Source organism: Trachinotus anak, unplaced genomic scaffold (assembly GCF_046630095.1).
Source record: "Trachinotus anak isolate AG129_WGS33_773 ecotype Australia unplaced genomic scaffold, CSIRO_AGI_Tana_v1 ptg000028l, whole genome shotgun sequence".
NCBI lineage: Eukaryota > Metazoa > Chordata > Actinopteri > Carangiformes > Carangidae > Trachinotus > Trachinotus anak.
In genome coordinates, this window is record NW_027273879.1 from 13057852 (window position 1) to 13202030 (window position 144179).

Consider the following 144179-nt stretch of genomic DNA (forward strand, 5'->3'; position numbering starts at 1 on the left):
GCAGCCTTTTTCTTTCTCTGGTCCTGACACAGGGCAACTGTCTGGTCTGGGGCCAGGTCCAAGGTTTGTCTGTGTGGCATTTGCTTTGTGGTTCTATGATAAAATACTAATTAGACATCTGTCAGGTAATTTGCACCAATTAAACACAATAAAACTGAAATGGTAGAGGCCAACAGTTCATTTTGGCCCCAAGTCCACCTAGTAGCATAATCTGCCCCAATTTTCTCCTGATGGAGCATTTTTTTTCTGTAATGGTGGGAGTTTTCGTTTAAACACGCTGCAGACTCCGCCCACCCAGCCCTCCTCCGGCAGACGCCGGAGTAGCGGTGCAGCGGAGCCGACTATTGGCTGACGGATAGCAGGAGACCTCGGGAGTGTATGAAGCCGAATATTAACTTCAGGCTCAGTTCGCCACACAAAGTCAGTCTACGTTAAATAACAATGAGTACATCGGAGTCCTTGGACCGAATGGAACTCTGTGAAAGCCTCTTGACATGGGTAGGTGATCAAATACGAAGTTTTTTGGGTTTTTTTTTTTTTAATTTTCTTTACTGACCGACAGCTCTCCGGCGCCGGCGATGCGAGCTAGCACACAGGGCTATTGCTAGCTCGATGAGCTAACGGGACAGACCAGGGGAAAATGACACGGGCTCACGCTGGTTACGTATGCAGGCCAGCTGTTTGGTGCTTTAGCTGCTGATGTGTTGCTTGCTAGCCGCCAGCAAACCACCTATCTAGGAAAAACTACAATTTTGGCTCCAGCTAGCTCAGTGCAACCGGGCGTTTAGCAAGCTCAACTTTGCCTAAAGCCCCGTCGAGTGTTGTAACGGGGACCTAACGGCAGAGACGTTGGCCTTGTTGTGGTTCGACTGAGCGAACAGTGTAACGTTACAGAGCGGTGTCTGCTTTGAGTCTGAATTCCTGTCATTGTTGTCTATCGTTACATCCGCTTTTCTTTCCCCATTCCTTCTTCTGACTAAAATTTCCAAATGCACTCTAGTTCACCAGGCGTTTTTTTTTTTTTTTTTTTTTTTTTTTTTTTCCTTTGGCTCAAATCTTTAAAACAGAGATCTTAGTGGGGAAAAAAAGCATCAGACTGTGGGATCATGTGCTACCTTTTGGTGCGTGTTTACATTGAAATGCAGCTGGGGCCATATTCATCAAATATGTGGTTGGCATAGTACCAAGGTATCGATAATGTGTTAATGATTTGGGTTTGACTCTCGGGGCTTTGATGCAACATTTAATCTAAAGCTGACACGTCTGATAAAAGAATGATCATTGCTGATGTCCATATGGTGGCTGAGCAGATAGACATCCACTGTTCGTGTCACACATGTTCAGCAGAATTGTGACTGGACTGGTTGAGATAATGGGTGATGGCAACTGTGCATACATGTTTTTACTATACACTACTGGCGTAAACGTAAGCAGTGTATAGTGCAAACATGCATGTGGTGTTGCTTACAATGGAGCCAGTACAGGCAAACTACCCTGCATCTGCATAGTCATGTGCCTCTTCATATGTCAGTCAGCTGTGCTTGAAATCAATTAGTGGATTCCTTTTTGTGAAACCAAGAAGGCCCTTCAGAGTGTTTCATTTACAGTATGAATGCTGTAAAAATGCTGGAAGTGAAAGCTTCGAAGGAGAAGAGGAGGATACATTCAAAATGATGGTAACTTTGAAAATGTAGTTGACAGCTAATCTCCGTCTTGTATCTGCCAGCGCATCACTGTCACCTGTTCCTCTTGTTGTCATAGCTTTGTTTATGCATGACAACCCAGAAAGGCTTTTATAATAGTTCCTAGTAATGTTGTGGCAGGCAAACATTCCTCACATACCTGTTAACTGTGAAGTCACAGTGTGACTGATTATTACTACAAGGCATTGGGCTGTACCTTTTACAAAATAGCAGTGGAGATATCCAGACAACTGTTTTTGCTTAAGGTCAGTGTAAGAGGATGGCCGCATAGTTTTGATTTAAAGGATGCGTAGAAACAAAAAACAATTTGTTTATTATTATAGTTTGGGTTTCAGAGTGCCAAAATAATGGCTGCTTAAATGCTCTTGCCACATCCACATAAAAAATATAATGTCTCACATCCTGAAATAATGTGTCAGCAAGCTGTTACTTTTATAGCCTGTGTTCATTGTCTTACTGCAGATGAATAAATAAATAAAAAGGAGTTAGGAAATGTTGTGGGTTACAGTCAAGACAACTTATCTTTTTGGATTTAACCATTAAATCTGTCAGCTGAAAATCACTGTGTTACACTCATTTATATCAATAAGGGCAGGATAGATAACAGAAACACCTCTCTGTGTAATTAACATCACCACAAACTGCAGCCTCAAAAATGATCATACAGTTGGATCTACACCTCTCTAATACAATAAATAAACCGAACATTATGACTGCCGTGAAGGTAGAACTGCATGTATTAGATTGCATTAGTTTTAGCTAGGTGTACCTAGTAAACTGACAACTGAGTGTATAGTTGCTCTATGAGCGCTTTTCACGTTGTACAAACCAGTTAGTCTCGTTAGATCATACGATGTAAGTGATAAAATTTTATCTCATGACACTACAGTCACTGGAAAATAATGATCAATTAAATTTTTTGGTGTATGAGAAAATTCTTCATTTTAGTTGCGCAGAGCTATAGCCCAACTCCAATGAGCTGGCTGATATAGCATGCTCTCTGAAGTGGACATCTGGGCACCCGTGACAGTCATAATTTAGACAAGTATTTTCACAAGCATTCTCTTCACACTGATCACTTCCCTTCTGAATCAAAGCTGGTTCTGCAGCCTAGTTTGTTGTACTAGTCATGTGAGGTATGTTTTTTCCAGTTCTACTCTCTCCGTCCCAAACTGTTTCCACAAACCAGTAGGTGTGGATTTCCTTTTTTGACCTCAGTCTGCCTTGTCTTTGTGACTAGTGTATTTCCACACTTCTGTTGTGGTTTAATTGAAGTATTGTTTTCAAGAACATAATTTTTGGTTATGTTTTTTTAATTGCATGAATTCTGTGGCTTTTCAAAACGGAGCGCATTCATTTCTAATAGGTAAAGAAATTCAGTTTATGATGGGAAAGGCAAAGTTTGGTGAAGCATTCTTATATAAGCCCTTTTAGCAGATTGCTATAGATGATGTGATCAAAGCATACTGATTGTAATCTAGAAAGACTGTGGAACACAATGAGCAAATCTTAAACTAAACTTGAACAGCCCAATTCCTCAGGTCTCGTGATGCTTTGTTGCTACATTCATTGGTTTTCAATCATCACTTTGCAGCTCACACACATATTGATGCGATGAAAACAATTAACCAAAAGCAGAAGAACCCACATTACCAAGGCTTATGTATAAGAAAAGTCTCACGTTCTGAAGTAGTGATTGTTAAAATACTGTTTGAGGAAAGTAAACAGAAAATTTACATTATTATAGCATTACAAAGGTCAAAAGTCTCAACTATTGCAGGGCTCCAGACTAAGATTTTTCACCACTGTCCCAAAAAACAATTTTAACTTTCCCGAAGTGACTGTAAACCATCCCAAAATCAAAATGCCATGCACACACACAGACAGACAGAGATTCTTGGTTTCTAAATTAGAAAGCTAGATGTGTGCTGCCTGCTGCAGTCCTGTTTCTGCTCCTGATAAAACATATTGGTGTCTGTTGTTCTTAGTATTTCCTAATATTCAGGGATGGAGTGGAAATAAAAATTGGCCCAGGAGGACTTGTCAACCAGAACCCGTCTGGAGACACCATCACATGTAGCCTGTGTCACACTTTACAAGAATCACATAGTAAATAGACGATGAATTAGGATGATTTCTAGAACAATACTTGAAATAGAACAACTGGCACATTAAACTGTGGCTCTTATTTTTACTTTCCTCTGTATACGTTTGTAGCTATAGAGAGTGAGAGATTAGAGTCCAGACTGAACAGTACAGCAGTAAATTCAACACCAGACAAATTTTCTTCCTTCACCGGATCTTTCTGGAATACAATTCTGTAGATCTGAGCTGATCACACAGACTCCGAGGACTTTATTTAGCTTAGTAGCAGAAACCAAACCCACTCAACACCATCCTGATAAATAAACTCAGACTAGATTCCTGTTGTGGGAGCTGTACTGGGAGCTGTGGTCCTGAACCCACTCTGCTGCTCTGCTCCTCCTGTCTGTTGTCTGCACAGTAACTGCTGCTGGGTCAACAACTAGCCTACTTGAAACATCCAGACTATTCTGGAACTCAACTTCTTTTCTCTCAGATTGCCAGCCTTTTTTTTTGTTTGTTTGTTTGTTTGTTTGTTTTTAAATTGTTACTAATGTAAAACAAGTCAGCAACAGCCCACAGTGTTTAAACAATGATAAAGCCCTAAACGCATAAATGGTGAGTGGGTGGACAGAGCCGCAGGGCTGAACCGAACGTAGTTATCTGGGGAGATGGTGAGGGAGATGACGCGACACAGAGCCACAGTGTCGGTATGCTCCACCGGGCTAATTGTCCAAGCTCTCTCCCTCTCGCCCTCCCTCGTTCCTGCAATCAGCTCGGCCCACCAGGAATCTTCCCGTGCCTCCTGATCAGCCGCTCCCTGCCTGGTATTCACTGTTGTTAGTCAGAACATGAATCATTTCGCCACTGACAAATCCGCTACTAATCAGTGATATTTTCATCGCCTGACTCGTGGGTTAACTGGGATCTCTGCTGTTCACGTACAAGCTGTTTACTGTGATAACAAAAATACCACAATGATATTTGAATTTGTCTAAATGTTTGCTTAGCTAATAAACACACACACACACAGCCTAGACACCACCAGTAAAGTATGCTAAGAAGTAATGTTACAGAGCAGCTGGTGACTATTTTAATTCAATGGATAATAAAAATATGTCAGTTACCTCAGACTCAGGTTTGAAGACCTCTCAGTGCTCACTCCATGTTCTGTTTATCCAGCACGACATATCAGTGAGGTCCTGTTAATGAGCTGTGACTGAGGGGGTAGATGGTCCAGTGTTAGGAGTTCAGCACCGGAACATCTCAGCTCTCCCGCTGAGTGATAGTTTTTTCACGTGCTTCAGCTCGGCGCTTGGTTCAGTTTGTTATTTGCTAACTAAGTAAGTGATAAATTATAGGCTATATATCCTTTTATCCTGGAGGTGTCCCGGCTCAGATCTCTGTTCATCCCAAATACATTTTCTATTGTCCCTCGGATGACAGGACGTCCTTTGTCTTGAGCCCTGTCTACTGGTTCAGATGGACATTGCTGTGAAAAACTTAAAGTCTAGTTAATAGCTATGAGCACCACAACAGGGTAGCTATTAAAACAGTCCTGTGTAATAATGAAGGGAACAATATTATTTAAGTATATATACAGTAGTGGCTGTTGACCTCCTTTTACTTGGTGGTCAGTGCTTCAAGGTTCAGTGATTAATGTGATCATAATAAGCTGATTGAGAGGTGATCCCGATGACGCAGTGGACATGGCTTAGACCAGAGCTGTCTGCATAGAATCCTGATGGTACAAGTGAAATCAACAAATCCTGGCTGGCTCCTATTAATTCTTGTACTCATTCACTGACAGCTGGTACCCCACAGTGACCTTAACACCATAAAGCCACTCACCTGCAGCGCTCCACTGTGGCTTTTCAAGAGACATCACATGGGCACATTTAAAGGCTTTGTAATGCAGTGGTATGTATGCTGCAGTTTTGTTGATGTAACTGAGCACGTGGGGCTCGCGTGGCTGTGGGAAGGAATTGCTGCTCGGGAACAATAGTTTACGATGTAAATAAACCTACAGAGCCCTGCAAAAGCTAAATACACAGTCCACAAAATGCAACCGATTCAGTAGTTTTGGATGTGTTGGACCTTAAGTAGCCGATAGATTGAAGGTGACCTGATCTATCACCTTCACTCACCAGCATGGGCCAAGTGTTGATAGAGCTTCCAACCTGACCTTAAGCATATTATTTTTCAAAGGCCATTGATTCATTTCATTCTCACAAATGCATTATAACAATGTGCATCTGACAGCTGTTGATGCTCTTTCATGTTTCTGTCAAGGCCTTTGTTGGTTGTCTGTGTGTTTGTGATGGCCTGGTTCTTGTTATTTATGTATTATGTTATCTTTCATTTCACATCTTGTTGTCTGAAACAACAATTTAATACTACATTTTTAACACCCATGGTTTAATTCCTACTCTCTCCACATGATACATATTAAACAACAGAGCTATCTCGCTCACCACTATTGTGTCTTTACAGTATCTAAACAGAGGAAGTCAGAATGTATCAAACTCTGGAAGATAACAGCATCACAGCAAAGGGTGTAATCTTGCTTGTGCTGTCGTATGAATGTGGCAGTGCTTTTGTAGCTGAACTGGTTAGATTATGGAGTGAACACTGTGTGGGTAATTGAAGTGGGTAAGTTTTTCTCAGTCTCTCACTGGTAATTGGTGTTATATAAGTGGGGGGTATTGTTTTGGTTCTGTTGTGCGTTGGCTCTGGGCTAGTGGCTGGCTTTAGCTACTAGCTGCCTGGTTGATACAGGGAGAAGCTACAGTATCTTACTGCTACTTGGCTGCCTGGAAATCCTGAAAATTAGTTAAAAGAAATAAGAATAAAAATATGGATGTTTTGAGAGTGATCAGACACAGGTAGGTGTCATCGGGGTTGAAAGTTAGAAACTAGATGTTGATTTAAACAATGTTTCGAGTTAAACTTGTTGTTGGCGCAGCAGTTTCATGCCATGCAAAGTGTGTCCTTTCCTGTTGAGTCTCAATAGTCTTCTTGTTTACTGGTGTCCCCTTCTGTTTTTGCTCATCAATGATAATGCAATGCTTTGAGTTGCTTTTCTGTGGCTTAAAAAAATTTTGCTCAATATCTCAGACCTAGATAGTTGATTCTAAAGAATTAAAAAGGAAGCAAATCAAGTGCAGTGAACTCACTTCATCTTTTATACTTATTTAAAGTTGTTTAAAATAGATACTCACATTAGTTCAAGTCAGTAATTGGAGATGGTGTTATTCATCATGTTTATTTTAAGAAAATTGTGTTAACAGTTCTACAGCCAGTATTTCCAAAGCCATTGGTTTAGATAGCAACAAGTGAAATGGCATATTCTTGCTAAGACTTGGAGCTATTTCTCAGAGTCAAATCTTTCCAGTCATAAGAACTTTGAATGAGTTTTATATTGGAAATAATAACAAGTTGAACATATGTGACTATATACTTATATCAAGCTTTAAGCTGATTTAAAGTGATCTGGTCAGTTCACTTCAAACCAGCTGCCACATATAGATCAGTGACACAGGGCTTCAGAGCTACATGCTGTATTTGAGCCACGTAATGAAAATCGAGGCAGACATAACGATGAACAACACGCAGGCAGAATTTCAACCCCGTCATATTCTTCCTGTCAGAAATCCAACATTCCTTCTCTCAGTTTCCCCCTCCTCTTTTGGCATGTTGACTGTTGTTATGTAGACTGAAGAATAGTCACTTCTTTCTGGGCAGTAGACTTTAAGTCCAGAGGGAAAGATACAGAAGGATATGAAGGGTAGAGAGGGAACAAAGACACGTCAAGGGAGATATTTGAACAGGAAGAAAAAATATTTGAAATTAATGACAGAGGTGACATAACAGAAACTGAGCAACGATTATAAACAAAGTTGAGAAGAAATTTGCAGGAACAGTAAGTGAGCTCTGCTTCGGTGCACACAGTAATATATTTTATGCAGCACTTGCTCCTCTCAGTACCATCACTGAGGTACCCTTCAGACATGTAACTCCCAACTCCTCTAATGGAGCAGCTCAGTGGCTGGCAGGTAAGAATGCGGTTATATTGGGCAGCTTCCAGGTGTGAATGTGAATAATTGTGAGTGTGAATGGGGTGTCCCTGAAAGGAGGGTGTTGTAGCTTTCCTTGCAAAATGAAATGAAAATTGTATTGCTGGTCAACTTGATAAACTACATAGTTTTATTATGTTTTATCATCACCCAGCACTCAAAGGTGTGTGTGTGTGTCTGTTTGTTGTATAGATCCAGACATTTGGAGTGGAGGCTCCATGCAAGACAGTAGAAGACTTGACGAGCGGTGTCGTCATGGCCCAGGCTCTACAGAAAATGTGAGTTTTCATCCATAATGTTGGTGAATTAGAAAATGCAGTATTTGTTATCAGTTTCATGTTTATTAAAAAAAAATCTTTCTATGTTATTTTACATTGTCGTTGACGTGTTCTGAAATGCATGACAGCACATGTAGCGCAACATTCAGTAAGACTGGCACTCCATCACCACAGGTCCAACCTTTTCCTCATTCAACTTCCTAAACCTGCAGCTTTGGAAGATGCCCTTTCACCCTGTTTGTGCTCTTCTGATTCACAAAATCACTTCATACTTTCTATGTCTGTCTTTATTTTTTTTTTTTTTTAGAGATGTAGTGTATTTCAATGACGCTTGGATTAGTAGAATCAAGCCAGAGGTTGGAGACAACTGGAGGTTAAAGGTAAGAACCAGACATTATTTGGTCTAACAGAAAAGATTGATGGTTTAGGTATTTTTCTTTTCGATAAGCTGAATGACAGTGTGAATGAACAATATATTTATCTAGAAAATAGCAATCATACAGGTATGTTGGTTTTGCATGTTCCTAATGACTGAGTTGATCCCACTGCTATTTTGTCACCAAGTTTGGGTGAATATCTTCATAAGTACTCTCTTATTTCAGGTCAGCAATCTAAAGAAAATTCTGAAAGGCATCCTAGACTATAACCAGGAGGTAAGAGCAATCTACTGTATTTGTTTTGAAATTAAAAAGGCGTGAACAGTACCAACCATTCAGACCTAAGCCATTGTGTTGCTGGTATGTTCGTAAGTTGTGACTGCCTACTCCCCCCTTCATCCCTTTAAGAATAATAAAGTAAAATCTCATTTTCGTATGATGAAGTATTTAGATAATTTTTTCAAAAAGATCTGTTGCTCCTGTCTAGATCTTAGGCCAGCACATCAATGACTTCACACTACCAGACGTTAACCTCATTGGAGAACACTCCGATGCAGCAGAACTTGGGAGGATGCTCCAACTTATACTGGGCTGCGCTGTCAACTGTGAACAGAAACAAGGTGCATTTTCCATATTCTGTGTGTGTTTGTCTGTCCGAAGTTTATATTGGAAAATAATGTTCTTTGATATCACATTGCGTTAACAGCTCACTCAGAGGCTTGAATTCACCTCATACTTATGTCTCTTTTTCTAGAATACATCCAGACCATAATGATGATGGAGGAGTCAGTGCAGCATGTTGTCATGACAGCCATCCAAGAGGTAGACGGTCATGATGCTTTTTAGACCTGGAGAAAATGGTATTTGCAGATAATAGTTGATTATGGAGAATGAAGTGGGATTGGTCAGACAGATTTTTAACATAAAACAGGTTTTGCAGGTGGGATTGGGATGACACAGCTGCAGGGTCAGATTGTAATTCTGTGGGAGTACAGGATTGACAAGGCAATCAACTTCTTCTAACCATTAACCTATTTTTGTGTGTTTCTGTAGCTAATGAGTAAAGAGACTCCAGTGATGGGAGGAAATGACTCATATGTGGATCTAGACAGACAGGTATGGAGAAATTATTGAACCTCACAGGCGTGGCTCTTAATCCAGGTCTGTTTTCACAGTAGCATCAATACGATCTCATATTAAGAAAGAAAACACCTTAATTTGTAGTTTCATGTAGTGAAAACAAACCATCTTTACATTTTCTTCATACTGCCTAGAATTCAAAAATATTACAATTTTAATGTAACTGTCCTGGACTAAATAGACTTGACGTTTAAGGTAAAGTATTAAAATCTTTGAAATGGGACATCCTCCAGCATCTGGACTTTCAACGGAAACCTCAACACCAGTTTCTTTATACAGAGCCGTCACTACAAAACAGGACCACCAAACCATGTTTCACCCTCTTCCCTTGTGGTCACAGAGCTGTAAAACAGCTGGATCTGTGGAAAAGCTTGCTTCAGCAGAACCGCTGTACCACTAAGTCATCATTACCGTATACAAACTGCTTTGAAAACACCTCAGACTATTTTTTTCTGTAATTATATTTGTATATCCCCAGTTCCAGCGTGTGTGTGGTTTTGACTTGGATTCTCTTTATGTTTTCAGCTGAAAAAGACAGTTGAGGAGCTGAATGACGCTTTGGCTACCAAGGAAGAGATCGCCCAGAGGTGTCGTGAACTTGACATGCAGGTTGGTTTTATACAGTGCCAAACCCCATGTTTTGAGCTTTTTGAACGCTAGTCTTGTTGCATCATAGCAGAGTGTCCAGTTAATCGATCACATGTCTGAATAACCTAACCTGAAACATATAACACCACTAGTGGGTCTGACAGGTTGGTTATTACATATTCACACTATTAAAAAGTGAGTGTGTGTGAATAACGAGACATTAGGATAGATGGTTGAAATTGTTGTCCTGGTAGTTCTCTCATAGTTGTTAATTAGTATTATTAAATTAATCAAACATCAGTATTGTTAGATTGAATACTATTATGCAAATAGTCTGCTGCTGTAGTCAAATGTATAATTTAAACTCTTGAATATCAGGCATTAGTCATTAATCTTGAACATGAATATTTTCTCAAGACAGTGAAATTTTTTGACAGTTAATCTTTATCTAAAAAGATTAAATTGGTGAAACACAGTGTGGATAAATTAGCACTTTTCTTTTAGTTATACTTTGCAGTAATGTAGTTAATAGTCAGTTCCGTTGAATATATCATAGCATACAGTGGAACACTGTTATAAATGCACAGTATTTTCACATCCACCCAATTAAGTTTTATTTTGACTTTCTTTCTGCAGTGTTTTCACATCTCTTACTCTCTGACTGATGGTTCCATAGTTTGTGCTTTTACAGCTATTTTTGGTTACACTTTAAAAACAACTCCCTTTTCTGCATAATTGCATCTTTTTTTTAATTAAATGGTATCAAAACAGCTGTTTAGCTGATTTATGTATATCATTGTCACATTATTTCATCATTATTTCAAAAGAATGACACAGATACTGCAGGAAAATGGAGCTGTACTTTAAAGGGTTGCCTACTTTCCTGTTGTGTTCAATCAGTTTCCTCTTATTTCCTGACTATTTCAATACTGTGTGCCTTGCTTTAAAGGCCCTCCATGTCCAAGAGGAGCGTGATAGACTGAGGTTAGAGTTTAATGAGCTAGAAGAGAGGGTAAATCCAAACTTTCTTTTCTTTCTGTCTCTTCCTTCCATCCATGGTGTGTGGTGTGTCTAATAGTCCTGGATTTTTTTCAGTCTGCTTGCACCAGCATCCCTTTTGGAATCCAGATTCCCCTTCTCCTAAATTTGTGTGCATGTGGGTGTAAACGTTTGTGCACAAGTGTTTGTGCACACGTATACACGTGGTCCTCTTGGGGCACACCAGCCACAACTGCAGTTTTGTGTGGGTGTGTCACCCCTTTGACAGTAACCTCCTGCCTTTTTACCTTGTTGTGTTTCATGCTTTCCCACAGCTATAGTAGGCAGCACGAGGAAAAGCTTGATTTTTGGACCAAGAGGAAGGAGTCATTAAATGGCAGAACTGTTGAATATATGTCAAATATTTACACACTGTATGTTACTCACATTTTATGTTATATTTTGGCTTTTTTCTCTTTTGGAAGTACACATCAAGAGCCCTTTTTAATTAGAAAAAAATATGGCCAGTAAGCAATCAGTAGCACCATTTCACATACTTTAACTCAATACTTATAGGAATTCAGAATTTCCGGTTTTGAGAGTGAATATTTGAGCCCCGCCTTATTTCCTGCTTTTTCAGCTGTTCTGATCACATCTTTGATGTGATATAAGCTTGTTGCAGTGAGAGAATTTTCACATCCGTGCAAGTTCTCCCAGAGTGCTTCCACATAACAATGCTACTGCCATTTAAATGGCATGCATTTTACACATGAGAGTGTTAAACAGAATAAAAAAGCAGACATAGTTAGTCATGTTCTGATGGCCTGTGAATAAATTTAAAAATCCTACAAAATAGATTCTACAGGTGTAAGAAGCAAAGTTCAGTCTCTGAGTCTAGAGTCTACCTGTAGGTCTACCAAAAATCACACAATCATTAAATTTTCCTGGAACCTTGAATTAAACACAAGTCTAGACAGTGATGCAGGTCTCAAGTTAAACTTAAAGTACTGCCACACTGCTGTTCTGTGAGGCAGAAGACATTAAATAAGATCCCTCTCACCTACTCTCTTACAGTTGCTATGTGATTTGTGGCTATCACTTATACCAGTCTAGGCTCAGAGAAAGGTCACTGCATTTATTTATAAGTCCCAATATTTTGGAAAAGGGTTATTGGCAAATCCAACAACAATCAGGGATTAGAAATGTGGTATGTGGTAGTGAAAACAACCAGCTTCTGCTTTGCTTTGTGTGGAGAATTTGATTCCCTGTCTATCACATTGAAAAGACAGCATCAAACCATATGTAGCCCTCTTTAATGTTGGAGCTTCTTGGTTTGTATGTTTGTTGTGTCCTTGCTTTATAACTGACGTTGATGCTGCAGTGATTGTGAATAACCTGGTGGACTGAATGCTGTAAAGAACTGTTACATGTAGCTTGAGAGATATGAATTGAAAGTTTTAGTGCCTTTCCCTCCTAACTTGTTTCCCTTTTCTCCCTCTCTTTTCTCTCTCTCTTTAATATCCCTCACCTCTCGTGCTCCCTTTTATCATTCTGTCCTCCACGTCACCCCTTTTTTGCCTTTTCCTTTAATTTTCACCTTTCTTGTAACCCAAATCCCTGTCTTCTCTATATTCATCTGATTCCGTTTGTCTCACTACTGAACCATATCCTCCTGCCCTTTCTATTCCTTTTGTGTATTTTTTCTATGTATTTCCACTCTTTGCCCTCCTCTTCACCACCCTTCCTCTCCCAGGTGGCAGCCTTGCAAGAGGAGAAGAGCAGTTTGCTTGCAGAAAACCAGGTCCTCATGGAGCGACTCAACCAGTCAGACTCCATAGAGGATATAAACAGCCCTGCTGGACGCAGACACCTCCAGCTGCAAACACAACTGGAGCAACTACAGGAAGAAACTTTCAGGTGTGGAGTTGCTATATGGAAAGAGATTTTGTGACATAAAAAGTGAGAGCTGATTTTACTGATGCTGATGTCACAAATCTTCAGATTCGAAAGATAGTTATTGTTGCTATTCATTTTAGGCTGGAGGCAGCAAAAGACGACTACCGGATCCGTTGTGAGGAGCTTGAAAAAGAACTTCTAGATGTAAAGTCACAGAATGAAGAGCTCGTGTCGCTGGCTGATGAAGCCCAGTCTCTCAAGGATGAGATGGATGTCCTTAGGTAAGTTGGAATACAAAATCTAAGCCCTCAACAGAGTGTGATTACCTGAGTAAAGCACACTGAACAAGAGAGATTCTAATTGTTGTTCACAGCAATCTAGTTAAATCCCTTAGAATCACAAGTTTTAACATTGGCATTCATTGTGTTACAAATAATCTCTGTTGTGTGCATAGTTAGAGTGCATTGAAACAGCACTGATGTTATCCTAAAGGTGTATGAGGTAATATAACCATGGGTTTGTTCTGAATTTTTATTACCCATGAAAGCATTTAACAAATTGACAAGCATTTCTGGCAGCTTGATGAAAACATGAAGATGGAACTATAATTAAAAAGTTGTAAGTCTTGCATCAAATGTCTGATTGATGTGAAGATGAGTAAAAAACAGGAGACAACAAAAGACAAATAATGCATTGTTGAACCACTATCCTGTTATTTCAGATATCTGTTGATACAGGTGTGTCACTATATAAACAGAGTGTTAGTGAAGCTTTCTGCTTCCGCCCCATTGTAAACATAACATCACAAAATGAAACTGTCTGCTGTTTCCCTCGTAGGCATTCATCAGACAAAGTGTCAAAGCTGGAGGGCACAGTGGAGCACTACAAGAAGAAACTGGAGGACATGGGACTTCTCAGGAGACAGGTACACAGTCACACACAGACAACAGACTGAACTGAATATATTTTTATATATTTTTTTATTGTGTAGAGTTTTACCAAAGTCTTCTCACATTACAACTCATTACTCAGAGCAGCACAAATGAAGCTCATATTTCTGCTATTTTTCAGATAAAGCTGATGGAGGAGAAGAACACAGCGTTAATGCAGACCAACGTCGGTTTGGAAGAAGATCTACGAAAGGCAAATGCTGCCAAGGGCCAGCTGGAGACGTACAAGAGACAGGTACCCAAACGAAAGCCATGTTGACTTTCACATGCAACAATCATAATGTACATGGCTGGACTGTGTAACGCAGCCTTTGATGCTTTGACACATGTATATATAATCTGACAGATAACGTCTTTTCCTGAACTGTCGTCTCTGTGCAGGTGGTTGAGCTTCAGAACAGACTCTCAGAGGAGTCTAAAAAGGCTGACAAGATGGAGTTTGAGTACAAACGCGTCAAAGAAAAAGTGGACTCCCTACAAAAAGAAAAAGATGTATGTTCAACTCACTTTATTAATAAACAAGTTCATTAAGCTGATAAAATGATAAATGTACATTTTTCATTTCATCCCACCCTACATGTTCTCAGATGGAATCAGATGGAAAAGATGGAACCAGAGGAATGTGCCTAATTTTGTAATTTAGCATTTTGTGAGTAAAGTAAGACCAGAGTCTGTAAATAACCTGCAAATGCTGCAGTTGCACAAAGTTCCAAGAATGGTTGCTAAGTGGCTGATAAATGACAAATTCTGTTGGCGTTCAGTACATTGAGAACTTTCATTCCAGATCCTCCACTTTCACTTTCACTCTCTCTCATTCACACTCTTTTCTCTCTGTGACCTTCTGTAGCGAATGCGGACAGAGAGAGACTCGCTGAAGGAGACTATTGAGGAGCTGCACTGTGTCCAGGCTCAAGAGGGACAGCTTACATCAAGTAAAGAAAGAGTTTAGGCCACTAGTATAGCCTGTTTGATCAAGCCTAAGTAAGTTGGGTTTACCCTGTAATAACAACACTATCTGTTTGCCCAGGTCTGTTCCCATTGGTCAGCAACGACGGCTCTGATTCGCTGGCTGCTGAGATCACCACCCCAGAGATTCGGTATGACATTTGAACCCCACTTGAGTGATTTTAAAGAAGAGAACAAAGTGATATAGAGTTGTTGATTGAGTACAGTTATCATTCAGTCCATTTATATTCAGTAGCTTAGTTAGGTAAAGGAATGTAAATATCATGATTGAGAGAGGAAGAAATATCACAGTGAAGTAGGTAAAAGTATATGAAAGAAGATTTCAGTTTCTGTATGGGAGAACATTCACCTGTATTGTGAGTTTTAGAAATGCTGAATATTCTGATGCAAAAGACATTTATTTAAAAAGTTCTGTTTAAGATTTTGGACCCGGTGTTGCAAGATGCAAGTTAAAGCACATGAGTCCAGATGAGGGAAAAGATTTAAGAAGTGCTTTACAATGACAGGGACCGAGAGTTAGATCCTCTCTCAATGTTGCTTTTGTGTGTGTGTGTGTGTGTGTGTGTGTGTGTGTGTGTGTGTGTGTGTGTGTGTCTATATGTCTGTGGTGTTGCAACCAGATGGTCTCTAGCTTCGTCCTGCTTTTTCTGCCATTTTAAGGTAGAGAGAGTTTGTCCTAAAAAGAGCTGTCTCTGTACTGAGTTATGTAATAGTTGCGTGTGAGTTACATCAGCCCAACTGCTGCTCTCCCAGAGGGTTGGGTTTTCTGCCGGTAGCATAAAGTCCCTGGATTTTATCTCAGCACTTGTGAACCTAGAAAAATGTGGATTTGCATTGAAATCCTAATCTGCCAAAAGCTGCTTTTGAGAAAAAAATGAAACCAGTCCAAGCTATTCATTAGACTTGAGAGGTAATGAAAAGCTGTTGTGTCCTGAGGTGATGTCATATCCTGCAAGTGTTCGAAGATTAAAGTAAGATGTTGCAATAGCAATGTTTCATGTGAGATGTCTAAAGAGAAGAACAGTGTGTGAAATACAAATTTGCTAACTGGGTACTTTCGTGATTCATGTTTATTTATGCCTGTTGGTTGTCAGTTCAGTGTCCAATAGTGAGCATGAAAATCTGAAGTAATTCAACGTTTTGCTTTTATGAGCAGCATCTGGAGTTGATTTTTGTCAGTCAGGTTTTCTTTAAACTGAGCACAGCCAGAAAAACAGCTGGACACACAGTTATTCTCTCAGTCTACTGCAGAGTAGGACTCAGAACTGCACCAGAAGAAATCCAGTAATGTTGATGTAATATTATTGTTCAGTAAGCTGCACTGCAACCTCTTCTCAACTCACATTTGCCCTCTTTGGCCTAACCTTTACAAGCCAGCAGCTGTGAGTGTGTCTTGAAACATTTAGCCAGTTCTCCAGTTGGACAGAAGTCAGCAGCCACACCCTCAAAAAAAACACAAGACTCGATAAACAGCCTGTGCTCAGTGCTGTCAAAAAGAAAATCCAATCTGATGTGTTGAGTAGATAGACTGAAGCAATCTGGGTTATCTCAGAAAGCCAAGCTATTCATAAAAGTGAATAAAAACCTCTAAAACATAGAGAGCCCTGAGGTAAACCTCTTATCCAAAATTGATTTCACTTCCACGCTGCCTGAGTATCAGATGCCTCCTGCTCTGTCCCACTCAAAAACAACTGTTTTTCCACCTGTCATTTTAACGTTTACCTGAGTACAAAGACTTAGTCCCCCTTACATACCCTCCTTTGTACTGTGTGCACTGTTCGGTTTTGTTTGTCTTTTTTTGTTCTTATTTTATGGGAAGAAAATAAATAGGCGAGTGAAAGCAGGTGCACGAACTGTTCCCACAGCAATTCAACTAAATTAATGTATAAATAAATAAAAGAACAAGACTGCTCAGGGAAAGCTGATCGATTTCACACAGCTGCACAGCAGCACATTCAACCAGCTGCAACTTTGAATATTAACTTCTTGATTTGGCAGACTTTAACTGCGTTTCACTGACACTAAAGACTGCAGAGAGGAAACACACGAGCAGTGATGCAACCTGGAATACAGTTGGGCATAGTTTAATCATCAGGACACAGTGAGTCAGGGAGACAGTGCAACTTACAGTGGCTACTCGGTGGCAGTATCAGTCAGTTTGACGTAGTGTTACAGCAGTATTGCAGTAGTGTTACTGGAGCTGTTGCATAATTCTGTTTGCATAATAAATGTTTGTAGAATTAATTAAGTTTGCAAACTGCTAACATAAATTACCATCTCTCGCTGTGGGCACTATCTTACACCTGGCACCAAGTGCAACGCAAGTGTCTTTGCTAGTTTCAGACCAACGCAATTGCCATTTTCCCATTTCCTGTTTAGTTTAAATAGCAAATACACTTACACCCATCAGAGCACCCATGGGCATGTTGGCCTTAAAGTGAGATGTGGTTAGGGGTATTGTTGGTGCACTCTTATTTTATGGGCGCAAAAAGCACATATACAACATTGTTACAGTACAGCCCACAGAAGCTCCATTATCCATTATAATATGAAGGAAGAAAGAGATAAACAGTTAGATATTCTGTAGGGTTGCTGAGTGCAGGTGTATAACAATCAATATTGTTTCAATTAAATGTGGTCAGTTATCAGTGTTTTTTGACAGGAATTAACTCTCAAGTGTGTTTTCACAGAGAACATCTGATACGTCTTCAGCATGAGAACAAGATGCTAAAGCTGGCCCAGGAGGGATCAGACAATGAGAAGATTGCACTGTTGCAGAGTCTACTGGAGGATTCCAACAGAAGAAAAAATGAACTGGAGACAGAGAACAGGTCAGGAAAGAGCACAGCAACATGTAGATTAGCAGCATTAACAGCAAAAGAAAAGAGTCTGAATTATTCAAAGCATTTGGAAGGAAGCAAGGAAAAACACTACCACATTTGTTCTTAGTATCTTATTGAAATTGAGTGAAAATTGAGCAAAGAGAATATTTTCCTCCTAGAATCTCTTGATTTGTTCATGTAGTTTTTTGGAGCCGTGCTGTGACTGTGTTGAGATTGTGTTTTCCTGTGTAGGAATGTGGATCGATTTCCCATTTGTTCCCCCACAAAGATTTTCTTTGTCTATACTGCAACTTCAGTCAGTGACCTTTAAACCAGAAGTCTACCTCTGATTTTTTTTTTTTTTAATCTGCTACTGTATAGCTTGCACTTTGTTCATTGCTTTGTTAAAACTGTGTTGTCAAACTCGTCTTTTCTGACTTTATCAAGGTTGATCAATCAGCGCCTGATGGAGGAACAGAGTCAGGTAGAGGAGCTACAGAAGACTCTTCAGGAACAGGGCTCCAAAGCAGATGACGTAAGTAATGAAGTGTCTGTGTCTGTGTGCATAACTGCGATACCAGCTGAAATGTTGGCAACAACCACAGAAGGTCAAATTCCCATCATACCACACCTGTTGAATAAAGATCATCCACAAGTCTGCAGTACACCACTCCTCCTGAGGGCTCAAGGTGTTTGTACTTTTTATCTAAAAGAAGTAACTCGCAAAATGAGGCAACAGTTTTACAGACTGTCACAGTAGTTCCCCCTAGTGTGTAGAAAACAGTTAAAATCACTTTGGATTTCCTTTTGTTATTACTAACTCTTCTTAACATTAACCATTTCCAAACCCCATTGTATCCATGCTCTTTTATTTCTGTTTATGTGTTTGCGTTTACATTATTTCTCTCCTGTAGCATTAGAACATGATTAGTTTTCTTGGGATGGCTACAAGCCTTGTGTCTTAGTCACATATGACTGGGTTAAGAGTCCTGATGGTGTCAGTGAATGAATTAAATGTGAGATCCTGAGACCATCATAAAAATACAACTTGAACAGATTTTGATTAAGAAATAAAATCCACAAATATCAGCTGAAAAATCTGCTACATAAATCTATTCCTGTTTATATTAAGATATTTAACTTCCTGAAACACAAAAGAAAAAATTTTCCATGCTTCTCTGTTCTTTGTCCCCTCAAACCAGTTTCTAGTAGGGGACGACTGGTATGTAGGAAGAGGAGGTTTGGAGCATCTCCCAACAAGGTTTATGTGTGAGAGAGAGCGAGCATGCTTGTTTATCACAATCATTATGTGTCTTTACTAAATAATTAGCCTTGATCAAAACCCTTTTTTCTTTCAATCGCCAGCGTTACTGGTCTTAATTAAACCGTCTGTCTTTTCACTCAAGATGAACAGAACATTTACAGTATTTTCAGTATTTTATAGATGCAGTCCAGTTTATAAAAATGAGAACACAATAAACAGAGAATGCAAAACTGTTTTCCTCAATGAACAACACAATAATGGAGAGTCCTTCCGAAGACCTTTTTATCAGTATAGTTTCAGTCATTTAGGTAAGGAGGTGGTATTTGGTGCAAAGATGGGAGAGACAGATCACTGTATGGACATAAACCCATCCACATTTGGCAGGTCTGTGATTCTTGCCATCCAGTTAAACACTTGCCTATTTGCTTTTTTTCAAATAATGCTCCCACTGTCAGACAATAGTAAGTATATCTTTGTGATTCCCGACAAGTTCCCTCTGTTACACTCTGCTCTTTCATGACCTAGTCTTTCAACTTCTTGAAACAAAGTGTCACAACTCAGAATGTAATAAATTTGCAAGTTATGGAAACTGTGCATAATGCAAAGCCAATATTGTCTTAAACATATGTGATACTTGTAGACATCAAAATAACAACTCCAGGATACTGTTGTTTGCAGATAAAATCTCTACTTTGATGGCCAGAAATACATCAAGAATCATTTGATTTTAACCTTGTATAGAGCACTTTACTGCTTTTAATGCATTTCTTACACTGAGTTGCTACACAGACATAAGGGTCACTTCTCCCCTAGCTGAGTGTTGACATTATCAAGTACAATATCTTTCCTGTTAGAAATAGAGAGGCATCTTTAATAGGTTCTTAGTCAGATGCTACATGTACATTTTTCCTCCTTGTAGAAACCCACCTCTCCTCGTACTTTGATGCTGTTGCCTTCTAGTTTAGAGCCAGTCTGAGCATGCAGTCTTCTCTCCAGAGCTCTACAGATTTCATCTTTCATATGATCTTGCTGCACAACACCTTACATACCACATGGATTGTGGTACCGCCTATGGACACAGGATCAAAAAACAACAAAATATAAATCAATTAGAGCACTCATTTAATTGTGACTATTCTTTGTGATTATCCACCCTGGAAAATCATGTTATCACCCACACAGTGCTGTTTTGGTGGCTGCATCACTTCTCTATTATGATAATATTTTCTAAATATTATTGACCCTACACTTCCCTCTGTTGGATGCCATGGGAAATGTTCAGGAATGTTGTCAAATCTTTTTCACCTAGCCCAGACAGGCGCTGTGCTGAACTTGTACAAACCATGTAAAAGAATTTGCTATGTTGCTGCACACATTGTCCCAGGTGCCCAATCCTATTGTTGGTGGGACCTGTATTCAATCTGCTACTTAAATACAGAATTTTTCATGATCATTTGCACTTTATGAAAATGGCATAATGTATTGTCATTATTTTAAATATATCACATTTTTAGAGAATAAGATATTGGGACTTGTAGTCAAGTGCGATCTAACTACAGAATTTATCATGGAGTGGAACTGAACAATTTCAGGGACTAATATTACAGGCGAAAGTGGCCGCAGGTATAAAAATTAAAGATTGACGTTTGCTGCAGTTCCTGCATTTATCCAACAGAGTGGCTGTTAAACTGTTGAAGATGGAAGATATATGTAACGTTATTTTCATCTTGTCTTTTTTAGTCTTCCATTCTGAAGAAGAAATATGAGGAGCACATGTAAGTGATCATACAGACCCTGAGCTGTTTTACTTAGTAATTTCAAATGTCCTTGTTATTTAATTTTGGGCTGATAAACATGAAATATTTGACAAAATTAGACCAAAATTTTTTTTTAAATTAGTGCTTTGTTCTTTCCATCAGGGAGAAAGTACGAGAGCTGAACAATGAGCTATTGAAGAAAAACACCTTCATCGACGAAATGGAGCCTAAATACAACGCCAGCTGTGAGTTTGGAGCTCTGTTAATCACGGAGTGTGTGAAGTGCACTTGTACTCTGTTGACCTTCATCTTCTCTTGCTATCCATTCTTGTCATTTTTAAATTTGAAATCATTTAATGTGTGATGTCGCCTCAATGGTATGAATTATTCAGTTCAAAAAGAGCACAGGGAAGGACGATCACACCAAATCTTTTATGTTGTTCCCTCTCAGCCCAACGAGTGGAGGAGCTGGAAGAGGCCTTGAAAAAGAAAGACGAGGACATGAAACAGATGGAAGAGAGATATAAGAAATACCTCGAAAAAGCCAAGAGTGTGAGTATATTTTTATTGCTATAGGATCCACTGAAATATCTTTTGCACACTGCACTGTAACCAGGAATTCTTGCTGTAGATGTAGATAAACAGGAAAACTGTGTGATTGTGATGTGACTCAATGTGTCCTCTCCAGGTAATCCGGACCCTGGACCCCAAGCAGAACCAGGGTTCAGGTCCAGAGGTACAGGCCTTGAAGAACCAGCTGCAGGAGAAGGAGAGGATGCTGCACTCACTGGAGGTAATCATTTAGATGGTCTGGTACAGAAATGAGTGGATTCATCAGGTCGACTCATAAATGATCTGAGAGATTGTATTGTATTGGAGCAGTTGTGTACTTTCTCTTGTGTTGTGTGATGAATCAGACACAATCATCACAGTTTATGGTGCCAACCGGACGTTTATTGTGATAGCAACAGATTCATATTAGGTTTCTCACAGCCAGCTTCGTAGTAATAAACTCCAGAAATTGAATGAGGGCAGTGTACAGCAGGCTGGTAGAATTGCAGGAGCCCAGCAGAGGGCGCTCATGTTACACACAGCAAACCAGTTGCTGTGGGACATCAATAATGATATACTGGATGTTCATTTTTAACAAAAATAAAATATTAAAGTAATAGCAAGTGGAATGATTAACTCTTAACTTAAAAAAATTCTTGTGTTTATTTTCCCTCCAAACAGAAAGAGATGGACAAGACAAAGAGCCAGAGAGATTACGAGGAGAAGCTGATTGTGTCAGCCTGGTACAATATGGTAAGAAGGACTTTACACAGCCTGAAACTGTAACACCAGTCACCTGTGTCACCAGTTTTGACTCCTGTGCTTTTTAATTGTAGCACACACTCATGTACAGCCGGTATTTAAGGCCATGAAAAGTAATAATACACAAAAATCATTATGCACTGAAGAACAGACATTATTTTAAAATAAATGTCCAGAAGATGATTGCGATTGCAGCTCTATTTATATTATTTTTTATGTAACCCGTGGAATTACACGGTTTTTTACGTGTTTAATTTTAATACTGTAAATGTTTCTCTTACTTATTAAAAAAACCCTTTTTGATGTTGGCTCCAAACATGAAGTCGTCAAGCATTTCAACCACTAGAGGGCAGCAGAGACTGTTCCAAGATTTGACGGGCACTGTTTGCTCTGTCACATATTTGATCAATAGCTGGTGTTAGATTTGCACTAATATTGTGTTCGAGCCAATTCTCTCTCTCATGCATCAAGGTTAGTGGACTGATTATAGCTAATTATGTGGTGACTCTCTTACTCTGTGTTGGAACAGTTTAGTGCTCATGCATAAGTTCTGACCTATACTGGGCTTTTTAATCTCCATCTACTTACTGTTTCTATACTGATAGTGACTGTTTGTTGTGACCATTCATAAGACTTCCTGTGTATCTTTTCCCAGGGTATATCTCTGCAGAAGAAGGCAGCTGAAGATCGACTCGCCAACACCGGGTCTGGTCAGTCCTTCCTGGCCCGGCAGAGACAAGCCACCAGCACACGCCGCTCCTATCCAGGCCACGTCCAGCCCGCTACCGCAAGGTAGATGGCAACAGGGCAGAAAAATACTGCGACAAACTACCTTACAAATCCCCTGAACTTGCATACAGTAGAGGTGCCTTTTTTAAGGCACTCTAATTCCATTCATTTCTAATGGAAGTTCTTGTTTTCCTGCATTCTGCCTATTGATTATCTTTTTTTTCTTCTTGATCAGATCCATGAGGTAGAGATGCCAGGCAAGGCTGCCCAAATCTTGCACCACTTTTTCCCTGACTAAGCACATTTTCCCTCTGACTCCTGCGATGCCAGGCTTCTACCTTTTTCACCCCCAGTATATTCAGTAGGGTCTGACTAATCACTCCAAAAAACACCCTCTCATCCCTTTCAACCACTGACCTTCCTCAACCTGTACTCTCTGGCAAACTTTTGCCAGGCGGGTAATCTGGACCCCAAGGCTGAGAGGGCGCTTGACAAGTTACTGTCATTTTTGTGTAGAGGATCCACTCTACCAGTTCATGCAGTATTTATGCACATCTCTACCTGTGATAACATTTGAGGTTCATCCTTTTTTCTTTTTTTTTTAGCTTGAGTTGAGATTTTCTGTCCCACGTTATTTGTTCTAACTCTTCTGATGTAGCTTTAAGAAACAAAAACAGCAGTTTCCAGTTACATGTGTCAATGTTACACTTGCTTGATTCAAATTAAGATATTTTCAGACAGTTGCTCCTTTGCCTTGTCATTGTGTTATAGAGCAAGGAATATGTTGAGGAGGATGTATAGTCATCACATGTAAATGTTCCATTTTCTTGTGAAATGGTCTGAGTGATTTTTAATGGAACTACGTGGTTTGAAAAAAAAAAAACAAAAAAAAAAAAGCATGACTGTTGGGTGGTAACAGTGCAGCAATAACTGTGAAAGGTAATTTTTCTCCCATGGGAAAAAGGAAAAGTAAAGTTGTTTCAGAAGGTGCAATCCACAGCTGGCAGATTGTGGCAAAGATCAGTGTGCTACTGGTTTCTTTATGTTTCTTAAGGAGCCACGGTCAAGCAAAGCAAGAAATGCATCAGTTCACGTGGTTTTACCTTTACCAGCATTTACCAGGTTGTCTCTGACAACACCTTCTGTGCCATAATGTTAAATTTAAATGTATGTATCGCAGTATTTGGTCAATATTATCCTTAGAACACTGCAGACTTTTGGGCCCAGTCGTGAGGTGCAGTATTTCCTAAATTTTAGATCGTGTGGCTGTTTGGTTGAAACAGCATTTAGTTTGTAGGTTGCCCTTAATGCCAACAAGTCAGCAAAGGGGAGGCCTTTATTCAGTGCAGTACATTGAAGCAGACTTTCTTTCCATATCATTTTAGAATCACTTGATTGCAATCCTAATAAAAAAGGTGTTTCAAGGTGTTACGGTGCTTTAAAAAGCACCACACAGTATTGCCCATGCGACTTTGAATAGGTCCGCTTGTTGCAGCCGTTCCCATCATTTCTTTACTTGTCTTTTGTTGCATTCTTTTAACATTGTTGTTGTTTTTTAAGGCACATCGTGAATGATGCACCTGCATTAACCCTGTTAATTTGCTGTGTTTCTGTTAAGATCGGGGCCCTGAAGAGAACAGGCCCTGTCATCTGACCATTATCTCTCTCTCTCTCTCCTCCTTCAACAGCAATGTCACTGCATGACTGGCACACCAATGAACTGCCAAGCCTGGTGTGGCTGGGCTAGGCTGAGGCGCTCGATGCATGAACTACCTGCCTGTCTACTGTTTGCATGACTTTGCATTGACTCAAGCGTGTGAATAACCAGCGCACCCAGCTGCAGCATGAGCACTAACAACCCTCTGCAGTGTCATGCATTGTAACCTCCAGACAAGCCTGAGGAGTGATGTGGTCGGAAAAAGAGAACCCTCACCCTCCTTCCCCCAATTAAACTCCTTTCCACCCTTCCAGCTCCTTACTCCTCTTGTTCTCTTGCTCTTTGTTATCCTCTCCATCTCCTCTCCTCTACCCCCCTCTACTTACTCTTCATGGACATGCCTGCTTGCGCTTCCACACTGCATCAAGTCTGCTACTATTCAACATTTAGTATGTCGCAAAGACCTAGGACGGGGGCAGTATATCGCAGTATAGGGTCTTCTCTGTAGTGCTTGTGTGCAACTTGATGTTGGCTAGCTGCTTCTGGATACCTCAGTGACATATTTCCACATCTGTTTCTGTTTCCATGCTTTGAGGACTGATGACATCAGTAAGGGAGAAGTATTTGAGAGGTGTCGCCTGCAAATTAGTCTGAAAAACAAAAAAGAAGACAGCACCCCTTTTAACCTCAGACTGTTTATCTCCTGCAATGGTTCAGCCCAGCCTCTCCTCAGTGTGTTGCTAGATGGCATCTTAGGAGTGCTTTACCTCAAGTGTTAGAGCGTACAACAAGTTATTGATTAAAGGAGAGCGTATGGGGCATTATTGTGTTGCCCTGTAGGCTTTTGGACGGTTTGAAGTAGGAGCATAGGACGGCAAAATAAGTGTTTTAAATGAATAACAATGTTACAGATATACTGTTATATGGGATAAAAGCCCCCATTAAGCTTACATGCAATTTTTCTTTAGCTGTAGTTTAATGTCAGTGTAGCATCTATTTCTTGATAAAGTGCACATTTATACACATCATGTAGTGTTATTGTAGCTGACTGTTGTCGATTTGTCTAGTAACAAGCAAGTGCATGTTGTCACATGTTTATTACACTATACCTTAAAAAATGAATGAATGCTAATTTGATAGAAACATCAGACTATTCAAAAAAAGTGGTGTGAAACTCTACATTAGCTCATGTAGGCTAATGTAAAGCACATTGACGTAGTTGGATTGAAAGGGTTAATCAGTTAAAAGATGTGGAAAGGGAAAATGATTGCAACAATTTCAAAAAGGTTTTGGCATTACTTTTTAATAGAAGTTGACTGCTCAAACATGCAGGGTTAACCGCAAAGCAAGACATGAGTTACATCAGACACAAAATTATAGTATCAGTAATAGTGAAACTTAATTTGATGTTGTGTGTATATTTTGTGTAGCTTTTTTAAATAACTGTCTTATTTAAATTTCACTTCCAGAGCTTATGTTGATAAGAAGGATGAGAGAGACTCAAAATAAACAACTGGACCTGAGGATATATGCATATTATAGGCATAAATGCATAAATTTGTTAAATGGGAGAGAAGGTTGAATGCTCCAGTTTAGTGCCTTTGTTTTAAAATATGATTTAAAAAATACTTTCTGGTCTCCTTATGACTAAAGGCACATTGCCTTTAAAGACCAGATTTATTGTTTTATTTGAAAAGAAAAGAAAATGTCTGAGATAATCTTAAACCTCATCCATGATAAATATCTTGACTTGTATTGTTTAGGTGAAGTAGGCTTAATGAGGGCTTTTTCTTCTCTGTTTTTAACCTATTTTACTTATAATTGTTATGTTGTGTAACCTTGATTTAATTCATGCCGTGCATTTTTATCTCGATGGCTTATTTATTCTTTTGCTGCTTGAACAATGGATTTGTTACATTTTTTTTTTTTTTTTTATATATTAGTATTATTATATCACCACTTATACTGTTACAGTGGAGGTGAAGTTTCCATACGGCATCAAAATACTGTTAAATACTTGTCTTATGCAACAAAAGGAGGAGAAGGCTTGTAATAGTGTAGTGTTTGTGTCCATCTAATGAAAATGATACAGCGGTTATTATATGAGCAGTGTCGGCTCAGATCAGTGTAAACTGGAGAAAACAGTGCAAGGTTATATTTACCTCCAGTCTTTTCAGGAAGAGAAGTTTCTTAAGAAATTACTGTGCTAAGAAACTTGTCATATTTGAAAATGAATGTTTTCTCATCAGCAAAAAAGCACATTTATCACTTCTATTCACTGAATTGTTAGTGAATTTACTGTTACCCTATAATGATCATATTTTTTGTGTTTTAAGTGACGGAAACAAAGACCGGGGCCTTGTTTGTGGGGAGAAGGGTTCATTAGCTGTTGTGGATGCACGTTTAACTTGCATTAAAATGACATTAGCACAGATGTTTGGTTAAGTATCTTGGTTAAACAAGGGCAAATCAGATTCTATATCCTGGCATCAACTAAATTTGTGTCCCAGAAGTGAGTATTGAAGTTGAACATTTTCAGTCTAAATTCATTTGTAATGGGAAGAGTTGACATCTTTTTTTTTTTTCTCTCTCTCTGTTGTTTTGTAAATCTGTTGCCATTAACATCTACAGTTTGAGCTGTAAGTTATATTACACAGAACTCTTCTAACCGTCCATCCCCACAAGTCATTGGTTTGGTAAGAAATCTGTATATAATGGAACACATCCACTGTATGGTTGACATGTTCAAATTCATATCGGGGGGGGGGCATTTTTTGTTATTTAATATCTCCCTGAAGAGAAATCAGATTATGTTATTCCCTGTTATCCACCCTCAAGTCAGCCACTGTATTTTGTTGCTTTTGTGTGTCTGTGTATATTCGTAATATTACCTTGATGCAAATGATGAGATAGTGGGGGGAAAGATTATCGTAAGGGAGTTGCAGTAATATAACAAGAGAAACTAATGTTTCACAGTCAGTTAGTTGGGGCCACTTTCAGACCTTATTAACGCCGGTGTCCTCTCAGTAGAGAAGGAAAGATGGACACCTTGATGTACTATTCAAGCTGTAACTCAAAATCCTTCATTATTCATATTTGAGAACAAAATTCTAAATGAGGATTGCAGTTTCCAAAAATAATGGGGTGTATTACTTACATGCCCAAGCTAAAATGAGTACCCAGTATTTCCTAGTGTTACCTGAGTGCTAACTGCACTGTGAGCCAGTCAAAAGTGTATTAGAGAGATGACACAAACAACATGAGGCTGTTAACAGGTCAGACTCTTATTATGAGTGCAGTGTTTGCTGTATTTTTTTACTCATTGGAAAACTTTTCTTTACATATTGAAGTAGCAAATAACCTTCCATTTGCCAAGTTTTATATTGATCTTGTACAAACACACTATGTACATACTTTATGTGACAGTGGTAGAGGAAGTGTCTGGCCATTTGAGAATGAGAAAATAAAACTCACGTCTAGGTAGATGGACTTCATATAGCATCTGTCCGATGAGGACCTATTGATGTGCTTCCTACACTGCAAAACTTGGAGATGACATTGTAAATAAAGCTTGTATAAAACAGGCTGCTCGACTGTTTTCCAGTTTTTACATGAACATTATAACATTACATTAACACAATGACCAGTATAAAACGGGTAAATCTTCTTCTAATGCTGTCAGTCACTACACACATCTGGGTTGGTTTTTGTGTCTTGTTTCATAGGTTAACTCGAAGATACACACACACACACAATCTAGAAAACGACTGCGGGCATAAATGAACCCATGACCTCAAATTATACTGTCTGAGGAGGTGAATACATTATTAGCACACAAAATTAATTGATTTAGTTGAGGCAGCTGTAATTGATATTTTGATAATGATATCAAATGACAATGTGAAAGAGGTCAGATATTTCCCCCAGGAGTTGGAAGCCAAAAATACAGCTAAAAACAGAGTGACTATTGCACAAGATACAGCACTCACACAGATGAATGACAATGAGGCTCTGTAATGGCTGGTTGTGTAAATAAGAAACTTTACAAACAAGATTGCCGTATCAGTTGAAAAGGTCATGTCAAAAGCTGACTTTTACCCAACTGTAGTGTTTAAACTTAAATTTAGATTTTAACTGAATTATAAAATGAGCAAATGCATCGTAGCAGGACGGGACAACCATGGGACGCAGATAAAACTGTCCTATCGTAACACAGATGAGACAGTGTCCAGACCAGACAAGACAGATGGTGATGATGCAGGTTGTATTTACGTGTCCTGAAAACACTGTAAACCAAGATGTATATCATTTTATTAACCCTATGGGAGTTGAGTTTAAGTTCTAAGAAGGGAACATGTTTTCCCTAATAACAGCTTGCCTAACTCACCATCCTGTCCCTGGTCATAGTGTTATAACCACTCTCAGGAAGACAGCACTATCACGGTGAAGTCTGATTTTCAGTATCTGCTGCTCTTGTGAACCGAGTCTGTGCGCACACAAACACAGGCAGCCCAGCCTGGGAAATGAAGCCTGCGTTGCCCCTCGAGGCTGCGGACACAGGAACTTCCCTGTATCAGTGTCCCATTCTTCATTCCTCAGAGCTTCTCTTTTCTCTCTCTAACCTCAGCCTCTGGGTGCTTCCTCCTGACATGTCACGGCAGAGGTCCAGAGTCAATAAAAATACACTTCTCTGGTTACTTACTCACTTCCATCATGATGGGCCTGAGTGAAAGGAAAGGAGGGGTGGTGATGGTTACAGTCCACTGTCTTCATATCACACCTGGATCAGATCATCTCTATATACATGCTGATGGTTTATTTTACTTCAGTAAGGTCCCAAACACAAGTTACTCAGTCACTCAGTTATTATATAATTCTAAATAATGTAATAATAATAATAAATTCATGTAAATGATGCATGGATCACCAGATTCTGTTATGATGGGTCTGAAGGATGCTTGTGTAGAAGATGGACACTCTACTGTAAAGATGTCGGCTTAAATCTGTGTCCTGGAAAAAAAAAATCATTCAATATGTTTTGATTTTGATTTTTTTTTTAAAGAAAGTCAAACTTGTAACAATAAGTTAAAGTAAAAAGTAGTTACGTTGTTGTAAATTCCAACCGTGGTATTATTGGTGCCAAAGATTTTGCCTTGACAATACAATACAATAGATTTGTTTTATGACATAAAACTAAAGTGACACTGTTAGTTGATTATACTGACTTCTCTTTTTCACAGTGACTTAACCAAACAAACACCTTTTGTATACACAAGAGGTGTTTGTCCGGTTTCAGCCTTGTGACCAATTTCTGTTGTAATTTCAGGCAACATCCACTGAACATTGTGTCCTTATAACCTTGAAATTACAAATCTCCACTAATCCTGTTCCAGCTCCATTTTGTTCCCTTCTGTAGATCAACCTCCAACTACAAAGAACCAGAAGAGAGAGAGAGAAAAAAAACATAAAGATCGGTCAGGAAAAGTCAATGAGAAAATAAAATAACACCACAGGCAGACAGTGAGTCATGAACATTATGAACGGAGTGGACAACCAGCAGCACTGACACGACTCCACTCCTGTGGTCCAGACAAAAGCCCCTGATTCTTGCACTGATGCTTGAAACATGACCAAATGGTGTGTGATTCACTATTATTCCATTATGGTCAGACATTCTCTCAAATATACGAAAAACAGAAATGAATTAATTATGTGGATGTATGGTCCATACTGTAGATGCATTGTAAGAATTTCACAGCATCGGAGTTTATGAGAATTTCACTTTGTATGGCTTGGATGTCGAGTGAATGGTCTCTCTGTTCCACGAGTCCACCTTTATAAAAATAAGAAGAGTTTGACACCTGTAATGCTATGTCAGCTACATGGGGAAAATTGGAGGTGGAAAAATTGTACACCAGTTTTACAGAACATTATTTTTCTTACCAGTAAACGCTGTCAGAGGAAGAACATTGTTTTTAATATCCAACAAAAATGTTGTCATTGATCCCAGATGTTTTTCTTTTTTCGACTCCCTGTTTCTCAATATTGAAGTAATTACAGAGACATTCCACCGGGAGGAAAATCAGAGCAAATGAGAGCTGTCATTTCCCTAATGAAAGAGCCTGTTATTATTTCTTCATAACTGTGCGTTTGGCTGACAATATGGGCTTTATGACACTTTCAATTTACATTTCAATCACACTGGTGGGGGGGGGGCTGATAACACAAGGCTCTCATTGATGCACACACGCCAGCGTATGAACACAGACACACACACACAATCAGACATGCATAGATCAGGTGGTGTTTCGGAGCTTTTGGATTGAATCCTGGCGGATACCTGACCTGTAATTTTAACATTCACATGCACACAAAAGCCCACAGACACACACACACAGAGCACTTTCCTCTCCGCTTTTATATTATCATTTTTGGCATGACTTCAATGAGACACAGGTGAGAAGTGCAGCGGGGGAAAGTGAAACCGTACACGCAGCCTGTTGACACAGTCAGAGAGTAAAGGGAAGGCAGAGTGTCTCTTTAGATTGTACTGACCCCGGTGAGCAGGGATCGAGGGGAGCAGCTGGACTGACAGCCGCTGTGTACAAGAGGCTGCGGTTTATAAAAAGGCTTCCATGCAGGCCAACAAGGCTTATTTACCGCTGTCATATTTTTGGCCTCCTCTAAGCTTGCTATGCTGTTAAAATTCCTTTCGTTGACTGACAGTTTACAGAATTCTCTAGAAGAACAGATCCTGATTTTCTTTCCAACATGAAACCTGACATCTGGCAGCTTACACAGGCTTGCTGCCATGTTAAATCCGCTCTATGTTCTCCGTCAGATTCAGTAACCCAAAAATGATAGCATTAATCAGGAGAGTATTTTTCTTTTTCCACAATTTCTGGGTTCGTGATTTAGTTCAATTGTTTAGCATCACATTCGACCTTTTCATATTTTGACCCTGCCGTCCTCCAGACAGAGACCATGTCACATGGATACATACTTGGACTTTGATATTGATTTGGATGCAACATATGTGCTTTGACATAATTGACATAATAACCTTTGGCCAACAGGTGGACAAGTTTTTGTCTCAAATATGCGCATTGTGCTCGGCCCAGTGGCACTGGGGCTATCAGCTGACATGCCTAAACATCTATAAAACAATAGAAACATATTCCTTTTCAGTCATAGTCATGAAAATATGGATTTATTATGGCATCAAATGTTCTGGCAATGGAGCCTGGAGGAAACTATCTTTGGTTAACTTTAAATGACTCAAATACACAACTTTGTAGCTACAGTGCAAAACAGCAACATGACTATCATATTGGTAAAATAGCAACAAAAGTCATCACAGCATAGAACAACAGGTACTTGATGCCATCGAACTGAAACCCAAACAATAACTGATAGTGACAGAATTTCAAACATATTTGACTCTAAAATACATCAAGATTACTTTTCCTCACGGCAACGATTTATCGATTAAAGCTACCGCGTGGAGTTTTTGACCTCCAGCAGCGCAGTGTTTTCTCGAGCGGGCCCCTTATTTGTTCGCTTTGCACATGTGCACATTCTGCTGGTAGTTTCACACTGTTCCACTGATCTACAGGTCTTGGTAGCAAGCAAGAAACTGTGAAATACAACGGGCTTTTTAAAGAGGAGCATCATGTGTTTTGGTGGGTAACGCTGAATGTAAACAGAAATGTTGTTTACGAGATAACTCAGGGCACCTTTAATTCACAGGTGCTGTGTGTTACTTTAAAATGGAAAAGCACAGTATTTGCTGATTATATTACTGGTGGGGGGTTGTTCTGAAAGTATGAGGCTTTGATTGCAAATATTTTATCAATGCCTGGAAAAACATTCTGGCTAGCACTGGATGGCCAGTGATTTTATTTTTTTTTTTACATTTAGGAAGACATTCCACTTGGTTTGACTCATTCCCAAGGGGTATTTCTGAATGTGTGGGACATTGTCAGCTGAAGGTTATAGTAAAAACAGAGAAATGTAAAAACTGCCATATCCTTCTGCGGCCATTTATTCATCTCTCTGTCTCTCTGGGAGTTCAGGTCTTCTATCATGAACAGATGCCCCGGAAAAAATTGGAGTTTCAGAGTCACAGATGAGCACAAGCCGTAGATGTTTTTGAGGTTGATTAGTACATTATCTTTGTTGTTGACTTGTTGGAAATTATAGGCATGCCTATAATTTCTGGTGGTTCATGGGTACGAAGAAAAAAATAGAGTGCATGTGGGTTTAACTAACCACAAGTCATCAAATTCAGGTGCAGCAGATACTGGGCACATTTAAACTGTCTTACACACACACACACACACACACACACACAGGCCAAAAGAGAGCAGAAAACCAGCGGACCAGAGGGATGAACGTCTGAGTGGACTCCACGGTATTTGAGCCAGAGTGAGTCACACTGTGCGATGTGACCACTAAATCAAAGAGCTGTTTGAACAGCTGCATTCCTTCACACCCCTTCATCCTCTCTCTCTCTCTCTCTCTCTGTCCCTCTCTCTCTCGCTGTGCAGTTATACCAATTCTGGTCCTGCCACTGACCCAAGCCCCCACCCCTCCCCAGCTCACGTTCTGGTGTGATGGAGATCAAGCTTAATGGAAAAAGAGTGCATAAGTGAGTTAAGTCATCCTTTGACTGCGGGCAGGTGTCTGTTAAAAGTCGAGCGCGAGGATGAGCATGAGAAACCCTGTGAGGCTTCGCCCCAGCAACTGCAGCTGATTTTTGTGAACAGTCCGAGTGAGCAGACGGTAGAAGGTGTGAGGACAGAGTTCGTTCCACATGTTTAACGTTCAGAATACTGTGCGTTTCTTAGTGATGATGCGGTCAGCAGCTTCAAGGAATACAGCATGTCTGTTCGCTTTCTTACCAGGAGCCAGATTAGATGATATCAGTTTGATGTCTATGCATGCAGCTCAGCGCCCTCTTCACGAAGCGCGTCATCTAAGTTAGAGAGTCGAAGTGAGAGGTGAATAAACCTCATTCAATATTCCACTGACATTTGTGACAATGCTTTTAATTAAAACTCCAGCCTTTCTCCACAGTATGACGTGTGACTTGCTTCATGTGATAGATAAGGTTAATAGTCTTTTGTAAAATGAATATTGTTTATTCAATATTGATGCTTTTAGCAGCCCTTAAAGAGCTTTATCGCCCGTAAATTCTAGACGTTCGTGGGCTAAACATTGATGAACAAATGTGGGCTGCGGTTACAGCTCAGACATGGCTGACATGACAGCAGGGTACAGAGGAGTGAGGCTGTAAAAGTTTTGAACAGCAGAGATTACAACTTGAAATTAAAAACACGACATTAGAAGAGAGTCTTGGTGAATTTTATAGACCAGACTAAGTTGTGATGATGCATTGCTCTGCTAATTTGATTTCGTTGGGGTTTCTTTCTTCGTTTTTTCCTGTGCTCACACAGTAAAACTTTGTAAAAAAGAAATGCTGAGTGAGAAATTGCCAGCTAGCAAGCTTGCAGAACAGAGGCGAGCCAGAACGTGACCCAAGGTTTCTTCATTTCTCCAAACATACTGATTTTTTAATGTTTTTTTATTTGCAAGCTTTAGGCGAGTCGCCTTATCACCACATTTAAGTGTAATTTTATTGTCTTTTTGTGAGAAGCGCTAAACCCCTGATATTTGTCTTGATGAAGATTTAGCAATCTGCAGATTTATAAAAACAGGTGGCAACTTGAGACTCCTTCATATTTCTGCCTAAAAGTTAATGACGACTAAACAGCCAAAGCTTCAGGCTTAACATCAAATCAACAACCACCTCGTGTTTCCTTTGGCACACTTCTGTGGTTAAATCCTTGAAAGAAATGAAGCATGACAATATCTCCATTAAACAGTCATCTTTAACTCATGTTTTATTGTGAGACCAATTACTCCTGTGACTGTGACCTTAAACTGACTGAAAAAGAAAGTGATGAGAGTCATTTTCTTTCCGAAGAAGGATGAGCTTTCAATGAATGAATGTGAAAGATGTGTCCTTTCAAACATCTGGAATTACAACACAGGTAAAAATGAGCCAACAAAGCGTCTTAATATCTCACTATTCTGACTGGGTCATCACTGAATATCTGCTGCTATAATCCCGGGACAAATTGTTGGAAAATTCAAAAGTTGTTCTGGATCTGGCCATTTAACCTGAGAAAAAAAAACACTCTGTAGTGTCTGCTGCAGCGCTAATGCGGAACAGATGAGGTCCTTCAACCACCACCTTCATCAGGTTAACTTCTGTAACAATGGACTTTTGAAATAGTCTAAAAAAAATGTGATTGGTGTTTTAGTTTTAAGATATTATCATTAAGATAAAAGCAAGACAATCTTGAAAGGACGCATGCAGCAGTAAAGGTCAGCGTCAAGATCAACATCAGGAGCAGTCAACTTTTACTTTATAGCCTCTGGCAGTGACAGATAACTGAGACATCAACTGAAGCGTGTCATCATGAAAAGTAATGATCTGCATACACTTGCACATCAGAGGGAAAGAGACACAGAGAGAGAGACACAGAGAGACAGAGAGAGAGAGAGAGAGAGAGGGAGATAGTCTCCTAACAGTGGTCTGGAAGTTGAGGGTGGAGTTGGAATGATAATAGTAGGAAAGATAATTATTATTTTCTTCCTAACTCTGACTTGGAGCAATAAACAACTCATAATCAACTTTTCAGTCCTCAGCGGTGGGATAGTTTTTACATTTTAACCAGATTTTGTTTTCAGCCTTTTACAAGTCAAATGATCAAAACTGAAAATGCAATTTTTTACCAATAAACCAATAAATCGAACCCACAGTGGAAAAACTGTTAAAGTTGACAGATAACTTTACATATGTCCAAAAGACATCAAATTATCTCGCTGCCTATAGAAAGAGTGATGCAAAAAAGCAGCCATGGTGACTTCATTGTTATTTAACGATGCAATTTAATGTATTAGATTAAAAAACAGACATATACACTACTGTTAGTTTAAAGGTCCCTTAGATTGGATCTTACATCTTGTTTCTTTGACATTCTTTACTGCTTTTCATACTTGGTTGTTGAAGGAAGTGAAAATAAAAATAGCTTTTATTGTAATCTGTTATTATTTGTTATGGGAAAGTACTGATATATAATAATATTTTCCAAGAGTCTTACATAGGTTTTGTGTAAAATTACACTGGGTATTTTATTGAAAATGTGCAGGGAGATTAGCACTATCCCCTCGGTACAGCAATGCAAAATTTACTCCACCACAAGAGAAAGTCTGGCATTCAAAATCCTACATGTGATTAATGGCAGAGGAAAGAAGAAAAAACAACATTATGATACAAAAATCAATTTTAATTTTTTTTTTTTTGTAATTTCTAAACTTTTTTTGTGTGAAATATTTGATAATTTTATGTATTTGGGCTGATTATTATTCTTTAAATTAAACCATGTGAGACGTTTACAGGGGAAATTCCTCTTTGGTGGAGCTGGTAATAACATTCAAAACACGACAAGGAGCCTCAATCGGACACTGACTTTTTTGTAAGAGGTCACATGCCCAAAATGATGGATAACAACGGTTTAATCTTTGAAAGTGTTTTGTTTTTATACGTTTATTACATGTTTTTATATATAACCTTAATGGGTGACTATACAGTGCAAATGACTGTGGTGGAGTAAAAAGTACAATATTGCCCTCGGAAATGTTGCGGATGAGGTATAAAGGGTTGGTAATTGAGAACATGAGCTGAGATCAGACCTTTGGATCCAGTACATTTGGTATGTGAGTCTGCCCACAGAGCCGTTGGGACACCCGGGGTTCCAGTAAGTGCTCGAAACCATGAACACCATTTCTGCTTTGATGCTGTGACTAACAGCTCAGTCACACAACCACTTCCATCACAACTAACCGTGCAGTCATGCCGTTTCTGCCCTGTGTGTCATTTGCCATTAATGTCATGTTTGTTTTTGAAATGTGAGACTACAGAGGTTTACAAGAACCAGAAAATTGAATGTGTTGTGAGTATCAAAAACACCAATCATGTGGTTTGTATCCCTGCTAAAACCAGAAGGTCAGTACATAAAGCACACTGAAGTTGAGCTGTGTGGAAGGCTTGTTTGCTTGCGATGGGAAGTCATGGATTAGAATAGATGGGATTACTGTAAGCAGCACAAAAGCATCATTTAGACAAACTATCATTTCACACGGAGGAAATCTAAGCGGTTTACATTTCAGTAAAACTGGAAGAGATCTCATTTCAGAAGTCAAATCTGTATTCAACAAAGGCATGCTATTTTTCTTCTGGGCCAACAATTTGTTTTTTTAGTAAATGTCTCTAATGAATACTGTTAAAACAATGTTCCTGTCCCTCCTCACTCCACCTAGGGACAGGATATTTAAGGAAGTCACTGTTTACCGGGATCATATAGATCAACATTTGTCAGTGTAGCACTCTCGATACACGGGGGCTCAGTGTGGTTTACATAAGCAATAACATGTCTGAGTTTTGGTTGTAAAAGTTTACCTGAACTTCCTTTAGCAGGAAGATAATCCTGATACAGGAGTTTCATGATGAGACCTCAGACACAGTTTTATTCTTCTGTCCAACAGGTAAATGAATCCTTTTAATCTGTATCAGTGAAGAAGTCAGTGATGATGATGAAGCAAACAGTCACTGTCATGTAGCAGCTCATTCAGCCAGTGTAGTAACAGCTTTCACTCCTCGTTTTATGAGCTACCTGGTTGCTCACAAAGCGTCAGTCGTCCTCTGTGTCTCCTGTCGTGTTCAGCCTGCAGGTTTGACACAACAGATCATAACGAACACACTGAATAAAACGCACAATATGTAATTGATTTGAGCTGGCATGGATATAAACACACGCTGTGACTTCATGTGAGTTTATTCAAGACAGAAATATACAGTAAAGGCTGCTCCTCATGTTCACACAGACAAAATAATAAAAAGATGAAACAATGTCATTGTCATTAAATGACTTAAACAAAATCAATGAAATTTACCCAAAGTGGTTTAAAGAACTCCTTCAGTGACTGTTGTCTCCTTCCTCCCTCAATCTTCTCCTCTCCTCTTTCTAAAAGACAAATAACAGATAAGGGAGAGTAATAGTTACTATGTCTTTAACAATGGGATAAAAAAGAACTATAATATCATAGAATAAATGAATACTTTTATTTTTGAATGAGAGGGTTCACAGTGAATATTATCTCCTTTCTCCTTTTCTCTGATGGTCTTTTTCTTGTTTCCTCCTCCAGCTGTTTCCTCTCATCTCTCTAAAAGACAAATGAGAAATGTGTCATTACTTTGCCTTTTGTCAACAGTAACAGTTTATAACTTCAACAGTGAAGTAAAAAGAGCAGTGAATTAAAAAGAAGAATATACTAATCTTCTGTCTCCTCTCCTCTAAAAGACAAATAAAAACACGAGAGGAAATAACAAGTTAATAAGTTCACCGATGAGTTTCACAGAAAAACTATTGATCCAAGGCATTCAGATAATATCAGAGAACAAATATATACTTATCTTTTAAGAGGGTTTAGAGTGCTCGCCGTCCCCTTGTTGTCTGGTCTTGGTCTGGACTCATTTCTTCCTCTCTTTAAAAGACAAATAACAGACAAGTACAGACAATAGTTACAACAAACAACTTCTGCAACTGCAAGAAATATTTAACTGTTAAAGAATTCTAATAACTTAGATAATAACTTGGAGTAAATGTATTTATCTTTTGATATAAGATGGTTCACAGTGCATGCTGTCTCCACGTCCTGTTGTCGCAGCTCCTCGTCTCTTCTCTAAAACACAAACGGCAGATAAGAGAGAATAATAATTTCAGAACTCTTCAGAATGGAAGAACTATTAAGCAGTATAGGAATAATATATATAATTTTGATAATAACATAAAGTAAGTGTGTACTTATCTTTCTTTATGAGAGAATTCTCAGGACATGGTGTCTCCATGTCCCGTTGTCTCAGCTGCTCGTCTCTTCTCTAAAAGACAAATGGCAGATAAGGGAGAATAATAGTTAATAATTTCAGAACTCTTCACAATGGAAGAACTATTAGACAATTTAGGAATAATATAGAATATTTTGATAATAATGTAAAGTAAGTGTGTATTTATCTTTTTGAAGGACTTCACAGTGCATGCTGTCTCCTCTTGTGTCCTCTGTCTCATCTTTTGGGAACACAAACAGCAATTTCTTGAACTTACAGATTCTCTGGAAATGACTACATATCAGTGCGTTCATCCTTGGTGATGTTTCAAAGCGGCGTTTTTGGCTCCCAGGTTTTCATCCTTCACAAACTGATCTTTGTCGCTCTATCCACTGCTGGCAGAGATCCTCACTGGCTTCTATCTCGCTGTTTCTGTCTTCTCCTTCTTCTTCAATCAGTCTGTTCTTCCTGCTTGTCATTGGATCGCTAGTATTGTGGCTTTGACTCTGTCCCTGCAGCGGGGATGTTTCCTGTCGTGCTTTTCATTCCCCACTCAAACTAAAGTCTGAGGCTTGATCTTAATTGATGAGGAGTCAGATAAAGTTGTATGTGTTTTTAGCTCAAGAAAAACACAATCAAACTTTTTTGTTACTGTGGAGAAGAATGAAGAGGCCCATCCACATCACCTCTGTAGTTCAAAGCTGCAGGGGAGACTGGTGATGTAGAGTTTCCAGTTCATCTTGCATGAAGTAAAAATCTAATTTAAATTCCTTGAATATTCTTTCATGAGGGCTCCTATCTCAGGAGTTCTCCGTAGCTCCGCTGTGGCTCAGGCTAGTTTGGAGGAGCCAGAATAGTCCAGAACACAAACATGGTCTGTCAAATTTACAAGGCATGACTTGAGGCCTGTGAGTCTAAAATTGACTGTTGATCCATGTTAGTGTTGAAGGGACAGACTGAAGCCTGCAGCACCACAGAGCCTAGAGCCTGCAGGTCCACCGGGAACTGCTGGATGTTCTGGTTTGTTCTTAAGAAATATTGGACCATCACATCATGCTGCTGCTGCTGCTGCTGCGCTTTTCCTCAGTACCCTTCCTCTTCTTCCTCTGTGTCTTTGCACACGGTGCCGAGTCTTTAGCAAATTTACAGAGGACAGACATGAAAACTTGTCTGTCTGCTCAGCCTCCAACGGTTTGCCAGCTTGGTGTTTTCATTGCGGTACACGGGGGAGATGACTCTGGTCACAGTCTTCAACCCCATCAACCTCCACGTGACGGACACAGTTTCTGCGGTCAGCCTTCAGTGTTTCCAGCTGTGTCTTCTCAGGAAGAATAGGAGTCAGTATGGTTGAAGGAGCAAAGCTGGAGCCTGCGGCAGGCACCATCAAGCCAGCTGCTTGTTCCATTACCGGAGATGGTGTGGTGTTCTCCCTCTGCTCCTGCTCCACAAACGGTGTGTCCAACTGAAGGGAGCGGAAGGAGCCCCTGAACAGAATGACAGGGAAGTCCTCAGAGCCTGTGATGAGGTTGTGATACAGACTCAGGACGGTCTCCTTCAGAGACTCGATGTGTGCGGTGCTGAGAGGACGGTTCCTCAGGTTTGTTATGATCATCTGAAGGGCTCGTCCTGGCTGAAGCATATCAGCTAAATGGGAAGGACAAAAAGGAATACATTATTTACATTAGCCAGGATTGGACTCAAAATATCTTCAGTGATGACTTTGAAAGCACAGTTCATCATCATGTCACACAGAAGAATAAAGATCCACAGTTGGACTCATTGTAAAGATTATTCATGTATTTAAGCTTATTCATGTGGTTCAAGGACAGCATGAATAATATGAATTCTTCTTAATATCATAAGTGTTAAAATACATTTATACAGCACAATATTATGTTGATTTTGACTCTTGGCACAAGTATGAATGAAATATTGTTTAAATATCCTTCAGAATGACTGTCTATCTCTGCCACAATAAAAGACAACCGTTTCATTTCTATAATTTCATTTCAACGTGATCAGATTAAAAGACGCTTCTTTTGTTCTTTTGTTGAAAGGCTTCTGACATGGTCCTGAATTATTTAATAATAAATATTTTTTAATGCACAACTCAAGTAGCTTAAAGCAGAACTACATTTTTGCAGAACATATGTTGACTGGTATCCCGAGCAGAGTTATGAAAGCTCCACATGCAGGCTGCAGATTAAGTCAAATTTTGATAAGTTAGTACAATAGATAACTTTTTTAGTAATAAGGGACAGACGAGGTAAAACTGTTTGCATTCATATTTAAAACTGATGTTGAAACTGCCTTGTTTTTGAGGACACTGTGTTTTTAAGACAAAGATTTAGCAAATTTCTCCTAATTACAATCATAATTCTGCTGTCATATTCTATGTATAAAGAGAGCTGCTTATATTTCAGCAGTCATCCAACAGGAGGAAGACGCCAGCAGTCAGCAGGTGTTTTTCTCGGCAGAAACCGGAGGAGGCCATGTTCCCCTCACTGCTACAGCTGCTTTCAAACCTCCAGATGTCACAAGCTGAGCAGAGATTTTTTTTTTTTTCTCAATTCCGGGGTTTTACTTTTCAACAAATCAACACTTGGTCACAACTGAAGAGTTTCACTTTCAGTAGCTCTGCTCCTGTCAGTCAGCGCTCAGGTGAAGGATGAAGTCAGACTTCTGGGATCTGCTTTATATAGGGACAGCTGAACACGTCAGTCCTCATCACCATGACTACCCCTCATCACCATGACTACCTGATAATTTAATATTTTGTTTTATTTTGTTGAATAAAGTATTTTGTTGTTATTCATGTTAATAAATAGGCTGTACATATCTTATTTTTATTCAATGATAAACCCATAGGTAATAATAATAATAATAATAATAATAATAATAATAATAATAATAATAATAATAATAATAATTATTATTATTATTATTATTATTATTATTAATATTATTATTAATATTATTATACCTGGGAAAAGTTTTCTTGGCGCACTCTTAATACAAATGAATTATGATTTGAATGCCACGGGCTAACTGAGTATTTTTGCTGCCCATCCCTTTATGGTCATCACATACCATCTTCTAACAGCTACCTCCAGCATGATTAAACACCATGTCACAAAGCAAAAGTCACCTTAAACTGGCTTCGTGAACACGACAACATGAGTCCAATGCTGTAGCACCGGAGCTGTAGACCACGGTCAAAATGACTGACCATCTGCAAACGGACTGAGTCATATGATCTGTTACTGGAAGTCTCACACATTGTCCGTATGCTTCTCCTCTCTGGGCGCGTGTAAAATGGACGGATTCATCTGTCCAGCAGAGTCCTTCCTGAAAGTCACATCATCTGTTTTCAGGATTATAAAAACATGAGGACTGTGTTAACTGGAAGAGCATATATACAAATACCTTAAACAATACAGATCTGGGAGCACTTGCAAGCCTAGATACACAGACACACACATGCATTTTTATTGCTATTTATGTTTTTTATGTGTTAAAAAAAAAAAACCAGCATGTCCTTTTAATCTAAACATATTTGTCACTACTGAGAGTGACAGACTGTGTTGCATGGGTGACCTGACAGGATCAAATACATCCACCACCCAGTCTTTATAAAATAAAACATATGTAGTCATGTCATACTGTGAAATCCTTTTGAAGGTTTCTCTAAAGAGGCAGAATCAGATGTTTGCTTGGGACACCTCAGAAGACCCCAGCTCTGTTTGATCTTCACAAACAGAGCCACTTTCAAGTGGAAATGTACAGATGTATGGTGGTATTGGTAGTGACAACAGAGAGGTTGCTCACGTCCATAACAGCCTTCAAACAGACTCTTTTTAATATGGAATGGCACTAAAATACCAGAGGGAAATGAGTTATAGATTAGTGCCAATATTATTGTCATTTATTGTTGCTGACAATTTTTAACATTTTTAAAGATTGTTTTGTGTTTCAAATTAATTTTACACATTGTTACACAGCATTTGAAAGGTCATGCAAATACAGACTTCAGACAAAATAAATCAAAGACAAATAAGGAAAGGGATAATAAAACATGGAGAGCAAGAAATGGACTTAATAATTACAGCCTGTTTTTACTGTGGGCTACTTGTCTTGTAAGTAAAACAATGTCCATCATTTGCATATGTCATAACACTGTGAACTGCTGGTTTAAACTAAAACCTTAAGTTAACCTTCATTTAAAGACTAAGAAACTGTCAGACTAATCTTGACTTAACATTTATTATAAAAGAAAAGAAGATAACTCACAGGTTTCTAGTTGCCTGTCAATATTTGATATTTGACTATATTACAAAACCAGACTTTCCAACCCATATTATAAGACTTTACTTATCTTCTGCTCATCAACCTCATAACTGTCACATATGGTTTTAGGTTAGGGAGATCTGATATGTGACAGGGTGATGTGCTGGTTAGTGAATTCCTGACTATCACATCTTGACCCGCAGACGTCATCCTGACCCCACATGTAGGTGAAAACTGGCGTAAATGTTGTGTTTGGAACAATACATAATGTAAAAAGCAGCAGGTAACAGCTTCTAGCTCGGACATATGTAACATATGTACACAGAGTGAGGGGATGATGTATGCTGGATAAGTATTTATATAAAACAGCCTCTGTGGGCTAAGTGGGGGAATAATGGAAATGAAGAACAGGTGTGAGAGCATGTGTGTGTATGTGTGTGTGAGTGCGTGTGAGCTGTGTGTGTGTGTGTGTGCATGTGTTGTAATGCTCATCTTTGTGCATTCGTACAGAGGTAAAAAGAATACCTGCAGCTGCTTCCTCTTTAATGTCTGAAAAGGTTGAGAAACATGCGATTTGTAGAGAGGCATCTGTGTGAAACCAAACACACACACACACACACACACACATACACACACACAGGTCACAACCATCATCATTTCCCCCCCCATTTTCACTGCAACAGATGAGATTGAAACAGAAGTCAGTTGAATACCGATGATTGACATTTTCTTCCTTCCTCAGGCGTGATTGGACAAACACACTCAAACTCAAGCCCAGCGCTGGCAATGGTCTTTGCATCTGATTTTCACACTAGTGCGGCTCATGCAGGTTCAAGGCAGTGAGAAACAGTGAGGCAGATCAGCCAGATCTGAGGCGTCTGGATGAGTGGATGTTGGAGAGACGTCACGCAGTTTCAATATTGTGCAACGCTGTCTCTGTCTGCACTGCTCCCTCCATCCTCTCATTCATCTTCCTTGGAAGGCTCTTACTGAACATGGTGCAAGCTGCCAAAGCGCAGAGCGGTCACACTTATAAACAGTTAAGACTGAGCTGTACTGAATAGCAGACCTGGTTATAACAACTTCCTCCACTAGAGGGAGCTTTATCAGGTGTTGGTCAAGTTGGACTGCATTATAATCATGGGCCTATATTTCTCACACATGGTGTTAAACACTTCAGAACCGGTCTTTAATTTATATTCTAATATACACAATTTCAATACACTACGTATCCATAACTGTACATCCTGCACAGGTCTCCCCTTTTTCTATTTTATTCCAATCTGTGCTCCCCTTGCTGTAAAAGCTGGAGCACCCCTGCTGATGAATTCATCTCGTTTGCACAAGTCAATGAGTTTTCCGCTGCTGTGGGGCCGTGTGGTGTGTCCCCCCCCCCAGTCTGTTGTATTTGTCTGCAAACAGCAACCAGCGAAAAATTGGGCCCCGGAGTCGTCCGTCGTGTCAACAGACCGTCTTGTATTTACTCAGACGTCTGACTACACCAACATGTGCTCGCTGCCCCCGTGTGAACCAGGGGTTTGACGGTGCGGGGCATAGAACCAGGGCGAACAGATCGGCCTCCTGGGTGCAGCCATCCTCGGATACAGTCTATGGTGCAGCTGCTGTTCAGCCAAAAGACTCCTCTATCTGGACATGAAAACTGTGATTTTCACATCACTTGGGCACTTTTGTCAGAGCAGGATTTAAGAGGGCCTTGTAGGCTGTTGCCCAATAAATCCAGTGCAGTCAAATCTGACCATTTTTCCTTGTAATTTCTGGTAAAGAAAACACCATCATTCATCCTGAAAATTTTGGTCATGATGACACATATTTTTGACCTTGGACCAAATTTCACAAGAGCTGCTTTTATGTTTCCTCAAGTGGGATTTTGTGCAGCAGTGTCCGGCTATGGGCTTATAACACAGCCACGGTGACAACAAACATAAAGCTGTTTTCAGCGAAATCTTTTACTTCATTCATCTGCAGAAATGTTCATTGCAATATGTATTTGCCACTAAAACATCAGTATCCGTAGGCTACAAACAATTTCAAACAAGTTTAGGCTACATGAAACTATATATAGAGATATGAAAATGCATGGGGATAAAATGACAACATCAACAAGTTAAGGAATGAGCAACATTTGGTTAACATATGGTGAGCGGGCTTCGTGAAGTGTGCTGATCCTCGGGCCTGTTCTGTGGTTTCCATGTCTGTGCTCAGCTGCGTTACTGCGGGTTTTCTCATGTTAATGCCTCCAGCTCGTGAGGCGTTCACTGCCAGGGTATGATAATCTATCCACGGGATCTCCACTGGCACCCTTGATTGTCTGTCGGCCTCCCACAGGGCGACAACAGGAGACCTCATCAGTCTGAAACTGAAAATAGAAATGATGCTTTAACTTGGGATCAGGATAGAAGTATCGATAATCTGGATGATATTGATCAAATATTGGCATCACCTTACATTACTTACTGTTAATGGCCCGCAGTGATCCGCACCTTCGGTTTATTGACATGAGTGGAGACTTTACGCAGGGTGCTGTTTAATCACATTACTGCTGTGTGTGTGTGTGTGAGAGAGAGAGAGAGGGTGGGGGGTGCTGGTGGTGGAGGGAGGGTTATGGAGGGGACCTAGGGGGTAGGTAGAGTGGAGTTGCTTGACAGAAATGCCCCCACACACACACACACCCCACACACACACACACGCGTCGCAGAGAGAGAGCTGCAGAGCCGCAGATCCAAACAGTGAGGAGCTGGGGGACAGACAGAGCAGTCTGCAGAGAAGTTTCATCTGAAGACTTTTGTTGAAAAAGTACAACTCGTCCGTGCAGTTTGTCCAGTCCACACTCGGCTCATCTTCAGTTAAAAAAAAACCCCAACATATATATATATATATATATATATATATATATATATATATATATATATATATATATATATTGACTTCAGGTGCGTTGGCGCGGCGTGGACCTGTTGATTCATTTTTTTTTTTTTTTTTTGGATAAACTCGTGTAAACTTTGCAGGACATCTGGAAGGAGGCGATGCGGAGAGGGAGGTGCGGGGAGCGCAGTGTGGCCGGCAGTGAGAGCAGGATCTGACCCCGTGTAAAACCCCCAAATGACCACCCCTCTCAAACACGCGTGAAACAGCAGCGCCGCGTCCATGTCCAGGCTCAAGCCAGCATGACCCCCGTCCGGCGGTTTGTCGGATACTTGTCGGCTCACTTTACGTGACCGCATGGGCTTCGTCCGTGTGCTTTGCGGGGAAGAGTCGGTGCAAACGCGTCGTGAAGCAAACACAGGCTGCCGCGCACACTTTGGAGAGGGCGACGATGCGGGGCACTGTGGGCGCACTCATCCAGTCCTGCCTGCTGCTGCTGGTCCGAGCAGACCCGTGGAGGCTGAAGGACTCCGCCGACTGCGAGTTAAACAGGAAGGTGAGTTATCATGACACGGGAGTCGTTTGAATGCCGTAAAGAGTAGGTGTAAGGTTTGATCTTGGCATCTCAAAGCAGCCGCATCATATTTTATTTTGTGGTAGTAAAGTTTTAAAGGAGCCATGAAGTGCCTTCTTTTTTTAGCATTTAACCTGTTTCCACTTTGAAATCTGAAACCTGATTTTCTTCGTTGTGTTTTGTGTAAGTCTGTGACTAATGAAGATTTTCGTTATTGATCAAATCAATTAATCGTTCTTTCAACGAATCAATTAACTTTTTTTTTTTTTTGTTATAAATCGGTTTAAAAATAGTTTAAAATGTCCATCACAAGTTCTCAGAGCTCAGGGTGTCATCTTCAGATTGATTTTTTTCTCACTTGACAGTCCCAAACCTAAAGGAAATGTAATTGATAATCATGTTATGGTCATTAATAATGATATAAAAAGGTGATATCAGGAATTTAATGTCAGTTTGTTTGAGACATTGCATAAGATTAGTCCATTTTCAAAATTACTGATTCATCTTCTGGTGATCAATCAACCTGTGAGTCCGTCACTCCTCTCTACACTGGTTTTGTGTATTGGCTTTGTGCAACATGCAAGTATTTACATACTGTCCATACAGGTGTAGGGACGAAGCCACCAGATCAAGATGTACTGTTTCTCTTAAGAAGTTTACAAATGAATGAGTTTTTAACCTCTCTTTTATTGATGACCTCTCATCCTACCTTTGGTTTTAACTTGCCGGTAATGTCTTTAAACTCTCACAGACCATTTCAGGTTTGATGCAACTGAAACAGGAGGGCAAAACATTCTGGGCAACACTGACATGTGTATTGTTTGTTTGACACTTGGGTCCTAAGTGGCCCGTTAATAAGTCATTATCAGTCTGTTAGCAGTCTGTCTACTAAACAGCCTCTCACAAAGTGGTGGCTTTGCTGGTTGGTGTCAGACAGGCCCAGTGTCACTTTACATTAAAAGTAAATGTCATGAAGAAACTTCTGACTGATAAAGGATTCTACCCTTTCTCTCTGTTTTGTTTCCTAATTTCTCCGTTTCCCCATCTGCCTTCCACATGTGTCTGACTTGCTAATGTTTTGTGCTGCCACGCTTGGTCAATTGACAGAAAATAAATTTGATCATTAGATATGGCAAATGGTTCCAGCTTCGCATATGTGAAGATTTTCTGCTTTTCAGTGTTCATCACTGTAAATGAAAAGAAAGGTGGAAAGGTTCATGGGTCTAAAATTGCTGGTTAGACTAAGCAAAACTTTGAAGACAACACCCTGAGCCATGTGAACTTTTGAAAGGCATTTTTATTTTCTGACATCTATGTAGCCATTAATCACTTAATCAGAAAATGAATCAACAGATTAATATATAATGGAAATAATAGCAGTGTTTTTCAAAATCTTTTTTTAGCAAACTGACCTAAACTCCTTCTTGTGGACAATCAAACGGGATCCTCCCTCGTATTTCTATGGTACAATCCATGTTCCCTACACACGTGTTTGGGACTTTATTCCTGAAAACTCCAAGCAGGCCTTCCAGGAGAGCAACATCGTCTACTTTGAGCTGGACCTGACGGACCCTTACACCATCTCAGCCCTGACCAGCTGTCAGCTGCTTCCTCAGGGTGAAAACCTGCAGGACGTCCTACCTAGAGACATCTATCGGAGACTTAAGAGACACCTCGAGTATGTAAAACTCATGATGCCTTCGTGGATGACGCCGGATCAGAGAGGGAAGGGACTCTATGCAGACTACCTCTTCAATGCAATAGCTGGTAACTGGGAGAGGAAGCGGCCAGTTTGGGTGATGCTGATGGTGAACTCATTAACTGAGGCAGATATTAAGACGCGTGGGGTGCCGGTGCTTGACCTGTACCTGGCCCAGGAGGCGGAGAGGATGAGGAAGAGGACAGGGGCCGTTGAGAAGGTGGAGGAACAGTGCCATCCACTCAACGGGCTCAACTTCTCCCAGGTGAGTTTGAAACTGTATTGATTGGTGCCCAAGCCCAAGGTTTTGCCTGTTTTTCTGTTGCACACTCTAAGCAATGTTTACAACCATCTGCATGTTTCCATGTGTCCTGAAATGGCATGAAGTTTGCTGTGTTTATGGCTAAGCTTTAGTTTTGCAAAAAAATGATTTTTTTTGAGAATATATCTGTCAAAATACACGTAATTGTGGGTTAACTTGCAGCATTGCACCGGGATACACCACTGTTTAATGTCACATTGTTGACTTGCATCAATGGTCCAGAGGCAGCTTTGCTGAATTGATTCAAGAGATGATACTGACTGTATGAAGCAAACCAGATATCAGCCAGAAGTGAACAATTAACATTACTGTAAGAACTGATTTATGTTCTGCTGTGGAATTAGTGTTTCTTAATGTCAAAGCAGTGATAGGCCTTTAAAACTTTAGCAGAGGTTTTCAAAAGATATTTGCTTCTTGCTAACATGAACTAATGTAAATCTTAGTAAATGTAAAAGCAAATCTTTGCTAATGTTAATTAAGCTTTAGCTACGTTTTGTAAAACTAGATTTAAACCTTCTCTGTTCTTCTTGACAAGAGGTTTTTTTTTTTCGAACAGTGCATGGACGAAAAACATTACATGATTACCAACGTTTGATAAGAGGAACAGCTCAGAGAACTGGGACTGACCTTAAAGGAGCTGTTTGTAAGTTTTGCTGAATACATGGCCAACATTAGCATCAACAGCTGTTTACTTATCAGTCTAGTCTTAATTCTTTTACTCACCAAGATCTGCCTCCAGTGGTTGAAAGCAACGCCACTGTTAACTCTTATCTCTCTTCTACTGAAGTTAGCACGCCAACCAGCTGGCCTGGGCCTGTCTTAACACTTTGTAATCGCAACTCTGATAGCCTCCAATCTTTCCTTAAGACATAGCGTTGCTCACAGGCCATATTATAACCTCATGTTTTGTAAACACATCTTATCAAATGACAATCACCACCATCTACTCCCAGCAACTGGAGTTGAAAAACACTTTAGTTGGTTTTTCTTTGGTTTATAGTTGATTGGCATATCATGGTAACTGTACCATATCCACCTCCTCTCTGTATGGTACATCAAGTGTGTGCTAAGGGTGTCAAATGGTGCATTGCTACGTGACTTTACCCTTCAAACTTTTTAGGTCTGTTTCAATGAACTTATGTCAAATCTGCTCTGCTGAAGAGGCCTCACATCTCCTAAAATATTTCAGCTCAAGAGACTAAGAGGTGTAATACACATGACAAAGACCAGACGTATAATTCAGATCGGTGAAATTATTTTTGACAACAGAGGCGTGTAGTTTTCTCTTTTTCCCATAGCTCAGTCGAATGGAGAAAGGTGTGGTGTTAATCAGCTGTACAAACATTCAGCCGTGCTCCACCACGTCCTTTGTTATTAAAGAAAAATGGATCCTAATGACTCAAGTCTGAAATCTCCAGAAAAAAGGGAACCTTGTTCCTCAAACCAGCACACTTAAGTCCCCCTGTCTGCCTGCCTGTCTGTCTTTCTGTGCCCCTCGTGACCCTTTCAGCATTACAAACATCTCTCAAAGGCAGCAGTCACTATGAAATCATGTCGCGTATTATTGAGGAATTTCTGCTAATGCTGGTCGGGAGCTAAGGGGATTACACTTGACCATTTACCCTAACACCCAGAAGCTTAAAATGTTGTTATTTTAAAGTAGGCCTTGTTGGCCTCTCAGACAAAAAGTCTCTGCCCGAACCACCTAGCAGCACTTTTATTAGCATTCTCTTGAGTTGTAGAGGAAGAATGCGGCGTGCCGATGATCATAATATATAATCAGTCAAATATAAAATGACATGATTTTTGTCACTTGTTTGCATAGGCATTCAGATGGAAATCAATTTTCCATGGCGCTGTTTATTTCTTGATAAAAACAGGGAGTATAAATAAGAATTAACATCGCTAGGAGTCCAGATTCTTTTCTATGAATTCGATAAGATGACCAAATAAACACTGAAGTCAATTTTCTTTCTGTTATACTTGTATTTTTGGCAGATCAGATGCAACTATTCCTCATGTTATTTTAAATCAGTTTGTAATTTAGCTGTGACTGGCATCACCAGAAAAACAACCAATGGCCAGACAGAACAGGCCACTTGCTGACCTTTTTTCCTATCAAGCGTCCAGGGTTTGCATCATGTTTTCTGTGGTTTTACAAACCATAACCTAGTATTTTATTAGTCTCAAAGAGGTGGCAGATCATCAGTGATCATTTTTTTAATCGTCACATTGGTCTTTCTCTGTCAGGCACAGACAAACAACTTATTTTGTCATTTAGAAATGGGGACTTGTTATGGATTTCAGAAAAAGAGAGTGGGTGGCCGAAATAGCTTTTGTCAACACGGCTATAAAGACTGAAAACCTCCCATCATCACAGCCTTCACTGAATTAAGTCCACAAAGCCTCCAGGAGTCTCAACAATGAATTGTAGTGTCCCAGAAACAACCTCTACCCTGACACTGCACCAACACAGCACGCGGCTTGGCACTCCATAATTTCCACACTCAGTTTCAGTCTAATCAACAGCAGCTTGATGGACGCCTTGACCCCGGCTGACTTGAAGCAGCCCGCTTAATACTTTAGTAAACTTTTTTTTTTTATTCTCTCACAGTTTTGCCTTGTAGTTGAAAAGGGCAATTCCATTTAAAACCTTTCAGCTCAACTCAACTGTAAGATGTTCAGATAGAGTGCGATGAGTGAGATACACTCTTGGTGAAACAATACTGCCGCCTCAGCCGCCATTCTTGACTGAAAGTAATGTTTAATCAGGCTACAACTAGAGAACAGTATTTACGGTCTGTAATAGTCTCTGTAATGTTTTCACTGGCCATTTGCATTTGGCACGGAACGGGCCGTAAAAGAAAGGGGAAGGGAAATGGAAAAATAGAATATTCGTGTATTGAAGTAGTGAAAATTTCTGTCCTCATGCCTTTGTTTAGGGGAGACACATATTTACATCGTACCTTCTTGGTTACTTTCAGTGGTTCACATTTTCAGTAGATTTCCTGCCAGAGATGATGCAGATGTTCTCTTCCTCAGTGAGGCATTAACACAAACCCTGAATGGCTGGATGCAACATTTGCTGGTCTGTCTCTGGTCTCTGTTTATGATTTCCACGCTGGAAAATCATTGTAGCTTTTAGTATTGCACTGAAATGTAGCTCTGAAGGCGTCCGAGGTGAGAGAAGGCCTCGTAACCATGCGTCATTTCACATCTTCAGCAAACAGGTTAGACTGTTTTCGGTAAAGTTCGAGAGGGGGTGTCTCGTGGCCGAGACATTTTTAATCTCAGTGAAGCATTATCTAAACAAATCGATATTTCAATTGAATGGTCTGGCCTCCAGCTTCCAGGCTCAGTTGATTCTCATTGGATGGATTCTTTACTCGAATCTTACTACACTGAAAACTGGGCTCCTGAGATGAGGGCAGCTTTTGATGGGCAAATATTTAAAGATCAGTGTATGCTTGAAACAAATCAGTTCATAGCACATGTGATCTGACTACGTCTCAAGGCAAAAGTGTTTATATTTATTCTGGAGCTAGGAAAAGCTGGCTGTCATAGAAGTGAGTGAGACAAGATAGCTGTTTAAACATGGGGATCACAGTGCACACTCCACTCCTGCAAGCTTTGTCACCTTCACACCGACGTGTAGTGGGCATGTTTGTTCGATTGCCCACTTCAGAAAGTCACAAAAATTGTCAGAAACACTGTGCACCCAATCGCAATGTCAGACAGGTGTTTCAGAAGGAGGACTTAGCGTATTGGCGCCTTTTCATCGTCTTTCTGAGTTTGAATGCATTTAAAACATTGTTTTTTGGGTTTTTTTTTTTTTTTATTACCAGTGATGTGTCCATTTTTGAGTTGTCTCCCACTATAAATTAAGCCATTTGAGCTCATTATTTTCAAACCTCAATGAATTATACTTTCTTTACACAGATCTCTAATCTGGCTAAGCATGACTGCTCTTATTCTTGCTCGGTGCCCCTCGTCTTTTGAAGAGCGGGCTCAGCCTTGCCCATTACACTAAGTGAGCTTGTTGAGGACAACAATAGCTGTATGAAGGCCGGCTTTCTCTGTCACTGTTGTTGGAAACCCACGGGACATTCCACACCTCAGTGGAGCAGACCTGCTAATGAAAGTGTTGTTTCTTTCCTCCCATCACTGGGAGTAATGGTGCATGGAGAGGTGATGAATGCAGGTCTCAGTGTACGTCTATGAGAACAGGGAAGGAATGTTTGGAGCCCATTTGGTTCATTCATGACCACGAGGGGACTGGAACCAGGAGAGTTGAGATGCAGACTGAGATCAGTAGAAGAGCCATTAAGGAAGGAAGGCGTGACTCTGTCTCCATTAGAGGTACCATGACGTTACCTGTGTTTGACAACCTTGTAACTTCAGTTGTGGTATTTTTTATTTCACTTGAACTGACGGGCTACACGGCTCTGGATCTGCCATGTTTCACAAGAAAAGATCCAAAGAAATCTGAAACAAAACCAACTTTTATAACCCGAAAGAAAAGCAAAGTCCTCTCATTTGATTGAGCACTTCAGTTCTCGTTACAGTCTCAATTCTCTTCTCTCTTTTCTCTTTAATCTCCCGAGGAGAAGCATAAAATATAAGAAAGTTATTTCAATAACCAAGACAAAACATAACTTCTGCCCAATGTGAAACTGAGCATTAATCAAGCTCAACAGCACTGGTGATTTGAACCCAGTTATAATATCTTCCTGCCTGTCTGTAATTTAGACTTTTCCATACCCAATTTCAGAAAAATGCTCTTCCTTAAATGTGGCGGTAACAAGCACGTCAGGCTCATATCCAAACCTTTGTGTCTTGCTTACATCTACTTACATAACACCTTTAGCATTTGGGATTGCAGGGTTTAGTTACACTTTTTTTAACAGATCATCTTGACCCCGGGGTCAAGAAATGCTCTTTGCACACAGGGAGTGAGATCTGTTTTCAATTACAGCAAAAAATGGTTTGTTTTTGAATCAGCAGATTTGTGGGAAAACGTCTGCTTCCATGCTTCAGAGCTAAGAGGTCAAATACGAACGGGCCGCTCACTCTGGACCAAGACTCATTGGACGGGACAGATGCTGTCACAAAGTGTGAGCATCTCAATACTCCCACACTCTGCGTTGTCGTGATCGTAATGACTGCTAAGTGTGTTGGTTATGTAGAGTCTATAAAAAGTGAAGCTACACGTTGCAGACAGTACAATGGCCGTCCTTATTTTCCAGCCCGGCATGGGCAGCGCTTTGGGCGAACTGATTTCCAGAGCTTGCCCGCAGAGGAAAATCTGTGTCGATCCCAAATGAGAATGATGATGATAATGATGATGAGGATGTGTGCATGTGTGTCTGCATGTGCTGAGTGAGAAAAATGCGCTTCTGTCATGGGTCAATTCTTAAAGGAACAGTCCGACATTTTGGAAACGTCTTTCGTGCCTGGGAGCTGCTATTGGAGGCCACTTAGCTCAGCATAAAGACTGGAAACAGACAGACAGAGCTAACCTAGCAACACCTTTAAAGCCCACAAATTCTACACTTTATATCTCATTTGTTTAATAATCTAAATTTAATGCATTCAATAGTCTGCACTATGTATAGAAGTGGAGAAATGACAATATGTGGTGTTACAGGAGGTCAGGTGCTGGACTGTTTCTGGGCTGGCTGACTTCCCATCACTGCACTGCACATGTCCCAACAAATCGTCCAGCACATAACACCGCCCCAACCCCTCCTGCCCCACCCTCTACCATCACCACCACATCTTAAATCCACATATTGACGTTCTAACACTTGGTGTATGGATTAAGATAGGTATCAAACATTTCATCTCAATCTTGGCATGAAAGCAAGTCAGTGCATTTCCCATAATGTCTATTCCTTAAGAAAATGATTTGAATGGAGAAGTAGTTTTGGATGCTGCATATAATAGATTGTGTGTGTGTGTGTGTGTGTTCGAATGCACGTGTGTGTGTGTGTGTGTGAGAGAGAGAGAGAGAGAGAGAGAGAGAGAGAAAACATATGCTGGTATGATGACAGTATTACACAGCAACACACAGATCTGATTAAATCTCATTTGTCCCAGTGGAAAGAACCATAACTATCCGGTCCATTGAATCAGTGATCATCAGAGCAGAATGGCCTGCAGTGATGAAATGTATATGTGTGTACTCACATGAGTGGACACAACCAAAAGGCAATAAATCATAACCTATACTCACATTTATTAAGCTCATTAAGGTATTTCAAGTGCAGCTTTAATGCTCTGCCAGATGATTGCCTCAGCTTAAAGAATATTCATTTGTTATTTGGACAAGTGATAAATTATGGGGACAATTTTGAATAATTGATGAAATACTTATTCCAAGTAAATGTCCTCATGTGAGACGGTATAATTCCTTAAAACCAGAAAAAGTAGACGTTTGTGCGGAAAGATGGATTAAAGTCTTGAATCTTGACGTATGCTTGAACAGTCTTCCCGCGCTTCAACACAAGATAAATGCTCCCGTTACGTGGCTCATGTTTTGCAGTACAGCTGCATATTTATTTTCACTCCTATTGTAGGATGTGATTTGTGTTGTTTAGTTTGTAAGTTGTTGATCATCTTCAAATAGTTTGCAGTGTATAATTTGACTGGACTCTGATCAAAGGGAGTAAAGTTTCCATAGTGTGGAGTGAATTTGTCCAGTGTATATTTGTTCATATAATTGGTTCTGTCTGTTTATTATTGTTTCTGTCTGTATGTTGCATGAATGTTTGTGTGTACATGTGCGTTTCTGTGATTGTGTGCAAGAGTTCATGTTGGTGTATGAATGAGAGTTTGTATGTGTGCATGTGTGTATGTATGTGTACAGTTCTACGGTTGAATTTCCAACATGTCTTCACAGCCTCCTTTGAATCCCTGGTTTCATGTGGCACTGAGGTGCTTCATTTCCTCCCCACTGTTGACCAAACAGTCCCATATTAGATGTCTGTCTGTTTCCTCAGACATTATCTGTCCATCTGTGTGGTTACATGACACCAGAGACAAAGATGCACAGCTCGCCTTACTTTGAAAACCCCTTTTCCCACAAGCTTTATTGATAGAAATCGAAGCGTGAAGTCTGTCAACAAGTCATTATGAAAAAAAGCCACTGGGCAAAGAAGCCCTGGAGGTCATGAGTCTGATTTATTGGCTGCGATATAGATTGATAACAGGTTGTATTGATGATAGGATGATTTGGGCTGTTCAGTCACAAACCAAACAAGGAAGACAAGAGAGCGATTTTGCTTTTCTAGTGGCAGATGATGAAGGAAATATGAGACTGCTGGTTTTGTGATCTCCCAAAACAACTGACCTTCTTCTTATTACTCCGTTAAGGTGATACCAGCTCTATGATTCAACCCTGTTGCCTTCAGGGTTTCCTTGCTACAAAGTTCACAATCATCACATGAAGTTTCAAGTCTTCAGTGTTTTTCTTTTTGATTTTGTAAAATATTACAAAGTTTTACAAAGTAAAAATTACATTTTCCTTTCCTGTCTAAGTTCACCAATTTGCATCATTTTGTTTTTCAACTACATTTGATTGAAAGCGGATCAGACACAGCTGGCACCTGTGTGCCAAGAAAAAGAGCTTAGATCCCCGAAAGTATCTACAGTAACACACTCCAGCGGAGGAGCGTCTGACTTTTGGAGACTGCCGCGGGCTTTTCCTGGTTGTGTAATGCAGGCTTCTGCAGCTTAAATAGGGATTTAATAGCTTGTCTCTCTGACTTAACACCAGGTCATGAAAACTTGTGCAGGCTGAGGAGCCTCATAGTTCGATCATTGCTGTGCATTCATACTAATGTTTGATGCTTAAAAATAATCTATATGGCCTGTTATGTAATTTTTGTCACGATGATTTGTCTGCACTTTCAAAGGGACAGAAAAACCGGTACACTGAGGCCTTTATAGCCACGTGGCAGTAAATTAAATGCCTTGCTGGCTTTGGCATCCTCACTATTCAGTAAGATGCCCTCAAGGGATTGCTACAATTTATACATAACCCTATTTAACCCACAATTTTATTATCATTTTAAATTAGAGAAAATACTTTTGACCTTTGATCATTATATATTTTTGCTTTAAAAATCAGTGCAGATTTTCTTCAAATACACTTCTGTATTATCGACAATCAGTATTTTGTACTGTTACATCCTCTGTGGATTGTTTTTTATGTATATTACTGGATATGCTCCGTGGGTAAAATACTTTAATTCTGATTACACAAAGCACAACTCACAGAATTGTTTTAGTTGGCCAAATGGGCCCAAGGTAACACTCAAATTAAACACGGTTAATTAAAATTAATTAATGTATCTCTTGATCTTCTCCAAGGATTAATGTATAATAACTGAAATGAGACAAGTAAAAATAACTCTGACTGTAATTACAGATGGAATAACAGATATCTCTGCCACTGCTTATTTTAGCAGGCAGTTTTCCATTCGCTGTTCCAGCATCTGATTGTGAAACCTTGCCGAGGACAAACAGCTCACAGAGAAACACTGAAAACACATTTGTGATTCTGCTGTCCTGCAGCGTGCCTCCACCTTCATTTAAGTAAGAAAAGCTCAGCATCTACAAATGTACTTAACACTCACCTAACAGCTGGCCTTCCCATCTTTAAAGCTAATCTAAGTTAGATGTAAGAGCAATTAGAGTCATTATAATACTCATTTTAATTTGTTTGGTGCCCATCATTCTCTCCATTGTTGTGTAAGTTAAGATTTTTGCAGGCTGGGTCATCGTTATTACTAAGCTACGACCAGTCAGCGCTGAATTAGCATGTGAGTGATAAAAATTAAGGAATGCCACACACGCTCCTTTTGGAGGAAGATGGTAATTACATTTATTCTTGTGTATTGAAAAACATGCAGCTGGAACCTGGAATAATAAACAGTTCATTATGCAGGTTGGCAGATGTCTCCTGTTGCATCAAAACACTGGAGATTTCAGTTAAATCTTCATTCACAGCTCTGTGTGTGGGGGTTTCATTGTTTTAACACGTCTTAACCCAGAGGGCACAGCTCACAGTGACTGTTTTGATGTGATATTTAGACTGCAGTGATGAATCCCATTATTGCTTTTTCATGATACAGAATTTACACATTTTTTCAGGCTGTACCTTTATTGCTTTACATTCTTGGGGTTTTTCGATTGTCACTTGGTAGTTAAACTTAATAGTGACATACGTTTACCACTAACAAGACATCCGATACTGCATTTGTTGTTAAACAGTTGCAGTAATTTGACAGCACAACACTTAGTAGCATTACTGCTAAATTTTCATGCCACCATATTGAATTAAGCACAAAATCCACCCACAATTTTCTTGGAACAGTAAATTTGGCTGTCGTTCTTGTGCTTACATTGAATGGAGATGATAGCTATCAGATAAGAAGGCAATAATGGCCTCCTTCACATGCGGATACACATCAGTTGTGAAAAGCCTAATGCCTTTGTTCACCGACAACTGTGATCTAATTGTTTCAGCTCAGGTACTGCGAGCTCTGAGCAGGCATGCAGCAGAGCGTAAAAACCCCCATAAACCTATTTCAGCCACATATGATCAACTTTTAATTCCTAAAATTGAAAATTACTAACACAAGACACTGTAGTATCCAAGTGAGGCAAGAATTAAAAAAGAAACCTGTATTTGCACTGTGTTGAGTTTGAGTTTTCAGAATCATAATCCTGTAGTTTTTAATCATCACACAATGCTGCAAATTTAAGACAAACATGCTTTTTAACACAGGAGCTTGGTTTTCAAATGAGCATTTACCTCTCGCAGTCTGTCTCATGAATTGCTCCTGGTATGCTCATGCTTTCCCTCCACTAGAAAGGTTTGTGGCTAGTCTGGATTAGCTCCAGCTTCTCCACCACCTGGAGACACGAGCCAAACCTGGCTGGACTGCAGCCGAGCAGTACAAGGCCAAAGCTGTCCGCAAACTCCAACACACAGGATTATTACTGTCACCTGGAACTTGTGGGAAGGTTTTGTGCTGCAGCCACTTTATAATTTTGGATTGAATTAAATTCTTATTTGCGACTTTGGAACAGAGAAACGATTCATTTTTCTCCTATTTGCTTTGAGGTGACCTTGTTTATGCACAGAAGTGTTTGAGCATGTAGTCTTTAATCCTGAGACTCTTTGGCTTCACTCAGTAGAGATGTATGTTAGAGTTTAGCCAAGAATGCAATTACTAACTAATCAATGAAGAAACTAAAACCATATTATAACAATCATAGCAAAGTAAAAATGTACAAAATTAACAAAAGTCGGTTCACATTGAAAATTAGGATGACTTCACAAGCCCCTGTACAGTAGATGCTGATGAAATTGAACTTATTAGACAAACCTACTAAGAGTTGTAGTTAGGAGGAACATGCAGTTTTCTTCCTACCTCACCACAAGTCCACTTGTGTCTTTCTGGCTCCAGGGCAGATTTTTGATGACTTTAGTGGAATTTATCAGGTGAGTGCCACACAGGAGGGATTTTGTGAGACTTTGCTGTTCTCCACAGGGGTTCTGACCTGACTAAGGCTCAGACGGCCAAATGCCTTGACGGACATATAGGTATAAGTTCCCTCATACAACAACAGGAATTTCTTCCAGCTGGGTGATGCTTTTCAACCGACACTGCGAAGCTGCTCTCTATGTCATTGCTCATCTGTAACTTGTCAAGTTAGCGTTCACACTGTCTTAATGATTGCAGGTTGTTTGAATCACCAGTAGGTGCTCGTAAGATATTTCACCAGACAGCATCTTCAAGTGAAACGTAATGTACTACAGAGGTGGGTGTACATCAGTGAGACGGTGCAGTGAAGAAAAAATCAATTCACTCCAATGGAGCTGCTGCGATCTGAGGGCCCGCTCAAGTTGGCAAAAATAAAGAGATGGGGGAGCAGGAGGGCCACGAACAGAGGAAGCTAGCTGCGAGCTGTTATATAACATCCTCTAAAACCTGAGTCTATGTACAAATAGGTTTTAGATAAGCTGTGTAAACTTATTGTAGCGTTTGCGACTGCAAAGTCGAAACAATCAAATGGAGTAAGTTACAGACTACTGAAGAAACTGTTTACGATAATCATACATATTACATATGTATTTTGAATCCTCTGCTAGCGGTTGCCTCGTTTTCTTTCTTTAATGCAGGATAAAATTGTTTTTACTTTTGTCTTACTTGACTGGTAACAGAAACGTTTCCGCTCTACTGTTTACCAGTATTTGCCACGCCGCCGAACAGCAGTTGATATGGTGTTGGATTTTTGTGTCTTGTGGTGTGTTCGCTTTCCCTGCAGCATGTAAGAAAACACGGGTGAAAACTGTGCTGCCAGCTTCAACAGCCTGCCGTTGTAACTTCAAGATAAGATCTTTTCAGGGAAACACTTTTCATTTTGATTAATAGTTGTTGCTTCTTGGATGACTGACAGATATTGGTCTGAACACAACTGGAAATGTGATGGTCCGCTGCTCTGACTTGTTTTGCATCCGTAAAGGAGAGAGTGGGAGAAACCTGTGGTGTGTGGTTGTGTTTCTGCGTGTGTCTCTTTAGGGGAAATAATGATGACTTTGTACATTTTTCTTCCTACCCACCACTATATGCATATGTGCTATATGAATAAAAATGTAAAAAAAAAAAAAAAAAAGTGGTGAAAAACATAGTAACACCATTGTTGGCATCAAAAATCTGGCTTCTATCAGCTGACAGGTGATCATTTCCTGACAATCCGATGAGCCATGTCAGAAACCAAAAAGAGGGATTACAAAAATGGATGATACCATAGCTAATACCAGTTAAGTTGCAGATATGTCACATTAGTATCATCCAATGGCATTTAAAAAAGTGATGGCGGTGCCTCGCTGCTAGCCGTTCTTCCTATATGTGTCTCTCGGATTCACGCTTAGACACACACACATGCACACACAGATACGTAACCAAGAGTACACAGATGTATGTAAGCTATTATATGCACACATGCTTTTAAGGTTTTGTTCAAGCGTCCACACAAGTCAGACCAACACATAACGCATAAACATGCGTATCAGATTCCTCCCACCACCTCCCCGACTCAGTTCCACGCTGCGGGTGAAGGCTTTCAGGGTTGTTTCCGCCCAAAGACTGTTTGTGTTTTGGGGGTTTGTCTGCCTGTGGTAGCTGAGATCATAAAACCTGTGAGAGTTTAACAGCAACACCGCTGTTTGGACTCCCAGCTCATTTCACCACCTCTCTCTGTGTTGTGGCCCCTTTGCAAAGGGTTTCACCACCTTGGTGTTACTTTCATAGTTCTGGATCTCATTCTGGGTATGATAACTTTTTAGTCCTGCCAGGGTCATGGCACCACGGATCACAAAGCGGGTTCAGCTTTTCCACCACTTTGGTCCAGAATGAAATATCTCAACAACTACGCTACCTAATGGATTGCCATGAAATATTTTACAGTCGCTCAAGGTCCTCAGAGGCTGAGCAACAATAATAATTGTGTAATTGTTGAAGTCATTTGTCAATCAGAAGAAATTTCTGCTTTTCAGTGTTTTATATCATTGTAAATTGAATGTATTTGAGGTAATCGGACAAAACAAGCAATTCAGGAAGGAAATTTTAACATGCATTTTTCACAGTGTTCATATTTTACAGACAGAATGATTGATAATTGATTATTACTTATGAATTACGTCATGGTCAGATATGTTGAGTCAAATGTCACTGAGTCTCAGTATAGAGACACTATAGATATGAAACTTGGTTTGATTCTTAGGAATACTTAAATTCCCAAATCCCTAAATTGTGATCTAAAATCAGATGCAAACCGCTCTCTGTCCCCACATCCCTCCTCGTGTCTCTCTTCCCACAGCACTTCTTCCCCTGATCTAAACTTGGTCTGAAATTGCTCTGTAAAAAGTCTTTTTTTAGTGTATCTTGTATCATTTGTGTAGCTTTGACAGTTGTTATTTTGGTGGTAACCTCACATGACAGGAACATGTTTATGTGTGTGCCGTCCTCCTGAATGCAAGGAAACGTTTTTCTGAAAACTGAACTCCCAACACATTTAGTGTGTTTGAATGTTTTACATATTTTGTTGGCTGTTTAGAAGTTTGTGGTTGCGAGGCTGCGGGTCGAGGCAGACGTCTGCACAACAACAACCATCGCTCTCTTCCCTCCGGCTCGCTCGCTCTCTCTGTCTTTCCATCGTTCCACCTATATCTGTTTATCACTCCATCTCTCCTTTTTCTTTCCCTGCAGGCCTGGCTCTCTCTTTTCCTCCCACTGTCCGTCTCTAAATATTGTTTTTTGTTTTCTGTTTATCTCTCTCAACCCCTTCGTCTCCTGTACTGATCAGTCTTTCACCACAAGAAACAGATGCATTTCACACCTGGTTTGGATACGAGGTCTTATTTTCCATGACATAGACTCATTCTGTTTGTGTGTGTGTGTGTGTTTGTGAGATTTTGTGTTTGTACTGGCGTTAAAGGCCATGTTGTGCTTTGAATCAGTGTTTTTGTTTGGAACAAGGGAATTGAAGCAAGCTGATGGAAGGTGTTGATATTCATATTAATGCGAACGTGTCAGGCTGTGTGATGGCGTGTGTGCGTGGTATCGTCAGTTCGCTTTGCCAGTAGTGCTTTGGTTCTGAGTCCGGGCCAGTGGTTTAAGGGAATTGCTGATACTTGTAAACAGCACAGTGCGGGTTTTTGATTCCTGCTGTCTCTCTATCTGACTTCATAGAGTCAAAAGTTGGAGATTTATTTCTGGCCCTGCTCCCTGCTGTTTTTGTTGTCCAGTGCTGAGAACATGTTGTCTTAACAAAATTGTACCCATCATCCTGTGAAGTGGGAGATTTGGTGTCTCTATGTCTAAAGGCGGTGTTTTTTTTATAAAGGAGCTGCATGGGCTCAACACTGTCAATAGTAGTTTACTACTATTGACAGTGTTGAGACAGTCTGAAACAAAGCAAGACAGTTTTCTCCACCCATGAAGGAGCACTTTACCTTTCAGGTAATCTGAGGAATTCAAAACCACAAATTTTTGAGTTACACGTTTTTCAGCAGACAGCCACAAAATCTGTTGCTTTATAATGTGGTTTTCATGTTGGGGAAAACATAACATAACATAACATAACATAACATAACATAACATAACATAACATAACATAACATAACATAACATAACATAACACAACACAACACAACACAACACAACACAACACAACACAACTATGCTCTAGAAATCAACTATATTGACATATTATGACTTTTTTCTTAACATAAAACCAACTCTCAAAAAAACAACTTTATTTTTGAAATATTATTATTATAATAAATAATATTATTACTTACCTTACCTTGTCATCTTTTTCTAACAGTGGCTCTAACACTCTCTATATAACTTTTATAGAAAAAATAAAAAATAAAAAAGTATTAAAGTTAATCTTGAATTAACAGTGATACATGTATTAAGTTAAGTTTAAGTTTAGGTTTAAGTTAAGCTAAGTTTCTACCATTCATGTTCACTTGCATGACACTGCAAATTAAGTATCAATAAAAGATTTCATTTTTGAGGCATTATAATGGCCCAAACAATTTCTAAAGTGATGAAGGTTCAACAATGGTGTTTATGTGACCTCAGTGCTGGATCAGTGTAGGAAGTCCATTAGTGACCTTTAGAGTCGGAGAAACAGAGAGGTCAGACTGTCTGACGTCAGAGCAGAAGCTATATACATGTCTGTTTGTGTGTGTGTGTGTGTGTTTGTGTGTGTTGCTGCCCTGAAATATGAAGCTTTCCTAAAGAGCTTAAGCGATGATTACTTGATTCAGTTTTATTACCTGGCAGTGACAGCCGAGGGATCCTTGCATGTCTGTTGAAGTGTATGTGATACAAAGAAGATAAAATATGTGCTGAGCTAAAGAAACACGCACTGAACAATGAGCAGCAGTCAGTTTAGTGACACTAACAAACCAGTTTTCTGGTGGTGATGAATCTTCGGGGCTGTCACTTGTTGTAACCTCGCTACTTTTTTTTTTTTTTTGTGTGTCTGCGTTCAATCTTGATTTGATTTACTCTTCTCTCCCTGTTTGTATGATAACACACAGTTTTACACACACACACACACACACACACACACACCGTGAATACCTGGATGGTCAGTGTGTATCCAAACTAAGTGCTCACAGCTGCACTGCTTTGACTCTCGGCATGAAACCGTTCTGCAGTGTTGTTCTTGACTCGCGCTGTCCTGAAGATTAACAGTGTTCCTTCAGTCAGCGGACAGTTGCAGAGATTGATGGCTGTTTTCCTTGTGGCTCGCTGTGTTTTCAGGACCCACGTGTTGTTTCTTAGTGGGACTTATGGACTGATGGAGTGGCTGGCCGGCTGCTCTGTGGGGGTGTGTGTGAGCATGTATGTGTGTGAGAGAGCGAGAGAAAGGGAGTGTGACAGACACAAAGACAGGAAGGCAAAATGCAGTGAACAGTGGATGACTGTGTTTGCCAACTCTCACAAACTCTCCTCCTCCTGTCTGGTAGTTGTCAGTGAGCAGGATGACTGTTGCCAACATATGTGTGTAAGTGTGTGTGTGTGTGTGTGTGTGTGTGTGTGGTTGAATGTGTGTTTACATGTATTTGCTAAATTGATTTTTTTTGTTATTAGGCTCAGAGTGATGGTTACTTCTTCATGTTTTATTTTGCTTGATAAACACTTAATTCATCAGAATTGTCTGCGATTTCTTTTCTGTCAGTCAACTAAATGGCTAATCACCAACTTTGACTGAGCCTTTATTTCTCTCTGATTTCATTCCTTTGTCATCCAGTGTTTTATCGTGACAGATGTGTGCGAGTGAAACGTGCTGGCATGTGTCTGTTTTATTAAGGGTGTGTTGGTCGGGACTCATAGACAGCTTCTTCTTCAGGGTGTAGTGAAGCAGGATAGGGTGGGAGGCTTGAAAAGTTGACATTTCAATCACCACCATTCCTGCACACACACACACACATGCACACACACATACACACACACACACACACACACACACACACACACACTCACGCTCTCTCACACACACACACACACCTTCAGCCATTTGGTTTGAGGCTGATTCCCTGTGACAGCCTAAATATTTGGCTGCGTCCGGGCACCAAGGTAAATGCACCCCGCAAGAATGTTTTTACAGGGCGAGAGAGAGAGAGAGAGAGAGAGAGAGAGAGAGAGAGAGAGAGAAGAGAGAGAGAGAGAGGTTTTGGACAGAGATAAAGAGAGAGAGAAACACAGAGAACACACAGAGAGAAAGAGAGGGAGAACTGTATTCACCGCTTCATAGAAATGTGGTTTGTGTGTCGGCCATCAGGGTGAGCTACGCGGATCTAATGTTCATTTATAGGCAGTATTCACAGCAGTGTGGTTGCAAGCACATTTATTAAAGCATTCGTCAACGCCGCACATTAATAGACACTTATAAATGTCCCCATATCTGCTTACAGCTCCTTTATAGTGTGTTATGAACCATTCATTACATGTTTATATAGTGCTTAGAAATCTTCTCTATCTTTTGTAATAGGTTAGGGGTTCGGTTTGTTTACTAGCTGAAACAACCAACATTGAGACATCATCATGGGCTCGGGGGTATGTTGATAGACACAGTTTTCTTGCATTTTATAGATTGGATTTTTTGAGGTGAAAAAGTTATATTGTCCAATTCAGAATGAGCCCTGCTTGAATATGTCCCATTTTTTCCCACACACATTTTGAAAAGACAGAAACTCTGTGTGGACACTCACACACACAAACACACACACCTCAGCTGTCTGGCTGTGGGAGAGAACGTCAAGGGGGAGAAACAATTTTTGGTCATCATTATTTTCAAAGATATAGTCTGGGGAGTTTTCCCAGAGTGTCGTGGTGAAGAAATCATTTTCTTTCTTTTTCTCCTTCTTCTCTTTACATTCTCTCCTCTGTCTCTCCTGTGTAGGAAATCTAGACCCCATATTTCCTTTCTTTTGTCTCATATTGGAAAATTAATAAAGCTATCTTCAAAGGTCTGCTTTGAGCTCTGCAGAGGCTGCAGTAATCCACAATGATGAGGCATTTAGACACACACACACACACACACACAGACGCTCACATCTACATTGACAGCAACATACATGTGCATACAAACACACAGAGAAACAACCTAATCTTGTACAGGTGTATACACACTTACATGCATGAAGACACACACACACACACACACACACACACACACACACACACACACAGCGAGGGGATCATTAGTGACCTGCGGAATGCAGGGGTCAAATCTTAAAAGACCTGGCTGATAGAGGGGATGTGTAGGATCAAAGGAGAAAAGGAGGAAAGGAGGGATAGATGGATGGAAGGAGGGATAGGAGGAGAGGGAGGGAGTGTACAGGATCAAAGGGAGGAATGAAATGATGGCAGGATGAATGGAGGAGTGAGAGCGGAGGTGTAGGCGAGGTGGGAGGAAAGTGAGAGAGAATGTGCTCAGGAGGAGTTGGAAGGAGCGAATGGAGGGTTGAAAAAAGAAAGACAGGGGAGGAAAACGAGGTAGAGGAGGAAGGGTAGAGGGACAGAGTGTAGGAACAATACAGATAACTCAAGCTGACAGGTGTGTGTGTGTGTGTGTGTGTGTGTTTAAATGGTGAGCTTTCAGCCAGAAAGTGAAAGCTCACTTGTGCAGTGGTGAAAGATTTATGTATGTGCAGATGTGTGTGTGTGTGTGCGTGTGTGTGGGTGTGTGTGAGTGTCAGTGAATACCTGCTGAATGAAACTGTGACAGTTTTTTGCAGCTGCATTGCTCATTAGCTACTGTTGACACAGCCATTAGTTTATGAATCTGAATCCATTTAAAATACAGTTTTTTTGTTCTCAATTTTGGGAAAAAGCAGCAACTTCCACCACCACAAATCTGTTTTTAGAAATGCCCAGAAACGTCTTCACTTTTTATGCATGTGTTCACTATGATTAAAACAGTTTCTCTACCTATTGGCTGAATACACTCTAAAGCCAAATGACTCCTCCTCATAGCTTCAAAACCTCTCTGCAAATAGCAAAAACACAAACTAGGAAACAGATTCATTTATGTTTCTCAGAGGACGTGCTTTCTTACACCACTTGTGTAATTTTCAGTGGCATTAGTTGGCTGAGTATGTACTCATCTACCACAAGATGGAGAAAAAGAAAGGGAGGCGCCGTATGCTGTGATCACAGTGTGGCATCTGTTATGAAAACTTAACCTCATCTTGTCTGTCATATAAAATAAAGGACAGGTTACTTCCTGTAGTTCAAAAACAAAAAGCAAAAAACAATGTAGTCAAATTACCAGGTGTCAGTTAAAAATGTTGGACTGGACTTCAGACTGTCGGAGTCACTCCTCTGTAAAATGCTGGCAGTGCTGCTGTGCTGCTCCTGATGGGTCTTGTTTTAGGGCCGAATGCTCCGACTAACGTTTCACTGATCACATCACTCACAAGTTACTCACAATCCATATCTCTGTCCATTTCTGTCTTCCTTCATCTCTACCTCTGAGATTTCACTGATAACAACAGCGTCAGTTTCTTTCTTTCTTTCTTTCTTTCTTTCTTTCTTTCTTTCTTTCTTTCTTTCTTTCTTTCCTTCTTTCTTTCTTTCTCATTGTTTATACTGTCCTGTTTCTTTCTCTACTGATTTCTGGTAGAAATAACGTTCTGTTCTCCTCTCTGTCTCTGTGTGTATTACAGAGAGAGAGAGAAAGAGAGAGAGAGATTGAGAGAGAGAGAGAGAGCGAGAGAGAGAGAGAGAGAGTTATATTACTCTGATAACATCACAGAGTCAGGAGGAAACAGAGGAGCTGTTGGAAGTCTTCATTTGTACTTGGGAGATGGCCAAGGCTCATTGAATTGGCTGCAAGTCTGTGTGTGTGTGTGTGTGTGTGTGTGTGTGTGTGTGTGTGTGTGTGCGCGCGCGCCTCTGTCTGAGCACACAGTTTGTCAACAGTGTGGACAAGCTACTTTTGAAACACTTGTTCAAACTCAGAGACATGCTTTTTTGCTCACAGTCCGCACGCACGCACACACACTCACAAACACACACACACACACAGAGAGAGAGAGAGAGAGAGAGAAAGAGAGAGAGAGATAGTATAGATAGATAGCATGCAGGCGCACACATGCTCCTCTTTAGTCTCTTAATAAAATTGAATTGGAAATTAACCTACTGAAACACTCTCCAAATCCAGTGCCAGCACGTACAGTCAGAATGACTTCAGTTAGCCACAGGCTTTACCATACAAGGAGCTCATCTTTATGTTTACAAGCTGTTCACTTTACACCAGATTCAGGCTGTGACGGGACCTCACATACAGTTTACATACACTGTACATTTCTATACAGACCAAACGTGTTAGTGACACATTGTTGTTCAGGTGAAATACCATCAGGCTGTCTTATCTTGTTGTGTTTACGGTGAATATGACGACAGTGTTAATGTAGACATATACAGGAGACGAAGTGGCATGAGAGGAGTGTGTTGGACTGCCTCTGAATTCTGCTCCTTTATTCGATTCTTAGAAGTTGAGTGCATCGAGACAAACAGCTGGTGGCACTAACTCTCCTTTCTGGTGCCATTAAAGCACTGCAGAAGAAGAAGGTGCAAGGAGATGATGCAATTAAAAGAGCTCCAGTCAAACGTCAAACAGTGGAAATTGACGTGGAAAACGTGGTGGAAATACTAGAATTTCTGTTTGTTTTCATCGGTGAAGGAGAAGCTTCAGTGGATGTATAAGTCACATGCTTGTTTGATTTTCTATTCTTTAATTCTGTTTCTATTGCACTTTGCCTCTTTTTGCTCTATCAATACACCAACACAAACAGGTGGATGGAAATGCACCTACAGACACATAAGAGCAGAGAGAGCTCTTAGGGTTGGAAATGATGTTACTGGTGCTGACATCTCCTTCCTGATCACCCATGTACCTCATGCAGGTTGTGAAAGACTGGTCAGGGACCAACTTGCGGTTTGTCTCGGCTCTCTCGGCAAGAACTACTGACGCACAACATCATGGAGTCTGATCCCGGCATGAGACAGTTTCCCTTTGTAGAAATGGCAAACATCCATTCGGCCATATTTGGTGTAACTCCCAAAATACCACTTCAACACACTTCACTAGTTTCCTGTTTTTTGTGTTTTTGGGGAGAACATTAATAGTCTGTCGTGCTTATGGACTGTAAATTGTGTATCTAAATAGATGATTACAGATTGATTTGTTTTTTATCCCATGTTCAAAAGATTTGAGGTGTGAATTTCTAATAAACAGCCCTGTGACTCACAGGCTGCACCTCTGCTGTACCGTGCGTTGTCAGTGGTCGTGCACTCTGTGTCATGTGCTTGTGAAACACTTCGAAATGTCTCACCTCTAATGATGCCACTTCTCGCAGGCAAACATTTGGCTTCGGCGCGTAGAGTTTTTCCACTCAATTTCCAGCAAAATTGCTGCCATCTGTCTTTGTAATTACGGTTCTCAACAGACTAATGATTTTTATGACTGTTGGAAAGTGAGCCACCATTTCATAAATGCAATTAATGGAACCTCTCCTCACAGATCCTCCGCTAAGCATGCGTGCGACTTGTCTCGGCTAAGCCAACACACTCCAGACCGGCAGCAACAAGAGTTTTTTTTTTTTTTTTTTTTTTGATTTTATAGCTGAGCTGCTGAACACTCCAAATCTCCACATGTGGGAATCTAACTGTGATGATGTTTGCTCTGGATGCGCACACCCACCCCACTCCATCTCAACAAGAGGGGGACATTTCCATGACAAAGGACAATTATTGACTTTCATTGGCTCCGCTTGCTTTGATATCAGCAAGGGGTGTGTCTGTGTGTCTGTGTGTGTGCGTGCTCGAGGGGCGGGACAGGGGGCAGCAGTGGAGGAGAAGAAGAAACAGAGGGACCTGATGAAAGGAGCCGAGTGGGAAAATGCACTCACTGACCCACGGTGCACTAACAGAAGAGGAGGATCACAGCGGAAAGAAAGAAATCATTCGTTAGGGTTTTCTTTCTTTCCCTCCTCCTCTCTGCTCCTGTTTTCTGCGTCCTCCCTCACTTTCTTGTTTGTGTTTTCTTCCCCTTTATCTCTTCCCTTCCCACTTTTTAACTCTCTTTCTTTTTATCTGACTATGCCTGATCCTCCCCCTCTCTCTCTCTCTCTCTCTCTCTCTCTCTCTCTCTCTCTCTCTCTCTCTCTCTACCCTCCTCTCCCTCCTCCTCCTGCCTTCACAGCCATAATTTAAGGGGCTGAAAGGCACGGCGAGCGGAGAAAGAGAAGAGAGAGCTGAGAAAAAGGGGAGACCCTGCAGATGAGGGCCTTCCTTCACGGACGTGGCACAGATGTGAGGGTGTTTTTGTGAAATGAGTCGGGGAGGGGCGGCGATAGGCTAATTTGCGTGGCATAAAGACGGGGCCCTTTTCATATGCAGAGCTCCACTTTGATGCGCGGCCGATGAAAGCTGGAGGGAGCGCGGAGGAGAGGAGAAGAGAGGGTGACGGAGGGGTTCTTTGTCCCCTGACAAGAAGGCATCTGCTCCACGCTGCCCTCCTCTCCTCCTCTCCTCTGCTACACCGAGGCTCCCACAATGGGCCGACCGAGAGAGAAAAGTGTCATCAGAGCACCTTAGAAAACAGAGCATGAAAAAAAAAAAAAAACAGCCGCTTGGTTTAGTCTGGGTGGCGTACGGGTATGCATATCAATACAGAATCCGTTTGACACAAGATCTGAGAGTACACACACACACACACACAGATGTACACACATAGCTGAATACATACACAGATGCACACTAAATTGTAAAAACATGCAGCCATACTGTAGACGCATTTGCATAGTACCACAGCTGACAAAACACATCTTCACTTTGACGGATTGTTCCCTTTGAGAAACAAATAAACCATACAATCTTCCTTCTTTCATGGGAATCGAGATCAATGGCTCACAGGGTGAAAGGTGCGCATGTGTGTGTATGTGAGTGTGTGTGTGTGTGTGCGGAGAGATCAGAGGGAGACCATACGCTGAGGTGAGTGGCGGTGGTTTCTGTGTGTCTGTCTCAGTCTCGCTGTGTGTAGGACCGCGAGCGTGTTTATGTGTATGTGTGCGTGTGCATGTATGCATACATGTGTGTCCTTGCGGTGGTGATCACAGGCGGCAGGCTCACCAGGGCCCTCTCACCAAACACAGGCCGATTTCACGCTCGCACAATAGCTGAATCTCTGCGGCAGAGCAGAGAAGGTTTTGGCAGGAAAAGCTCAGAGTGTCTCCTTTGCTGTAACAGTTCAGATCCAGATCAGTTACTCAGTTTACTACCTCTGTGCGTTTTTTAGCTAAATTACATCTGTGTTTCTGTCACCTGGGAAAGAAAAATTATATAATTTTTTCTGAATTAACCAACAATTTAGGATTTCTTGCCTTATCCTAATGTATGTTTGTGTGAGCTGTGTAAATTATTGGCCTTGCCAGCGTCATGGCTTTAGGATGGCAATGTCATTCTGTCATTCTGTTGGTTGGTTGGTTGGTTGGTTGGTCGGTCTGTCACTTTGGTCCAGAATCAAATATCTCAACAACTTTTGATTGGACTGCTGTTTTTGACATTCATGGCCCCCAGAGGATGAATCCTAATGACTATGGTGATCCTCTGACTGAAGCTGTAGTGTCACCATGAGGTTGGCATTTTTGTATTTTAATAAAATATCACAAAAGTTAGTACAGGCATTCAATTTCCCTTCAGGATAGTTGTTATTAACTTTGGCAACCGTCTTTATTAGTTTCAGTTTTATACTGTGGTTTATGATCAAACACTCACAAAGCTAATGGCATTCCGATCTGCCTCAGCTTTATTTTTACTGATAATTAACAAATGTTAGGATGCTAACACGCTTTACTAACATGGTGAGTGTGGTGAACATTAAACCTGCTAGAAATGAGCACATTAGCATGATGATGTTAGCATTTAGCTCAAAGCACTGTTGTGCAGCCTCAAAGAGATGCTAGTGTGGCTAACCCTTATTTGAATATATCTGGAGCTGCAATCAACCATGATAGATGAGGAAAATCTCCACTACCTCTTCAGTTACTGATCTGTAACTATCCAAACTATGATTTGCTGTCATTTAATGCCACAGCTTGGATCAATAACATCCTCACAACTGGAAATATGCGCAATATTTCAACATTTTTCTTTAACTTAACATAAATTATTCACAAACACTTAAACAAGTGAACATTCCTATTTTATGGTTTTAAGTGGGCAAATGTAGATCTGAATGTATGACGATGAGCGAATGCATGAGAATCTAAGTCAGATTCTGATGTTCTGATGTGATCTGATGTTTGTGAGGCCAGAGAGCCTTTGTCCATCAGAGTAAAAATAAATTGATCCATAACTGGTCATCATTGTGTCATTCTAGGTAATCTTTGCCCTGAACCAGACGTTACTACAGCAGGAGTCTTTGAGGGCGGGAAGCCTACAGGTTCCGTACACCACTGAAGACCTCATCAGGCACTACAACTGTGGAGATCTCAACTCCATCATCTTTAATCACGACACCTCACAGGTCAGTCATTGTGACCCCTTGACCTTTTGGAGTGTCTCAGTGACACAACCTTTGACCTTTTACCCTCACCTCTAACCCTCTGACCTTCCATCCCCCAAATCTACTCCTACACCCCCACAGCTTCTCTACACTGTTGCCAATTTACTTTTTCTGGTCTCCTCTTCTTCCTCTCTCCATCATCCCATCTTCCCATGTCTTTGTCTTTATTATTATTCCTTCTTTTGACTTTTTTTCTGTCTGTTTCATGGTCGGCAGTGTAATGTCACAAGACATCAGACTAAATCCAAAACAAACACAATCTCCTCTTCCTCTTTTCCTCTTCACTTTTGTGGCTTAACTGAACCATCACCTCTTCAAACCCTAGGTTCCTAACTTCAATAATGTGACGCTGCCACCCAGTGAACAGGTGACCGCCCAGGAAATAGACAGCTACTTCCGACAGGAACTCATCTACAAAAGGAATGAGAGGATGGGCAAGAGGGTCAAGGCCCTGTTGGAGGAACACCCTGATAAGAGCTTCTTCTTTGCCTTCGGAGCAGGTTGGTGTTAAAAACAATAAAAAAAATCTATAAAGAATAAACAAAGAAAGTAGAATATTTCTGTGATATTCTGTGTTTCCGGATGAAATGTCAGACAAAAAGACAACATTTGCATCTTTATTAGTCTATGCTCGTCAAAGTACTTAATAAGATTAGTTTTATCCCAGCTACAAAATGACTTAAATTCCTCTTTTTGTTGGGAGAACACTTGTGCAAAGGAGATAAACAGAGTATTAGTGTGAGCATCTTAACAAACTGATGTAGAGAGAGAGAAAACAAAGACAACTTAAGACATAAATCAGAGAAGCGGTGCTTACTGAAAATCCTTCTTTTTCTGATCAGGAAGGCAGTACAGCTCCCTTCAGATATATATATATATATATATATATATATATATATATATATATATATATACATATATAGTAACATAGAAGTGTAGATACACCTATTAAATATATATTTTCCATAATCCCTCTTTTCTGTTGGACGTGACAAATCCGATGGTCTTTGTGATACTCACACAAATCCATCATTACAATCATCAGCTTTCATTTAAGAATTCCAAATGTGCCCTGTCACTGTAGTGAAGCAGCCATTACTCTAAGACAGAATGTAGATTGCATTAAATTCAGGAGAACTGGTGAGGATAACCTGCCCTGCATCTGATCTGCGGCTTAGCTGACAAAACCGCTGATCTACAGCTGGTGGTCTTTATCAGCTCAGGGTCCAAATCAAACAGAGTTGTGTTGCATCTAAAGGAGAGGCTCAATAAAACATCCTTTTATCAGTTCAGGACAGAGCAGAAACAGACATTCGGCCTGTTGCAGTCCTTTCTCATAGCTTTAAAAATGTCATTTTGAATTCCTCTGTAACTATGCACCAGCCTCATAAGTAGCAGCCGTCTGATAAGAGACTCGAGTCAAGACAGGAGGATAAAGAGAGCAGATAAGAGCACAGAAGATTCCACAAAGTTGTCTACCTGACCGTGGATGACTCTGTGGGAGCGTGCATGTGTATTCATGCTTATTGGTTTGGGGCTTGTGTATCTAAGGCAGACGGTCTTTATCCTGCTGGAGTCTTGTTGGTTCGTTTGGCCTCTGGTTGTTCAATCACAGCGCTGTTCACACCTAATAAAGATGACAGACGTATTGTCATCGTTAGTTCAGGTGGGTTTTCAGTTTAGATAAAGTTAGTTAGTAAGAGTTTATATCAGCGTCCTGCAAAACATTGAACCCTTTCCATAAGATCGGGCTATATATCAAGCATTGAAAATATAACATGACATGTTTCGGGCACATGCAAATAAATTATGCACTGAATAAAGCTATAGGCCTGAAGATATGTGTATGTAAGTGTAAAAGACATGTAGGTAAATCACCATGTCCTTGAATAAGTAATAAGTTTTAGTTTTTGTGCCCAGATGCCTTCAAACTTTATTTTAATTTATTTCTAGTAAATGTCTTTCACCTTTCATTATCAATGAATCTTACATTTATTTTTCCTAATTTTTTTGCTTAATTATTTTGTCTATAAAATGTCATAAAATTGTGAAAAATACACGTAGTTTTCCACAGTCCAGGGTTATGTATTCAGATTGCTTGTTTTGTTCGGGCAGCAGCCCTAGACCCAAAGGTTTTTATTTTACTATCACATATGACTCAGAAAAGCAACAAATCTTCACATTTGAGAAACTTGAAAACAACAAATGTTTGGTGTTTTTGCTTGAAAAAAAAGAAAATTCTTAAATATCAAAATAATTGCTGATTAAGTTACTAATTGTTGCAACTGTAATAATTGCTCATTTATTGACATATTATTAATTATCATTATATGAATAATTTCTTTAAATTGAAATTAAAATTAAAAAAAAGTGTTCATACATCAGTTGAAATCACACTTATAACTCTTTCGATGTTAAATTGAAATATAAATTTCTTCACATTACACAATAAACTAAACAAACTGAGACACTGAGGAGCAAAGAAACCAAAAATGAAACTGATCTAAAACAAATGTCACCATTCGTTCCAGAAATTTTTCATCGGATCTAAAAGAATGAAAATGTTCTGCAGCCTAATTAAAATTTGCACATCATAAACTTGGAAGTTCATATTCATATTTTAGCAGAAAATTGACTTTTAAGTGACGTAAGTGGATTAAAACCACAGAAGCTTTTACCAAGTTCATGATATTTTCACAGTGAAGAGCAGATAACGCTCTGGAAAGAATGTGTTCCACCAAAATTTGATTTTGTTCATCATGTGAAATGTATGGAGGAGAGAGGATCGAATTTTAGTGCCATCAGTTTCGCAGTCAGATTTTCCTCATGATGACATCGTCAGAAATATCCTGCTCCAAGGTTTTCTTTGGTCATTTAGAAGCAGAAAAGCAGCTTTGAGCGGAGGGAGAGAGAGAGAAAGAGAGAGAGGCCTTCACAGTCTGTTGGTTTCTGAGCTGGCAGGAAACAGCTGAGGAAAAGCAGACACACACACACACACAAACATGCACACGCTCACTCCCTAACAGGGAGTACATTTCACGCTGTGTCCCTAAGGAGGTACCTTTACAAGGGCTTGGTCTAAAGAGGTGTGTTCCTCTGTGTGTGTGTGTGTGTGTGTGTGTCTGTGTGTGTATCTGTGTGTGTGTGTGAGCTGGTGAGTGAAAGTGATACGGCCAATCAGCCCAGAAGCACCAGTCTTAGACATATAGAGGGCAGTTTGGGTCGGCATGTACAAGGAAGGGGATGGGGCACATTAGGGTGCACACACACACAGACACACACACACACACACACACACACACACACACACACACACACACACACACACTCACTCATGTCCCAGCCCCCAAGCTATACCTTCGACAGACCTGGTAAAATGTGTCCTTAATTATCCCTGGAGGGGTCAAAGGACACACACAGACATAGACACACACACACACATACGCACTACAATGGCACCCATTATGTTGGCGTACTCAACTTCCCTGTTACAATTAGCTGTGAGAGCAGCCTTATCAGTGAGCATCTCATGTCTCTGTAAAGATGCAGTTATTGTCTATTCTGGATTTTGTCTCAGTGTATTTTCTGGCCAATAATTAAATGTAGTCAGTGTCAATGTGACGCGACCAACTTGTTTCCTTTTAGCCTTAAACTGTAACTCTGCAAACTTAAGATACGTTTTGATGACTTGACATTCATCCAGACCTGATTACAAACTAAATCCAGAGGAATTACTGTTAGTGTTAGTTTTCAATCACATATTTAGCATATTTCTATTCCTAAGTAATAGTCACATTAGCCGGCAGGGGTTGGCCTGCGGATTCCTGACTGACCCATGTGGAAAATTGTTGAGAGGGTTTTCATTTTTGCCTTCCATAAGCTTTATTGCCACAACAAGTTAACACAACAGTTTATACATGATCATTTATTCCCTGTCAAACTGCCTGGTTGGAATTCTGTTTTGCCAAAAGAAACTTAAGATATCACAAGAAGCATAGACGTGTTTTGGTGACCTGGTGAACCAGTGTTTATGCACGCTTCATGTCCGTCAGGAGTGACGACCTTAATCATCTGAAAAAGTATATTGCAACAACTTTTTATCTGATAAAGTAAACACTGCAAACATATTTTCCATGATATAAACATGCATTATTTATCATTTTTTAAAATTAAATATATTTTGTTATTGTTTGCCGCTGCAACAAAACATCAGTGTAGATCTGTAGGTTAGTAACTCCACTGAACTCCACAGGCTGCAACAATGTGGTATTACAAGAGGAGCAATAACTGGATAAATGTGCTGGTTTTCTTTGTTATCTGGGCCTATGATTTTCTTTTTTGTTTTTTTTTGAGGTTTTGGAAATTGTTTAAGGAGAGAGCATTAATGGTCGACAGTCGCAAAATGCCAAACCAGAGTTAATGTTTTCTAACCCTAAATGATTTCTCATGTGCTTAAAGCACACACACACACAGACACACACACACACACGCACACACACACACACACACACACACACACACACACACACACACACACACACACACACACACACACACACACACACACACACACTCATTCTCTCTTGTCTTGTCTTGTGTATGTGACTGTATCTGTCAAAGTGTATCTGCACTTTGTGGATCAATATTAGATGAACAGATGTAAAAACAATGACAAGAATCTTGGTTTGTACATCTAGCATTTTTTTTTCATAGTATTAGAAAAGTTACATGAAGTTATATATAAATAAATCCAGTTTTCTTTGAATGTATATTAATTAGTATTAACTTAGATATCCTGTATAACTGAGAATCTATCATGCTTCTTATTAAGCATAAGAGGTTTGATGTGATGCCAGAGCAGTAAACACATTAGTCAAAAAAAATCTATGATGTCATAATGAGAGAATAAAACTCATGTCACACTAAAGTCTAATATACTGACTCTCTGGCTGTGTCCACACCCAGCAGAATGAGGCCTGTGACCAACTCTGTGTCCCTGCAGTCTGGTCAGAGAGGTGGTCAGTCAAACAGTAGCGGTCACTGGTCAGCAACTTCAAACTTAACATTCAGCCTGGATGAACACACACACATCGTTCTCTAACTGACCACCTTTGTAGCTTCATTACAAACAACAGAGTGGATCCAGACATGAACAAAAGAGAGAGAGACTGGGAGATGATAAGAGCTGCTTACAGCTGTGTCACATTTAAGTAGCGCACACCCAAGATGACCACCCAGTGGTTTGTTTGATATCATGGGGCTATCGTGAGATGATTTATGAACTACGAAAAACTTCTGGAACAGAACGTTCCTTATCACGCTATCGTGTCATCTTATTATTGCAAAATGCTAAATAGCTCTCAGCCTCTAAATTAAACAAAAAAAGGTCAGTAGGGTAACAGAGTCACTGTTGAAGCCAACATCCCCATCCAAAATGTGGTGAATAAAAAGGCTCTGAACACAACTCCAAACCTTATTTAGTGGCTGAAGTTCACATTTTTGACAGATAAAATTTGCCAGTTCTTGCACTATTTCAGGAAGCATTTGAATCAGAAAGATCCCTTCTCTATCCATGAGGGTAGAAATATGCAGGTTTTTCCACTTTCTCTGTGCATAACTAAACCCCTTCCCTGTCTTACCCTGCTTTGAATATTAGGGTATTGTCATGCCTCACTATACTTTACAGCGCTGTAAGTAAATACCTCCTAGAAATTTGTCTTCTCCCCCCATCTGTTTGTCTAAAATACCACGGCCATCACTCAACGTAAATGATGATGTTGAAAAAGTGCCATATGTTCAGACAGGCATATGGAAGCTGTTATTGCTCTGCTCCATAGGTACAGCAACCCAACCCATGTATACAATCTGAACCCGTGTTCCCTTTATAATCTCTGTCATACCCTGGCACTCTTGACTTTAATAAAATGATGTGTTTACATATCGCTGAAGGCTGAGGGCTCCGTTTCTGCCGGCTCTTACAAATTCTTTTCTGTGCTTTTTTTTTTTTTTTTTTTTTTTTCCAGGCTGAATTTGAATGCATCCATGTTTCAGTCTTATCCCCAAGCTGCTTAGCACATCATGATTCCCCTCAAACGCTGCTCCATAACCACAAATTTAAATATTTGCGGCTGTGTAATTGCCAGTGTGGTTGACAGGCTCTAACAGTTACTGTACTTTGAAATGTTTGACTCGTTTCACAGACAATTAAGGTTTGCCTTTGGATCTTTTGCTATTTAGGTTGGTAGGACGACGCTAAAGTGAATACCCCTCAGTTAGTGAGCTGTAATGTGCGGTGGGTAGGCTGTAATAAATGGATGGCTTGGCCCCATGAGCTGCGGCTCATGACAGAGGTTGACATGAACTCATAACTCATGCGGAGCACCTTGACTTGTCAATGTGTGGGTAGCTCTCAGTACTGGAGTGGGGAAATAGTCACTTAATACACTCTACTTAGTGAGTCCACTGCAGTTTAGGAGTCAGCAGTGTGCACTGACAGAGCCAAATTTATGATGGCGACGACTGAATTACTCTACTAATGTGTGTTAAAGGTTTGATTTGAACTGCTTCCTGGGTGAGAGCCACATTTAGCATTTGATTGTATATGTTATCTGCAAATAAAGTGATATAATAGGACAAAAGGATTCAAACTGCATTATACTGTGCATCGCTTATTATCAATAAAATAATCAATTAGCAATAAATTAAAAATACAATAAATAAAAACAAATACAATAAATTTGAATTGACTTTCTATGATCAAACTTGAGCTGCAGAACTTTATGTTGAATTTTAGTGGAAATCTCAAAGTTTCTAAAGATACCAACGTGTTCAGAAAAGTTCTTAAATGATGCACCAGACATCCAGAATATTTCCACTGCACTGAATGGTGCAGCACTAAAAAGCATGTAGTGTTTCCTTCAGAGTAAATGTCATAGCTTTAGTAAAGAGCTGGAACTCACTGATGTAGAATATATGAGACTGTCAGACAGTGTGGGATAAGATCATTTTAATCTTATTCAGCAAGCAGTCAGGGAGTTTGAACATTACATAGATGCCTCTATAAAGCCTTGTTCGTATAGTATAAACTATGCTTTAACTGCCCCTGTGTGTGTGTAGTGTTTTAGGTTCAGTTATAAGTGATTGACTGGGTATTCCTATTCAAACTCTGTTCTAAATCCCCAAGCCAAACCTTCTGCATACCTGGCCCAAATCCCTCCAGTGTGATTTCACGCTGAGCACTACATCACTGCAGAGGCTGCCCGGCTTCACGTTTTTTCTGGTAGTGTGAAAGTCAAAAATGTGGTGCTTTTTCACAGCACCTCACCTTCATAAACAGCCAGTTTACAACTGTTTGGGGCAGCCGCTGACATGAGTACACACATGTCACACAGTGCCATTAAAATCCAGACCAGACCTACCACACACTTGGTAGGGAAGCGGGCAGGCAGGGGCGAAGCGTCTGCCAAACCTGGATTAAGTCCCGGATTTAAGTTTGAATGACACCCTTATGCTGTAACTTTTTGTTTTTTTTATTTTCCAGTTTTAAAAGTTACATCATGTAAGATTTATTTGTTGTAACTTTTTTGTTGTTAGTTTAATGGAGTTCTTTTTTTCCCTCTTCATTAATTATTTTTTCAGATTTACCATTGAAAGTTTGAATCCATAAATTTGCAGTCCTGACTGGTTTGGCAACACCTGTGGTTACTGGCGGTCACAGCAAATGTGGTGGCAGCTTTGTGAGAAACACAGCAGAATATTGTTCTATCAGCCAAACAAACCCTTGTTATATTGATAAATAAGTCAGTCAATAATCGATAAAATACATTAATACAAGCTGAAATACCCTGAGTATCCTGTCACTGCTTCACAATAAAAGCCCTGTGTCCTGCCAGTTGAATGCTTTCAATGTGACCATAGCTGAAGTAGAAAATGTCTGTGTTAGCAGTAACTTGATATGACTGTAGGAGAGTGAACTTCTTTTCTTTTTTTTTTCTTTTTTTTTTACATGTGTGCATCATTTCCTATGAATCTCTTGTGCATTTGAAACCAGGAATGGCAGGGTCTGTTACTAACAATGAAAACTGCTTTAAGATAAATACGTTGATTGGCTATTGCCGAAAAGAGGTTTTATAACCTTAAAACTTTTACATGAAATTGAATCTTGATGACATATCGATAAACAAATTTTTTTTTTTTTTTTTTACAGGAAATTCTCATCAATATGTGATTCATTCATTTTATCCATATTGCCCAGTAAATTAGCTGTATTGGTTTCTTATCAGTCACTTACAATTCTTCATCTCCATCTTTCTTTATTCTGCTTTAATATATATCTGTCACAACAAACAGCCAGTGTTGGTTGCTGGATAATGTTGCTGTCAGTGTTTGCCAGTCCGTCTGTGTGGGGGCTTCCTCTTGATCTTTTTCCTCCTCAGAAGTGCCTGTAATCTTAGTTCCATATTTATAACCCTAAATACAAACCAGATAAACATGAAAAACATTTAACCGGTCGGATGTTAAGATGTCAGGAGCATCTGTGGTGTATCATGGGTACATCTCTGTCTCTTTAAATGGGAGGATAAACCTGTCAGCCACTTTGGATAACTAACTGGCTGCTGAGTGAAAAGCACCTAAACATATACGTTTTGTTGCACTCATCAGGTCAGAAGCCTCAGTCTCTGCACTCCGAAGACATAGCTCATATAGGCCACACTTCTCTCTCAGTCACAGCAGTGAACGCTTGTCACAACAGCTTGTTGTGATTTATTGAGGGAGTTGAACTCCTCACCCCTGATCCCATTCAGACCCAGCAGTATTTCCTTATGCACCTGGAACGGGCTCTTTACATGCCTGCCCAGGGGCTAAACTTTCATTTGGACCAGAAATACCTCACTCCTATATGAAAGGGGAAAGGGAAAGGAAAATTATATCTTTAGCTAGCGAGCAGCAGTGCATCTATTGATGATTCTGAGTGGGAATTGTTATGAAGGAGCTGTCCCTTTTCATTTTGGGGCTAAAACATGAAGGAGAGCAACACGCTGCCTAGAGGGGATGGGGATATGAAGAGACAGAGGAAAACATGACTTGTGTGATTTGTGGCTTCCACTCTCTCCCTCTCTCCCTCTCCCACCGTGGGGTTATTGAATACTTTTTTGTCTAGCTGAAGCAGAGATTTTTCTGGTTCACCGTATGAAAGCCTGTGTTGTTGGCCATGTGTACCGTCACACAAGCAGAGCAGGATTCTGCAATGCCACCGAGCATTTTATACTCAAATTAACTTCATTATAGTATACATCCGGACCGTGTGATGTATTTGGCCTCGTGGTTCGAGAGAGTTGGGATTTCTGTAACTGCAACTTCCTTTGAAATTAATTACTTAACTGTAAGAGTCACTTGCAGATGAAAGAAAAATAAAACTTCTACTGATGCAGTTATAACAAAAAAAGATCTGGACTCAGCACAGACAGGCTCAGTTTTAATTAACTTGTGCTGAAATTACTGTAGTAGGTTTTGTAACTTCTGTTTCGCGTCACTGAAAGTCTGGGGCAAATGAAAGATTGTAATCAGAAAAACATGATTTTCTGTTTTTGTTGAGGTTGTTTCAGATTCTGATGTTGGTGCAGATGTAAAATTTGGCCTTTGTTTTGTCACGATGTAGAGGGATCGGCAAGGGAAGCAGGAGACTTTCTGGAAAACTAAGCCCACGGTTCTATATGCAACAGGCCCTGGTTAACAAGTTAATGAGGGTCGGAGGAAAGAATGATTATGGCTGAAACGGGATTAACACAAGGGTAATTGATGGAAAAAGACAAAAATAGGGCTATAGTAACAAAAACTAGAAGAAAAAAAGGGATGAAAAGAAAAAAATACATTTTGACAGTGACATAGAGAGAAATAGCCGGAGATAAGACAGCCAAAAAACAGAACCTGTGAGAATTTACAGGCCCCTCATCCTGTGGATCTGCTCTTAGTTATAATCTAGACCTAAATCACAGATGATACACAGGCCTCAGTGGACATCTAGGAGATTTCTCGCAGATTACTCAAACTAAATAGGCACAAAATTGCACTCTAAGCCACATGTTTTAAATGGAAGCTGTGTGAGAAAACATCTGAGAAAAACTACGATGTGGAATGCTTTTTAAAAAGTGAGCAGACGTTCGACTTCACTTCGGTATCCTTTTTCTGAACTGAGACGGTTGAAAGGCTGGGCAGAGACTCGCAGCGGGATGCAGGGTTTTCAGGGGTACGTGTGTTTTCAGAGGAAGTGGCCTTGAGTTGTATGCAATGTATGGACGGGCAAAAGCACACCCTTGAAAACAAACACAAAACAAAAAGAAACAGTCTTATAGTTTCAGGACGCCTGTTAGCTGAGTGAGCTGCATGACTGAAACCTCTAGTACACAACGGTCTGTAGTTGATCTTAGGTATAAAAACGGTTGGTTGGTTATGATGTCTGCTAGAAGCCAATCACAATTTCCTGCTTCAGTTCAGCTTGTATCTTTGACCGCGATTTACAATAACTTTGCTGTCTTTTCTTTGTATTAATTTACGTCTGCTATGGTTCCTTTGAACCAACAAGTCATCATTTCCAGCTCTGCAGTATGTGTACAAGGTCTCACTCATTCAGAATGATCTAACATGTTGGTTTCCTTTTTGGCTTATTTCCCTCTAAAAAAAAGCTTGTTCTACTTGCAGCCGCTTGTGTGTTTCTCTGTTTTCTTCAGCTGCCATTGCTACCAAAGATTCAAGATGTTTTATTTGTGGCTAACGATGAAAAATTATCCAGTAATTCAGAAGCAAAAATAATCAATTAGAATAAAATACATGTCATTTTTTACAGTATAAGAATGTTTTTCTGCATTCCTATCCTTTAAAGGAGCTTTTTGTAGGTTTTGCTATGGCCACATAGTTAACATTAGCATACTTTACTTACCAGTCCACCATCAACTTCTATCCTTTATTCACCAAAAGCTGTCTCCAGTGGTGGAAAGCAACGCTAATGTGAACTCTTGTTTCTATCATGTCTTTTCGTCTACTAAAGTTAGCATGCTAACAAGCTAGCCCAGTCCCATCTTGTCACTTTCTGATAGCATCTCACTGTAGCCTCCAATCTGCCCTGAAGTTGTAGTGCTGCTCATTGAGTGTATTATAACCTCTTGTGTTATAAAGACAATGATGGCCGAAGCTCTTCCTAGAGACACCACCCTCCACACCCGACAAGCAGCCCTGTTCAGCGGCAGAGAAAACTTTCAAATAGCCCCTTTAAACATCTCATGACCCCTCAGATTTCTTCTGTGACCCCATGACTCCCTTTGGTTGTGTTTAATAGCCACATCACCGTATTAGAACAACGTACTAAATCAGACTCATAAGAAAGGATAATGACGTTAGAAATGAAAGGAATAAGAGTGCTGACTGTGTTTCTACGGGGCCGAATTCACAACGATACACCTGTTATATGTCAGTAGTAGATTTTTATGTGGTCAAGCAAACTGCAGGAGAAAAACTTTGCTCTTTTGCTCATGCATATTAAGTAGAAATGTTAAGACGGTGGATCAGTGATCGAAGCTGTGCAATATGGCTCTGTGTTGCCACAGTAGACAAATCTGAACTGGATCTGACTGACATTACTGGTCATGCTGACTCTTTTATGGTTCACATAAAAAAAAAAAAAACACCTTTCAGCCAACCTGAGGTCAGGTGGGCAGGTATCCCTCCACCTCTCTTGAACTGCTTCTAAAATCTCCTTTCACTTGCTTTTATAGTAAGAATATCCTCTGAGACCAGGTTATAAGTAAAATGAGACATTCAGTGGCAGGGACATTCAGAACTGGCAGTGCTCTGGTTTACTTTGTCAGAACTGCTCACTTTTACAGAATTTTCTAACTTTGATCACTCTTTCATAACGACCACAGTGAATGAGCTGGTGTGTGTTCAAGCGCCATAATTTCTTGGCAGAGGAAGCCAAGCTGAGCGCTGCGCTGAGAGTGTAGAGACTATTGCAGCCTGACAGATGTAATCCCTAACACGGCTCCAAAGTGCCGTGTGCCACCACAAATTTTGAGTGAGGGTTTATTTAAAAAACAACCTCACACCACAGGCCTCTTACGTGCTCTGTTTCACATTTATTCTCAGCATAAATTCAAAGCTGAAGTTGCTCAGCACGATCTCAAGAAACCTCAAGCAGACTCTTTAGCAGTTTCCACACTAATGATAAACACGGTGAAACATAATTTATATCTCAAAAAAAAAGAGCCAGAGCAAGACAAAGCCATTTAAATGGAGGCATGTTTAATGATCCATCTTTTTAATTTTCACAAGTGCAAGTCATGCTGCAGCAAATTATACTTTTTACTTGCAATTTTACTCTTCACGCTCGCTTTGTAAGTTAAACAAACCACCTCTCCCATCATCCCTGTCACAGTCCCACTAATACCATCCAGAGTAAATTTCAGTTATATGCTTTTTAAGAGAACATTAGTCTTAAGATGACAAATTAGTGATAAACAACAAGGTGTGAAAATTACAGATGAGGTGGAAGTGAAGGCAGCCAAGACTCTCACTTCCTCTGCTGCAGTAAGAACTACTGTAAGTCTAAAGAGATCTGACGTGGGATTTTTAGAGACGAACAGTTCAACTCTCGTTCACGTCCTTTTACTTGCATCCCTCCAGAGACTTGCATTTCTTAGACTCAGTTGTCTTGGTTTAACTTTAAATACATTCAGAGATAAAAAAAAAAAAATGGTTGGAAAACCTGTGTGCCAAACTGAGATACTGCTTCAAGCAGCCACGACTCAACTCCTGTTTTGTGTAACAGACTTTACATAGGCACCATGTCAAGATACAGTCCATGTGGTCTCAGTACAGAGGTGTTTTAGTCTTTAACTGAGGCCCTAACAGGATGCTCTTATCCTCAGCTATCACAGTCTGGCATCTGATGACTTAACATTCCTGTCTTGTTTTGCATGCCTTACCCCTTTGTCTCTATTCCTGTTTTTCTTTCCGTGTTGAATTTGCATCTGCTTGTCTCTGCTTCTTACCTCTTCCCTCCGTCCGTCTCTTCCTCAGCAGCCTGCGTCTGTTTATGAAACGGTGATTGATATCAATTCAATTTTACAATAAAGGGACGACCTCTCGAATCCAGCCTGTGTTTGAACTTTGCCTGAGAGAAATAGAAAGAGAAATGTTTTGGGGCCGGGTGAGATGTTAGCATTCTTTGGCTCGACTTAAGAAAGGCTCATTTCATGGAACAGAGGTGTCCTCGTGCCTTCGGCTTGTTGTTTTGTGTCTTTCAAATTCACACAGCCACATCACAGCTGTCTTTTATCACGGCTTTCTACTATCACTGGTATCATACTGTACATTCAAAATCATATCCAGGGGGAATTTGAATGGAAAAACTGTCTTAGGAAAAGAGGTCAAGCACATCTCCACTATTATAGCCATTTTAAAACTTTGTGAGGTAAAATGCTTTTTTTATAGTTTGAAATCACATCCCACTTCATTATTCATCACATGGATTAAAAAAAAAAAGTCATATCTCCTTGTATCTCAAGTAAAAATTGCTATGCCTGAACAAATTTGAACAAAAATATGATTGATAGCACATCTTTGTAGATTATTTTTATGTTGTTTAATATTTGGGTGACAATAACAGTAAAGGCTTCTCACGCTGGTTCTAGTGTATTGTCAAAAGGCTTGTTTAAAAATAAGAATAGAAAAAAATAAGATTTAAAATTTTCATTGACTTTGTCAAAGTTTGTGACATCATCTTCAGAAACAAGGCCCATACAGTAGGTCATTAATGATCGAGTAGTAGAAGCACTAGAACAACATGTGGATGTTTAGTTTGGCTCGGTCTGTGGTTTAACCCTTAGACTGGACCTCTCTGGTTCTACGTCAATATGTGTATGTGTCTTTTATTTATATATCCTTACAGTGCACACATAAGTGGGCTAAATCATATGTAGTTTTGTTTTGAAAGTCTACCATTTCTTTTTACGAGAAACCGCACAGAGGGGGGAGACCTGAGAGATGCAACAGATTGGAGCTAAAGTTTAATATGCTGTAGGTGTTGGACTGGTTTGAACCAATGACAGTGGAGGATTATTTTTTTCTTATGTGCGGACTAATTTAACCAAATATCTCATCTTGGTTTTGGCTACTCACATCACACCCTATACCATTATAATAAGAGAATCCTTATCCGGCAGGGACTTGGGATCAAATTGACAACATATATTCAAAAGTAACATCATACTAAATTGATTCCAGGCAAAAACATTCATTTTTGAAAGTATTTTTTCCGTGGCCCATCCAGTGGTAAAGAACCTTGGTGCCTGCTAGGATGAATATTATATTAACATTAAGAGACTTGTAGGTTTCAACACCACAAGTTGGCAGCATTACGCCAAGTATGAAAGTTTCACTTAAGAAAAAAATATACTGCTGCTTTCTAGTAATTGAATTGTGGTTAAGATCACTTTATATAAACACTCATTGCTCCTCTGATGTATTCCCATCTTGTCGCCTTCTAATGTTTTTAGCCACGCTACCAGGATTGCAATGTCAGTCTATTGGTCGGTCCACAACTTTAGATGGATTGCCATGAAATTTGGTACAGCTATCCATGGCGCCCAGAGTTTTAAAGTTAATGAACTTTGGTGATCCCCTAACTTTTCCACTAGCGCTGTGAGGTCGACATTCATGGTTTTGAGTGAAATGTCTTGAAGTCCATTGGATGGATTTCCATGAAATTTGGTACAGCTATTCATCCCCTCAGGATGAACTATCCTTCCATCTAGTGCCGTCATCAGGACAAAGTTGCAATTTTTTTCCATATGTATTGTGGTTAGTGCTAATTAGCAAGAGTGGTAAAGTGGTAGTATTTAGCTGCAAGCATTGCATCTAAGCATTAGCATGAGCATACTGTGTATGCTGTACAGAGAGCTCAATGAATGTATATAGTATTCTCTTCTTGATAGTGTTTTGTATTTATACGAATGTCTTTTTGCTGCTCTTATTTCTGCACTCTTTACTCCTGTGTTTTGGCTGCTGTAACGCACAAATTTCCCCGTGGTGGGATCAATAAAGTCCTATCTTATCTTATCTTATCTTAGCATTACATCATCACAGAGCTGCATGGCTGTAGTCTTGTTTATCTGCATGAAAAAAAAAAAAAAACAACTACTGGACACCAAGACAGTTTTTTCTCAGGAATGAAAGAAGACGTCCAAAAATACAGTCTGTTATGTACATTTTAGTTCATCCCACCTGAAATCATTAAAGAATAATGAAATAAAGACTGACAGACTCTGTTAAAATGCTCCCATATATTATTATTCTCAAGTAGCTTGATAGTATTTAATCAGATTGTCTTTGTTTGAGTCTATTGCCAACAGTGTCCAGCTCTTTTCAAACAAATTACACGCGACTGACGATATATTAGGTTTAAATCTAATACAGGGAGGAATTGAGTGTCTGTCAAAGACATAAAACAGCGTGATTCAACCAGGGATAAGGAGAAGCGCGATGTAAGCAGAGCCTGCGTTTCCAGACACTTGATATGTGTGTTAATATAGAGCTGGCATTGTTTGAAAAACACCAGAATGACTGTATGATCTTTATGCCAGTGGATAACCAATAATTTTCCTGTTATTTGTCTCTGACATGACTGACATGTTTATGGATGGCTGCGTCTCCTTTACAGTTGAAGACACTGAGGTTTTGCCTGACTGTTAACAGCTTGCTGAGCCAAAACAGTGGTTTTCCAGTCTTTGGCTGGTTGGTACTTCCGATGTCCTAGAAATGTCAGAATCTAAAATTCTGTCTTACTATTTAGTTTTGACAATAGTATATAGTACGAATAGCTTAGCTCTCTCTCTTTTTATAGCTCTCTCTCTGCCTGTGTGCATAATGTAATGTATGCACCACTGATGTTCCCTAAAACCACTGTTGTGTCAAATAGCTGCAGAAGAATAGAGAGCCTAAAAAAAACAAAGGTATAGTCAAACAAGCTTGTGGCTTAATGTCATCAACAACACCAACAAACTAAAAACACTGCATACTAAAGATTCAGACTGTCATCTCTGTCAATGAAAGGCTTCATTTAGTGCTCAGTGGTGGTGATAATGGGCTGCTGGGGCGAGCTCACTGTAGCAGGGAACATGTGTACATAAACAGCTAGAAAAGGCTATATGAGGCAGCATGGCCTCAGTGCTGCCTGTAGGGTTTGTTTATCCAACATGCTGTAATGTTATGAGAACTGCTGCCTGGGCCCTGGTTACAAGTTGTAATGTAAATATTGATGTGTACGGAAAAGGAACGTTATTTAAGGCTTACCATATGTTCTAATAATTCGAGCCGCTGATTGTGGAGACGGGACGTCTTTTTAAGGACGAATACCACAGTGGTTCTCATCTTCTGATCCCCTGTCTGAGTGCAGGTGTGCAGAGAGGTTTTGTGTAAAATTCAATTCAATTTCAATTCAATTTTATTTGTATAGCGCCAAATCATAATATACATTATCTCAAGGCACTTTACAGGGTAAGGTCAAGACCTTACTTTGTTACAGAGAAAAACCCAACAGTTCCCACAACGAGCAAGCGCTTGGCGACAGGGGGGAGGAAAAACTCCCTTTTAACAGGAAGAAACCTCCAACAGAACCGGGCTCAGGGTGGGCGGCCGTCTGCCTCGACCGGTTGGGTTTAGGGGAAGATAGAAAGAGGGGGAGGGGGAGGAGAGGGGAGAGAAGAGAGAGAGACCAGGAACAGCTGTGTCGGTAATGGCGTTATTAATAATAAAGACAGGTAATAGTAATAGTAAAGATGAGTAGTGGTGGATCTGGATCCTGCTGCTCCCGAGGCAGAGATACCTGCAGAATGAGGACAGAGAGAGGGAGAGAGAGGAGAAGCACAAAACTACGGGAGAGAAAAAAAAAAAAAAAACAAAGTTAATGGCATGAAGTCATTGAGAGAGAGCGGGGGAGAGAGACAGAAATAGGGAGAGAGCGCCCAGTGAATCATGGGAATCCCCCAGCAGTTTAGCTCTATAGCAGCATAGCTAAGGGATGGGTCAGGACATACCCGAGCCAGCCCTAACTATAAGCTTTACTAAACAAGACAGTTTTAAGCCTGATCTTAAAGGTAGAGAGGGTGTCTGCCTCCCAAACCCACACTGGGAGCTGGTTCCAAAGTAGAGGAGCCTGATAGCTGAAGGCTCTGCCCCCCATTCTACTCTTACTAACTCTGGGAACCACAAGTTGACCTGCATTTAGAGAGCGAAGTGTCCTATTGGGAAAATAGGGAACTATAAGCTCTCCAAGGTACGATGGTGCCTGACCATTAATGGCTTTGTAGGTGAGGAGGAGGATTTTAAATTCGATTCTGGATTTTACAGGGAGCCAATGCAGAGAGGCTAACACAGGAGAGACGTGATCTCGTTTCCTCGTTCCTGTCAGTACTCGTGCTGCCGCATTCTGGATCAATTGGAGGCTTTTTACTGAATTTTTGGGACATCCTGACAATAAAGAGTTACAGTAGTCCAGTCTTGAGGTAACAAATGCATGAACTAGTTTTTCAGTATCCTTTAGACATAGAATGGGTCTGATTTTAGCAATATTGCGCAGGTGGAAGAAGGCTGTCCTAGAGACTTGCTTTATATGTGAAGTAAAGGACAAGTCCTGGTCAAAAATGACACCAAGGTTTCTGACTGTAGCACTGGAGGCCAAGGTGATGTCATCCAGAGTCAGTATATTATCACATAGTGTATCACTGAGGTGTTTTGGGCCAATTACAATAACTTCAGTTTTGTCTGAATTTAAGAGTAAGAAATTACTGGTCATCCAGATTTTTATGTCCTTAAGACACACCTGAAGCTTGGCTACCTGGTTAGTCTCACCTGGCTTCATGGATAAGTACAGCTGGGTGTCATCTGCGTAACAATGGAAATTCATCTGGTGCCTCCTAATAATGTTTCCCAGAGGAAGCATATATAGACTGAAGAGCATTGGTCCTAGCACAGAACCTTGTGGAACTCCATGACTGACTTCTGTGATGATAGAGGAGTCATTGTTAACATGAACAAACTGGAGTCTATCTGACAGATATGACTTAAACCAGCTTAGTGCGGTTCCTTTGATGCCGACCATATGTTCTAGTCTCTGTAATAAAATCTTATAAAATCAAGACTGGTCTGTTTTAGGAAAGATACTTGTAACATTCATTTTCTTTCCAATTTCCAATTCCACTTTTTCCAACCTGTCCCTCACATTCAGCACTTATATTCTCAAATTGAAAGAATAATATGCTCCTCACGTCAAGGCAGCGATACAGTAGGCATGTGTGGTAGCCAGGTAATGTTCTCCCTATAGTAAAACGATATTTATAAAAAACAAAGAATCATGGGATTCAAGCAGCAACTTTGGACTATGAGGAGAGGGACTGAGAAGTGCTGCCCTGTCTGATATACAACGGTGTTGCATTAGCAAATATTTTGTGGGGAAACATAATGTACCCAGATTACAGGAACAATTGTTTTAAATGCACAGTACCTGCAAAATGTTTGTGGTCAACATATCATCGTTTATGCTGCGATTTCAACTCCTGGCAACATAAACTTTTATCATTTTTTACGTTTTTTTAATGCTTATATATGTCAGACTTGGTCAAGGTTTGGAGAGAGGCTGTGGTCTCAGCTAAGTGTTGGAAAACATCAACTTTGACTTGAAGCACAGGATTTTGACTATTTCAATTGTAATAAAAGCCACAATCTTACCCAAACATTATGTGAAGCCTGATATCTGCACCATACTTCCCCACCTCTCATCTCTAGCACTTCTCTGGAATACAAGAACGTTCCACTTCCTCGATTATTTACATGAATATACTCAAGGCAGGAATTACGTTTTGTCCAAAATATATTTGGCCAAACAATTTAGTTCATATACATATTTTGTTACAAGAAGGCCTTGAAAGACAATGTGTTTTTTATGTTGTATTCTATTCACCGTTAGACACTGTTACAGACTGTTGTAAAAGCTGCCACATCCTAGAAATGTCCTGTAAGCATATAGAAACTGTGTAAGTTTGTATAACCATGACATGAGCTAATCTGTGACCCTCCAACCCAGTGGTCCCACGTATGGATGTTGCTGCATGTAGGGAGCGGGCTGTGAATGAAAGCTTTCACTTCTGTCTCTGGTCTTTATCTCTGCCATCTCCCCTCTCTCAGTGCTGCTGGAAAGACACACAGTGAACATATTGTGCATTGGTGTGCACATTTTTGGCCCATTTCATAGATTTAAAATGTATGAAATTGGCCTAAATAAATAATCGGTGGAAATACATGTCAGATGTCACAGGTGTCACTCCAGAAGTGTGCTTCTTAAATTGTGGGTTGGGCTCTAACATGAATGAATGTGAGTGCTGCTGCTTCTTATATAGAGAGCCTACAGCCACGCTGAAGCGACACATTTTGGGCCTTATGGTGGAAAACTGCAATATCCTAAGGATCAAAACAATTACAATGAATTTATTGAGGTGATTTATTGAAATTCATTCAAACTGTTTAGAGCTACGGTACAAAGAAGTGTTTTTCATTTTGATTTGCCGTGAGACAGCCAATAACCAGAAAAACTGATTGTGATTCTGTGAGTCAACATGTTTAACGAAGCCATGCAATGGAAACATCTGTGAAACCAGCGTGGCAGAACCAAACTTAATACAATGCAGGAGAATGCCATAATCTTCATGTGTTAGCTCCACAGCATCAGCATTTTTACAGTTATCATGTGTGCTTTGTTTTGAAGAAAATATGGAACTATTCAAGTAGAAAAGTAAATGTGGAAGTAATTTAACTCTGTAGTGAGTCACGGTGTGAGTCCCGAAGCTCTAAAAATGCCCTCTTTTACCCCAGAGTATACATTAATGCCACAAGCGGGGGCGGGGGTGTGAGGGGCATTGGGATACACAGTGTGCAAATCATTTGAAATGAACAAACTCTACTTCTAATTTTACTACTGATAGAAACACATTTTTTCTTCTTTTCTGTAGCTGCACATGCACTTTGTTGACACAAACCAATAATAATGTGGTACCAGTTTTTAGCAGAGAGAGAGGCAGTTGTCACAAATCACCTGGCGTACAGCATTTAAGCCTCACTTTTACGTCAGTTGCCAAAAGACTACATCATACATGAGGCCCAGTTTCAGGGACACGCAGACCTTCTAAAACATCCCTTTCTGCTCCTTTACTTTCTGACTCTTTGCAGGCCATCAATCATTTTGAATGAAAGATGTCTGAATTTAGTTTTTGTTTAGGGAAACTTTGGAGCTTTTTTTCTCATTGAAATGCTTGCAACGTTTTATTTGCCTTCTTATTTAAGCATAAAATTTCAATGAAAAAACGATCAAAGAAATCTGACCTTTTCAAAGGTTTTTGTGCTGTGCCACAGGATTTAAATATCTGTATCAGTCACAAGAATATTAGCACTACTTTTATTCAACTCTTCAAACACACACCCAGCCCCCCAAAAACACATTGAAGCCTTTGGGGACATGACAGAATTGATGGTTTACCTCCTATTGGAATTAGCGCATATATTTGTATTTGGTGTGTGTGTGTGTGTGGGTGTGTGTGTGTGTGTGTGTGTGTGTGTGTGCATGTCATGTGTGTCCCTTTGAAGTTTCGAAGTCCACCCACCCTTCTGTGGCCCTGCATTGTGCTGAACAGCTCCATTTGTCCCACCTTAATCCCCTGACGTAAACTCACATAAATCATGCTGAGTTGTTTCTAAACGTGAGCAGGCTGGAAAACTCTGTCTCTGTCTCTCTGCCTCACTCTCATTTCCAACCCCCATGGAGAGTTTAGGGACTACTGGCTATTCGTTTAGCTGACCGCCTGTATTGATAATGATTACTGCTTAAAATAAAAATAAAGGCCAAAGTCTCTTTGGCACAGTTGCTGTCAGCCATTACCTAAATTAAACACACCCAAACTAAAAAAAAAAGAGGCATATTTTATAACGCAGTATTTTTTTTATTTTAACACAATACAAGGCAAAAGATCCATCAAGTTGATATTTGTGGGACATTGTTCCTCTCAGAGTGGCTAAGCAGATGAAATTCACTCAAATTTATTTAAGAATATTAACTTTAGAAACGGTTAATCAGTGCTGACATTGCACTTTGCAGTAGCACCCCCTCAGTACTTTTCCACGGCAGGTACATACAACAACATCATTTTTGCCATCACTTATTAGTTCTAGAGACGGGGTAGCATCACGGCACTCATAGTGGCATCTAGGCCAACCTCTCTCTATCGATGGCTCTGGGCCAGATTAAAGTGCCGGGGCTCATTGTTTACATAGCTCCGTGGTGCCACGGCTGAGCAGGCCCAAACAATGGGCCCCTGCTCCCCTTTGTCGGAGTGAGGGGAAGAATGGAGACCTCTTGACATGGCAACCTGAAGCCTCAATGCCCCCACTTCACCTAGCTGAGAGGGTCAGAGCGAGCGGGAGAGGAAGAGAGAGAAGAGGGGAAGCTAGAGATAAGGGTGAGGGAGAATGGAGGGATGAAAATGGAAGGGGAGGAAAGGACGTACGATATGAGAGGGGGAGGAATTAATGAAGACTGATCCATACAAAGAGAGGAGAAGAGGAAAGGAGTGAGGAGAGGCTCTTAGAAAAGACGTCAGAAATGATGATGTAGATGTGTTGAGGTTGTCCTTTCAACTTACAGAAACAGTTACACATTTTGGGAAATAACCTTATTTGTTTTCTTGCCAAGACATACACGAGATGACTGAAACAGCTCTCATGTCATGTTAAATATAGAGCTAAAGCCAGACGCTGATTAGCTTAGCTTTTAGCATAAAAACAGCTGACCTGGCTCTGACCAAAATGGCACCCACAAACAGCTCTAAATCTCTCAATTAACATCATGTTGTATCTTGTTTGTTTATGGAAAAATGGAAAAGAAACCTTGCATGGCTTCACAGAGAGTGACATGCTGTAACTCGCCTACTTCTGGACAGTTAGCCTGGATCATGCTAAACTAGGCTAACCAGTAACAACCTGCAAAGCAGCATTTCAAACATAACATGAAAACAGTATGAACAGTATGAAATTCTTCCCCCTGCCTTAGTTCTGTGTGTGTGCGTGTCATTGTGAGCTAGTTTTACAGCTGTTCCATTACCATCGCTTTTAAAATCAAACATACAGAACTTGGTTATTCTTTTCTTATGACAAAGCGCAGTTAGAGTCATGGTAAATGTCCTGTGTCCATCTGCTCGCAATAAAACTCATCATTAGCATTCAAAAGTGGAGGTCATCACTTCTCTTTTTGTTTTTGGTTGCAGGTCACTTTCTCGGCAACAATACAGTCATTGATGTGCTTCGTCGCCAGGGATACGAGGTGGAGCACACCCCTGCTGGGGAGCCCATAAACAGGTAAATTTATTGCTAAAACACACACACACACACACACACACACACACACACACACATTTGAAACAGTGGATTTTGTGAGAAATAGAGCAAATATAAATAATCCCTTAATATTATACATTATATAATATTATATTAGCACTGAACTATTTTTCTTCTGATCATAAAATAAAAAAAAATTCCAATAGTTTCCTCCAGATCTACAGAAATCCCAACGAATTTTTCCCTCTTCAACTGCCAAAACATACTGAGTTAGATAAAGAGATGAAGATAACGGAGTCATTTTGTTCAGGACTTGACGCTGTTTCAGAGAGTTTTATGAACTGGTTTGGGATTATTCAATTTTTAGATCATAACTCTCCATAAAAAGCAGAAGGAATGTTAGAGACATGAGACGACGGAGGAGACTGAGAAAGAAAGGAGCAGAGAAGCTTAGAAATACAGAGATGACAGATGAAGGACAAGGCAGAAAAGCTTATGTTTCTCCATAGTTGTTGCACATTACGGTTTCTTCTGAAAACATGAGTCTGTAAAACTCAAAAGCCCATATTTTATCACTTAAATGGGTGTAAGGTTTCATGTCCTGGCCACATTTTACAGTGCAACTGCTGCCTCACGGCCCTGACAGGAGTATATATTTCTCTCAACTTCTTCACTGACTGGATTTCAAATGGGAAATCATTTGCCAAGTAAGCACAACTCCTTAGTTGGTCTGTGTTCATTTGCAGACCCAAAACAGATGTTTAAGTTCTGCCTCAGCCCTTGTGAGAAATGTGTTGTCTGCAAATAATAACTCACTCTCCATAAATGTCCCCTAAAGAGGAGTATTTGTCTCATCATCTCATTTTGAGGTTGGTCATAGTTTTATGAATTGAGCTGCTCCATTGACACTGGGGAGTTAATTATTTTGTTTCTTTACTGACAATGAAACACTAATCTGCTAATCACACAAGAGGCTCATTTTAGTGTGGAAGCTGGTGATCAGAGAGAAGAGAAGTCAATAAATAGCCAGGACCAGGCCACTATTGTTATTTCTGTCTACACAGAAAGTGTCTCAGCCGTGTTTTTCAGTCAGACACTTCCATTTGAATCAGTCCAACTGTCGACACAGGCTGCGTAACAGCTTGACTTTTACTCATGCTGCACGCCCATAAATGTGACCCAGGGTATATTTTTTATGCTTCAAGTCTATTTTCCTGCGTTTTACCACATTGATCGTGTGTCGGGCTCTGAGCATGCCCAAAACGCAGGTGACCTACACTCAGTGCCCTGCCTGAACACCTCCTGCATAGACACAGATGGAGCTGCTCTGCTAGCATACTGCCCACACACTGCGTTACAGGTATAAAAACCTCCATTAGTTTTCAGCTTTCAACTCTTCTACTGACTCTCCATTAGCCTAATGCTGATAATAATTGAGTGACACTGCATATTTTTGCTTAATCGCTTTATTCAGGGCAGTTAAAGATCTAGATAGAGATACAGAGGCTTCAAAACATGTGTACAGCCTTATTTTGTGAAAGACGTGCACTGTGACCGGGTGATATCACATTTTAAAATCAGCTCCATCCAAAAGATCAAAGATCAAAGCTGCTGATGTTTTTCAGCTAACACCCTCAATATATATATAAATATCATTGATGTCTCTCATTCTTTGGCATTTTCACGTCTCCTGCTGAACAAAAAACTAAACTAAATAGATTGTACTGCAGATAAATCTGACAAAATCCCCACTGGCCACCAATGAAGACTTGTTGAAAAGGCCGACCCATGCAGGACTCATACCTCCTGCTGTGAAGCATGTAGTGCAGTCTACCATGGCGCACTGTGCGGGTGGCTATCTCAGTGCAGATCAGTGTTCTTGTTCTGTGTGTGAGGGGATGAATGAATGAGTGAATCTACTTTCACACACAAACCCGGCGTTTGATGCGGGATTATGAGCCTGAGATGAACATGGATTTGACCCATTCATACCCTGCTGCTGCAAGGAATTCAACATTCACACAAGACCTGGGTCTGCAACTGTAAATTTATTATACCAAACCTTGTATTAATATATCTGAATTAAACATACTCTGTGGAGGTGTAGATGTATTTAGGATCAGTATAGGTTTATCCCAGGTCAGTGTGTTGGTCTGAAAGGGTATGTGAGTTTGTGCATGTATGTGTGTGTGTCCTCATGTGTGGTGATTGTTACTGAGTCAGATAGACAGTAAGATAGTCACTGACCTCATTAGAGATGGCCAGCAGCTCACCAGAAGCACGAGTGTTCTTAATCAAACAGATCAGTTTTGGTTTTTCTCTCATACTTCCCATTCTGGACCTTTAATTTGTTTTTCCAGAAAATCTCGGATATGTTCCCTATTAGATTGTGTTTTGGTTCTTGGAACATCCACAGCATCCTGATCATAGCAGGGATTCCTCCTCTCCTCTCCTCTCCTCTCCTCTCCTCTCCTGATCCAATCCGATCCAATACGAATTGTCTAAAGGCAAGAGTCATAACAACATGCCGAAACACAGCAGAACATCCATAGAAGCCACTCCTGTAGCATAATGCATTTCTCTTCCATTAATCCATGTGTTCAGGATCTAATATTCACAGGTAGCCGATATCTAAAGATGCATTTTTGGATGAGGATTCATTTAGCAGTCAGATCTTTTGGTTCAGACTGTCTCAGATTTGTTTGCTATAACGTCTCTGTAGACATTAAGATAAAACACTGTTGTGCTTCAGTTAGTTCACAGAAAATGTGACGTTTCTATTTGCTCTTATAGAAGTAGCTCATGGCAAGAATGATACACTATAGGAAGAAACAAACAAGAAATTATCATTTTTCCATGCAAACAAGAGAAATCTTAACTCCACAGTCCCACTGATATCGCAGGTCTGCAGCAAACCTTATTTCTATAGGTTCTAGATAACTCATTTTCAGGAATCTCCTTAGTCCTTAGTGTCATTTTTACCCCAGGATTACAGATAACACTGTCAGAAAGAGAGGTCTGATTGCAGATATGCTGATATTAAGGATAATATTAATGTTTAAACAGCATATACTGTGACAAAGAGCTTCTCCTCCTTCTTTGTTTCGAAAGTATCTCATGTTCCTGTGATGTGTGTTACCCAGGAGATCATCATCCAGACCAGAGTCAGAGGAGCACTACGATGAGTCCCCACTCCTGGAGCCTTTCCTCCATGAGCTCCTCCACAAAGAGGAGGATCAGGGGCGTCCCCTGGAGGAGGATCTGTTACCCCACATGCTCCTGCCTCCGGATAGCCTGGAGCTGCTGGAAAAAGCTGAGAGGAAAATGCTGAAGAAAAAGAGGAGGAACAAGCAGAAGAAGCAGCGGCACCGGCATTTTAACGACCTCTGGGTTCGCATCGAGGAGAGGTAAGAGGACAGGAAGCAAGACGATAGATGAGGGTCATATTTCTCTGTGTATTTGTCACCAATGACTTGTTTGTTTCTTTTGTTGTGATAAAGGGATGAGGAAAAATGTAGAAAAGGTGAGATCAAAGGCCAGAGGTGAAGCCAAAAAGACAGAAGAGAGTGTAACAGTTGAAAAGAAGAGAGACGAGAGGATGTGAGAGCAGAGAGAGGAAATTGGAACGTTTGATGCAGACTTGTCTTTAGAATAAAACTGGTGTGATGCCGCAGGCTCAAACAGCCACCATATCACATCACCATACCCTTCATGCATTCTGCGCACACTTCAGTGCACACACACCCTGCAGGATGGTATAAGTCCAAACTAGTTTCTGGCTGGTATAAGTGTCTGGGAGGTGAAAATAGCAGCCTGGGAATTCCTACTGAGTATCCGGTTTTGGTCTCACAGTAGCTCCAGGCAGGGACTAACCGGACAACAAAACAAGCTCACCTTTCAGACAAAAAGAAGACCCACACAAGGTGTGGTCTATCGTGTTGAAACTTCTCCCGCCTTGTTGTAATTTTTTTCAAAATGCTGCGTTTTCATGGATATGAGTTTGAAGCAAAAAACCTTCATTTGACCCTCCATCCATCCATCCATCCATCCATCCATCCATCCTCTATCTCAGCATGCATTGGTGAGAGGACAGAGGACAGACAGCCACGTTCATTCTCACCTAGGGGCAATTTAGAGTTTCCAGTTCACCCAGCTTACACATCTTTCGCTTATGGGAGGAAACCAGAGCACGTGAGGAAAACCCACGCAGACAGAAGGAGAACATGCAAACGTCACACAAAAAAGCCCCAAGGAGGAGACAGAGCAAACCACTGAGCCATCAGGCCAGCCCTCTCTCCTACTGATAACTGTAGATCTATATTTTACAGCTAAAACAACCTCAGCTCAGTTAGCATCACACCTCTTAAGGGACATTGAATTAAGGGCACATTCATCAGCAATGAAAGTAATGGTGACTATCTTAACTTTAAATAATTAAATTAAATAAATAATATCTGGGCAGAATATTATTATTAATGAGGTTGAACTTCAAGCATGCAATTTGAAAATGTTAACATGTGTTCTTTAGCTGTATGTCCCCAAAGCTGCTAAATAATGGCTACATGAAAAAAGGATTTTTGTTTTTAAGTTAGGGATGAATAAAATGAAATCTGTGTGAGTTCTCCTTTCCTTTCCTTTTGTCTGTCTGTGAAGGAGCGTGTGCCTGCATGTCAAACCTCCCAGACTCCTTGCATTTAATTTATTTTTGCGGTTTATTTTTTGAGTTTGTTTACTATGGCTTGTATTAACATTTTCCAGATGGAGATTTGAACTGTTGACACAAGAACATAAACTCTGGCTATTTCAAAGCTACAGCTACTGTTAGACATTTAATTGCAGTGCAATATTTGAAATCGGAGGTTGTCATTCCTACATGGCCTGAAATTCATCACGCCTCCCATCTGGCTTGGTTTTATTTCCTGCTGCTCTTTCGCTTATCTTTCCTTCTTTACACATAAAGCTTTAGATTCTCTTTATACTAGATTCCATTTGTCAGCATGAAAGCTCAGCGGTTAGCACTGTCATCTCATAATAACAAGCTCCAGGGTTTGACACTCAACACTACTTCATTCTGGGAGGAGATTTCATGTTTGCAGAGGTTTCCTTGGGGTCCGACGGTTTCCTCCCACCGTCCAAAGACATGCAGGTCAGGTGATCCTAAGCCTGGTAGACTGGCCATTTGGTAGAGTCTGTCCAGGAGACTTACACCTATGTATCCTATGAAGTGCATAAGTGCAGTGTCTGAGCCCAACCCTCTCCAGCATCTGATGAGTTGTTGGCAACTCATAAGATCAGGACAGAAAAGAACAGGAGCAAGTAGGATAAAAATGAAAAAGAAATGAAAATAAAGTCTGGTGTTGCACACTTTTTATTTTTGTTTAGTCTAAAATTATACCAGTGATTTCTAAATTGTGATAATAAATGGTTCCAGTCTCACACTTCCAGACTGGGTTTGGAAATCATCAGAAATAACTGCAGCTAAGCAGCAGGTACAGGTGTGAAAAATTGGACCAGTGCAGGACTCTGCCCTTAAGCATGCAGTGATTATTACCCCTGTATGAACATGTATTTTTGTATGTACAGTATGGACTACTCCAAATTAGTGACGAAAAAAAAAATCCAACCATGTAGCGTCTGTTCTTCATGGGAACAGAGGACGTTTGTGAGCGTTTGTGTACATTATGTCTGCAGAAATGTTTTCTCTCTTTCTGAGAGAGCCTGTATTTTCCAGCGCAGAGGAAACAGACTGTTTGTGTACACATGTTGCAAAGTGTACACGGTGCACGTCTTTGTATATTTTAATGTCTGAAAAGGTGGTTGAGTGAGAAAGGGAGAGAGGGTCCAAGAAACAGAAGCAACTACAGCGCCACAGTTCTCTGTTGTGTTCGATGCATGGCCTAAGAGTGATGTGTCACACTCGGTTTCCTTACGCCTCTCCAGGCCCTCAAACCTAAATAAACTTGCTCCATAACCTAAAAATTAACCTCAGGCTTTCTCTGAAACCTTAGAGCTTGTCACTGGTATCTCTGTGTTATGCGCTGGTTCTCTCATTGGTCACTGACTCTCGGTATTTTAGCAATCGTGTTTTGACTGGCACCGAACTCTCCAAGCTTTTCCAACTTCTTCAGCTTAAGAGATTGCAGTGGGCCATGCAAGCTCAAGATCATTTGTCCACAATGATCCCCCAAAGCATACTCTCAATTGTCTGCAGACAGACATAGTCAGGATGAGGAATAATGACGGAAATTTAGGGCCTTTCCTGTTCCGAAATTATGAAAGACTTGTTTTCATTTTTCTTAACAATGCTTGTCAAAATATCTTTTCCAATAAAACATAACCCAGTAAAATGCTTTGCTTTAATATTGTGTGTTGTAACGCTGTGTCAAATTGCTGTTGCAGCCCACTGGTATCTGGAGATCCTGACTGAAGGGACTTGTGTGTTTGTTTTGCCTGGCCTCGTCCCAGTCAAAACCACACCAGCACCGCAGGCTCAGCATCAAACAGGAGAACAGAAATGATTTAATTGCCAGACTTGAAAAAGACAGATAAAGAGAGAAATAGAGACAGCCAAACATGGGCAGACAGAAAATGTAATATGAAGAGAAGAAGAAAAATAAGGAAAGCGAAAACAGGCAGGCAGCTGGTTCATAGCCATGAGCTGATCAATGAGTTGCACGCTCCAGGGTTTAAAGTCTCCACTGATTGGTCGGTGCTGCTGCAGTGGATTCTTCTGTCTAGAAATTTTCCTTTATAGCTTTCATCGTCATTAATATTTCCATTGTTTACTTTGTGCAGTCTGCATATTTTCTCAGGCAGTTGTGGACAGTATAGGAACGTAGAGAGGCCTGTTCCTCCGCAGCTACTAGAACAGGATTTTCCCTGCAGTCCTAAAGAGCAGCACCGTGGATCGGCAGTGCAGAGATAGGGCTGCATAATTTAAAAAAGTTAAGGGAGTTAGTTTGGAAAAAAGAAGCTATTTCCCAGACTGCTGTAACTCCCGAATATGGGGAGGTGTTTGAAATATTACACAGAGCCTGCTTGGACTGTCTCCACCCATTTTTGAAACGTTAAATTACGAACTTGGCAATAGTGTTTGCAATGAAATTACAGTCAATGTACTGTAATGCTCAAAATTATAAGTGGCTCCTGATAGCTTAAAGCCTCTGGAAACTTTGTTCAAAAGTATTTTGGCAGAGAATTGTGCGTTCATTATTTACAGTAAGAAGTTGTTGTAGAAACAGGTCTGTTGGGGTCTTCAAAAGATAAATGTGAATAAAGACACATTTTAATCTAATTTTTCTTCTTCACTCTCTTGTCCTCTCTCCACAGCACTATGGTCCAGTCCCCGCCTCCCCCACTGGTTCGCATCATCAATGGTTACATCACAGTGCAGCCACCTGACAGAGTCCACAGCCACTACAACCACCACCACACACCTTCAGCATCACCCGCCTCCTCGCCGTCATCATCTTTACTTGTCTTCCTCTGCACATTTCTCACAGTGATCTCACAGATGTGGAGTGTGTTCCTTTAGTAGAGTTTTTTTTTTTTTTATTTGGACTCTATGAAAACAGTCAGCCTTCTTGAGTATAAACTCTCACTTACTGGGTTTCATGCATCAGCTCATGAGACCTAGAGGAGGCAGCAAAGAGTGCGGTGACTCTCAGAGAGTGTTCGCAAAAGGAGCATGGAGAAAGGATGTGAAATCTACTCTAGCTGTCAGGTAACAGTACTCTCCATGGATGTTAGGTTAGATAAAGTCTGAATGGTAAATCATGTCAATAGAGCATGTCTCTTACAAATTGAGGCCTTGATGAGCATGTAAGTTCATATACTGCGAGGTTTCTTGGAACATAAAGGTTTCATAAGGTTTCGGTTATTTTGCATACGCGGCAGGAGCGAGTCCGCGGAACGCAGCATGGAAGAAAAGTGAAAGCTCCCAAACAGGAAGCATTAGCGGACATCTAACAGACATTATACAGCATGTCAGCTCCCTTATGGATTACAGCGTTACAGTGGACACTCATCATTCAACATTCAGGGCCCTCTGAGAGAATGAGATCTCACTCAAGTGACTGTGAATGGACAGGAGGACATCATTAAAAGCATTGCTGAATATCAGTTACCTTCAATAAGTAGAACTGGAACCATATGTCCTTTGTGTATGTGTATGTGTATGTGTGCGAATGTGAGTGTGAGTGTGAGTGTGAGTGTGAGTGTGAGTGTGTGTGTGAGTGAGAAAGAGAGAGAGAGAGAGAGAGAGAGAGAGAGAGAGAGCGAGCTCTTAAACCCCCTGGCCTTACAAACAGGTTGTTCCTCTTCAGAACTTAATATATTCTTCCATTTTAGAAGAATGTTGCATAAAAGGGGAAAAAAAATTGTACATATTGTTTCTAAATATTATAGATGTATTTTAGAATTATAAAAATGAAAATTATCAAAAGTTTTGTTGTTGATTATATAAATATATAAATAGATATGCAGTATATTTTTGAAAAGAAATCAGGAACTAACCACCATAGCCCGCGTCATGTGTCTCTCTGAAATGAACTTTTTTGGAAGGGACACATGATCGCATTGTTGTATACTGTATGTATCAGTGTTATCACTCGCTTTGCTGTATGCGTCTGCTGAAAGGATTCATGTTAATGTGTGTGTGTTATTTTACATAGAGACCATTTGATTAATTTATTTAACTACTATAGATTCGCTGTAGACCATATAAAATATTGCCTGTTTTTTTTTAATGTTTTTTGTCACCATGATTCCAAATGTGTTGTTTCAGATGTTTTCAAGTACAATTTCAAATCCATATGAAGGTAATAATACTTGCTGTCTACACAGATAGACCACATGCAGCATAGTGCTTAGTGCCTTTCACATTTCACGTATGGCATGAGATAACTGTAATAGTATTACCAACAATAAAATATTTATCTAGTTTAAAATCTGATTTTAGCTCTCATGCTTGGCTGTGAAGTAAATCAGAGAGACCTGCATTAGCATAAACTGGTTTATGCTAATTTAATTGAGAAAGTGTTTCGGGGGAATGCACTGCTTAAGGACGACTGACTCGAGATGGGCCTTCAGGTGGGTTTGGGGTTTTGTGCTTGTATTTTTCATATTCATAAATGTATTATTCATTAGCCTCAGCAGATACAATGTAGATAAAGGCTACGCTGCGGAGTATCTGCTCTTTGCTTAGGTGAGGACAGGATTCAAGGACACTTTAAAGGAGCATTACATCAAATTACATTTCTATACATCTACATCCTGGAGGTAAATTAACTCACTGGCTGGATTAAAATTTTTTTTTTTTTTTTGCGAATGAGGTTTAGGCAACAAAAGTACTATCATGGTTTTGATTAAATGTTAATAAACGTTGAGTCTGTGGACTTTCTCTCTATTAAACCGGACCAAGATCTTTTCACTAACCTTAACAAGTGCTGCGAGTGCCTAAACATAGTCGTTAACTGATATTTCTGTGGAGAACAAACAGTTTGTCTGTGAATATTTTACTAATATGTTCAGCGTTAACGTACACTGTATCCAACTTTTTGTGACCAAATATGTAAATTAGCAACATATCCTCTTGACCTTAATAGAAAATGTAATCATTTCCTATGAAACATAATTACAGTTACAGTTTAGAGGGAGACAGGGTTTGATATGATTAGAAACAAAGTAGGAAGATGTTCTCTGCATGTCCTCCATCATTATGCAGCTGAATCAGGTGCCTCTCAGTCCAGGGACAGCAAACTTCAGGAAAAGCAAAGACAGGATCACACTGAGTGATTTGTGGTCTTAAATTGTACAAACAAACACAAGTTTTGACACCATTGTGTCTTTATTAGAGTCAAAGAGGACAAAGGCATCAGGCAAACACATACTATACAATCAGCCTGGGATAGGTGTACAATTATTATTGGGTAGAGGGTGGAAGAGGAATTCAGACTTATTGGATAATAGATACAAGGGTGAGGTTTGCCAGAGTCGATGTCAAGGTGCCAGAACATATAAGACAGAAAAACAAGAATACACGTATATCTTTGAGTTACATCATGTAGAAAACGTACACCTTCATGTTCCTCTGACTCGCATAGCGTGAGTTACATCAGCTCTTCAGCTTAGAGTATAAATCTAATACGACTCTATGCAAAGCAGTGAGTTCATTATATCACCACCTCTAGCATCGGCTGACATTATTTCTATTCCCCAGAACTTTAATGTGGCTGCAGAGCTGTGGTTAGCCTGTGCATAATGTCGTACCATCACATAGCCCATATTATGAGTCCCTGTAGCAGTTCTGTGTTTAGATATGCAGATTGTCATTCGCCTTTTCCTTTGTCCAACATACACAAAACCACAACGACATTTCAGCATTTTAACCACGTTTTCTGCTGCAGTTTATGAAAGATGATAGTAATAGTAAAAAGATAATTAGTAACTATTGGTAAGACTAGTGAAGCTAGCTTACAGTAATGTTTTCTTTTTGTTTGTAGAAAAGTGTATATTGCTGTGCGTTGTTTGTTTTACTTCAGCATGATGTTTGATACTACCACCAGGAGTCACCAAAGTCAGACATTGAAAACATATAAAAAGAGGCTTTAAACTGTTAGCTGAACACGGCCATCATGCACGCCGATGACAATTACACTTAAACATTTAAAATATTAAAAGATGTAGATTATTCTGCAAACGTTTGGACTTTATGAAAGCCGCACTAGTTCATGTGTGCGCAGGCATTTTGCTAGTTGCTCCTGCCCTGACCTTGGGCTCATGGCATGTTTACGTGAGGTTAATGTGCTGTGATAAGGCTGCTATTAGGAGCTTTGATGTGTGCATGTGGTCTGCCACAAACAAGGCAGCTGCTCTGCCAGCGTCCGTCGTTCCTGCAGGAAACAAACAGGAAACCAGAGCTAACGGATTCCTCAGATGTACGGGAAATGAGGGTTAATTGATTTGTTATGTCAACAGGAAAAGAAAGCTAATTGACTTGTTAGTTTGTTCTTTGATTTAGGAGTGGCTGTGTGCTGGGAGAGGTCACTGAGGGCTGCGCGTGACTGATGTGCACGAGCAATGTTATGGCAGGGAACGCAAAAGATTTATAGGTATAAATAAATGATTTAATACACAAAGCATAAGATGTAATTAAATGATTTCCTCTGAAATTCTGGATACATTTAGCGATGTTTTTTTTCTCCACTGAGAGATGGAACAGTTACAATTTAAAACCAATAGCTGCGTACACAGTCCAGGCAATTTCTTTGATAAAAGGAAATCTGGGAACTGTAGTAAAATCACAAATTGAATTCGATGGTGAAAGTTGATACAGCACCAAGATAAATCACTGCACTGCATCAGCAAGTAAGTGCGGGAGTACAGTGACCATCACAGATTTATCATATTCTATTCAAACAGCATCTATGTTTTCCCTCTTTGCATTATTCAGACCTACTTCTGAAACGTTGATTAATCAGCTAGCATTTGTAATCTGTCTCTCAAACCAATTAAATCCCTAACGTTTTCCACTGATATGATGCATAAATTTGCAACTGAATATGTGGTACATCTGTAATTTTATGTGAGGGATTCTATGCAATAAAGAAAATGTGACGGGGGAAAAAGCAGACTTCAATACTGAAGTCATAACTGTAGCCAATGCAAACTGCACAAAAACATTAAACTCACAGCATGTTAAAAACAGTGCACGACTCAAAACGATATCTTTCCTCTGCTCCGTGTAACACAGCACTTTCAAAACAATGGACCATGTAAGTTACTCAGTCTTTCCATAGGAGAATAAACAAACAAAGGTGCAGGTCACTCCTCTAATTGCCTCCTGTTGAGTGCTGCTGCTGACAGATGTTACAGGTCATTTACTATCAGAAACACTGCATGAAGAATGGCGTGAATTCCAGAAGTCAAGCTGAGCACTAAAAGATTGAACTGCAGTCAAGATGAAATGGTTTCAAGACATGAAACCGAGACCAGGACCCAGGATCAGGACACAAAGCCTAATTTTTTATTATTTACTTTTTTCAGTGCTCTTTTAACTTCTTGTCCATAGTCATGTCTCACGTGAAATTCAAGCTTGTGAAGCCTGCGTTTCGACAAGGAACAACAGGTGAGTCTAATTCCAGGTGCTCATGCCTGCAAACATGATAGACATGAATTAGCTGCAGGATAGCATTTCAACCAGAGTCACCTGAATCACCAGCAAGTATAAGTTACAATGTAATCTATACGCATGTAATGGTCACATGTACATGGAAACACCACATGCACACACACACACACACACACACACACACACACATTCGTAACTCTTAGATTGGACACTGAAATCTGTCCCATCACATAACAGATCTTTTTGCTACTAAGCTAGCTTGTGTTTTTTTTTTTTTTACTCTTATTCATCATAATATGAAAAAAATGCTTTCAACAGACATCTACCCCTTAAAACACAATCAAATAAGAATATGGGTCTTATAAAAACATGCCACACTAGACTCGAGGTGGAGTTGCCATATTGGACAAAGTAAACCTGTAGGAATTGAAAGCAGATGTCAATGCAGACGTCTGTTTCCTGTGGAGTACAAAACTGGGTAGAAAAATAAAGACATGGCACTGAAAATCTAAGGCAGTTTTCAGTAAAATATGTTCTTTTAATAATTCCGCAGTCTGTTTTTGTTTATTGGTACTTTCCCTTCATTAATTAGGTCTCCTGTCATAAGTTCGGAAAATCACACCTCGCCATGTCTAACTGCATTTAAAGAAAGTTAGAATTGGTGGACTTTTTATTTTCTTTGATAATTTCCCACTTTTAAAAACACACACCACAATATAACCAGCTGTGTACCTCATAGCACATATTTAAGTATTCCTATCTAAGATTAGAAATATTTTCAATGGACTTCTTCATTACATGACTTTGACTTCTTATCCTGTTATTGATTGAATCTATATTAATTAGTAATTTTATCCTTTTACAATAAGGGCATGGTTTTACCATTCACTAACACTCTCCCTGTTATGTTTTCTTGTGCTTTCGTCCAGTCATCAGCCAGCCCCTGTTTTGAGCCATAAGGTCAAATCACTTTCCCATTGTTAAAATAAGCTCAGCGTGTTATTGTTTGTCTGATGAAGCTCTGCTCAATCCCTCACATCCCTGCACAAATAAGCATATGTGTGCAGAGTAAGTCTCACTGTGGTCATTATCACTGCATCAGTCTAAGAGTCATATCAATGTGTTAACTGAGACCCATGATGAAAGTGCTGTGCTGAATGAGTCCTCAGTATATTTACATAGTAAATCTCCTCAGGGTTACATGCAGTGTAATATATTATTAATGCTCGTCAGGGCTTTGACCAATGAGAGCTCATTGTATAAACAACAGGATTTGTCTGTATTAGACAAACACTCTTTTCTTAGATTGTCTATCAACATTTTAAAACAGAGGAGAGCAAAATGAGAAATCATATAGCCTCCATTTATTTTCTCCATTCATGCCATCTTCTGTTCCCTCTGCTAAGGAGGTTATGTTTTCAGCTGTTTGTTTGTCAGCAGGATTACGCTAAAAATAACAAATCTATTTGCACTGAACTTTGTGGGATGGGTCATTGGGCCAGAGAGGAACCAGGGCAGATCCAGATCATTTACTATAAATTTAATTAGTTTTTATTCCTGAAGTCTGGTGCATGTTGTTTGACTTTGTCCCTGGCAGAGGACTGCGGCTTTCCTGCTCATATGTTTTTCAGTTTTCAGTCTCTGAAGACAAATATTATGTCCTAATAGACAATTGACAACTGTCCAAATAACTTATATGTGTGTGTGTGTGTGTGTGTGTGTGTGTGTGTATACACACTAATATATATATATATATATATGTGTGTGTGTGTGTGTATACACACTAATATATATATATATATATATTAGTGTGTATACACACACACACACACACACACACACACACCACAATTTTGGATTAATTGATTATTTACCAACCATCAAAGGAGTGAAGAGTTTTCATAGTGTCTGCACTGTCTTTATGAAACTGCCCACAGAAATACTCAAAACTTAAGGAACCTATTAGTCTCGGTGAGTTCAAAGCTTTTGCAAGGACAATGGAAGATACATATATTGGAAATGTTCAGGGCTTTGATTATCCTGATTGCAGGAGTCTGGATCTGTTTCTTCTCCCTTGTCTCCCTCCACTGCACTTTTCCACCGAATCTTTTCTTCTGAATAACAATTATTACTAATCATTAGGTACACAGTAAATTTGCCAGTGTAAAAAATGCAGTGTCAAAGTATTTTAATTCTTATGGAGTTCTTCCAACAATGGCGAGAGTAAAACTGAACCAGAAAACTTCCAGTGTTGGTGAAAATAATCGGAGTTAACAGAGGTTTTACTCTGTCAGTGTCATCGACTCTATAATATAATCCATGGAGTGTAATGATGAACTCAACTTTTTTAATTATTACAAAATAAAACAAATATGTATTATTCTGTCCTGTCTCTTTCTCCTGAACTACAGATTTCAAGGAAACTTTGTCCAGCAGTTCCCAAGAAGCAAATTCCAGTGCACTGTCTGCTGGTAGTAGTGATGACACAGTCACCCTCGAAATCGTGTCCTGCAACTCAGATGACACAATCATACTGGAGGAGAGTGACAGTCCATCCAGAAAGCGACAGAGGGCAGATGAAGAGGCCAAACGTGTAAGTTGGTGTAGGAAATTAAATGCACTTTAAAGACATTTTTACAGCTGTGACAAATGTCAATACAGTACTATGCAGTGCAACATGTACCAAGAGATTTTCTCCAGCGTTCAACTGAAAATATGTTTTTATAATGGAGACTGTGATAAGATTTGAACTTTTACATGTTATTTTATGTTTACTTTTAATGCCAATATTTCATGTTTACTTGGAATAAATATGTATTAAGATATGGATACAATTGTGTGTGTGTTTTTTCCCCCTGCAGATATTAAGTTTCGTGTCATATCACTGGGACTGCAAAAGTAGGTTGGTTAAAAATCAATACTCTTTGGAGTAATTTCATAATCAACATAGTGTAAAGTAGGTTTAATACTGGAAAAGTTATTTCTTAGTGTAAAGTAGGTTTAACACTGGAAAAGTTATTCCTTAACACTTAACTCTTTAGTGTTACATGTGAATAACACTATGGGTGTTACTTCGTACATAGTGTAAAACTTGATTGACACTCCTTAGTGTAGTGTAGTGTAAAATATTAACTCTTACCAGAGTAAAATTGACTCTGGAAATTTAACTCTGTGTTCAGTGTACATTTAACACATAGATAGGGACCATATGTTCACTGTGGTAGTGTTAAAATGAACTCTTTAAGTGTTATATTTACACTGGCGATTTTACTGTGTACTACCTATTCTACATATTGGAACTTGGACACTAGCAGCTTTCTCTTTCGGGCCTTTGGGCATCATTCTATAGTGTAATATTTTATTTGAAATTTACTGTAAATTGGTTAATACAACTGTCAGACTTTTTTATTTTTTTATTGGCAGTAATTTGACATATTCAAGAATACAGGTCCTGCCAGTGAACATGTTGTGCCCCTCAGGTGATGCAGACAGTGCTTGGACCAGTACCTGTTAAAACTCAGAACAGTTCTTTCTTCCGAGGAACAGATGGGGTAAAAACAGAATGGAAAAACAGAGACATACTGTACTTCCCTACAAAATGTCTTTCTACATTATTCAGAAAGCAAGCTGACACACAAATGAAACATCACCACCTGTGTGTCTGTGTTTCATTTATAAACCCTCAGGAAAAATGTAAACTGCAAAATTGTAAATGGGCAGAATAAATAAAATGCAAAGCTACAATGAAATTTACCATGTAAGTAGCCATCCTGTTACTCTGTTTGTGGACCAGCAGCAAACACGTTTCCCGTATGCCGGATTAGTTTCTCACAGGATCCTTTTCACAGCAGACATTTTGAAATGCCACTCTAGGATAAGCACAGGTGTTAATAAAATAAAATGCTGCTTCAGTTTCTGGCTCATATTGTTCCCGCTGTCTCACTGTCACACTGCTATGACTTACAAGGCCACATGAATGGAACAGAGACATTGATAGTAAAAACCTGTGCGATCCCTCATACAATGAGTTTAATGTCTGCTGTGAAAAATCCTTGTCGCTACCAGGCAGAGCGGTTCCAGTGACCCTTTGCTGAATCTTTTATTATAAAAAGAAGCTGGGTAGGTTACTTGTAAATGATTAAGTTTTCCACCAGCACCTGCAACATTTATTTACTATTTTCATAATTCATCCTTGAGGACAGTGGAGAAACTCAAGCTTACATTATGACTAGCTGAGTGAAATACTCTATAATAAATGCAACAAGGACAGAAAACCAAACCCCAACCTCGAACTTCGTGAGTTTAAGTTTTGGGCTTCAGTTACTCTTTAGCCTTTTAATGTTAATATGTCTTTTTTCAATCCTCTGATAGCATTGTCATAGCATTGTCTTCTGAAATAGCACCCCTACAGTGTCAGCGAACCAGACCTCAGCCACTGGATGTCACCCAACAACAAAACGTAGAGGTCATGATAACCTGCAGTACAAATGACCTATGGGCTTGTTTTTTAAAATTTTTTTTTTTTAATGTACTCTCAGCTAATCTGAATATTATGAATTTGTAGATTGATTAAAGTCAGGAATCATCAAAGCAGCTGCATGATCTGTTTACAATAAATTTCATTTCAGTAGGAGTTTAAGAGCAAAAACCTTGTCCATGTGTCCTGTCTGTGTCTCTCAGGGTTGGTCTGTCTGTGATTGTCAGCTTATAAACAAATGAACTATTTTTGTGCTGTCGCTGCACCACAGGGTGTCACTCAGTTACAGCCCAGGTCAATGGATCCCATTCATGGGAACAGATTTTTGAGAAGTGTTATTGATAGAAGGAAGACCACACTGGGAGCTTGAACTTGGAGTCATGACACACACACACACACACACACACACACACACACACATTCACTATTACTCACAAGACAGGAGCACGTACACACACATCATACCGCCACTGTGCGCAAGTAAAGGGGTAACACACACACACGGACACACGTAAATGTTAACACAGTCCAACTGGACCACATACCAGTTCTGAGTGGGTTTGGTTGATATCCATTTTCACTATGACTCTCTAACTAAAAGTTACCCCCCTCGGCGGTTCTCAGATTCAGCTTCAGGAATGTGAGCTCAGGGTCAACACAGTCACTGGGAGTGAGAACGCTAAAGCTAAAAGGTCATGATGACTAGAAGGTGTGGAGTTTGCCACTTTCCTCTTACCGGATACCTGTATCTCTTCTGGCAGAGTGCTCAGTCACTTATATCTCATAACATTTATCATAGTTTATAAGTTGTCAGTAGATTTTGCTTTGTTTTACTCTATGGTCAAATTTTGGATATTGCACCAAAGTTATGCATTAGAAGATTAAGTTTTCTATTACACTAGGTTTCCTTCAAAACATATTTGCTGTTGCAATTAAGTTGTATGTAAATGTAATTTCTAGGAGACAGGGTTGGAAATAAAACATAACCCTCTCTTAGTTCAATACCCAGAGGTTTTTGCTGCTATATCCTTGCTTGGTGTGGTATGACTAGTAGCTTATTGTGGCTAATGTTCACTATTGTTAGCAATTTATCATTATCCTGTAACTTCCACTTATGGCTATGGTTGTCCCTGTCCAGCAAGAGTTACATAAATTTGCTTTTGGCAAGCACAGCAGAACTGTGGCTTTCCTTCCCCAGACAAAGTACAACAATTTATTCTTGACTATCACCGTGTTCATCTTAACATTTTTACTGGTACGGCACTAAAGTTGGACAGCAGTATCTGCATCAAAAGCATGTGCATCACCGCAGCTACAGAACAGCAGCATGACTGCAGTGTGCAGACCTTCTGAAATGTCAAATACCCACTTCTGTTTAAAAATGATAAGTCCCATTGGTTTCATGTATTTACCATGAACAGTTCAGCATCCCAGCTTGGGCAATAATTTGTCACTAATATCACATTAGACTGTTTTTGTGGTAAACACATGAGGATAAGAAAACATTTCACTAATGAGTAGTATGCATATATGCACATTGCAAAACAGGCACAGTAGAAATTAACTGAATTAAGTGACACAATGACTGCATTTAATATACTGATCTGCTTGGTTGAGATAAAACAGATTCAGTATGTAAACAAAATATGACAAAACACAGAAAATTAGAGCGAGAATATTTGCCACATGAAAAATATGCTGATGGCAGTAAAGCATTGGGGGATTGTGCATGTGCAGTCATTGTTGTGGGGTTGGTCTATATTTTATTCCTCTTTCAGAAAGAAAAATGCAAATTACAGCAATCATAGTAATATGTCAAATAAATCAGAAACGGTCCGATTATGGCTGATTATAGCTGATTACAGTAGACATCTCCTGGGAGTTCCAAGCTTTTATGTTAATCACGCTGCATTAAAATTGGGTGCAATGCTGCCCTCTGCCTGTGAGCTGAGGTTCTGCGTTTCAGTTAATTGGCACCTCTCCATCAGCCCCCTCTGCAGATAAGGCTTTTGCTGCTTTTTCACTCCAAGCTAGGTAGCAGGTGATAGCCTCATGATCCTGCCCTTCAGACAGGAGTCAGGTCTGAGCTTGTGATGCATTTCATTGTGCAGATTTTCACATCTGGGGAGCTGCGGCGTGTTTCCGGGCAACAGATTTCACAGATCCTGGACCACAGTCAGAGCTCAGGCCAGGAGTACATCGTGACCAGTGGAGAGGAGAGAGATGGAGGAGGAGAAAGAATTAAACAGAGACATGTTTTGACCACATGAGAATGGAAACTCGATTAAAACTAATATAAAGATGGTCTTAGATGGACCAGTAAATGTGGCTCCCAGTGAGCCATCACAAAGCGTTATTATTACATTGCTGTTATCTTGCATTGCAACATTTCATGGCCCATTGTGTTGTTAAATATTCGGTCCATTTCATCTTTTAGTTTTTACGGCAAATGTTATATCAAAGAAAAAAAGGAAGGAAACGGTGGATGATGATGATGAATTAAAACAAATTTAAATTACGATCTAACTGAAACAGTTATATGATGCAAAACAGTCACTAACTTGGAATAAAAAGTGAAGACGTAGAGGTCAAAACTCCTTGCAGCTATGGCACACAGACAAAAGAAACCGTGTTACTTTTTCACAGATTGGAAAAACATCTGAAATTTTGTGCTGAGGGGATGCACAGTCAGTGTCAGCAAGAGTTGGCTTTCTTCCCAACATGCCTACTGTCCAAACAGACTGCTCTGCTGAACTCCAGCAAAAGCTTAGTATTTTTCTTACTTTGACACTTCTTATAGACTTGAGTGACCTGTAAGTAAAGAATTTACCTGTTTTTGTTTTTTTTTTTTTAAAAACACAACAGAGACAGTGCTGACTCATTTTGAGCAGAAAAATGCTATAAGTAACCTGTGCCCGCATACAAACATACAATATTTGTAATTACCTTCCATTTTCTACGGTATGTATGTCAGTGCATTATATATTTGATACACTATGTATAATGTTCTATGGCTCTACAATACACTGAGTATTTCTGCATCTTTTAGTTGTAAAGGACAGATGCAGCCGGAGAGACAAAGAGACATTTAAATCTGGGAGAACTATCAAACTGAACCTTTTGTTTCCAGCTATTTAAAGATCACTTGCAGAAGCTACTCTACACTCACAATGACAAGTCATGTTGTAACAGGTGATTACATGCATTTCATGTATCGTCATGCAGAACACCATGGCCCTGGAACTGTGATGAAGTGACAAAGGTCTATGCTTTGAGATGATCACAACAGATGTAACGCAATGAAAAAAAAGACACTTGGGTGGCTTTGCTCATTTCACTTTAGCTATACATTTTTATAACAGGTTAGAAAAGACAGGGCTGCCTTCCCATTGGGGAGTGATACATATTTTACAATCACTGCAGGCTGATTATAGTCCTTCAATCTCAGTGAGATGGACTCATGAGCACACAAGAGAAGTCAGACAAGATATATAAATGTACAACCAGTTAATACACAACAAATATTAGAATTACAATTTTGTGTGTGTTATAATGTTTTAGGGTAGCATTATTAAAATAAGTGTGAAAATAAGCTATAGCTGTTTCTTATTAGGCCCATGTGAAAGGAGTACTGCTGTATTCTCACTAATCTTGGCAGGAAAAAAAATGTATTAATACATCTTTACAGAACAGATACTGGTCTGTTTTGTATTCCTTTGGCTTGACTGAAGTCCTACTGTTTGTCTTCCTTATTTGTTTTCCTTTATATTTCTTAGATCTTGTTCTACTCATTTTCTGCTGCTGCAGAGAATGTCCCCATGAGAATTGTTAAAATTTCATTTTTTCTTTAAAGAGGGCATTGACATTTTATATTAGATAAAATTCTAGTGCTCAGTGTAGTCCTCAGCACAGTCCTTTATAGCATGAAGATTAGGTTTAGGAGGTTTAGGAGACTTCCAGGAAATGACTTTCACCTTGGGGGAGTAAAATTGTTTTAACCTTCAGCAGATAGGCCAATTTCTGTTCCTTTAGACGAATCATTAGGACTAATAACACCAAAGAGATACTGCATTCACCGAGACCAAACCAGAGTGCATAGACTGTAGAAAGCACACACTCCCCATTACTTCTGCACAGTGCCTTCTTTAGAGTCCTGAATGGAATTGATGAGGAAAAGTTCACACAACTGCACTCTAAGTACTTCCATATTATCTCTGTCTGCATGGATTCATGAGCACCCTGCTCTCCGTAGGTAAGGGGAGATTATTCATCCATAATCTAGATGTACTGAAGTCAACTCAGTGTGTAATCTGCAGTGTTTTGTTTGCCCAAAACCCTCCCAGTCGAGTGGTGAACTCCAGCTTTCTGATGTTTTTGTATTCGTCTGGTCTGATACATGACTGGAAAATAAACCACACAGGTATTGATGTAAACATCACAATTTCAATCACTCGCTGTTTTCACTTTTGTTGAAGGCTGAAAAATGCCTGTTAGCCCGTTAGCTCAAGATTGAGGATTGGGATTTGTGCCTGAGATGTGAGGGTATTTGACTTCACCAGCATCCTCATTTACACCTCTCACTGGAAATGCAGCAGAGGAATGAAACTCTAGAATTGGGTCTTGACACATCAGAAAAGACTGGTCTTATATTCTGATGTTAAAATGTCAGCTTATCTTCCTCCTATGTCCTCTCTCTGTCTGTCATTTTCCCTCCTCATCCATCCCACCATTAGCATCACTTACCTTGACTGTCCCATATATACACACAGTAACACCCATGCAAACACACATGCCCTTCTGCCTTTGCTCTCCCCCCCACCTGCCACCATCCCTCACACTGATGCTGCAGTGGCGTTTTTTAAATGAGTATCTATTAAAATGCCATTATAAGAAACAGGGAGTGATGTTGTTCCTGGCAGGAGTTTATTGGAAAGTAAATGTAAGCTCCCACACATGGAACACCTCATTAACCCAGTGGATATTTACAGCCCTGCAACACAGAGGCACAGGCAGGGATTTAGGTCCTGCTCATCTTAATAGTGTCTCAGCTGATAAGACAAACTCCCATTCATACCTGCGCTTTTAATGGGACCTACTCGACCCCTAATGACCCTGACTGATCCCTGCAGGATGGCTGCCTTTCGCTCGAACAGCAACAACCATAGCTTGAGAAGACTGACTGCTTTGCTCAAGGACATTTCAGGCTCTTTCACTGACTGGTACAGGCTTCTAGTTACTGACCAGGCTGAAGGTTAATCTAGGAGAGGCTACAGAGCTCACTTTGCTAACAAGAACTAAAAAAAATAAATAAAAAAATTCATTGTTTGGTTCAAAGGCAGAAAAAACTACAGTAGAGTGATTTGCTCTTTTAACCACTACTTTCCCCATAACAAGTACCTGGTCTTTAAATCCACAGCACTGTGGAAGGGTTTAATAACAGCAGGGAGGGAGCAGTTTGTGTGTTCGTTTTCCTGGTGGTGTGGTTGATTTTAAGGCCAGTGAGCCCAATAATGCTGCCATAAAAAGATGAAAATGACCTCCTTTTACTGACCCCCTTTTATTAGCAATGTTTTGACCAACTAGTACAGCAGTAGTGTCGGAGAAAGTGACATACAGAATAAATGCTGCTCATTTTTAATGATATCTGGTCACTGGAAAAAAAAAAAAAACAATATAACCCACCTAGAGTGGGTGATCACATTAAGAAGCTCCTGCTGCAGAAGATTTATAGATGTACTCCCTCATCATCATCTCAAGATTTCGATGAGGGCTTTAAAATAAAACCCTTCTTGCAGGCATACTTCATTATTATCCGGGGTGGATATACAGGTAGGCTTGATTGGAGATGACCGGCAGGTGGGTGGAAACGGCAGGTGTTTGGCATGAAGCAATCAAGGTCTCACACACACACACACACACACACACACACACACACACACACACACACACACACACACAGAGAGACAAGGGAGGGGGGCACAAAGGAGAAAGAAAAAAACTCCAACTGTTCCTCTTTTTTTCCTGATTCCCCCTATGATCTATGGTGTATATGGTATATGGCATTAAAAAAAAATGTATATAAAGAACATTTGGGATATTGCTCTTAATCTCTTTTTATGAACAGTTTCTTAAAGTTATTAATATTTGACACAAAATGACTACCCCCTTATGTGCTGTCAGCCTATGACGCCCACTTTATTACTTGAAATGAATGTGTGATATCTTATATCTTATTATATGTCAATTCATATTCATGTATAATGGATATCTTCTCTATTAAAAGGAGTTGTCTGAGCTACAAACTGTGTGCAGACTGACAGACTGATAAACACGAGGGGAAATGTTGTTGATGACAGGTGAACTAAAATGTTTCTATGATCCCCAATTAGCTGAAAATGAAAAATTTCCACCTCAATATCAGCTTCATTCCTGTCCTGTACATGGATGTAAGTGATGTGAACTTCTGATTAGCAGTGAATGTGGCTGAGTGAAGCAGCAGCATGCGCAGTAGAACAGGAGCTCAGCAGGTAAACGTACGAGTAATTTTGTGGCAATTTTTGTGAATAAATTTTAATTTATTGTTTGGGGAACCGTTAGTTTGTGTTGAACGCTACGTGCTTTTGTTAGTTTTTTTACCAATATCACTTGGATAAGGCACATTAATTCAAATTCTAGTCACACTTCCGACAAATTGGAAAAATAATCATTAAGCATGCTACATTTCACAAAGTATGCATTATGGTTTGATGGGACACATTACACAAAGCACTTTGTCTGAAGTTATTTTTTTCCAAGTTTACCTTTTGCAGTTCTTCACGACATTGTTTATCAAATTGTCTGTCACTCCAGTTAACCGCATGTTTTGTGACTCAGATAGTGGAGTAGGAGGCGCAACCTGGTGGAGAATACCAGCTGTCGCACAGAGATCAAGTGTTAAAAAACCTCTGCAGCATAACCTTTCTGAAGACATTTCAGCTCTTTCCTTTAGGTTGAATCCATCACCTTTTTTTGAAAGATGGATGGCAGCTCTACCAGCTCCTCTTAAATTCCTTACCATTCTTTCCACCTCTCAAATGTGAGTGTGAAGTCTCTCCAAGTTCCCTGTCTCCTCACCTCAGGATCTTTTCTGAGCAACCGGAGATAACATTATTGAATATAAAGCACCTGGGACCGTCTCCTCGCCCTGCCAAGATCAATTTCAAGTCAGAGGTTGTGGAAAAAATAGTGAAAAACTCTCTGAAATGAAACTGTGAAATATCATCCAGCTCCCCAAAAACACCTACACGAATATACTGGTTCCTCCTGAAAAGCCTCAAAGAAAAGCAGCAATTTAAGAAACTACTGGGGGTTTGCAGAGGCATGTATTGGTTACTGAACTGACGAAAGTTAGCCTGTAAATGAGTTTTCTGTGTTGAGCATTGTGGGTTGAAGGTCTGGCCATCACTTACCCTTTGCAAAAGAAGGTATGGTAACACAAGTAATTGATCTCTAAATTCTCAAGCTTCCAATGTGAGAATAAGTAAAGTCGTGTCTTCATGGTCGGCTCTACCCTGAGATACGGAGCAAAGAAAGACACCTCAGTAAAATGTTATGTTGGCCTGAGCCTCCCGAACACTGCTAGAAGGCAAATTAATAGTCTCGATGTTTACCTGCCTGTCAGACAGTGGCCTGTTGAGACAGCAATTAAAATGAAGCCTGCTACTGACTCTGCACATTCTGTCTAATTTCTGTCTTTATCTCTCCTTGGCCTTTCAGTGTAACATGCTGAGAGAGACAGACATGAACCGTCACAGCTTTTGTTGTTCTGGTTGTTTTGTTGGTTGTTTGTTAGTCTCAACTGTGCCTCACCCCCCAAAATATGACCATAGCACCGAGGGGTGCCATAGTTTACAGCTACCCTTTGTGATCTAAAAAAACAGGCTTTTGCAGTGACACCTCTCCTCTCCTCAACCGCTTTCCCATCCCAGTTATTCCCCCTACTTTCAACTAAAAGCTTCTCTTTTAAAATGAGAGTCCTGGCTTTCATTGGACCTGGGCTGCCATGGTTTTTTTTTTTTGTTACCTCTCTTAATAAGCTGCCTGCACTGCTTCATGTAAATAGCTAATGATTGCATCGTGCAGTGCTGTGTCGTTTGTTCACTCAGCACAGAAGAACGCCGCTTTTCTGCACTTTCAACTTGGTTTCTCAAGGACAGGAGGGGGACACACTCCAAGTTCAGTTCTTTTGTCCACTCAGATGAACAGATCATCATCTTGGTTTCATGCGAATCCAAACATCATGTTGATATTTGAAATCTATTAGAAAGCCAAAGGAGAACTGCAAATAAAGAAGTGGGGAGAATCACGAAGAATCTATTCTTTACTCTGAAGACTAAACCAGAAAGAAAATAGACAGCTACAGAAGAATGATGATTTCTGAGATTTTAATGTACAGTGATAAGAATAACAGCACAGGGCTAATGTTTAATATGGATAGATTTGAAAAGATTTGCATACTTGCCCTCACCTTGACATGTTGCCTGTCTTTAAACTCAAATGTGCCTGGTAATAATTTTAAGAGGATGAAGAATAAAAAGTCTTTCAGGTTGTTTTGACCTGAAAAAAAAAAACACCTCAATTTTCACTATGAAATATTCAGGTCGTGTTAGATATCTTATAGCATGGCACTGAAGACGAGCCAAAGCTAATCCAATCAGTCAAAAGGAATCATATTTAATAGCTTAATCATTTGCTGCAGATCCACGTTGGCTCAGCCGCACGGCAGAATTGATCCTTTATTAGGGTTGATCTCGCTGCCAGGGTGAAGCAAATGATTGAGCCTCGTGCTCCGGCTCAAGGCTCCTCGAGTATTCAAGAGCGAGGCTCAGATAACCGACACTGACAAGGCAAAGCTGGAGCAGATGAACCTCATCGACTCCTGGAAGCATCGCTGATCACAGCTCTGACAGCGCAGGAGAGGGAGGAAGAAGACTGACACAAGAACAGGAGATATGGAGGATATGTCAGGATATGTCATATATAGTGCCCCCGGAAGCAGGTATGGCTACCTCTGTTCAGAACTAATGATTATTTAGAGGACTTTATAGAAGCCCAGAGCGATCCATGACATAAAGGCATAAAAGCCTTTTGCTAACAAGTGAAAGCAAAAAAAACACAAAAACAAAAAATAAAAGAGAGAGAGAGAGAGAGAGAGAGAGAGAGAGAAAAGCTCTTAACATGGTGAGATGGAGGCTCAGATAGGCTTTGGAGTCTGTCTACCAGTTGGAATATTTGAACACTAGATGGCAGTTTGACACAGATAAGTATTGTTTTCTGCAGGCACTGTGGCAAGGCTGAAATTTATTTAGCAACAATCACAGTAATTGCTATTGTTTGGTGATACTGATTGAAGCCATGTTTACCTCCCTGTAGATTCTTATCAGGTTTAAATTGTCCTAAGCCTCATTTGATTTTCAGATCTGAAATATTAAACTTCAGTTCAGTGTGTGTGTTTGTGTGTGTGTGTGGCTGGCAATATTAGCACCAAAGCAAATGTTTGTTTTAGATTTCAAAGGTTATGATAACGTTTCAGGTTTCATATCAAAAGCAATCAGTCAGAAATACTGCCCTCCTCCTCTATCCCTTCACAGTTTTTCTTAAAACAGGAGAAAATATTTGAAGTTTAATTTTGCAGGTTCACGCCTGTCACATTTACACTCTTGGACTTTGCACTGCAGATATCCGATCCACATCCCATGCAGCATGCCATATGCCACCATTACGTTCACCTGAAGAGCATCTGCCACAGCATTTACATTTGCATTTAGAAAAATCAGGAGATGAGCTGATAATTAAAACACGTGAGAGTAGAGTTAACTCCGCATTGTTGCAGCTTTTCAAATCATCATCAGGAGCAGATTTGAAGTGTCAGGAAACAACAATAAGCGAATACATAACAGGTGTGTCAGCTGATTGCTCAGTTGTGTCACTTAGGCTAATAGCATCATCCCATGAGCATTATCTGTCAAACTGACAAGTGATCACTCAGCTGGCGCACCTGGTATTTACATGCACCTCCACCGGCTCCATGATGGTTTCAAAGCACAATCAAAAGCTTAACACTGCAACTATCTTTGAAAAGCTTGATACTTATCTGACGCATCGCTTCAGTCTAATATGAGAGCACATACCAGCAACCATGGCTGTGTTAGTCAAAGTCAAAGTTTACTGGCAGACCCTTACTTAACCTCCCACCTCCACATATTTAGACCCACAGGACACCAGCTAAATCTGGCTAAAGGAAAGGCTTACCTCAGCTGATATTCAGTGGTACAAAATGGAATAATCAAGTAATCACAAGCTTTGACACACAGTGAACCTGGGGCTTCTGGGGCCCCTGGTGTTCCTGTGCACAGCTGACTGCTTGCTTTGGCCAGTTGGTAAGTCAGCTTTAGCAAAGATGTCCTTAGGGATGCCTTCGCAGTTGGAGTTAGGGGGGGAACAGACCTGTGATTTGTTTTTAACTGTAGACATAATGAGAATCTGTCACAGTAATCCCATGCTTTTTGGCTCTGGCCAGCACTGAATGCAGTACATTTTCAGCATCCCCTGGTCTACTCTGAACTACTAGCACAATTATCCAACAGACCCTTCAGATTAGTGGTTACAAGCTATAGCGGAGGTCTTTGGGCTGAGCTGAAACATGAAAATTAAAAACACTTAGAAAACAGACTAACTTTTAATATACCCTCATTGTAAACTCTGAGAGGTTCGATAATGGAAACTGCAATGGCACATCAGGATGAAAACCCTGGAGGGACGGCGATGCCTGAAGAACATAACAAAGCATTTATTTGCCTTTTTCTATCAGCACTCATGTGGATAAATTTCATTAGAAGGGAAATTGCTTACAATTCAAAATATTATGAGATTTAGGCTTTCACAGAAATGACATATGTTCATGGAGAATTCGCACTTGTTCCAGTCAACAAGTCCAGATATGATTTTTCATTTGGGTCGATTCAAAATTAGCACAGAGTAAATGAAAAGTAAAATGGTTTGTTTGCAAAAACAGATTATTGTGAGGAGATTCCATTATTATGCAGATCATAATGCAGATAATGCAGACTTTAATGTTTCAACACAGAATATATTATCTGTATTTTTCATTCTCATCTCTGAGAAATTTAACTAACTCGAATCCAGACTTCACTACTTTTCCCTCCGGTCCCCTTCTTTTGTATTTGGCTTGTAATCTTGTGCATATAGCACAAATGTACCTTTTATTTATGCCCAGTTTTTTTTTTTTTTTTAAATGATTCTTTTCTGTCCTTCTTGGTATGTCCTCTTTCTTGAAGGTATTTAGAAGCAATTTCCGGAAAATGAATGCTCAGTAGGTGTTATATGATTCTTGTCTGTACCTTGAATCCTTAGCTTTACTCCAGCAGCTTAACTTCTTTTTTACAATGAAAAATGAATTCTCAAGCCCATAAGAGAATCTCAGTAACACCTTAAGGCTGAGAGATAGCCTAATATTTGATGCAGGAGGAGTAACAAGCGAATAAAAAAATTCACATTCGACTTACGCTCCTTGACTTGGTTATGTCTGTATTTGCCATGCAGTCTTCACTCCCTCAGGTCTCATAGTGATCACAGCCCACTGATAATATTCATTATATGCAGTCATATCTCATTTTTGCAGCCATTATCATCCCTGTCTCTGATTGTTTCTTATTTTCATCCCTGGTTTCTCATCTTGTGCTCATTTGGCTCTTAGCTGTTTCCTGCTGTCATGTTCGTTGTACACATCAGGACAAACAGACACTCATTTTCTGTTCATTTTTCATCCCCCCCCCCCCTTTTTTTTTTTTACATTTTATTTTTATAAAGAAACAGTTACCAGAGAGAGAGGCAGGAGAGAAACAAAACATAGTGGAGGAGAAACATATGAGAGGTGAGCTTAAAACAGATCATTTACAGGGATAGAGAATCAGGAATAAAGAAAATTGCTTCTGTATTCAGACCTGTTGGTGGCAGTGTTGATGCTTACAATTCTGGGAGGAGTTGTACTTTGGTGAAACCTTACCACACTCATGTCCCCTCTGATAAAAGATAAGGACAACAGAGCAGCCCAAGGCTGAGTAGAGGCTTTAAGCAGATTTTGATTTGAGGGGTTGAAAACCTTTTTATTTCATCGTGGTGAATTCACTGTGATATAGAATAAATATAGTATCTAATGTTATTTTCTGTTTTAACAGGGAATATCTACAGATTCAATATCTATAGATTTTATGATACTGTTTCTAATTTTATCTAGAGCCTTTCACATAGTAGGTGTCAATATTTTGTCTTCACTTGTTTAAAACAGTATCAAAACTAATTTTCCAGTCATGCCCTGAGAACACACACAACGCAATCCTAAAATATGTACTGCCCCATTTTTCACACTGCGCAGCGAACCGACCATCTGGACTAACGGGAGCTTTCCCGGTGGACCAGTCACCCAGTGGGTCTGCAGCAAGTGTAGCAACACAGATAAGAACAAATTAAAAAAAAAAAAAAAAGTCCTGTGCTGTTGAGTCTTCTTGTTGACTGCCTGGTTGGCTCCATCCAGGTGAGTGTACAGAGGAGCTATAAAAACATCACATCTCATGAGTCTTTCTTTCTTTCTCTCTTTCTGTGTGTCAGCTCCACTTCCTGCTTTTCATATGCCAAGCTGATAATGATGGACTGCTTGTGTTGTATATAAACTTCACAAATGAACGTTATGGTGCCTTTTTGTAACACAAAGGATTTTTATGATGTTTGGAATTGCAATCATTCATTTCATGAATGTCAAATGCAGAGAACTTGACATTTGCCCTCAGCCAGGAGGATCACCTGAGTTATTATAATTCATCCTGAGATGGACATCAGCGTCTGAAATTTCATGGTGGTCTATTCATTAACTTTTAACTCACACACTGGGAAGACAGGTGCAGTTAGCTAACACATGAATAAAATGAGACCCAGGGATTGGCTTGTAAGAATATATTGCACTCCTCACTGAATGTATTTCAAACACCTGGTTATAACCATTATTATTATTTTGTTTTTCACAAAATATCAAACATTTCAAAGCACTTCAAATTCGTAAGAACGTTATTCCCAAAACAATATTTAACAAATGCCTAAGGAACTAATCTTTGGAAAATGTGGAGGACATCACAGTTTTTACTTTGATGATAAACACAAGGTTTATTAAAAGCCATTAGAAGACGCAATAGTTGAGAGCAACATGAAACAAACTGCCATTACTGTCCCATTTACTGCCCCGAAGCTGTTTACTGACTGACGAGCAAAATAGAATTAATAAAGCTTCTTGTATGTCCTCCAAGACTAAACTGGTAAGTAAACATAATTTGAATGCAAAGTCCTTGGCTGGTGACCACATACTAATCAACAGTCATTCCACCATCCTATAAACGTTGGTCTACAGATGAAAAAAGGCTTTACTTTGCAGTTAGCTGTGATCTGATTGATGCAATTTTAATTTTTTTTTTTTTTTTTTGTATATTTCTAGTTAGGTTCCTGTGCATTATGTATTGAACAGATGCCTAAAGGCGAAGCTTAAAAACAGTACAACAGGAAATCAGACTTCAAAGGAGGTTCAGTGTTTTGCCTTTCAATAGTATGTCTGGATCCAAGTACCCAACTCAGACATTTAAATGAGCTGCAGGAAAGCAAGCCCATATACAGTACATGTGCATACTGTATTACAGGGATCGGTGCACAGAGACACACATATACACACTGCAGTCACACACATCTTGCTAACTGTATTTTATTGTATTTTCAGTGGTGAAGTGTGATTAGTGACCAAAGGAAGGGCCGATTTCGCAATAGCAAACTGGTGCTAATACAGCAGTCAAGTCAATTAGCTGACTGTTTTGATTATATTCCTTTAATGAACATTCAAAATGATGCTGTCAAGCTCTGTCTGGCCGAGCTGTTTGTGCAGCTATTATATTAGCTTTAATGAGCTATGAATAGACACTGTGCTTTGGTGTTTGTTTCACTAGAGAGTCTCTCAGGCTGAATGGCGTGAAATACATTTATTATGAAATGGAAATCTGCAGAGGATCGTCTGGAAGAGAGACTCCAAACAGCGGCGTGCAAACCTCAAACGTGCACACGGAGCATTTAACTGCGGCTGGAAATGGCAGAAAGATCACACTGCAGAGTCAGCTAAGGGATTTGTTTTCATCTAGTCGTTGAGGAAATGTTACTAATGTAATGTTATGCAATTGTAAAGATCTAACAAGTTTAATTGTGACGCCATTCCACCCGCTTTGCCCAGGGAATCTTTCAGACTTAATGAAATGAAACATCATTATTACAAAAACAGCGAGCGCAGACAACTGCCTCACAAAGTGAACTAAGAAATCATAAAACTCAGGCTTGACTTGAGCTTCATTGTAACTTTAGAGAATTACTAAGCAGACATGTGGTTCAGTTATGTATGTGCATATATGTCTTCATATTTGTATTCACTGCTGCCCTCAAGAGTTTTACATGAACATGCTGTGAAGAGAAGATCTACTCAAATGTGCAGTAACTGGTTTTGGCCAGTTGGTAGCAGAAGAACTAGCTGTGAGGATAACTGCAATATGGTGAGCATTAGCAAATAATCCACTATTTACACATCCATTAGAAATGTGGCAACATTAGCGTGAATTTACATTTACATTTGCTCACATTTTTGGGCGCCTGATAAATCTAAGTCTGCCATTCACTCTAATTTTAGCTTCATGTTTGACCGCGACTGCTAACTGCTGAGAGGTCTGGCTGTCTAGCGTCTAAACGCTCCACTATGTTCACCAGCTAGCTTGACTTTGTCTGTTAGCCATACTCTCAGGTAGCGTAGCGCAGCTAGCGTGCAGTGGATTTTTACACTGTTGAGAGTGATGCAAAACAGTTGAAGTGAAGTTGCAGACTGGGGAACCAAAACAAGGAGCTGAGAGACACTTGATACAGCTGAGGCAAACTGCTGGTGGATGGTGGGTCATAATTCTCCTTGGGTTCACGCAGAAGTACTCATTTGACCCACTGCTGATATAAATATATTGATATATTAATTATAGCTGCTTTAAGCTAAGCTGTTTTGGCAAAATGACATAAATTTCAAAAATGCTATTTTTTCCTTTAAATTATTAGTAGTTACCAATACTGAAGTAATTCAACATGCTATATATTAAATGTATTTCCTGTATGCTTTTGTATATTTGTAGATACAGAACATGGGCTGAAGTGAGCAGACTACAAAATTGGTCTCTTTTGTGAAGACTTGTTGTATCCAATATATTTAAATATATTCATAGTTTGTCACTTAGCCCACTATTCTTCTTTTAATGTGTCTATGTGGCGTAAGAGTCCATTGCATGGCTCCAGCTGAAAGACTCTTGAGGGGTTTATAGTTCAGTCCATTTTTTGCATCACTATTCCTGTCACCATGGCGTTGGGACTGGTTAGAGATCTGGGCCTTGTTCAAATGTCACGCTTCGACAATGGCATCATCGCCGTGCTCCCTCTGGAAGTGTTTTCGCTCTGTGCTTATGTCAGCTACAGATGAGAAGATCCTCCTCTTCTCTTTTCCTCTCTTCTGTTCAAGCTCCACTTCAAAATTGGTGGACTAAGTTCAAACCTGTAAAAAACTATACTGATAACAGAGAAAGAGCTTATACACCTAATGCATATATTCATTTTTTGAGTGGCAAACCAAGAAGACAATGAAAAAAGACACGTTTCTTGGTGACAGACAGGAAAATTACAAGTTTCCTTATTCTGTGACTGAAATTAAGTTGTAAGGATAGGAACCAGGAAACAAAAGATCTGTCCCAAACTTTGAATATAAGCTCTAATCCAGGACAACACGGATGACAAATGACGGCAAAATTGCAGTTTCGTTAGCGTCTAATTGACCAAACTGATGTTCTGTAGGAGAATGCTTCCACATTAAAGCTATACTACTCTACTGAGTTATTTAAGGACAGGAGTGTAGTGGAAGTAAATCAGCCCCACTTGTCTTTTTAGGAATCTCTTTAATCTTTGTATTATATAATTTAAAGCACAGTAATGCAGATTCCATTGGGGTTTCTATTGAAATAGTGTAGCATAGATAATTTACAGAAAAAGTTTGGCAAGAAATTATTTGCAGCCCTGAAAAGTAAAACGGGGAAAACTTTCTTTTTCCATGGAGAGGTAAAGTATGTGTAAAAAGTTATTCTAGAGAGCCTTGTGATTTAGATTTAATACAGTGCTTTTGTATGTTTTACTACAACATTGCACATGTGTATCATCCAGCAAACAGAAGGCAACAGGTTCAAAGCTTTTGCATATTTCTGATCAAGACCTCCTCTCTGGCCCCTGATAATGAATGACACAGCCAACATTTATTCCTTATCACACTGCATGTAAAGTCGCAACCGAGGGGGTCATTTACACATTCGAGAGATTGATAGCAAGCAGAACAGGCTTTTGAATGTCTTTGATATTCTTGGCTGGTTCTCTGCTGCTGACTACCCACCTTCATCAGCTCTGCAGGAAACAACAGGCTATAAGCAATGACAACAGCGATCCAATCCACACTGCTGCTATTCCAGGGGAGCATAATCACAGAGTGTGAACTCTGTTTCATGAAAGTCGCTGTCTCACTGACTTTTCTATTCTCTGTCTGTCTTCCTTTCTTTCTCAAAAGGATAGACATGTTTCTCTCCATCAGGTCTAGTCAGTAAAAAGTGAGGAAAGTCTGTGAAATCCAATAAAAATGGATGTATGAATCATAAAGAGGGAGAGAGATTTGTGGAGGGAAGAAACAAGTAGAAACAAGGGAAAAGGATATCAAAAAATCAAAAATAAGATCGTCCATCCATGTGCTGAATGCTCACTCAGGGCGTCTATTTTTCTTCTCTATTTGCTTCTGTACAGTAGCCTATAATGAACCTTAAATGAGCCTATAATGTGCTAACAAAGTGTGCTTGGCACTGAGATATAATTTATTTTCAGTGTTGCCTGAAAGCACCTTCTCAGGGCAAAAAAACCCCCAGATATATATTAAAAAAATATTATTTGATTAGTAAAAATGTCATATAATATATTCTCACAGCAAAATACTATCTAATGTAGGTTTTTATCCCACAGAGCATGTGTTTCCATGGTGTATATAAAACCTAGAGAAATAATAAACAAAAGAAAAATAAAAAAGAAACAACTTTGAGATTATTTTTGACAGACAAGAAGAGTAAGCCCTGGAGTAGCTACTGGATATATATATATATATATATATATGAACAAATAACTCTTTGTGACAGACAGCTTACTAAATGAATCATTTTTCTTCACCTCTGTCTCTTCAACTTCACTTTCATTACTTTTCGGGAAAGGTGAAAACAATACACTAAACTACCTCCTGTAACAAACTGTGTTACAGCCATGACGGTGACTCTAGAAGATTTGAGAGGAAAGATTTCATACTTAGATCAAATACTGTTTTCAGACAACAGCATTATCTTCTTTAAGATTATGTATTTATTTTGATGACTAAAGTATATTTCGTAACTGTGTGATTTCATATTATTTAGTTGACATATCCTCATGTGGTGCTTTTAAGATTTTATTGATTTGATTTCATCTCCAATGAAAATCAAGTTTAGAACCTTGTTAGCATGTACAGACGGTTTTCTTATATGATACAATACGTTTCATTAGAGAAATAAGCAGTCAATACCATAGCTGTGTATTTCCACCTTGAAAGTGCAGTGTGCGGTGGCCCTGAGAGCTCAATGCTCTGTAACTTAAGAAAACACAAACAAATACTCACAACACAAGCAAACAGATATAATAACTTCAAAGTCACTTTTTTTTGTCACACTTACATTGTCATCTGTGCTACTTGCAGCGAGTTTCTCTACTTGGTTGTATTGTGAGTATTTTCAGCACATGTATTGTCAAATTGATGAAGATGTTTTCTGAATTAGCATCTGTTTTGCCTATTTGCGAGTGTTTTCTTAAGTTGTGTTGATATGTGTTGCTCTTTCATCGGTCAGTCTCACCCAAACCAACGGTGGTGGGCGGGTGAGAGTAGTTGTTCCCTTGGTAGTGGCTAATGGGGATCCAAATCAATAAATAATAATAAATCAATTATTTCTAATAGCAGTAGTATGAAAATGTATGAAGGGCAACTTTACACAACCCCATACTGAGTTTTTTTCCTGATGTGTGTGGCCATTGTGATTTGTTCATGAAATTATCCTTTTTTTGAGGGGGATCAGGCAAAAGCACCTGCACCCCCTTACTTTTGTTACTATAAAGGTTGAGCACTTAGTACCTTGTTGAACAAACAGATGGGATCTTCAGAAAAAGTAAAGAATGTGGAGAAGCTCATCTGAACCTACTCCAAAATCACCAGTATCCATCTACACAGACAGGTGTCAGTCCAGAGTCTGAGAACAATGTCATATTTTTTGAGGGCACATTTCCAGCATGCTTTTTTGCTTGCTAGTGGCTTGGGTCTAAGGATTGCAAGGTTCATCATTCAGTCCACCAATTTGGTCCAGCCCGAGATATCTTGACATCTATCTCTATGGAAACTGGGGCAGACATTAATTGGCCCCAGAGGATGAATCCTGTTGATTTTGGTGATCCCTTGACTTTTTTTATGTAGTATGACCTTGGTTGATTTGTGGTTTTAAACATCTCAACAAATACTGAAGGCATTGCCATTAAATTTGGTACAACATTCACGTCCCTCATAGGATGAACAGTAATAACTTTGCATGATGGGTCAAAATTTCAGTTTCTCCAATACTTAGGTTTGTGATCAAATACCTACAAAACCAATGACGTTCCCATCAGCCTCAGCTGTACTTGTCTTTAGGGATAATTAGCCCTGATTAAAACAACTGAACAACATAAAATCTAATTTTTTCTTAAGCCTGTGGCTCGCCGACATCATGCCTCAGAAAAGCAGCAGCAACCTACTGTTGAGAGTGTAACATTTAAAATGCAAGATTCTGTGTTTAGTGTTTTTACACATGGGGGCAAATCAAATTAGTGTCTTGAGTTATGATGAGCGATGGAAATTCAAACAAGCTTATTTCTGCAAAAGAGCAGATGCTGGATGACTATGCACTTTCCTCCACTTTGAAAAAAAATAAATAAGTGAGCAGAAGCGTTACTAGCAGGGAGCAGAGACCGGGCAGACTGCATCACTCCTCACAGATGGCTGTCTGATTCGGCTACATTGAAGGAAGACAGGCTGTCATTTTGTGTTTTGGGGTTTATCATCATTAGGTGAATTGACAAGGCCCAAGGATTGTCTTTGTTTCCCTGCTCTCTCCCATACACAAACAGGATTCACTGAGTTTTGGCAGACATGCTTCATTGCCATCCACTCAATCTGCTTGTCATGTGAATAGATTCATGAGTAACTCTGCTGCTAAAATGTCAAAAGAGTTCTACAGGACATATTGCGTCCACTGTGAATTGTCCTATGAGCAATTCATTTGAAAAATCATGGTCTTCACTTCTCTTCTGACCCCGAACTAAAATTGGACAGAGAAAAATGCAAAGGAGGCATTCTGACATAAATTCTTAGTTAAACCCTTCAACTGTGTAAAACAGCAGCCTCCTCTATCCACACCTCTCCTGAGGGTTCTTTATCTCTGCTATGAAGGGAGACTCTCTAATGTCAGCCGCTGAGATAAATACCATTGTTATCAAAGACTCGTTGCTCCCTTTCCCTTCCCTGCAGCCTCAAAGAGTACTATCCCTGCCACTGTCAAGACTTGCACTTTTGATGAATTTGATGTTTTTACCAGCAGACCTAGGTCAGATTGTTTTCAATGCTTTACGTAGTTAAGCGGTATCCTACGGAGATTTTCACATAGTATAGTAAAATACCACAATATATTTGCGTAGTATATACAGGGGCAAATGCAACGTTAAAAGCAGGTTTATAGGCCTGTAGCATTTTTCATTTTTGTTAGGCTGAAGCTTAAAGTAGATGATACCCGATGTGAGAAACAAAGAAGATGATTCTAGCAGAGTTTCTTAGTGGCTAATTAATGTCTCTTTTTTCTCATTGTGGAAACTATGTTTTATATTTAATATTTTAAATAAATTTTACTTTCAGGCTGTGAAAAGGTAATTGCAATTTCTCAGTATTTAGGTATATTAATTTTTAATGTGGAAACCATTGGTATTTTTCAAAGAAAAAATGCAGAGTGTTTGTTACAGACCCAAGAAAAGATACTATTAGTTAATTATAGTGAAATATAAAATATATCATGGAAGTTGTAGTGTCAACCTTCTCTGGGGCAGTGGTGGCAAATTTGAAGCAGAAGCCAGAAAAGTTATTGCCTTGTAAAGACTTTGAGTACAATTACAGCCGAAATGTAACAATCATCTTATGTTACCCTCACCAGCATTTACTTTATATCCTCTACACAGTATAAGTGGCCTGCCTGTCTTGACTCTAAACTTTGGGCCATATTAACATTACAAAGAAAGCTTCTTTTGTCTATTTTAACTTTGCTCTAATTACTGGGTAATCGCACAATAATTTCTGACTAATTGCACGTCTATCATTTTCTACTGCATCACTATTACAGGGTTACCTTTTTAAATAGTTCTTGTAATTACTGTGAAAAGAATAGACTGTAAATTAAAAAAAAGTTAATGCTGTAAGCAACATTTTTAAACTGATACTAAGCAAAGGAAACCTTCAAAAACAAAATACAAAAATTGCAGGTTGTTACCAAGGAATGATTCAATTCACAGCATCAAATCACTCTGTGACGCTCATACTTGTCTGTACAGTAAGTCACTGAACTGTATGTTACTGCATATATGTTTCTGTATTATGCCCTTAAAAAGGTGAGCAACAGAGACAGGCAGAAAAGAAAATTAAAGAAATATCTGTGGTGTTTCTATAAACTCTCCTCTGAGAGATAGTTGAGTTACAGTATTTTGCTATACTTTCTCTTCATCTTATCTCTCCTTCTGCTTCTGTCTTTCTCTTATATTTGCACATTTTTTGCTCAACATATTTGGCTGTATTTCATATAATGTCTCTACTTCCTACTTACATCTCTTCTCTTCTCTGTCCACCACAGCACTAACAGATATAAAAACATAACCAAACACTCATAAACCATTTTCCTGTGTGAAACCCCTGCAGCAAAACAGAGTAACTTTAGGTTTAGCAGAGAAAGTAGGATGTATTTTATCTAAAAACCAAAAACCAAAGTAGCTCAATACTGTGCGTAGGTAGGTGACCTAGCAGAAGTTTGTTCTTAGTGTTTGTTCGGTCAAAGTTGTGTTTACTACCAGCTCTGTGTGTCTCTGATGCCAACAACCACTCTCTCACAGGGTCACTGATGCAACTGTTGGAGCTGTCTATGCTTTCCATTTCACAAAAGGCAATTGTTCACCCAGTGTTTGCAACCCCTTTTCACCTCCATCTCCTCACTCTTTTTTTCACCCCATTTTTTTCTCACCCTTTCCCCTTCACTTTGTCTTTGTTTTCCCTGCCACTCTGGCAGTCATCTCACCAATAATGGAGTGCTTGTTGTCCCTGATTCACCGTGGGCAACAGGTGTGTGTGATGAGTGTTCATTGTCACTTATCATTGTCCCAGTCACCACTGGGTACTCTGCACTTGCAGAGCTCAGTATCCGGGTGGGGAAATTCATATCAACACACTTAGATGTGTTTGTGATTGGCTGCTTGTACCCCCACTGCTCAGCAGTACACACAGACACATGGGTAGCAAAGGATTTAGATAAATAAAAAGTGGTTATACACTGAATCATCCCATGACTTTCTACTTTATAAACCTATCAAGTAGAAGAATGAAAGGTACTCTCATTTCCATGGTCATCATCCTCCAGGGTTTGAATATATTTTTCTGCAGCAGTTATCTAGAAGCTGTGGAAAACCAGCCAATGACAACCAATGATAAAACCAAGCACAATAAGAAACTACTAAAAACATCAGCGCGGTTTAATAGTTTACCTCCAGCTCTGTGTAACAGACAAATCATCCAAATCTTGATGGCATCCAAACATTCATTCATTGGACGACAACCAATCCTGTCAGCTGGTTTAGGCTGTTTAATAGAATACCAAGATCAATGTATCAAAAGCAGAGCTTACGTCAATTAAAACCAATAATGACTATCTCACATCACCTGCAGCCATCATAATGTTGTTAGTGACCTTAAGAACAGCTGTTTGTATTGAGTGCAGTTTAAGAAAACCTGGTTGAAAGAGTTATACAGGCTATGTGTTTCTAAAACAACAGCAACATTTTTTTTTCAAGCAGTCTGGACACAAGAGGCAGCTTGGATACAGGCCTATAATTTGTAGGTAGTGTGAGGTCTAGAATTGTGGGGTTTTTTTCAGCAAAGGCCAAACTATAGCATTTTTCAAACGGCTAGGGGCAGAGCCAGTTAAAAGGGAGAGATTGATCATGGTTAAGATAGTGGAGCAAACTGAACTGAAAAAAATTTAAAAACAAGGATGAACAAATGACAAAATGAAGGCTTAATTTTAAGAGTTTAGTGATGCCCTCCTAAAGAAAACAGGAGAGTTCAGGATTGTGGAGCAGGAAACACAGGGTGTGATGGTTTAAAGGTTTTTAATTTCTTTTCTTAGATGAAATGAAGTTGGCAAAATAAGCAGTCCTAACATTCGTCATTATTTCATTCAAACTGATTAAAAACTCTTTCAGAAGCTTATGGACCTCTAGTTTGGTATCTTCCCATAAGACTCTGACTTCCTACATTTTCAGCTAAAAACTGTGGATTGATTTATTAATCCAGAGTGAGGATTTGACAGAGGAGATTTGTCTAGATTTAAAAGGAGCCACTAGGTCCAATACAGAGGAGCACTGTTCATTAAATAACTGGACCAAAGTCTCCACATCATTACAGTTTGATGGTGCATCTGGGTCAAATAGAGCTGTGAAATTTTCAGCTGGTTAATGATGCGCCGGCAAGACATGTGTTTATGGAGCAGCAGATCCAAATTACAAGAAACATCAAAAAGAGCACACTCATGACTGCTGACAAGAAATCCTCCAAGTGAACATTATCAACAGTTAGACCATGTGAGAAAGTCCAGAGTCCTGCTCTATGTGTGGGCCCAGAAACATGTTGTTAAAAGACTTAGTAATATTAGGAAATTCAGATGTAACCTGGAGATAGCATCATCATCATGAAAGTTAAAATTAAAATTTTGTCCAACTTTATAACCAAACTCAACAGAATCAGACAGGAAAATGCAAGATGGGCCAGGAGGTTGGTAAATTAAAATACAATAAAAAGGTTCTTTAGATTTAACTTGTGCTCTATTCATTTAACATTTTGAAGGCTATTGCTTTGCACCATTATGACACACTCATTTAGTGGTTCTGCTGTGTGATGGATGTGCAAGCATGAGCAGGCAGAAATGTCTTTTCAATAATGCTTCTTAATCTGTTGGCCTCTGAACGATAAATGTTTTATGATGGATGTCATCCTTTTAGAAACTGCGTTTGTACATTTTGCCATATTCACTTGTTCTGCTCTTTGTGTCCTTCATTCTAATAATACTCTGTTTTATTTGTGACTTTCAGCCAAAGCCTCATGTACCTCACAAAGTCCTCATGGAAAAATTATGCAAGTGACTGCACTGAGCTTATTTTGTGTTTGGGACACAGACATAGATAAAAGATCAGGCTGCCACTGACTGGTCAATCTAAATGATTACTGAAGATTCCCTGGTAATGGATAACCATTGCATTCCCAGTGGTGATCTGCTCAATGGTGTAAAGATCTGCCCCCTTGGTGGGTGTTGACGGACAGATAGACAAGTGGAATGACTGACATCTTCAATGATCTACACAATTATTGGAAGACAGTGAGCCTTGAACAGAGGCTTTGTTTCCCATCTGAAATGTCCACGACCAACTTCAGACCAGACCTTGCACTTTGGTCCACTTCAGCTTGCACTGTCTACATCATAAAGCTTACAGTGCCTTGGGAGAATGCTGTGTATGAGGCTCTCAAGTGCATGAGGCTTAGGTATGCTGAACTGGCAGCCAATTCAGAGCAACGTGGCTGGAAAGCTAAGGTTCACCCAGTGGAAGTTGGTTGCAGAGGCTTTGTAGGCATATCAACTACTATACTGCTTAAGGACATGGGAATCGTGCCATGCCATTTTTCAGGGGCTGCTGAAAGAGCAAGATATTGGCTCTGGATTAAGATGAGAGACAACCCCTGGCCCCTAAAAATAACAAAAGAGCAAGATGACATCAAGGGGGGTGAGCCTGGGATGCCAGGCCTCATTGCTGAACCCTCTGTAGGTCTAGTGGGCTCATCATTCGCTTACATATACCATATCACCAATTGGTATAGGTGTAGATTCTAGAAAAACAGTTTTGGTATCAGCTGCAAAACCACAGCATGCTGGAAAAACAGTTCCAGGAAAACAGGTTTTGAATGGCTGAGGTACTGAGGTATAAAACCGGCAGGTATGTAGGCGTTTTGATCGAATGGGATCTCCTGTAAGATGAAGCATTGAGGCTTGCCACTCCACTTAATTTAAAATGACAGCGCCGCCTTTCATCAATTTGTCACATATGTACACTCATTTGCACGGTATACACACACCCATAACACTCGCACACAAACAGCCATATACCTACACCCTCCGGTTACTGCAGATGCCATTCCACACTATGTTGAATCATTACAACTTTGTCGCCTTCATACCTTGTTGAATGTTTTACCTCTTGTTTACTGCTTTACTAAGTGTAAAATACACAGCCTGACAGAGTTGAATTAATCCACTCCTCTCTTAATTATTCCAGCTGTTGTTTGCTGATGAAACAAAGCACATTACATTTAGACTTTATGCCATTTTAGTCTCTCCAGCTGAACCAGAGCTGGACCTGGTATTAAACATTCAACCAAGTCCAACTCGGAATTTACCCAGACTCCATTGCGCCACATTGTGCTGGTAAACAGCTAAATGCAAGCAGAAAGACAACGTTCAGTAGCCTGCTCAACTGTGAAATAGACTTCAAATTGCACGTAATTAATGCATAATGAACTCAGTGTGTTCTATACAAGACCTCTACAATCATATTGAATTAATTAAAGTTTTAATTACCAAACCACCATAGAGTATTTGTATGCTAAAAAGGATTGAGAAGTTTTGATCCTAGACTGTTTTAGGCCCCACTTAAAACTTTTTTTTTCTATATCCATAAGTTATCAGTGTATTCAAACTAGTAGTTTTGTATATTTGGGTGTTCAACCTATTTTGATCCTGGAACTAATCAAGATATTGCTTAATATTATAATATTAATATTGCTTGTGGACATCTCATGACCTTAGATAGATAAGGTTCTACCTGACACTTCTGGCAAAAAATGAGTGATTCACATGAAACTCTTCTTTGACAAATTATTACAGTTATTAAGTATATATATATAAAGGTTCTAACTGAAATCTACCTGATCTAAGAAAAGCTTGATATAATTTGAGGGTAGCTGTTTTTTGGAGACAACACAGTCGACATTCTACACCAGTAATCTGAGGCATGTAATCAAGAGATAAACCTGTGCTCTAGGCTAAAAGATACAACAGTATGCACAGTGAAAAGCTACTAGCAATTTGCTTTTTTCAGTGCGCTTTGATGCTAATAAAGTTAAATCTGCTTCCACATGCGACTTTGGAGAATCGCTTCATCACCATCACAGAGTGACAGGTCTGTTTTACATTTGTGTTGTCTCTGGAGGTAAAAATCAGCCTCCGCCGACCGTGACCCTGCACATCCCACCTGCCTCATCACACAACTCCCCTGGACACACTGAGAGAGATCTCAATTATTCAACACGTTCAAACTATGACATGTCCCCAGTGTAGTAGCAAGTAATGAAATCCATTACTTAAGGGCATCCCATGTTGTTTCCCTGGTTCTGTCTTGTTTTCCTTCTCTGTCTTTATTGTTCCTGGGTATCTCGGCTCTCTAATTGCAGACCTCTACTTGTAGTAACCTTGTGTTAGGACACTGTGTCTGCTAAGGTTCTGAAATTGCATTTTCTTGTTTCAGGTCATTTGATACCCCCTCAGTCCCTGGTAGACTTATGATTTACTGATGTTGTTGCTGCAGCAGCATGAAACACAAAGCAATAAAATGAAGGAAAGTAAGTAAAGTAAAGACATATTTTGTGATGTCTACCAGTGAATGCATCTATACCTTTAATTAGATTATTGTTTTATTATTATTATAATTATTGAAATTAACATAGTTTTAGTTTATTCTTGACCTTTGGAAACAGCAATTTCAGTTACATCATCATGATATTGGAAGAGTAAACTGTCGGTGTATTTTTCTTGTGCTATGCTGTACATTGCTACATAGAACATGTGTCACAAATCTTCTGTTTCCTGCACCAAACTTTAATAGATGAGATAATTAAAACAGGCTCATGAGTGAGCCAAACTTTAGACTGTGGGAGCAGAACTTTGCCAGGAAAAAAAAATGTGATTGTGTGTACTTATTTATCATCATATCAAGCCACTATCTCAAAAAAGTTGTGGTATAAGTTTTATTAAGAAACTTGCTGTTTGGCTCCCTTTGTCTCACTGCTACCAATGACTAATGAGGCCCCCAGTGAACAAGAATTAATTAAAGAGGAGAATCAGTGGTCTTTCTTCTTCACCACGGGAACATTTGTCCTGCTCATAGCTCAAAATCAAGACTTTAAAAATACTAAAAAACACTCAGATCATTCCAAAAATAGCTAGGATGTAGTAATTACTGGAATGATTATCAGTTAGTGGTTTCAATTGAACTCTAACTTTTAGTCCCAGTGGGAGCAGCCCTCATAAAAATATAAAGTGGAGACGGTGCAAGTGTCTTTCAGACATCGTAGCTCACATGTCTGAGTTATGGTTACCATTTTGATTTGGACACATATGACATGAAGCTTTCTTAAAAAGCAAGATTTCCATCACTAAAATGATCCTGTGACACCAGTGCATCTAAAAATTAATGGATGCCCGAATTACATTACGCCACTTCTTGTCGGTGATGTCTTTAGGTTCTCATTCTTTGTTGTGCTCTTGAGTCTGAAGACATGATAAATTCACATTTTTCTTTGAGTTCTTTCACTGCTTTGCTGAGACATTAGCAACATGAAAAGGTACTACTGTGATGATTTGCTTCTCTGTGTGTATTTAAAAGGCCCCTTGTGAACACCGAAGATGAAGTAAGTTTAATTCAGAACATCCATAAGAGAGAGTTATGCCTTCACTGCAAGAAATCAATTTCTTATGCTTCAGGCGAAATGTAATGTATCACTGTGAGGTGTTGTAAGTCTTTCAGCTTATACTATGAGGTCATTAATTAAAGCATTTCAGCTGCTGGGGGCTGACTGGGGAGTGGTTTAATGGTCAACAAACCAACTTATGTGCACGTATTTGATATATGCAAGGACATTTGTGTGTGGAATTGCATTCTGTTAGCAATGCCGTGGGAGGTACAAAGGGTGCCATTGCTGTTGTTGTGAGCCATATGGTCCTTTTATACTCGTAAGGAGTTTGAATTCAAAGTGAATGCTAGATTCTAAAAAGCATCTGCAGTATTTGGAGAGTGCATTGCTCAATGACATTGGCTTTTTGTCTTTCTGAAATGGTAATGATGTTATAATTCAGGCCTGATTTGACTGTGACCTTGATAGTGTTACTGAGTGTGACAAAGTTGGTATAAATCTTGAGAAATCTCAAGTGGTTCTGTAACTGTTTTGCAAGACCCTTCAACTGAGGTGCGAAATTCCTGTCAAGTGGAAAAGTTTAAAGGGGCTGTGTGTAAGTCGTCTTGCAAGAGGTGGTGGTTGCGGTGATGGTTACTTGCCAAGAGCTTCAGCCACTGTTGCGTTTTCAGTACAGGAGGTAATACACCCTCTGAGCAGTGCTACCTCTTGAGGGAAAACTTGACATTACAGTGACTCGCTACATGAAAGTGATGTGACGGGCCGTACTGACAATCCCTGGCTGGTTAGCATGCTAACTTCAGCAGAAGATAAGTCATAGAAATAGAAGCAAGACAAGAGTCAAAACTGGCATTGCTTTCCGCAGCTGGAGACAGCCCTTGGCGAGTAAAGTTATAAAGTTTGACCCTGAGCTGGCAATGTTTCTTCTGGACTGGTGAGTAAACAGCTGTTAATGATAACGTTGGCTAGTGATAGCAATACCAAGAACTTACACATTGCTCATCTAAGTATTTTATGGCCTTTTCACAAGTGAGGGTAAAATGTATCATAAGATAAACTTTCATTTAGATGAATTGGTTGTAAAATCGTAAAATAGTCTTTATTAATTATCATTCTGTGTCACCGATTGGAATAAACATTGGTGGGTGATCATCAGAATGACATTTCCTATTTGAACAACAAAAGGTGGGATAAAACGTAGATTGGGGCTACTTGGCTTGCAATGCTGCTGTGGTGCAAAACCTGAATAAGTAGAAACAACTGAAAATGTTCATCAACCTAAATGACCATAGAGACCATTTTCCCATAGTCCCGAGCATTTCTCAAAGAGTGCCCCTTTGGCAGCAGGAGTACCAGATCTTTTTGTCATCCTATTTTACGTGTCTTTGTGCAGATCATCTATCAGCCACGCCACAAAGAATAAGAGAGATTTAGATTAATAACAAATATTAAGAATAAGAATAAGAATTTTATAGTCTGTCACAAAGTAACAGGAATTTTTCTTTGACAAAGCTCAACAGTAAATAAATAATGTACATTTAAAACACACACACACACACACACACACACACACATAATACAACTAAAAATTGTTAAAACTGCAGCTGAGAAGAACAGTGTTTAACAGAGCTATTTTCAATCTGTTCAAGGTGATGATCGTAGAGGAAATTTTTTTGTAGATGTTTTTTCTAGGCGAGTAGGATTTTGTAGCATCGTGCTGTAGAGTCACTTTCCTGATTACAGGCCCAGTGTGCAGTTCAGATAGAGGAGTCTAGGGTAAACCAATTATTTTTCTGGCCTGATTAGTTATGCAGGAGAGTTGTGTTTTATGTTTATTGGTGAGGGCATTGTACCAGGCTGAAATATTGAAGGTATAGATTCAATTAGTATCCTATAAACCGGAGTTAAGGCGTCTTTGGTGACATTAAAAGTCAGCAGCTTCCTCAGCAGGTGGAGGCGCTGCTGGTCTTTCTTGTACACAGAGGCGGTGTGCTGGGAAAAAGGACAAGGTGGTGTCTATCTCCGTCCCAAGGTATCTAAATGATTGCACTTGTTCTACCAGCTGGCCTTCGACACTGAGGTGGCTATTGTACGTCTAGTTTGTCTCTGCTCTCACAACACTGCTCCTTGGTTGGTGATGTGGAGCTCCAGGGAGTCTTCCTGAAATGTCTGGACCACGTTGTTTACAGTCTAATGGTAATCAGACAGAGCACTGGTGCCAGTCAGGTGGGCCACCAGGGCCGTGTCATACTTTAAAAGTGTCATTCCTTCACTGCTGCAGGGGATGTTGTTTATCTAAACACAGAAGAGAATAAAACACAACCTTGGGCAAACACAGGCTTGGAGTGTCACCGTCACCATCATCACAACATTAGATAGATGCGTCACATATTGTCAACGATGAGAACATTTGCACTGGAAATGTGTTTGCTTAGATATTTTGGTGACATAAGAAATCATTATAATCATGTTGGCTAGATTACGAGATGAACTGTGAATACTTGTTCAGCATCACTGGAAGGTAAAGATAACTAAGATTTTCTTCAACTCTCAAGCAACAGAGCATATACACATAGGATCTACAGCACCCTGACACACAAGAAAAAAAACAAAACATCTTAACTCACACCAGCAATCACACAACACTATTAGAGTTGTCACCTAGAGCCCGTCATCAAAGCAATGCGACCATCTGGATTAAAATAACTAACAGCTTTTCGCAAGTTTCAGGGACACTTATAATTACTGACTTTGTGATATCCAGAAAAGTTTAAAGAGAGCTGTGCCCTGCAGCGGAGAAAGCTCTCTTCTGCTTTCTCCTAAATTAGACTGCACTGCTGCCAACTGCCCACTTGTTTGTGTTTACCATAGCCTTTGGTGGAGTGGTTGATGCCAGCATCAGTAAACACAACAGTTGATGAGAAGGATGTCTCTTAATGAGCAAGTCACTTACCTAGAACTCTTTCTGTCATCTCCTTTTTGTTCTGAGCTGTTGGTGCGCTCTGTGTTTGCAGGAGTTAAAAACATCTGTGGCTGAGCGGGGAATGAAAAAAAAAAAAAAAAAAAGAACAAAAAGAAAAAGAACAGGTGCGTGTGCATGTGCGTTTGTGCATGTTTTTGACCATCTGTCATCTGTCCTGGGCGTGGATCTATCACTGATTATGTCCCAGGACAGATGCAAGCTCAGATGCAATATCTCACCTCCACTGCCAGAAACAACATAATGTGTCTCAGACAAAGCTATTGGACGGGTTTTGTATTCTTCTGTTTTATTGCCAGCAAAAGTTAAAACAGAGCAGCATATTGCACAGAAAAAAAAAATCAAAAGAAACAGTTTTACACTTGATGCAATTACACAGAGGTTGAAAAATGCAGAACAAAAACTATATTCTGATTTACAAGTAGTACGCGCCCGCACATGTTAAGAAACATGGCCTGAATGCAGTCTTTTTTCAAGCACTGTTGACAAAATGTGTGTGTAAGCACAAAACTCTTTCCAATGGCATTTAAAACTCCTGACCAATTTGTACCCGTCCACTCTTGTTCTGTTGACTCTGCAGTGTTTTAATCCTGTTGTTAAATGTTCAGTAGTTTTAACGGCAGTTGCTTCATTAACTGCTGCAAACTTGCAGTCTAAGACTGGGTGCCTTCCATTTAAGATGCCACCATGTGCCATTAAAGGCCGGCTGTCGAGTGGCTGAGTTCATTCTGCTATCAGTTACCGTGCCTCTGACAGAGCCTGTCTGCAGAGGCTGCAGTCGTGGAATTTTGAGAGCAGGTTCAATCTCAAGTCGTCACATATGCGCTGCTTGGTTGAGACCCCTTGGCGTTACTTTTTAAGGCACTGTGTACCCCTTTAGCAAAATTTCCACGCATGTAGGACAGTCAGACAGACCTCCAATGTTCTAAGAGATGATGCATGAATCAAGTGGACTGCCGCCCCAGGATAGGGTTGACTGCTGACATATAAGGGGTGAGACTGTGTTATGGTTTTGAGGTCATAGTTTTTCTGTATTAAACCACACCGTGATCAACCACAGACAGGACCCTTCATTCATTCAGAAAATATGTTGCCTGTGTATGTTGAAAAATGGCGGTAGAGGGGTACGCAGTGCATTAAAAAAATGACACCAAGAGGTCCTGACCAGGCCTCTGTATTTGGTGAGCTGCTCGTGAGAACATGTTGGGATATTTTGCACTGTGTGGTATTGAGTGGCACATGAAAGCAGTGAGACAAGAAAGTCAAGGTCTGCATGCAGAAAGCAAAAAGACAGCGTGTAAAATCTGGGAAGGTTTCTTCTTTGACAAGCCTGAAATCTGTTTTGTGCCGACACAGAGATGGATTATTTCTATTGGGCTAATGAATCAAGTGTACTTGCTCTGTGTCGCAGACAGCCATATGCTTGTGTTTAAAAATATATTTCTTCTGGTATACTGCAGGCAATGCAACTTACACAGGAAAACCGAAGACTGTATAAACAGAAAATGTAAAAAAAAAATGATTTAAAAGTTCAAAATATTCAAGGTTTTGCAAATATTTCAAGATGATGGAATAGCATACATAATATTTGTTGGGCCTTGATACACTGCATTTGCAAGTCCTCAGGTAGTTCTGAAGATGCACATATTCAGAATTAATAAGCCCTTATTACCTACCTAAACCTAAGCTCTGAACATGATCCAACTGAATTTACATGACATGACTTGAAGTAAGTGTTCTGAGAATCTCTTGCTTTAATGGATGAAGAGCCCAGATCCTTTGAGTCTAATTTACAGTAAAGTAGCCAACACTAGCAGGATACCAGCTAAGGCCCTGCTGTTCTTAATGATGATCCAGACTGCAGTGTGAGGATGGTACACATAGCTGCTGGCAAGTTGGCTCAGTGGTTAACACCGTCACCTCACAGCAAGATGTTCTTGGGCTGGAACACAATTACCGTCTGGGTTTTGCATTTGCATGTTCTCCTTGTGGTGGCGTGACTTTTGTCCTGCTGGTCTGGTTCGTCCATAGTCAAGCGCAGGTTGGGTGAACTGGAATCTCTAACATGCCTGTAGGAGCGACTGGGAGGTCTCTGTGTTAGACGGGCTGCTGGGATGTACAATGCCTATTGCGCAACGTGTGCTGGAAGAGGCCCTAACTGCTTGCAGCCCAGCACAGAATGTGTGCACGTAGAGAAGAGACGAGAGAAATTTCGTACCAGTGTAAAAGCTTTAAACGCAGAGTACATTTGTCACCTGTTCGATAAAAATAACTCATAGCTTGATGTCCTAACTGATTCTATAAAAAACTGTTAATACGTCTGTGAAGTCACTTACCTTTCTTAGCTTTCATAAATCCAAACAAGATTTCTGAGCAATTTCAGTCTGGATTTAAAGTAAAACAGTACAAAGGCTGATCACATTAAAGGAAATTATGATTCTCTTTTAACAGCTCATTTGCCTTTTTTGCATTATAGTGCTACCTCTCATTATAGTGCTTCCTTCGACGTGAGGTTTTTCAGCCTGCAACAATGCCAAACCTTTTATTTTATAATCCCATCCAGTCATTCATCTGTAAACATAATGTTTTTTTACTTTGCTCTATCCCTGAAATTATATAACACTGCCTTGTTTCTGAAGAAAGGTACAAAATGAAATATATTTATTTACTATGTCAGCAAAGCTCCTTTTGAATCACACACACACACACACACACACAAAATTGATTAGGGGTTTCAACACTAATAGACCAAAAGTGACTGGTCTTTGTTGAAGTAGCATTTTGATGTCGTGTCAGACCACGGTTTTATAGATTAAATGTGGACTGGAAGCTTTTAACAACACACAAAATGCACCTTTAAATTTATACACATTACAATGGACATTTTTTTTTAAATTTATTACCTGAGATTTTAT

At 39.8% G+C, this 144179-nt stretch overlaps 2 protein-coding genes and 1 long non-coding RNA gene across 5 annotated transcripts; 2 read left to right on the forward strand and 1 right to left on the reverse strand.

Moving 5' to 3' along the window:
- The first annotated feature begins 281 nt into the window (after positions 1 to 281).
- On the forward strand, positions 282 to 28161 carry hook3 (hook microtubule-tethering protein 3). 3 transcript variants are annotated; one of them, XM_071466719.1, is made up of 24 exons: positions 282 to 498; positions 8054 to 8139; positions 8447 to 8519; positions 8742 to 8792; positions 9004 to 9136; positions 9271 to 9338; positions 9570 to 9632; positions 10182 to 10265; positions 12976 to 13139; positions 13259 to 13399; positions 13956 to 14043; positions 14190 to 14303; positions 14450 to 14560; positions 14916 to 15000; positions 15096 to 15165; positions 17725 to 17865; positions 18304 to 18391; positions 20861 to 20895; positions 21040 to 21122; positions 21329 to 21429; positions 21566 to 21670; positions 22111 to 22182; positions 22847 to 22983; positions 23156 to 28161. In XM_071466719.1, the coding sequence occupies exons 1-24, from the start codon at positions 442 to 444 to the stop codon at positions 23166 to 23168; spliced, it is 2163 nt and encodes a 720-aa protein (XP_071322820.1). In that variant the 5' UTR covers positions 282 to 441; the 3' UTR covers positions 23169 to 28161. The 3 variants fall into 3 exon arrangements, with proteins under 3 accessions (XP_071322820.1, XP_071322819.1, XP_071322818.1); XM_071466718.1 differs by having other exon boundaries at positions 283 to 498; positions 24609 to 28161; XM_071466717.1 differs by having other exon boundaries at positions 285 to 498; positions 22847 to 28161.
- An 8445-nt stretch (positions 28162 to 36606) lies between these two features.
- LOC139611552 (uncharacterized) lies at positions 36607 to 38304 on the reverse strand. Its single transcript, XR_011686329.1, has 3 exons — positions 37767 to 38304; positions 37601 to 37671; positions 36607 to 37372 (listed from the first exon to the last, which is right to left on the reverse strand). It is a non-coding gene; the product is annotated as an uncharacterized lncRNA (long non-coding RNA).
- Positions 38305 to 45772: 7468 nt separating this feature from the next.
- On the forward strand, positions 45773 to 103780 carry trabd2a (TraB domain containing 2A). The gene is made up of 7 exons (XM_071466610.1): positions 45773 to 46257; positions 47679 to 48239; positions 71781 to 71927; positions 72292 to 72466; positions 94325 to 94415; positions 97538 to 97801; positions 101724 to 103780. Exons 1-7 carry the CDS (start codon positions 46153 to 46155, stop codon positions 101926 to 101928), a joined length of 1548 nt encoding a protein of 515 aa, XP_071322711.1. The 5' UTR covers positions 45773 to 46152; the 3' UTR covers positions 101929 to 103780.
- Positions 103781 to 144179: the final 40399 nt, after the last annotated feature.

Excerpts from the sequence above, each read along its gene's own strand:
- hook3 (XM_071466718.1), top strand. The coding sequence starts at position 442 with ATGAGTACATCGGAGTCCTTGGACCGAATGGAACTCTGTGAAAGCCTC. Across the intron at positions 9,137-9,270 it reads CAACTGTGAACAGAAACAAG|AATACATCCAGACCATAATG; the intron begins GTGCATTTTCCA and ends CTCTTTTTCTAG. Across the intron at positions 15,166-17,724 it reads ATCACCACCCCAGAGATTCG|AGAACATCTGATACGTCTTC; the intron begins GTATGACATTTG and ends GTGTTTTCACAG.
- trabd2a (XM_071466610.1), top strand. The coding sequence starts at position 46,153 with ATGCGGGGCACTGTGGGCGCACTCATCCAGTCCTGCCTGCTGCTGCTG. Across the intron at positions 46,258-47,678 it reads ACTGCGAGTTAAACAGGAAG|CAAACTGACCTAAACTCCTT; the intron begins GTGAGTTATCAT and ends ATCTTTTTTTAG. Across the intron at positions 94,416-97,537 it reads GCTGGGGAGCCCATAAACAG|GAGATCATCATCCAGACCAG; the intron begins GTAAATTTATTG and ends TGTGTTACCCAG.